General features: G+C 44.5%; 1 protein-coding gene and 2 long non-coding RNA genes across 3 annotated transcripts; 2 read left to right on the forward strand and 1 right to left on the reverse strand.

Annotated features, from left to right (window-relative positions):
• Positions 1-15,351: 15,351 nt before the first annotated feature.
• On the reverse strand, positions 15,352-50,007 carry APCDD1 (APC down-regulated 1). The gene is made up of 5 exons (XM_045459764.1): positions 49,665-50,007; positions 36,275-36,458; positions 32,701-33,232; positions 18,913-19,234; positions 15,352-17,441 (listed from the first exon to the last, which is right to left on the reverse strand). The coding sequence occupies exons 1-5, from the start codon at positions 49,720-49,722 to the stop codon at positions 16,990-16,992; spliced, it is 1,548 nt and encodes a 515-aa protein (XP_045315720.1). The 5' UTR covers positions 49,723-50,007; the 3' UTR covers positions 15,352-16,989.
• A 3,044-nt stretch (positions 50,008-53,051) lies between these two features.
• Positions 53,052-56,588, forward strand: LOC123588589. Its single transcript, XR_006707921.1, has 2 exons — positions 53,052-53,830; positions 54,059-56,588. It is a non-coding gene; the product is annotated as an uncharacterized LOC123588589 (long non-coding RNA).
• A 9,038-nt stretch (positions 56,589-65,626) lies between these two features.
• Positions 65,627-114,605, forward strand: LOC123587857. The gene is made up of 2 exons (XR_006707564.1): positions 65,627-66,880; positions 113,710-114,605. It is a non-coding gene; the product is annotated as an uncharacterized LOC123587857 (long non-coding RNA).
• The last annotated feature ends 29,574 nt before the right edge of the window (positions 114,606-144,179 follow it).

The following is a 144,179-nucleotide window of genomic DNA, read 5'->3' on the forward strand; positions in this document are numbered from 1 at the left end:
TTTATGAAAAACTCCATAGCTAACATCACACTCAATGATGAAAAACTGAAATCTTTCCTGCTAGTATCAGGAACAAGACAAGGATGCCTACTTTGGACCCTTATCTTCAAAATTTTACTGATTGTTATATCGAGAACGATTAAGGAAAAAAAAAAAGGAATAAAAGACATTCAAATCATAAAGAAAGAAAGAAAACTATCCATATTCACAGATGACATAATCCTATGTAAAATCCTACAGTATCCTTATGAAAATGATTAGAGCTCATAAATGAATTCAGCAAATTGCAGGACACAAGATCAACACATAAAAATCAATTGCATTTCTATACATTAGCAATAAACAATCTAAAGGGAAATTAAGGAAGCAATTGCATTTTCACAGTAACATTAAAAGGAATAAAACAGTTCGGAATAAACTTAACTGAAAAGGTACAAGACTTGTACACAGAAAACCACAAAATATTGTTGAAAGAAATTCTAGAAGACCTAGGTAAATGGAAAGTCTTCTGTGTCCATGGAAGATGTAATACTGTTAAGATGGCAGTATTTCCCAAAGCAATTTATAGATCTGCTGCAATTCCTATCAAAACTCTAAGAGGCTTTTTTTTGCAGCAATGGGAAAGCCAATCCTGAAGTTTATACAAAATTGCAGGGCACCCTAAACAGTCAAAACAAAGGGTAAGGCTGCAGTACTCATATTTCTTAATTTTGAAACTTACTACAAAGCTACAGTAATCAAAATAATGTGGTATTGGCATAAGGATATACCATAAATAAAGGTATATGTGAGATCATATTCATAGAGATCATGGAATAGAATTGAGGCTTTATAAATGACCTATACATCTATTTTTCAACCTGTCTGTTGAGATCATTCAATGGGGAAAGAATAATCTCTTCAACAAATTGTGCTGAAGAAGGAAGTTGGAACTCTATCTCACCCCATATACAAGAATTAATGCAAAATGGTGTTTAAAACTATGAAAATCCTAGAAGATAAGGTAGGACTAAATCTTTATGACCCTTAGATTTGGCAATGATTTCTTACATATAATATCAAAAGTATATGTAAGAAAAGAAAAGAAAACATAAATTGAACTTCATCAAAATGAAAAATTTTTGTGAATCAAAGAACACAATCAACAAAAAAAGGAAAAGCCACAGAATCAGAGAAAATATTTGTTAAATCATGTACTCAGTCAAGGTCTAGGATCCAAAATATGTAAAGAACTCTTAAAACTCAACAACTAAAATACAAGCAACCCAATTCGAAACGTTCCAAAGACTGGAATAGACATTTCTCCAGAGGCGACGTACAAATGGCCACTGAGCGCATGAAAAGGTGCTCAACATCGATAGTCATTAGGGAAATGCAAGTTGAAACTATAGTGAGATACCAATTCACAATCACTAGGATGGCTATAACAACAATAACAGAAAAAGGGAAATAACAAGTGTTGGCGAGGGTATAGAGAAATTGAAATCTTCACACGATGCTGGTTAGAACATAAAATGACACAGCTGTCCCTCAACAAGTTAGACATTACCCTATGACCTGGCAAATTCTACTCCTGGGAAAAAGCCCAAAAGAATTTAAAACAGGTGTTCAGATAAAAATTGGCACACAAATGCTCATAATAGCACTATTTTCAATAGACCAAAGTTGGAACCAACCCACATGAATGAATAATGAATGAGTAAACAAAATGCGGTATGCGATGGAATATTATTCAGCCACAAAAAGGAATGAAGCACTGATAAATGTCACAACATGGATGAATCTAGAAAACATGCTGGATGAAGAAGCCAGGCAGAAAAAGCAACATGTTGGAGGATTCCAATTCAGATGAAATCTCTAGAATAGGCAAATCCATAGAGACAGAAGGCAGATGAGTGATTGCCTGGGGCTGGGGGAAGCAGGTAACAGGAACTACTACTTAAGGGTATCGGTGTCCTTTGGAGGTGATGAAAATGCTCAGGAACTAAATGGCGGTGATGGTTGCCTAACATTGTGAATGTACTGAATGCCGCTGACTAGTGCACTTTATAAAGTGGTTAAAATGATAAAATTTAAGTTACGTGACTTTAAACACAAATCAAATCATTATTAATTCAGAGGCGCCTGGGCGGCTCAGTCGGTTAAGCCTCCGACTTCGGCTCAGGTCATGATCTCACAGCTCGTGGGTTCGAGCCCCACGTCGGGCTCTGTGTTGACAGCTCGGAGCCTGGAGCCTGCTTCGCGTTCCGTGTCTCCCTCTCTCTCTGCCCCTCCCCTGCTCCTGCTCTGTCTCTTTGTCAAAAGTAAATAATGCTAAACAATTTTTAAAAATCATTACTGTTCAAATGGTAAATTATAGATACCATCCAAACTTCATTCAGCGTCATATTTTTCTGAAAGTGAACAACTCTGCAAATGCACCGATAACATCTTGCCTCAGATGGAAGTCATTTCTGTTGCCTTGTCAATATTCAGTTGCAAACACTTAGAAGCCAGGGTCCATGTACTCATCTCTGAAGTTTTCACAGTCCTGCCATCCCACCATCCCACCTGGAAACGTACAGTTGCCTTATTCATGCCTTACTCAGCAGCACATTTTCATTCCCTTTTTATACTGTCTTCCCAACACATTCCATGTGGATTTCATGGCCACGACAGTTCTCTTTTGAAGTTTTTATTCTTTTATTTATTTTTATTTTTGGGACAGAGAGAGACAGAGCATGAACGGGGGAGGGGCAGAGAGAGAGGGAGACACAGAATCGGAAACAGGCTCCAGGCTCTGAGCCATCAGCCCAGGGCCCGACGCGGGGCTCGAACTCACGGACCGCGAGATCGTGACCTGGCTGAAGTCAGACGCTTAACCGACTGCGCCACCCAGGCGCCCCTCTTTTGAAGTTTTTAAAAATAAGTTGTTGTTTATAAATTTCTTTCTTTTCTATCCTTTTAAAATTCAGCTTTGAAGTTATTTAAAAAAATTTTTTTAAATGTTTTTATTTATTTTTGAGACAGAGAGAGACAGAGCATGAGCAGGGGAGGAACAGAGAGAGAGAGAGAGAGAGAGAGACACACACACACAGAATCCGAAGCAGGCTCCAGGCTCCGAGCCGGCAGCACAGAGCCCGACGCGGGGCTCGAACTCACGAACCGGGAGATCATGACCTGAGCCGAAGTTGGACGCCCCACCGACCGAGCCACCCAGGCACCCCATGAAGTTACTTATATAATGACAACAAAAAGAAGAGCATGTGCAAATAAGTGTGGGGATTAAAACAACTCGTCAATGAGCACACAAGTCAGTTGGTAGCAGCAGAAGTGCTGACTGTACTAGAGAGGAAGTTAGTCACACCTCTGGAGTTTGCATGGTGCACAAGAATCACCTAGAGAGAGATCTTACTGAAATGCAGATTCTGATTCAGGAGGTCTGGAAGGAGGCCTGGGAATGTGCATTGCTAACACACTCCCAGGGGATGCCACGCTGCTGGTTCGTGGTCCACACTCTGAGAAGCAAGGTGCTAAAGCAAGCCCTGAGCACCAGCCCGGCCTCCAGGATATTTTCTGGAGGGAACCGGACAGTCCACGAATCCAGGACACTGATAAATGCAGGTCTGCTATAAACATTTCTATCCCACCGGGTCAGGCTTCTCATTATATGAATGCAGAGGTCGAACACAGAAAAGCTGAAGGACTTACTCAAAGAGGGCAAGTGGGCAGTGGGTGAGCAGGCATTCAGATGCGGGTCTGCTTGGCTCCGAAGCCTGCGGTCTTCCCACTGGATGTCTTGCACAGATGCTCAGGGAAGGGCTACAGGAAATGATGGCAGTTCTGGCCAACCCGCCCAGAGGAAACAGCAAAAAGGAGAAAATAGTTTCCAGGGCAAGATCGGTGACTTTCGGGATCGCTTACAAATCATTAGAAGGGTCAGCTAAAGGTAAGAGGCTAGACACTCTCTTCCTTAAATTTATGTATTACCACAAACACTTGGGGCTTGCAGAGTTCCTATTAGCTTGTAATTATTTTTATCGTCACCATTTTCTCCAACATCCTGGTGCTTTTTGAGTGAATTGCGACTGGAAAGTTAACTTCTTGGCTCTCTGTTGTCTGGAAAAATGATCAGAAACTAGGCACAAATGAACAATTGGGCATAGTGCAGTGATGTTATTGCCTACCTCATTCCTTAGAAGAAAGGTTGCTCCAGAAATAGAAAGTATTGTTTTATTTTGTTTTGTTTTGTTTTGAATCAGACTGCTCATTTGAATTCATATTCACTGCTTTATTATGCTGAAAATTGCACATGACTTCTTTGGATCTTTGGCTCAATCATCACTTTGATGTTTTATTTATTGATGCAAAAAAGGGACCTGCCTTTCAAGTTTGTTATCTCTCATTTCAATGGAATTTTTCAAAGTATCCAGAAACTAGCTTCATAGTACTGTCTACCCAGTTTGGAATTGGCACAAGATTCTGAAGTGTTATTGGTGCCCCTGGGTGTTTCCTGCCATTTAGTTTCAAGCTAATAAGGAAATGCAGAGGTTGTCTAGAGTTTGCTATGAATACTGTAGATAGACATTTGTACTGGAACACACTCAAAGAAGTTTCTTTAGAGAATGCATTTTATCGTACCAGGGACTTTGTTTTTTTGGCCATTGAAATGATTTGTTTGGAAATCAGAGCTATTTCTCATCTTTGACCAACTCTTTTGTGAAGTCTGAACTTCCATGTTTATGGAATCTGTCTGTGACATCATTCAGCCGTTTCCATGGCAAAGAAAGTAATTTTTTAAAAGTTTAGAAAAAGTCAAGGAAAAGACAATATAAAATATAATATTGTTTTTGGAGAAATGTCTATTCCAGTCCTGTGCCTATTTTGAAAATTAAGTTACTTCCTTTGTGTTTGGCTACTGAGTTGTAGTAATTCCTTATACCTTATATTTCTTGGAATATTAACCCCTAATTAGATATATGATTTGTAATTTTTTTTCCTATTCCATAGGTTGACTTTTTATTCTATTAATTGTTTCCTTTGCTCTGCAGAAGCTTTTGAGTTTGAAGCAGGCTACTGATTTATTTTTCCTTTTATTGCCCTTGCTTTTGGAGTCACATTCAAGAAATAATTGCCAAGACCAATATCATGAAGATACTCTCCTATGTTTTCTTCTTAGGAATTTTACAGTTTCAGGTGACATGTTTAAGCTTTTAATCCATTTTTATTTGAACTTTGTATATGGTGAAGGGTCCAATTTCATTTTTTTGGGTGTGGCTATCCAGTTTTCCCAGAATCATTTGTTGAAGAGGCTGTTCCCATGTATTTCTAGTGCCCTTGTCAAAGATGACTTCCTGTATAAGTCTGACTTTATTTCTGGGCTCTCTATTCTGTTCTATTGGTCTATGTCTTTATGCCAATACCACACTGTTTTAATTACTGTAGCTTTGTATATATTTTGAAGTCAGGGAGTATGATGCCTCTAGCTTTGTTCTTCCTCAGGATAGCTTGGGCTCTTCAGGGTCCTTTGTGGTTCCATATATATTTTAGTATTATTTTTTCTATTTCTACAAAAAATGCCATTGAGATTTTGAGGGAATTACATTGAATCTGTAGATCTCTCTGGCTAGTATGGACATTTTAACAACATGAATTTGTCCACTCCATGAGCTGGATGTCTTTCCATTTATTGTGTCTTTAATTTCTTTCATCAATGTTTTATAGTTTTCAGTGTGTAAATCTTTTGCTTTCTTAGTTAAGTTCATTCTAATATGAAAAAACAAGCTATGAAATTAGAGGATATATTTGCAAACTATGAATCTGACAAGAGGTTAATATTTTAAAAATATAACTCTTACAATCCAAGAGCAAAAGAAACACATATCCTGATTATACAATGAACAATGAAAAGAATTATGCACAATAATTAAGTGGAATTTATTTCAGGCATGCAAGTCTGGTTCAACATTTGAAAATCAAAAATGTAATCCATCACACCAATAGAGCAAAAAAAAAAAAAAAAAAAAAAAGGAAAATCACATGATCACATCAATAGATACAGTAAAAGTATTTGACAATATCCAACATCCACTCACGATAAAAATCCTCACTAAACTAGGAATAGAGGACTTAAGTTTCCAACTTGATAAAGACTACCTATGAAAACCTACCACAAACATCATCTCCAATGGTGACAAACTGGAAGCTTTCCCACTGAAACCAAGTACAAGGCAAGGACATCCCCTCTCACCATCACTTTTCAATATCATATTAGAAGTTGTAGCTAATGCAAAAAGGCAAGAAAAGGAAATAAAATACATGCGGATTGGGGAAGAAGAAATAAAACTGGGTTCACGGTTGACATGGTCATCTGTGTAGAAAGAATCAACAAAAAACCTTCTGGGACTCATAGGTGATTACAGAAAGGTTGTTGGGACATAGGAGTAATATACAAATGTCAATCACTTTCCTACATAGCAGCAACAAGTGGAATTTAAAATTAAAAATACAACGTCATTTACATTAGCACTCTAAAAAATTAATACTTAGGTATAAATCAAATAAAATATGTACACGATCTATACGAGGAAAACTACAAACCTCTGAGGAATAAAATAAAATAGCTAAATAAATGAAGAAACATTCCATATTCATGGATAGGAAGACTCAATAGTTTCAAGACGTCAGTTCTTCCCAAATTGATCTATAGATTCAGTGCACACCCAATCAAAATTTCAGCAAGTTATTTTGTGGATACTGACAAATGGGTTCTACAATTTATGTAGAAAGGCAAAAGACCCAGAATAATTGACACAATATTGAAGAACTAAGTTGGAGGGCTGACACTACTGGACTTCAAGATTTACTTTAAAACTACAGTAACCAAGGGGCGCCTGGGTGGCGCAGTCGGTTAAGCATCTGACTTCAGCCAGGTCACGATCTCACGGTCCATGAGTTCGAGCCCTGCGTCGGGCTCTGGGCTGATGGCTCAGAGCCTGGAGCCTGTTTCCGATTCTGTGTGTCTCCCTCTCTCTCTGCCCCTCCCCCGTTCATGCTCTGTCTCTCTCTGTCCTAAAAATAAATAAACGTTGAAAAAAAAAATTTTTTTTTAAATAAAACTACAGTAACCAAAACAGTGTAGTACTGGGGAAAGAATAAGCAAATAGATCAATGGAACAGAACAGAGAGCCCAGAAATAGACTCACATTAATGTACTCAGCTGATCTTTGACAAAAGAACAAAGGCAATACAATGTATCAACAAATGGTGCTAGAACAACTGGACATCCATTTGCAAAAAAAAATGAACCTAGACACAGACATTTCCGCTTTACAAAAATACTCAAAATGAATCATGGACCTAATGGTAAAACATAAACCTCCCAGAAGATAACATAGGAAAAAAAACCAGATGAACTTAGGTAGGGCAATGACTTTTTAGATACAATACCAAAGGCATGATCCACACACAAAAAAGTAATAATTGATAAGCTGGACTTCATTAAAATTAAAAACTTCTGCCCTGTGAAATACAATGTCAACAGAATGAGAAGACAAGCTTCAGACTAGGAGAAAATATTTACAAAATAAACACCTGATAAAGAACTGTTATTCAAAATATACAAAAAAAAAAAAAAACCTATTTAAACCAAAGAATAAGAAAACAAAAAGTCCAATTTAAAAAATGGGCTCAAGACCTTAATGGACACCTCATCAAAGAAGATATACAGATGGAAAAGAAGCATATGAAAAGATGCTCCATATCATATGTCATCAGGGAAATGTAGATTAAAACAATGAGATACCACCACACAGCTATTAGAATGAACACCACCAAATGCTGGTGAGGATGTGGAACATCAGGAACTCTCACCCATTGCTGGAGGGATTGCAACATGGTACAGCCACTTGCAAGACAACTTGATGCTTTCTTACAAAACTAAACATACTCTTACCGTATGCTCCAACAAGAATGCTCCTTGGTATGTAGCCAAAGGAGTTGAAAACTCATGCCTAGCCAACAACTTGCACATGGATATTTATAACAATTTGATTCATAATTGCCAAAACTTAGAAGCAGCCAAGATGCTTTTCGACGTGTGAATCAATCAACCGCGGTACATCTAGAGAATGAAATGTTATTCAGTAGTAAAAAAGAAATGATCTATCAAGCCATGTAAAAACACGGAGGAACCTTAAATGCATATCACTAAGTGAAGACGCCAATCTGAAAAGAACTACATATTGTAGGATCCAATGACATGACATTCTGGACAATGCAAAACTATGGAGATGATAAAATGGTCAATAGTTGCCAGGGGTTAGTGGGGTGGAATGGGGGAGGGATGAATAGGCAGAACACAGAAGATTTTTAGGGCAATGAAAATGCTCTGTATGATACCAGAATGATGGATACATGTTACTGTACATTTGGCCAAACCCATAGAAGGCACAGTACCAAGAGTGAACTGTAATGTAAAACCATGGACTTTGGGTGATAAAGGTGGGTCAACATAAGTTCATCTATCCTAACAAATGTACCACTTGGGTGCCAGGATGTTGATAATGGTGGAGGCTGTGAATGTCTGGGAGCAGGAAGCATCTGAGAAATCTCTGTACCTACCCCTCAATTGTGCTGTGAACCTTAAACTGCTCTAAAAACATAAAGTTTTATTTTTAAAAAAATGAGCAAAGGACTTACGTAGGCATTTCTCCGAAATGACATACAAATTGCCAATGGGTACACTAAAATCATTAGGGACCTGCAAATAAAGACCATAATGAAATATTACCTTCTACCTGCTAAGACGGCCCTTATAAAACCACTTCACCACCACCACCACAATAAACTGATAACAAGTATTGGAGAAGACGTGGAGAGATTGGAACCCTTGTAACTGCTGATGAGAATGTAAAATGGTGCGGCCACCATGGAAACTAATATGGTGATTCCTCAGATACTTAAAAATAGAATTGCCATCTGACCCAGCAATTCCACTTCTGCCTGTTTGTTCAAGAGAAATGAAATCACTGTCTCACAAAGATAGCTGTACCATGTTCGCTGCGGCATTGTTTATAATAACCAAGATGTAGAAACAACCTGAATGTCCATCAACAGACGAACGGGGTATACGCACACCATGAAATTTTGCTCGGCATTAAAAAAGAAGGAAATCCTGCAAAATGTGACAACACGAATGAGCTAGAGGTACATTATGCTAAGTGTAAGAAGCCACTCAGAAGGACAAATGCTGTACTATTGCATTTATATGTGGTATGCAACATAGTCAAACTCACAGAATCAGAGAGTGGAACAGTGGTTGTCAGAGGCTGTGGGGCGAGGGAAATGGTTATTGTTCTTCGATAGGCATAAAGTTTCAGTTATGCGGAACACGTAAGTTCTAGAGATCTGCTGTACAACATCGTGCCTATAGTTCACAATATTTTCCTGTACATTTCAAATTCTGTTCAAAGCCTAGACATTCTCAATCTTCTTACTATAATAAAAAAATAATACATGTAACACACACCACGTTTTGGCATTGAACTCTTCATATTGAAAATAAAAGCGTCTGGGGCGCCTGGGTGGCGCAGTCGGTTGGGCGGTCGACTTCAGCCAGGTCACGATCTCGCGGTCCGTGAGTTCGAGCCCCGCGTCGGGCTCTGGGCTGATGGCTCGGAGCCTGGAGCCTGTTTCCGATTCTGTGTCTCCCTCTCTCTCTGCCCCTCCCCCGTTCATGCTCTGTCTCTCTCTGTCCCAGAAATAAATAAACGTGGGAAAAAAAAATTAAAAAAAAAATAAAAGAAAAGAAAAGCGTCAACTAATTCAAAGTCATAGTGACTATGTAAGTCACCTACGGGAAGATTAATAGGGCACGCAGGCAAATAGAAGAGAGCTTGGGGTGAAAATGTGAAATCTGATCTGAATTAAATGATCAGTTACTCCCCTCCCCCAAGTGGAGAGTGAAGTTTGTGTAATATGGAAAATATTTTTCACTCAGCATGCCCTCATGGAACCTGAGCAGTTCAGCTTCTCGCCCACGTCTCTCCTCTTCTTGTTTGCCCCCTCCCCCTGTCCAGCAGTTAACCTGTCTCCATGGAAATGCGATCTGCAGTGTGAGGGGCCACCACATGTGTGGGCATGGGCCCCGGAAGATTGGGTCAGGTAAGGAAGGACTTTACTGCTTATGAAAGGAGGCAGCTCCTTGGAAAGGCTGCCACCAGATTTGCCCAGATGTCCTAGAAGCGCTAAGGCATCGTCTGAAAAAAAAAAAAAAAAAAAAAGATTCAAATGCATATTTATGTGTTCCCTCTAATGAGATCAGATGTGCCACAAAGATAGAGAAACAAAGCTGGTCACCAAAAGTGGGGGAAATGAAGGTAATTTATGAAGGAATGCACCAAAAATGAAGGGCAAGCAACGAGGGCCAAGCCTGGTGGGGAGCCATGCAGGGTGTGGGAGGAAGGGCTTCCAGAGAGAGCAGAGAAGACAGCTGTGTGGAGAGGACTGTTTGGTAGCAGCCATGGCTCTGGCAGCTGACCAAAGTGAGCCAATGGGGAGGGAGCCAGGGCTCCTACCAGCCAGTCCTCTCCACACCCTCTCCACAGACTCTCCCACCCCTCTCCTCCTGCCTATATCCCCATTGGCTGAAGTCGGTCGGATGGCCAGGGAGTGCATGGCTGCCATCTGTGTGGGGACCCAGGCGGGGAAAAGTGGAGCCCAGATCTGGACCTGGAGAAACCAGCAGATACTACCCTGCTCAGCTTACCATGGAGTCCTTCCCCTGGACTTTCCTCTGAGCCTCTCCTGCTGAGCATGGCTTCTGAGAACTTCATCCTCAAGACGTAGGTGAACCTGTATACCTGAAATGTCTAGGCTACGGCCTGGCTGATAACACCACCCCACAAAGGGGAGCAATGGCTGAATATTTGACTTGGGTGAAAGAACTGAAAGGCACAATGGAGAGCTGAAGGGAGTGATGGACTGAACAATGGCTATTTAGCCACCCTGGCAGATGTGGCTTTACCTGGACTGTGTGACAAGCCAGGGCCAAGATGAAAGTTGGCCTAAAATATACTTTGGCCCCAGAGAGCACGGACGCTAGTTCATGTACTTCTACCCAGAGGATCCCTCCCATGCACAACATGCTGTTTCTAAGGACTTCCACTGAATGCATTAAATATCTCTCCGGCTTGACCCGAGGGGCTCAAATACCTGTCCCTCGAACCTTAAATATCAAGTGTCTGCTCGTGTGTGAGGAGCCCATCCCGAAGGCACCTTTACCCATTGGTCTAGTAGACCTTGGACCAACCAGGAAAGATCAGGACGGAATCATCTTGGGTTGGCTGAGGAACTGAGGGTCGTCACTCAAGCCTGACGAGGTTTGGAAGTTGAAAAGGCCCACTTGTTGCAAAGAGGGCATCGGTTGTTCTGTCCAGATGGTTCCCGAAGCCTTCTGGGAGGAAAGAGGCTCCCTCGGCTTTCCCAAGCCTGATCCTGGGAAGAATGATTGGGAGTTTCACTCTCAAACTTAAAAGCAGAGACTAATGCCCCCTGAGTCTCTCTTCTCTCTCTATCCTGAGATCGGGGACTAACATATGCTTCATAAGCTTTGCTCGCTGCGTCTCCACATGTTCTGGAAGGGTGGGTGATAAAGTCCCTAAAGAAAAACTGGTTTGTTTGTAGGGAATTAGGACAAGCAAACCATGACCAGACTTTTCAGCAAGAACTCCAAACTGCAACGCGTGGTACTAGGTTGAAGATTAAACAAAGCAATATATGTAGACAACCAGTTATGATGCAATATATTTGGTGAGCATTCAAGAAATGGCTGCCGTGCTTGAGAAAACCAGGCTGAACTGCTGGGGCATAAAAAAAAAAAAAAAAAACAAAAAAAAACAGCTCACTAAAAGCTCTTTGATTCCCTAATCCTTGACCTCAGGGAGCTTCACCTTCATCATCTATAACATGAAATTAATAACGCCTTTTTGGTCTGCTCTAGAGCTGATCGAAGTTTCCAAGCAGTTTAATGCTTGTTTAAGGCTATTCGCTAGCCTTATTTTAACAAACATTTAACACCTGGTCAAATTTCATGGGCAATAGAATCTGGAACACGTAATGGGGAAGAATTGATTTGTACGTTGACAAAATATACACACGGTTAAAAAAAACAGAAAGATCTTCCCATTGATAAAGGGCCGAAAAAGCATTGAAAATGCATAAAGATGTCCACCGGAGTTGGATAATGATTGCCTCTCTTTCTACATAGGTGGCAGAGAACTCTATAAACGAGGTTCTTTCTTTTTAATGGCCCACGGTGCATGTATTGCTGTGCTCTCCATCTGATATTAGGAAGAGAATTCATTTCAAAAGCTTAATTTGTGCAAAGGGATTTTAAGACAAAGCAGCCCTATGTGTTCCTAAGGTGTCTTTTGTTTCCAGGGAGAGCAAGGCAGCAATAGCGGAAGAGGTATTTTCTTGCAAATACGAGTTTCCCAGGACAAGCTGCTTGCTTCTAATACAATGCAATATACTCTCTTTTGCTTCGAGACTGCACACTCTTTTCAGGAAATTTTTTTTTTTTTTTTTTTTTTTTTTAATGCTCTACTTAGGCACTATGAGTTGAGAATACCGCGAGGCTGGTTAACTATTTTCTTTTACGTAAGTGATGCTGGGACTGAGAGGGTAAGACCGCAACATGCAACCGATATCCTAATTTTTCCATCTATGAGATATCTCAGTTTCAATGAGATATCTCAAGACTTCATACTGATTCCAGGGCAGAGGCATTACCCTGGGCCTAGCATATGAGAACACAGCCTATTTTAGTTAGGGAACAGGAAGATATTCTGTAAATGAGCTTTATTGATTTTTAAAAATTTTGTGAAATGTTTATTCATCCATTTTGACAGAGAGGGAGCATGTGCACGAGAATGGGGGAGGGGCAGAGAGAGAGGGAGAGAGAGAGAATCCCAAGCGGGCTCTGAGCTGTCAGTGCAGAGCCTGACACAGGGCTTGATCCCCCTGACTGTGAGATCATAACCTGAGCCCAAGTCGAGAATCAGACACTGAACCAATGGAAACACCCAGGCGCCGCATAAATGAGGTTTCTTAATACACAGTGTCCCTCACCTGTTTGTTATAACCTTGATCTTCTGAAGGTTACATACGTCCTCTCAATCGTCCTACCTATGTTGCCTTATCTGCTGCAGAAAAAGCCCGAGCCTCAAGTGCCTAAAGTCCTCAGGAAATACAATTCCCAGCCTTCTGAGGATCTTTCCCAGCCTTTCATATCATTTGAGAGGGAGACACTTCAGGAGGAATAAGAAGGCCGGAGCAGTCCCTGAGCGGCTGACCAAGCTGCCAGGAGCCCCTTCAGCTCAGGAGGATGAAGATTTACCCACCGGATGCCGCGGCGGCGTGGAGGCCTGGGGCTGCAAAGTGCTGCTCTCTGTGCCCGCAAACCCTCTAACCTCTAAATTCTAAGGTAAGAGCTACACAAGATTGATTAAGTGAAGGGGGTGTGGAATTTCTCAGGTGGTGTTCCAGAGGGCGTAAGGCTCTCAGAGGTGACTGTGTGGCAGAGGTGAGACACCAAGAGACCAAAAGGAATCCACGGAAACCGTGGGGGTGCCCACCGGTCGGATCCGGCAACCTGCTGCCCAGTGTGCCGTGCATTGGAGTCAAAGAGCTGTGTTTGCTCAGTGTGGCACCCTTTGTGGCGCACAACTTGGTGTCGGGTCTCCCCTGGAGTAATGTGGTTATGTCACGTGAGCAATGTGACATAACGTCATCACGTCTCAGTCAATGGAGAAGCTGGAGGTCATAACCCCCCCTCCCCCCCGCAGTATTTTTTTCTCATGATAGTGTCACTTACTTCTGCCTGCTGGAACACCAGGGAAATGGGACAATCATAAGATAGGAGTCCCACGTACCTTCAGAGGCTGTTTACCCTGCAAGCCGGAAACACTCTTGGGCCATCACAGGGATTTAAAGAATTAGTCCTTTAGGACACGTGATTCAGGAAAGAGTGCTTACACATTTTCTCATGAATCCAGAAATCAGTGAGAAACATCTGCCCCAGCTACCTTGATTTATTCTGGACGCAGAGGTATCCTTACGGAAGATGTTTGGATTCATGAAAGCTTCAATGTCTCGAGATGGCCGGAAAGTTCTGTGCCGGGCAGAGAAAGTCTGTGTGTGAGAGTGGACCCACTCTTGCTTGTATTTCCACCCCACATCCTTGCTCGAATACCACCACCTCGGGGTGGTCTGCGTTTTCCTTCGAGGACAGCGTCCCGAAATGGCCAGTGAGGAGCCATCTTTCGGTTTCTGCACTCCATTGCCACGTGCCTAGCAAGTCTTGTAGGGACGGGGGCGGGGGGATTACCACGTTACAATAAAACATGGCAACGTGTGTGTGGACTGTTTTGAACACCACCTTTGTTTTCAAGATATATTTAAAGAGTTGGTGGAATACAGAATGGCTTTTTTATTATTGTGAAAGCCGTCCCTTCAACCAGGAATCACAGGACTTACATTAATCCAGTCATGTTTACAAGGTGTGTGTAAAGCCCCATTGAGGGTGCCCTGACCCCCAGCCTCTCTTGCAGGCGTCCTTGGTGCTGGGCACTGCTGAGAGTCACCCCCGTGGGCTGCCACGGCACTGTGGCATCACCACGGACTGCTCAGGATGGCGGGATGGACATCACAGACACTGGGCCCGGTGTCAGCTACTACTCTCGGCAGATGACCAGATCTGTCATGTCCGCACAAGTGGGGGACTGGAGGCTCCAGGAGGCTTCTGAGTCCAAGGTCAACTTGGGAGTTTACAATGCTCGCCCAAGGAACAACTTCCTGATCCTGACCATCATCAGCTACTACCCAGGAAGGGAGCAAGTCTAGTTGTAGCAGGCCAGGGAAGTCTAGAAGAGCCATCTTTTATTTACTTACTTCCTTCACCAAACCAAGAATTTACACGTGGACCTGCCTGCTACTAACTTCCTAAACCTTATGTGTGTTAGCATGTCATAACCAAGACAAGATGTGATAAATGTGGGGGATACAGCAAGTGACAGGCATACACCTAACTGGGTTGATAACTTGTGAATAAATTATACTGGCCATTCTCTGTACAGAGTATCAGAAAGTGATATGACCACATGAATGCCACCTTGTCCCTAAGACACAGACATACACATACATTATATGCATGTTAATACCTATGTATTTGGATGTGTGTGTGTGTGTGTGTGTGTGTGTGTACTTTTTAAGAGTGTGAGCAGCTAAGTCTAGGTGAGTGGCTGTGAATTAAATGGCTATAAATCTATCACTTTTATGGCAAATCACTGAGGTATTCTTTAGCAGTGAACATAGTTTTCCACATAATTTTATTATATCCTTTAAAGATAGCATTAGTATTAAATAGATCCACAGGCAAAATGTATTCTGTGGGAGTACTGTTGACATCTTTGTTTATGAAACTTGGCAGACATTTAAGTTAGTATTTTCATTTGAATAAACCCCCTCAGTATGCACCACAACTTAAAATATATTCTAAAGATAAAGCACTTTGGTGCTCCATGCTATCCATTTAACTTATCACCATCCTGAATGCTACAGCATCTCATAAAGTTAATTTTTAAATACAAGTATGACTCTTGACCTTGATCATGGTTTGATGCTCACTTCCGGTTGCATCCAGGCTTTCAGTGACTTGCTATTTCCCTCCATCAGTCTCTATCAGCAATAGCACTTGGTGTGCAGACAGCACCGTTTGTAATAATCCAAAGTAATGGGCAGACGTGACTCAGGCGCCCTCCCAGTGCCTGTGAGGAAGACGCTCACAGATTCTGTAGAAGGTGACCCTGAGACTCTCTGCCACACGGCCAAGGCAACAGCAGGACAGAAACCGAGTCAAGCTGGCATGTCCGATGAGAAAGCGGCTTTACCCAGAGCCTGGGTTTCACACGAGTCGAGGGTCTAGTGCAGCTCCCCCGTGAGGGTGCCTTCACTGCACTCTCTGAACGGCCAGGCCCCTTAACAGCAAAGCGTGGTCTCTGAACGGTCATCTTTGAAGGCAGCAGAGATGTTAGAGTGAAGACGTCTGGTCGCCCCTCACCAGAAACACCGTGAGCCAGGACGACGGTCCCACGGAGAGGCAACTGTGGAAGGAACAGGCACTTTCTATCAGTAAGGTGGCATTTAACACACTGTGACCATCCCGGAGGTCACTGTTCCTGTCTGTACTGCTTTTGATAATTTGCTCAACCGCCCTCGTCAACTGAGCAGGAATAAAGCAGTGTGCGTCCTGCAGCCACCCAGAAACCGAGTCTCCTTTCCCCTCCAGTTAAAACAATGATACTTTAAATTATGTTGAAACTTTAATTACAGATACTTTTGCACTCAACATCTGAAAGCTTGGATTCCCTCCTTTTTTTTTTTTTTGCATAAAGGCTGTCGAGGTGGTTAAGCTAAACCCTGTGTCTTTCCCTATGTACATATCTACACCCAAGTCTCTTCTTTATTGATGAAAGGTGTCTTGATTGCAGTTCCCAACCAACTCCACACTGGATTCCCAGGTCGTAAAGCAGTTTTGAGGGAGGACAGGAAGCGACTGCGGTATAGTGGCAAAAAACGCCATAGCTTGATATCCATTTAAGTTTAACTCGGAAATTTAATAATAATTACAGGGAAGAAAAGAAGAGGACTTAGCTGTCACCCTGCCCCCTCTACCACACACACTAGCTCGACACTCTCTGCGGTCTTAAAGTGCAATTCCTCTTGAGAAGGCACCCAGGCCTGGGATCCCATGGACAGAGTTCAAAGCAGAAACTTCAAACAGTGCTGCTCAGGACTCAGGCCGGGAGGGAGGGGGCTGGACAGCAGAAAAGGAGCCACAGTTCTCGGCCATTCAAGTGCATCACAAGACGTGTCCTTCCTTTTTGTAAAGAAAACCTGTAAGTTGTAAGGAATCCTGGTGTGGAAAACCATATAGCTTTTTAACAACTTCTATCTGAGGACGTGCCACTGCAGGAGAGTCAAAAGGCCAGCAAGCGTGGCCAGGAGCAGGGGACGAGCGCTCCTCCCTGGCGCCCGGCTCCCATACTGGTGACCCCGGTGGTCCTCGGAGAAGTCCTCGGCTCTGGGCGCAGAAGACGCACACTGGACTAAGGGCATCTGATAGGAGGTGGCTCTCTTCTCAGGCCTGTCCGGACTGGACCCGTCGCTGGGCCTCTGGCCGTTGAACAGCAGATAGCGGCCGCGGGCATCCTGCTCCATTTTGAAGATCTCGTATTCGGTGTGAGGTAGCTTGATCCCCAGCGCCACACAGCCGTTGGTGTGGGTCACGTCCTGCTGGACGCCCACCTGCCAGGAGCCCTCGGCCCCACACTCGTTCCCATTGAAGACGTTGAGGAGCGAGGCTGTGGCCGCATCCATGGGGGTGACCTTCATGTGGTTCACTGAGAAGGAGAGACGACAGGGTGGTGACTCTAAGGGGGTGGCGTGCGGTGAAGAAAGCACTCTGTCTGCACAGGCCACCTGCTCTAAACCCGACCCCGCGCAGCCACCCACCTGTCGCAGCCTCCCTAAAAGCATTCCCCAGTGGAAAGAGTTCAACGTGTTGGTCCGAATGGCCATCACATTGAATACAATGCAGGTAGACTGTATTTGGTGTATAAATGCGGAGCCCAGACTGTGGTTGACTGCCTGTTAGTGTGAAATCAAACTGTCACACAGAGGGTCTCCAAGGAGTTGTCTTTGGGAACACTGACTCTTCGGGATTGACAAAATATTCGACGCAAACTGGAATTTTATTTTTATGAAAGGTTTGGAGGTTTTTAGTTTTGCTGTCATGTCACACACCTATACTAATTAGCAGTCTTGGAAATTAATACTGGCCCATAGATCAGGCAACTAAAATAAATTAGGCTGCGAGCAAGGAAAATGTGAGTAAACGCATTAAACAAAAAATCCCAGCGCTTGGAGAGGGCTGTTTTTGAAAGACCCCAGGGGATTATATTTTATGTATACCAAGGCAGCTTCGGGGTGGAATCAGACAGAGATGGTTGTTCTCTTGGCCAAATCTAGCAAAGGTCCATATTTCCTGGAGAAAATCTTTCTCTCTAAGCGGAGGGTTAAGATGCCCTGGGACTGACTTATCTGGGTCAGCAGAAATACTTCACATTAAAAAGACTGAACCACGGAATGCCATCCTAGAAGGGGTCACACCCAGTTTCTGGGCCACCTCTCTTTTATTTGTCAATGACATGACTGACTCTGTCTTAAAAAGGTGTACAAGCTTAAAAGATTCTAGAAATAGAGGCCACAAGGCCTCCCTTGCTGATAACAGCCTGGTGAATTTCACCCCTCACCTTACCTTCCTCGCTTAGGTAATCATTGCAAATCTCAAACCTCCTCCCCCCAAGCATATGACAATTCTTAAGCGCGTGACAAACTCAGCGCTGGAAAGGACAACTGTGGGAGCACCTGCGGTGTGACTAACACCTGCTCTTTACTGCCCACTCAAGAAAGCACACTGAATGCAGCAAGTAAGTGTGATGTTATCACAGGGGCAGCTCAGAGTCGCCATGAGCTATGCACAAGAAAGGAAACATGCAGACTTGAGGTTTCATTACTAGGAGAACATGCTCCTTGACCACATCTGACACGGTGCACAGCGGGGTGGGCGGCTCCAGCACTGTGGCCCATGGGCTGAGCCACCCCTGTTGGCCCCATTCTGAGCAGAGAGGACCTCAGAGGCTGTGGCGAATGATGAACTTGAAGCAGAAAGTCCTCCCTAATCTCTCCCCCAACATCTCTACCAGAAGAAAAGCCCTTTCCCTCAGGCTCTGCCTGGACAAAAATGTCCCCAAACTGCCCACTTTCTCACCCGTGGGGCTGCTCCCTTGGGAGTCGAGGCGGGAGCCCTACCTTTGAACACAAACTCAGTTCCTCCCATGACCCTGGAGGAGTGCACGCCCCGGCTGTAGCGGCCCTTGGCGTAGATGGTGAAGGTGGGGTGCTTGCAGACGGGGTCGGAGTAGTGGTAGTAATGCCCTTCCCAGGTGTTATTGTTGTCATGGAAGATGAAGTGGCGCGTGAGGAAGAGGACCTCGGGCCGCACCTCGCAGCGCTGGCTCACCCACTCGCCGTGCAGCCCGACAGTCAGGTCAGCCTTGGGGGGCAGGAGCGGCGGGCGGTGCTCATCCGACCGGTGGATGATGCGGCAGGCTATGCAGGCGTGGTCGTGGTTCTGGAGCCAAGAAACAAACACACAGAGAGACGTCTGTCTTCACGACAGAGCAGCGCACACACGCTTCCTTCAAGTGAGGCTCACCAGCGGGGCCGGGCAAGGCACCGTTACTAGCCACCTGGGAACCCAACAGACACCTGGAGCTACGCCCTTGGGCACAGACAGGAGGGTCGCGGTGGGTGTGTGTGCGCGCTGGTGTGGGCTCAAGAGTGCACCTGTGAGCACCGACATCAGGGACTTGTCTATTTCAGCCGCGATGTGTACTCTCTTTAGAATCCTATCACACATCCTGGACCCTTGACTTCAGAAAGGCGGGCCTCATCTCATACCCGTTGGGACGGCTACTCTGAGAAACATCTGAGCCTAACGGTGTTGACAAGGATGTGGAGAAACTGGAACCCTCGTGCACTGCTGGTGGGAATGGAAAACGGGGCAGTTGCTGTGGAAAAGAACTACCGTAGGATCCAGCAACCCCACCTCCGGTTTATAGTCCGAAGAACTGAAACCAGGGTCTTGAGGAGACGGCTGTTCACCCGTGTTCACAGCGGCGTTATTCACATGGCCAAATGATGAAAACAACCCGATGTTCACTGACGAGTGAATGGATAAACAAGATGTGGTCCACGCATACAACAAAATATTATTCAATCTTGAAAAGGGAAGGGAGGGGCGCCTGGGTGGCGCAGTTGGCTAAGCGTCCGACTTCAGCCAGGTCACGATCTCTCGGTCCGTGAGTTCGAGCCCCGCGTCGGGCTCTGGGCTGGTGGCTCGGAGCCTGGAGCCTGTTTCCGATTCTGTGTCTCCCTCTCTCTCTGCCCCTCCCCCGTTCATGCTCTGTCTCTCTCTGTCCCAAAAAAATAAATAAATGTTGAAAAAAAAAAAAAAAGAAAAAAAAGAAAAGGGAAGGGAATTCTGACCCACGCTACAACACAGATGAGCCCTGACGACATGACGCTTAATGAAATAAGCCAGACACACTTTGGCTCAGGTCACGATCTCGCGGTTTGTGAGTTCGAGCCCCGTGTCGGGCTCTGCGCTGACAGCTCGGAGCCTGGAGCCTGCTTCCGATTCTGTGTCTCCTTCTCTCTCTGCCCCTCCCCCACTCGTGCTCTGTGTGTGTGTGTCTCTCCCTCTCAAAAATTAAGTAAATGTAAATAAAAAATAGGCCAGACACAAAAGCACGAATAACTGTACAATTCCACTTCTAGGAGGGACCCAGAATGATCAAAGTCAGAGACAAAGGAGAACAGTGGTTGCCAGGGGCTGGGGCGGGGGGCGGGGCGGGGGAGGGGCAGAACGGGGAGTTAGTGTTTGACGGGGACAGAGCTTCAGTTCAGGAAGATGAAAAAACTCTGCGGATGGATGGGGGAGACGGCTACACAACGGTGTGAACGTACTCCATGCCACCGAACCAGATACCCTAACATGGTTAACATGGAAATTCTGTGTGTGTATTTGACAGTTAGATTTTTTTCCCCACTAAAAACAATGATGAGACACACAAAGTAACACACACAAAAAGGATAACGTTCTAATTGCTGGGATGACAAGGGGAGCTGCGTAGTAAGGCAGGGGTCCTTTCAAAGGAGGGCATAAAGGAGGAGGCCGGAAAGAGGGCGAGAGCAGCGGCCTCTGAGAAGTCAGCACGCACATCCATTTGGGTCTGCTGGCCCCGAAGTTTCAAGGTTTATGGGCTCTTCATTTGCTTCCTGCTTTATAGCTTTAAGCCACTTAATTAGTGCAAGATAGCTGCGGCTCTTCTGGGAGTGCCTCCCTGTTGCATTTGCTTCAGAACGCTAACAGAGCCTCGGGGACAAGGGCCGTCTGTTTAGGGTTGTGGCTTAGAAAACCTCCAGTGAGTAGAGGTGACTGCCAGCCACATAAATGCTGTTTGCCTAGACGGCTCAGGGCTCCCCTCAAAATGCCACGGTCCAGAAGACAGCAGAGCTGGGTTCTTGAGCACCCGTGCCATTGCCTGGCTATCTGACCTCAGTCAGAGGACGCCTGTGTGCCAGGGACTGCCTGCCCGACTGTGGGGAGCGTCTCTCCGGAATTCTCCCTCCCACACTGGCTGTGGCAAAGCGGACAGAAGCACGAGGCAAATCTAATCAGTGCCGTCGCAGGAGGGTGACAGTTGTGGCCCGCTCTCAGGGGGACAGCTCCCGGACACCGGCCTGGGGCTCCCCCAGCCACGGGGCCCAGGGTGTGCAGCTGCTCACTGGTGCGGCCCCAGGCCCGAGTAACAGGGACTGGCAGGCACTCCCAGGAGGGCACACACGTGTTTCCCAAAGTCAGGAATCCAACTTCCTAAGGCCTTTTCATTTCCAGCACTGACTCAGCGTGATGTTCCTGCGCTTGTTTGGTTAAGTGCTCGGATGTCTCCGAGAGCGAGGGAGCTGCCCTCCCTCCACATTCTCCTCCAGGGAGAACTCAAGGCTCACTAACTTGTCACCGTGCTCGTAAGATGAGCCTAGATTGTCACTGAGGGGAGAGAAGGCTTCCTTTGCTAACACCGATTATGGCTTGTAGATGGTAAGATCAAGTGGGCCGCCACAGAGTGAGATGAAGGCCAAGTCCTCACTGTGTTGGGGTCCCGATGCATCTGTTACACATTCTGTGCACAGAAGGAGAAGTTCTGGCCAGGTCCTGGGAGCCACGGGCCAGCCCCATGCTTTCAGCAGTGACTGCCGGCTGAGCGGCTGGTGACCTTGGGCAAGTCACTAATCTCTATTCCAATGTCCTAATGTGTAAAAGGGGGGGTCATCCTACTTGCATAACTGCTTCAAGAAATTAGCAGTAGATTAAGATGGCTCCCACTCAGTGCACCCAGAATCACTTTGGGGAGAAACTTCTCAGATGAGGCCCAGGGAGCTGGATCGCAGGCATGCACGGCATTTGACGGGAAGACTAAATAAAGGCCTGTCTCCCACTACAGGTGCAAACACAGGTTAGGGTGGATAAGATAAAAATGTAGTTAAAGCACCACCGAATGCAAACTGGTGCAGCCACTCTGGAGAACAGTATGGAGGTTCCTCAAAAAAAGAAAAACAGAACTACCCTACGACCTAGCAATTGTACTACTAGGTATTTATCCAAAGGGTAGAAAAATACAGCTTCAAAGGGACTCAGGCACCCCCATGTTTATAGCAGCACTATCAACAATAGCCAAACTATGGAGAGAGCCCAAATGTCCACTGACTGATGACTGGGTAAAGAGGATAGGGTATATCTATGCAATAGAATACTACTCAGCCAGCAAAAAGGATGAGATCTTGTCTTTTGCAACGATGTGGATGGAGCTAGGATGTATTATACTGGGCAAAATAAGTCAATTGGAGAAAGACAAATACATGTGGAATTTAAGAAACAAAACAGATGAATATACGGGAAGAGGAAAAAAGGAGGAGAGAGGGAAATAAATCACAAGAGACTCTTAACTGAGGGTTGATGGAGGGAGGTGGGTGAGGGATGGGCTAGATGGGTGATGGGTGTTAAGGAAGGCACTTGCTGGGATGAGTACTGGGTGCTGTATATAAGTGATGAGTCACTGAATTCTACTCCTGAAACCAGTATCAGGCTGTAGGCTAACTAAAATTTAAATAAAAAATAAAGAAAATAAACATAAGTAAATAAAACAAAGCACCACCAAATTCAGTAGTTTTGTCATTATGTATTTTCTTAGTCAACTATCAGGAGGGGAAGAATCCAAACTTCTTACCCTGGAATGGGGTTCTGATACTCAAAGTCTGGGATGCAAAGTGAACATAATGTCTATAACACATATGAAGAGGAAGCAGCCTCTTAACTGCTAACAAGTGTCATCATGACCAGCACCTTTACCAAATCATACCTGCTCTCCCTGGTCCCCTGCCCCTGCCCCACACAGTCTGAGTAAAACCAGCCCAGTACTCAGATCCAAATCCCTGAGATTTCACAGACAGGACAGCAGCGTTCTGGTGCCCGGGCCTATTACAACAAGGATGCTGAGCTGTGCAGAAGACGGCTCTGGAAAGAAAGAGGACCGTCCAGCCTGGCCGAGGCGGTTCCAGAAAGGTGCCATGGTAGCACCTGGAGTTCACCTTGGAGTTTTAAGAATAATGGGGCAGAGTCCTGACCTTTGAGATGGGGACCTGGAGGAAGAATTCCTGTTTGGCGACAGAGAAAAGCAGGCCACAAGCAAAGGAAGCTCGCCGTCCAGGAATTGGGTCGGTGAGAATTGAGGGACACAATGGGAAGAACCTGGCCCTTAGGTATTGATCTTGCCAAATTCTTAAACTATTTTAATTGTGGTAAAATATACAACTTGCCATCTGAACCATTTTTAGTGCACGGCTCCGTGGTACTAAGTACATTCACTCGGTTGTGCAACCATCACCGCCGTCTACTTCCAGAACTTTTTCCATCCTCCCGAATTGAAACTCGGTACCCAAGAAACAACAACTCCCCATTCTCTCAATCCCAGCCCTCGACAATCACCCTTGTACTTTCCGTCGACGCTAGGTCCCTCACACAAGTGAAAGCATACAGAACTTACTGTTTTTCTGGGACTGGCTTATCTCGCTTAGCATAATGCCCTCGAGGTTCATCCATGGTGCAGTATGTTGCAGAATTCCTTTCCTTTTTAAGGCCGAATAGTATCTCAACGTATGTATGGACCACACTTTGTTTATCCATTCATCTGTTGACGAACACTCCATTTTTTGGCCACTGTGCGTAACGATGCTACGAGCACAGGTGTACAAGCTATTTAAGACTCCACTTTCAGGAACTCTGGGCATGTGCTCAGAAGTGAAATTTCTGGATCACACTGTAATTCTGTGTTTAACTTTCGGAGGAACCACCATACTGTTTTCCACAGCAGCTGCGCCATTTTACACCCCCACGCACGGTACACAAGGGTCCCAATTTCTCCACATCCCTGCCAACTGGTATTTTTTTTCTCTTTTTGATAACAGCCATCGAATGGATATGGTGTGTTGTACTTTGATTTGTGTTCCCCTAATGAGGAGTGATGTTGAGCATCTTTTCGTGTGCTTATGGGCTATTTGTGTATCTTCTTTGGAGACGTGTCTATTCAAGTCCTTTGCCCATTTTTTAACAGGGTTGCTTTTCTGGTTATTGCCGACTAGTAACTTTTGATAACAACTTTTGAGAAGGCATTAAAAAACCAAAGATGTAGCAAACAGGGGTGGGATTTTTGACCTCTCTGTGGATATTATCACCAAGAGACCAGTTTTAGTCATGGTTAGGTAAAGGGGAAACCACTCTGTTTTATGGACAGATTTTTAGATTTTTGTGCTCTTCATTCCCACCATCCTCGGCTTGAATAAAACCCAAAAGACCTATAGGAACAATGATGGGGAAGCAGAAATTAAGACCTATACACTGTATTGGCTCTAACGTTTCTCTTTTTCAGGATGCTTTCCTTAAATCGCAGCTCTTCAACACTACTAAATGAGAAGAGTTTTTCGACATGAAGAGTCATATGTAGTATGGAATATCACTTGCTTTATGGAATTGCTCTCTTTTTTGGTCCACACTCTGATACATGACTCTCCTCTGAGATGCTGTCGGTTTGTAGGCTCTCCCACTGGGCTTCTTTCTACATCACTCCCCTCCCTGATTCTTAGAAAGGGCTGCTTTGAAGTCTGGGTTTCTGAACACAAAAGATCTGAAGGTTAAAGCAAAGGGACCAGAATATGTCTCCTTGTTACTACTCTTTCCACCAACCATAAAAAGCTTTAATTCTGAAGGAGGAGGGGAGAAAAAAAGATCCCTATGTAATTAACATCATAAAAGAAAACAACCAAACTTACTCTAAAAATGAAAGATAAACCTTCAACATCGTAAGCGAGCAATGTTCTAGGCAAAGAGTGGGGTTTTGCCCACTCTGTTCTCCTGCCCAGCGCCCTGGCAACACATCAGCTAAGGGCAGCTTTGCACACACAGGACATTTGATTCTGAGGAGGTTCAAGTACGCCATCCCCTTAGCTTTACAACCTCTCAAAGAGACCATGGGGACACTTCATAGATGAGGCCACCAAGGCACAGAGAGATAGAATAACATGGCCCAGATGACTTTACAAGCCAAAAGTAGAATCTGGAGCATAATTTGGTCTTGGGCTTTGCTGAGCGCTACACCCTGGCCCCAGGCTGTCTCTTAGGCTGAGGTCCTGCAAAGAACAGATGTCTCCCTGTCAAGGACTCGGGTCCCTGGGTAAAGGTCTTCTCTGGCCGATGACTGATAGGGATTCTCTAGGCTTTCTCTCGTTCCTTGCCAATATTTATTTCTGGAGAGATTTGGTGCGTCGACAACATTTGCTGACAGTATCCACTTGTTTCCAGCGTCTTCCCAGAATGGAAGAAATTACTTGATATCATCTTGCTGTGAACAGATCAACTAGAAAAGCAGGATGAATAAAACATTTCTTGGTCTAAAAGTTTTGCTCAAAGAGGAGGAGAAATGGGCACAGATGATGGAAAGTTCCTTTCACAGAGTTTTCTTCCATGGGATAAAAAACATTCATGTTTCTCAGGAAGAAACCTGCCAATGACTGAAGCTGAACGCTTTTTTTTTTTTTTTTTTTCACAACTCCGAATCTCCACACATTTGATTAAATTTCTACTGTAGGTATTCCTATACATACAGACTTCTCAGGGCCTCTCCATTTCACTGGAGAACAACTTCATCAAGCCTTTTGAAACTAAGACCAAAGTACTCTCCCTTTCTCCGACTTCCCGTGACATCTGGGGGGAGCACAGAGGGTATGATAAAGGTTTGAGAGTGACAGCCTGATTGCTTGAATGCGGTCACCAGCTATTTAACAATATGAATAGATTAGGCCAGCATTCATCACAAATGAGAGCTGACCACCTTGTGGAAGGGGCCTCACTGGGTGCTTTTCAGATCTGGGATCCCAGGAGTTCGTGAACTTGGGCTCATTCTGACCACCTCAATGAGTCATGATGATTCTGCTTTCAGGAGGAAGCAAGGGGAACAGCCACGGTCACACCTGTTGTGTCTTAAAACAGCAGCTTTCGGGGCCACAAACGGTGGCTGATGGTGCCCATGAAGGGACGGGGGATGGAAGGCGGATGGAAGAACACAGGCCAGGTGGGTTGCTGACTCTCACGGATCACATCTGTCTCCCGAGGCAGAAGTCAACTCCACACTGTCTGCATCCTGGAGTTTAGAAGGGACACATGTTTGGGGGCGGGGGAGGGGGGGGAGGGTCTCTGGGAGCAACCCTTCATTTCCTAGAACGGCGTTCTCTAAGAAGTCTAGAATCTGAGAGGTTAGCCCACAAAGGCCTTTCCAGTTTGCAAAACATCAGCAAATCACACAAAAGACAATTTTGCCTCCACCTTGCCTACACGTACACATTATGTAGAGACTCAACAGCCAGATGTAAAGGGCCCTAAGAGGCTGGTTCTTTAAAACAAATGACTTCAAAAACGTTTCAGAAGAAAATTTCTCATAGATGTTTTTGCTTGTTTCTTATACTCTTATCAATTTAAATTCATTTAAATAGTTGAAGTAGATTCATTGTATAATTAAATTAAATCTGCTGTAAATCCAGCAGACCCCAAGGTCTGGCCCATCCAAGGGTCCGCCCCCCTTCCACTCTTCCCACAGAATGGGCTTCCTACAGACTTTGTGGATGGTTGATTTCTGGCACGCCCAGGCTCTCACTCCGTCCTCTGGGCTCTCTTGGTTTTTTTTTTTTTTCTTTTTTTTTTTTAATTTTTTAACATTTATTTATTATTGAGAGACAGAGAGAGACAGACTGTGAGCAGGAGAGGGGCAGAGAGAGAGAGAGAGGGAGACACAGAATCTGAAGCAGGCTCCAGGCTCTGAGCTGTCAGCACAGAGCCCGACGCGGGGCTGGAACTCATGAACCGCGAGATCACGACCCGAGCCGAAGTCGGACGCTTCACCACCCAGGCGCCCCTCTCTTGCCTTTTAAGGGCTGAGATGTTTACCACTTGTTCCGTCCCTGACAACAAGTATTTCCTGGTCTGCTAACTCCTTAAATAAAGCAACCTTGCATGTCTGTTTATCTGCTGAAACACTCTGGAGTCAAGAAATGTAATGAACTGTTTCTGCAGTAAAAGTGTATGCCAGGAGCTGTGAGGCAGAGCAACTGTATGGCATTTCATACTTTGGCCCAAATAAAAGGTCCACACAGGCAACCCTTTCACAGGCAAGACCCCATCACTCAACCCCAGTCATCAGCTCTGTCTTCCCTTATGATGTGCAACATTTGCAACACCCAGCCCCGGCGAGCTGGGCCACACTTCTCTTTAGGATTCATCCTTAATGCGAGACGGGCTTTCCTAGGTCATGACTCCTTGAGCTCTCCGGTCCTCTATCACCTCTTCCATTCCCTGTCGCCTCCGCGAAGCCCGTCTCCTTTCCCTATGCTGGCGGGAAGAGAAGGAACACGAGATCTTCCACAAACACCATGCACGGCTCCCTCTACTGTTAGTTCCGTGACACCCACTCACCCACCCGTCCGGGGTCCCCGCCAAGCACACGCCTAAGGAGGAGCCACTTCCCACGGCACAGCCATCTCCCGGAGCTGGCCCGAGAAGTGCGCTGCCCACGGCCCTGGTCCACAGTCTCTCTGATGTCACAGATAGCAGAAAGTCTCTGTATTTCTCACATACTCTGAAAAGGCTTGGAAAAGCAAGCTCCCTCAAAACCGAATGCTCGTTCACAGTCTAGAAGTTTCTACAGAATTCAGGACAGAAAGCCCATGAGTATTTCCTTCTTCATTTTCAGTCCTCAGCTACTCTTTAAAACACTTCGGTGCTTGTCCTCCTCCGATGTGCTATGCATGTGCTGGGGCAGAATACTTGAGATACACGGCTTGCGGAAAGTTGTCTGGTTTCAGACAACCCCTTTGATTTACGACCCTGTGGCTAAATCAGTGCAGGATTTTGGCGAAAGACCAATTCCATTTGCTTACAAGTCTGATCCTGAGGCTCTGGCGTTTCCCGGGCAATCATTTGCTTTTAATTACTATTTGATTCTACCACTGAAAGAATTCGGCTGGCTAACCCTTCAACTGCACAAAAAATCTAGGCAGAGGGTGACAGCTGCCCTGATGTTAAGCTCAGTTCAGGCAAAGCCTCTTCTTTCAGGGTTATTTTATGCAGTCCTGATTTTTCGTAGCGAAGGGTAGCCAATTTCATCCTGAAAGAATCCTCCCGGCACACCTGATTCTCTTCAAAGGCAATGTATTTGCCAAAGGATTCTGAACCTCACAGCAAAGCTGTATAAAGCTTAGAAAAACAAGTTGATTTAAAGTTTCTATTTTTACACGGTGTCCCGTTTCCAGAGGGGCTGAGACTAGTGGTTTCAAACTCAATTTAGCATTTACACTAATTTTCAGCCAGGTCTCTACGGACCGGCAATTAGGGGGAGGCAAAGAGTTCAAAGAGGCGGGTGGCGGGGGGAGTGCGGTCTCTCCGGATGTGCTCCCAGCCCTCCTCCTTCCCGTTCCCAGCGGGTGAGGCGACCCGCCACTGGCCAGCAGGCAGGGAGCACCTGGGGCTTTGCCTGCACCGAGTCTGGAAAGGCACCAATGGCCAAGTCCGTTTATTCTTCTCGTAGCTGTCCTGGGGAAGGATCTAAAAACTTCCTGAGGACCTGGCGGCATGCTGCAGGCCAAGACGTTCAACGCCAGGGACAACAAGAGAAGAATGGGCCCTTTCAGCTCCCAGAGCCACACAGACCTCACTGGCCTTCGAAGGACGCCCCTGGCCACGCGGGCTGGCAGTCAAGGCGGTGGACAGGGCGCATCGGCCCTGGACGCCTGCCTGGGTCCTCCTCCCAGCCCTGCTGCCATCTTTAGCTGTGGCCACTGCACTCCTCTGAGCCTCAGGGTCCTAACTTTCCTAATTCCTTGTAAGTTTGCATGGTGATTCTGTTTAGATAATACGGGTTCATGGCACAAACTGCAAAAGGTACAAAAAGGTATACAGTGTTGAGGCTCCGTCCAACTGTCCTCCAACTGTTCCCTTCCCCGGAGACGATCATTTTGTTTCTCACGTCCCCTTCCAGAAATACTGCCCCCTCTGTAAGCTTATCTTGTTCTCCCTTCATTATTAGTTTTACACAGTGGTATCATACTGTTCATACTCTTCTATACTTCTTCTTCCTCCACCCCTTGCCCGTCCCCTTTCACCCTCCCCCTCCTCCTTCTTCTTAACAGTACGCCCAAGGTTCCTTCTACCTTTAAAATTTCTTAAATCAGGGCATTAGGATTGGGGCTTAAAGGATCTATGTCTTAAGAATCTGGGTAAATGTCCTCACGATTGCCTTAGCAGGGGAGGGAGCAGAAAATGGAAGGAGATGCTTCACAGTGAGTCATCATCAAACACCTGGAGGCCCGAGGTCAATGTCATCCCTCTAGGAGACACCAGCCCAGAAGGGCTACCTACTCCAGGAGTGGGGAGAAAGGAGCATTGGTGGAGGGCCCTTTCCAGATGGCGGGCAGCATTCTGCAGACCAATCCAATCGATTCTTATAGTCTTACCACTTTATAGAAGAAACATTAAGGCTTCAGAAGGTCAGATGACACAACCGACACCCCGCAGCTGATGGACACAGAAGAGGATTCCAGGATTGGCTACCACCCTCCAAAGTCCATATTCTCATCAATTTATCCAGACAGTGTTAAAAAAAAAAAAAAAAAAAAAAAAAAAGCATGTCTCCCACTTTTTTGTTTACAAAACTCCTAAGGTCAGCCTTACAACTGTCATCCTTAGTCCCTGTGCCAATGGTAATAACTCACAGTCAAGACACTTTTCCTCCAGGAACCACAAGTGTGTGCCTTTGCCCTCCCAACAGACAGGCTCTGTTCAGTGAGTCGACTGACAGCATGAGAAATCCCTCCTACAGGTCTGGGAAGGAGTGGGAGAGAATCTTGCAGAGCTGCAAGTCTTAGGAATACTGATTTTACCTGTCAGGCCTCCTGATGAGGCAGGCCACAAGTCCCACAGTGAATTCAGAGTGAGGGGGTAGAGGTAAGAAGAGAAAGGTGTTATGGTTAAATCTGTTTTTCTTTTCAGTCCTAAAAAGAGCCTCCATAGGCATCTGGAGCTGAGGGAAAGGAATCTGAACCTGAATGTGTGCAAGCTATCAGCCCAAGGTCAGGTGCAGACAGCAGAGCAACCAGACTCCAGCTTGGGCAGCTCCAGGGCTGCACCTGCCTCTTCCCGCAGCAATTCAGCCTCCTCCCTCGGACTCCCTCCTCCATATTCAGTTCCCTGCCTCACTGCTCCTGCCTCTTGGTTGTCTGTTGTTGAGCAGTGTCTCTGCTGGTGGGTGAGCAGGCCACGAAAAGGACTCTCTGTGCATAGCAGATCTTCATAAAGCTTCAGAGTGGGACCCGGTTGGCGCTCTTGGCTTGCATAAGGTTTCTGGATTATCTGTGGGCCATTTTGATTCATGACATTCTTACCTCTCATTCCATAGATAGGTGAAGAGTTGGCTAGATTGTACTCAAAGAAAGCCAAATGTTTGGAGGAAAGCTCCTTTCCCTGCTGCTCTCTCACACCAGAGATATCAAGAGCAGTTCTATTCATAGGGCAGCAGGTGGCTCAGTTGGTTAAACGTCCGACTCTTGACTTCACCTCAGGTAATGATCTCACGGTTTGAGAGTTCGAGCCCCACATTGGGCTCTGTGCTGCCAGCATGGAGCCTGCTTGGGACTCTCTCTTCCCCTACCTCTCTCTGGCCACTCCACTCACATGCTCTCTCTCTCAAACTAAACAAACATTAAAAATAAAAAGGAGGGAAGTGCTGTTTAGCAGCAGCATTCAGCACCGCCTCTGGATGACACTTCCGCCTGGAAGGGTCCCACGATGGTACTGGGAGCCCGTGACTCCTAAAAATCTCCCCAGAAACCGCACCCGTGCCCAGGTGCCACTGTCCTCTGGATGCCTTTGTGTGATGTGCGTTTGGGTGGAGCTTCAGCTTCTCAGCTCCTCCCCCATCCTGAGGGGTGCTGGGGGATCCCAGGCAGATACTGGGACGAAGGCAGGCAGGAAAGGCCACCCTCTCCCTCACTGCCCTAACTCACTTCTTCCTCCTCAGTGCGTCTGGCACCTTACGGCAGGACACAGTCAAGCCGTGAGCCCAGGGAGCGCTGGGTCTGGGGCCCTGGGCCCTCCCTCTGGCTTCACCTCACACGTGGGGACGGTCCCTGGTGAGACGCATCTAGAGGAAGCAGCCTCCGCCAAGTGGGCTTCCTCAGCAGATTTCCCACAATTATAATAAAGGCGACTTTCATTACAGGAGCTCACAGTAACACAGATAAATAGAAGATAACACCAAGTGGTCTTTGGCAGGGAAAGTACTCTGGGATATCTCTACCAGTCATAAATGAACTCAAAGGACTAAGAAAAAAAAAAAAGATGAAAAATAATGAGTAAACTGTCAAACAGAAGTCAAATGAGGCCCCTCATTTAGAAAATCATTGTTCTAGAGAAGATTCCACAGAAGCCAATCTGATGCAGGGGAGCACTGGAGAAATCTCCCCTGGCACCCTCTCTGCACTCTGCACCCCCTCCCTATCTAGAGCTTCCCCAACTTCTGCGGTGGAAACGATCATGTTACAGGCTGACACGGATTCTGAGCCCATGGGAAGGAAATGCTTTGTGAATTCCAAATATAATTACTGGACTATCATTCAAGAAAAGAACATTATAAGGTTTTAATTGTTTCCTGCCCCCCTCCATCCTCCCTGGTGATTACAGTGACTTTACATTTCACTTAGTCGAATGGAAAGAATGTGGGGTCTGGAGAAAGAGGGCTGGGTTCAAGTTCCAGTGCGGAACCTCCCTAACTGGGTGACCTGGGGCAAAAGACAACCCCTTGAATCTCTGCTGCCTCTCCCCTCAGCCCAATAGGGTGGCGACATCTGCCTCAAGGGGTCGTTGTGAAGACTGACAGCAGTAACGTGGGTGGGTGTAAGACCACAGCCTTACAAGAGCCCTGTCGCTTTCCCTCAGGCACCCCTCCGCCTCCTCCAGGGCTGGGATCATTGCTGTCGTTGTCTCTCCCAAGTGTGGTTATAACATCTCCGAATTCCCTTTATGCTTTCCTCTTAGAATCAAAGAAGATATTCCTGGAGGGTTAGAGCTAAACAGAGCCTTACGAATCTTCTAGAACAACCACCCCAGGAACCCCTAGCACACCAACCCCACTACCACCACCCACGTCAACAGGAAAACCACAGCCCCTGGCCGCAGAGCAAGGTGGTGGCCCAGCCAGGTCTCCTGCTTCTGCTGCACGTGCCTCCCCGTGCAGCCCTCCACATCTCCCCCATGACGCCGGGTGCTTCCTCTCACGGGGCGCTTTGGGCCCCACTGACACGTCTCCCTGCGGGCCACTCATCTTACTTAATAAAGAACAAACAGCCCGCAGGCCGGGAGGGCGGTCAGCTGCAGGGTACCTTGGCATTCTGCAGCGGGGGCTGGTAACTGGACGGCCGATAGAACATCCTCTGCGAGGCGTCGGTGTGGATGTCCCCGAGGAAGAGCTCCTCCACCAGGCGGTCCAGGTTGTGCTGGAGGTACTGCTTCTCCACGCGGATGAGCTGCAGCTCGTGCATGGCGAAGTTCACGGCCTTGGTGCACTCGCAGCCATTCTCTTCTCGCCACAGGTCGTAGGGCACGTCCTGCACCCAGGGGCCCCCGGCGGGCACGAAGCCGGGGCACGTGCGGTTCACCAGCTGGCTGAGCCTCTCGGCGACGGCCTCCGTGTGGCAGACGACCTGCACATTGTGCAGCTGGTAGTCAGCCTCAGTGCCCCCGCGGATGATCCAGGAGGCCTGGCGCAGGCGGACCTTGCCCCGGATGACGAGAGTGTAGGTGGGGCTCGTGCACCTGTTGCCGCCATAATAGAACTGGTAGGCCTTGAAGGTGTTGTTGTGGTAGAATCTGTAGGACCTTGTGATGAACTCTGGGCCCGACCTCACTTCACAGCTGGAGGAGAAAAGGGGAAGGAAGGCATTTTAAAACGCAAAGGCATGCGGAACAGATTCGTTGCCCTGTCAAGAAATCATGGTCATGATAACAAACGTTTCCTCGGCCGGACATTACTCTCTGCCTTCAGAGACACCAATTCATTGAATTCTCACAACAACCTCTGAGTAAAGTAGTATTGTTTCCATTTTACAGCTGGAGAAACCAAGGCACAAGAGATTAGGGAATGTGCCCCAGGCTCCAAAACCAGCCAGTAGCAGGAGCAGACCAGGAATCCAGGCAGTCTGGCTGCAGGTCTGTGTTCCTAACCTCTCTACACCACATTCTTTCATTCATTTTATGAACAAGCCAGGAGAGCCCAGTCCTGCCAGCCTCACTTCCACCTGGGGGCCTGACTGCAGAGAAGTGTCTTCCTTTCTGGTGGGACGAGGGAAGAGTATAGTGCTGGCCTATGAAGGAAGTATCCTTATGCTAGTGCAAAAATGGTTGATTTCCTGAACAATTCCCTTTTATGGACCTTGTCTAGAGCAGGCAGGTGCTGGATGTCTGTCATCCTGAAATGGAATCCAGTCTGGGGAGAAGTCACTTAGAGGCACTTGCACATTTACCCTCCCATCTAGTGAAAATTAATTTTCCCTCTCCTGGAAAAACAAAGGGTCCATTAGTGAAAAAGCAAAGCTAACATAACAACAGATATAAGGGTCCCTTCCGTCTGTGCTGACAAAATGACAATGACAAAATGGTTTTATGCTGTGGCTTTAGATAAATGCTGGGTTCCTAGGCCAGAAATACTTGGATGAGGTCTACAGGGCACAAATGGCTCACAGGAACTGATCACCGCTGTACCTGTGGCCAGTTCCCGTCTCTGCAGCACAGCCCGCATCAGAGAAATGCTGGAGAGTTTCTTCAACACATCGGCCAAAGAGCCAAAGACTCTGTCCTCTGTAACCCTCTGCTAGATCCCACTCTCAGTTATATCATGACTTACATGTCATCAGTTTTGACCTTATAAATCTGCTCCAATCTGTGATATGTGTATATATATATATATATATATATATATACGTATACACACACACATATATATATTTTCATATATATATATACATACCCACAACGTAATATCAGAACTCAATGTGATACACAATATATCATATATCATGTTATATCTATAGTATTTACTATATATTATTTATAATAATTTTGGTTTGAGCAGATCCAGCATCGCTAAATCAAGCAGTGGGGCTGAAATCTCAAAGGCCCGTGCTTCTCAAAATTGCTAACATTTCCTTTTTTCAGCTCACACACTGGAGAGAGGTAAACATTACTCCAAGCGGGCAACTTCCTCTGGGGAGGGCAGTCAGTGAACGTCCGATGAGGGTGCATGCACAGAAGGCACTCAGAGGAACTCGGCAGAGTCTGCAGAGAAGGCTTGGAAGGAGACAGACGTAAGGCTCCTCCCCCCTAGGAAGGAGGCTCCCTTTGGCGTGAGTGGTAAATGCAGTTTAACTGCTCATCTGGGCACTGGTGGTGGTGTGCCTCGGGGGGCTCCGGAGCTCGGCGCTCTGAGCATCTCAAGTCCTCCACGCTCCACGGACCCACCACCTCCCTCACCTAGGCCTCCTCGCCGCTAGATGCACCTGCTGCGTCTTTTAATTGGTCAACCTCACATCACTTTTCTACCACTCAGCCAGGGTGCCTCGTATGAAAGCATGGTCTTTGCTGCAAACTCGTCAAAGACCTTCCAGTTCTCCTCTTGGATGGTAAGTCCAGTTCGGACAGACGTGCTCTGGCTGGCCTTGCCCGCCTCAGGAGCCTCCTCTGGAGCTGTTCTCCCCAGATCAGACACCCAGGTTTACTGCACCTCAGCTACAAGGATTCTGGGTCAGTTGTTTCTCCAACCCAGCCTTTGCTAGTTCTTCCAGATGGAAAGCTCTTCCCTGGGTCTTTGCACAGCTAACGACATCCCAGCTCAAGTGTCCTCTCCTTCGGTAGCCTTTCCTGACCCCACCCCCATCCTAAAATAAGGTCCCTGGTATTCCCCTTTAGCACCTGTTGTTTTTTTCCCTCTTCATAGCACTTCTTTGTATGTTTATTTGAAAAATTCCTGAAGACAGGGACCATGTCTTGTTTTGTTCACTGCTATGTACACAAAATCTAGAACAGTACTTGGCACACGGTAAATAGTTGTGCAATCAATAAATATTTTTTTTGAATAAAATGATAAATTACTAAAAGCACATCGCGTTCAGGCTGTGCAAATATTTACCATCTCCTTATTTTAAGAAACCCCATCTTTAGAAAAAAATAAAACCTCTGGGTCTTCATCATCTTATAAAATTCCTTTTTTGTCTTCTCTGTGTGCATTTGATCCCTCCCCAAGGTACCTGGAGGCTGCAAGGGAGAAGCGATTAGATCCCAGAGTGAGCCTTGTTAATTCTCAACAATTTAATGGGTAGGGGAAAAACTGCAGGTCTGCCTCTAGGCTATTTTTAAAAGCTCTAATGGAAGATAAGCCAGACCTCAAACTGGGATAAATCTCAGCTCTGCAACCTGGAAAAGAGTCCAAGATCTACGCCCTGGCTAGTAGAGGTAGCCTGAGTACTTTTTCACGTACTCTTAGAACCCTGAAGCCGTATATTAAATTACCAGAATATGGCTAGAATATTTAGACCATCAGAACCTTGCAAGTCATGTTTCAGGGTTGGTGAAACACAGACTCCTAATTTCACTTGCTAATGGTTTCTTTTCATACACGAGTGGTCCCACAGACTTCGGTAAACAAGGACCCATTCACTCACACCCCTTGGTTAACAGTGGTACATCTCTGCTTTAGCTAAGATTTCTACAGTACTTAGCTCTGTTTCTTTACCAACCAGAGTTTCAAAGTGTTGCTTGGCTTTTAGTTAGAACTTAGGTAACACATACACCATTGCAGATAGGATAGAGTCTCTGTGCATCTGAGAAACCCTAAGAAAGGCCTTCCATAGACGTTGTGCATTCTGGTCCCTCCCTGGCCCGGCCCAGCCCTGGCCCTCTTACCCAGTGGACACCCAGTGGCCCTCGATCGCTGGTGGCATCTGCACAGTGATCCTGGCGCCATTGTGGAGATGTTTGAGCATGTGATGGCACTGTGATTCCTTGAAAGCCCTCCAGGCACTTTTCTCTAAAGATCTGGGATGGGATCTGCTGTCAGGATGAAGGAGGGCAGAACCCTCTCCCAGCCCTGAAAGAGAAAAGTGGAAGTTCGCTGAAAGGAGAGCTTGCAGCAGACAGGAAGGAGTCAGGCTGAGGAACTGCTCCTTGGCCGGAAATCACTGCCAGTGGGAAATGCACTCCTACCCCGCCATGCTTATCACTGTCTCTGTTCTCGTGGAGTTCACATCTCAAAGGCAGAGGTGTCCCTGAAGACCGTTTCCCAGGTGGGAAAGCCGAGGCCCGTGGAGACAACACGGACTCACGGGAGGTCTCTTGGCTAGTTCCTGGCAAAGCCTGAGCTCAAATCCATGCATCTGTGAAGCAGCAAATAAGGTCATGCATCCAAACGAGCAGCTTACAGTGCAGGCAAATGAACGTAACAGGGACTGAAGAGAGAAAGGAACATGTCCCAAGGGAGGAGTAAGAAAGGGGTCGTGCAGGGACACATTTAGGGGAGGAGGGGGAAGAGTGTGGAGATCAGCCTCAGTGGAAAGGGAAAGGGAATTGTGATGGAGGGGGGAAAGGCCCAGGCACAACTCGGATGGACTCCCATCAGACATGTGCTCCCTGGCTTGGCTCCCAGCCGTTCCCGCCAAGCCTTCCACCCTCTGGTTCTGTCTCTGGATGGACACCCTCCACGGGGCTGCCCATCAGTCGGGTCTAAGTCATATTACCTGCCCTACAGTGGGGAAGTGTGGGACACTTTCCCCCAGTTACCTTCCCACTCCAACTCTTCACACCCACAAAGTCGGTGACAATACAGGGTTCTGATAAGAATAACTACAAGAAGACTGTACATTTTTATTTCCCACGGGTAAAGGGATATTAGGACTAAGTTTGTCTTCAGGATAAGTGGTTTATGTTGCCGGACACTTAACCATGCAAAAGAGCCACCAGCCCCACGTTCAGAATAAAGCCATGCTGGCAAATGAAGTTATACTCTGAAAACCCATTGTTTTGAGATTCACTCCTGAAGTAATTAACACATTAATACGACTTCATCGTGGACCTACTAAATACTCAGCACCTTGTTAGCAAACCCCCCCCACCCCGCCCCGCAAAACACCAGTTAGACAAATGTATAAAAACAAAATAGAAATATACACGAAATAAATAAAATGCATCTGTTAGAATGCTACCTATGAGGGGGCAAGCATATATTTTTTAATCAACACCTTAATAACTTCATAGAGAAACCATGGCTTACAAGAGAAAATTTAACTTAATTTAAAAATGAAACGTTAGGGGCGCCTGGGTGGCGCAGTCGGTTAAGCGTCCGACTTCAACCAGGTCACGATCTCGCGGTCCGTGAGTTCGAGCCCCGCGTCGGGCTCTGGACTGATGGCTCAGAGCCTGGAGCCTGTTTCCGATTCTGTGTCTCTCTCTCTCTCTGCCCCTCCCCCGTTCATGCTCTCTCTCTGTCCCAAAAATAAATAAACGTTGAAAAAAAAAAATTAAAAAAAAAAAAAAAAAGAAACGTTAGACCCAGAATATGGTGACTTACAGCAACATGATGAAATCTACTGGGGAAACTCAGACCCACAGGTTGATAACATTCAGATATTTGTAAAATATTCAGATTTTCAGATATTTGCCATGATTCAGAGGGCTGAACGAATCCTTTGTGGAAAGTCCTTGGTACTGAGAAGACAGCAGTCTCCACGTGGGAAGTCTGGGGCTTTCCTCTGAGCAACATGCTGGCCGTGGGCTAGAGCAGGGATTATTCTTATGTATCTTAAATGAAGCGAACAGGGAACGAGGCAGAGACACCTATGGGTACAATTCAACTAAATGACAAGTGTGAAAAAAGATTCTAAAACGAGATGATGGTGCTGTGTTCAAATGGCAATGCAACCTCACCACCAACCCCGTGTCACCCAGCCAGGTGATTGGGACCCCAGCCAGAATGAGAGAAACACTGAAATCCGAAATCCACGTTGGGCGGTGTCGATGCTCGTGGCTGTTCCATGAGGACCTTCTTTCCCGTGGCCCCTGCTTCCAGGGAGGAAGGAAGAGTGGCATTTCTCGGTACCCTTTCTGCCTCCCTCATTCACCCTTCCCCAGTGAAGCCCGGTGCAGGATGGAGAAGGAAACAAGTGTGTGTGACCACGCCCTCTTCTCTTTCTTTGCCAAACTGGCCTGTTTTCAAAATATAGTTCACCCTTGAACATGTTATATGTTTTATGTACTGTATTCTTACAATAAGGCAATCTAGAGAAAAGAAAATGTTCTCAAGAAAATCATAAGAGAAAATAAATTTATAGCACTGTAGTGTCTTTATTGAAAAAAAAAAAAAAATAGTCCACATGTAAGTGGACCCACTCAGTTCAAACCTGTGTTGTTCAAGAGTCAACTGCTCGTGTATCTTGATCAGCTCCCACACTCGCCACGTAGTAAGGACCCCACCCCTTCCGATGTTTGACTGTGGCACTAGGCCAGGTGGAAAGTCTGAAAACTTCAGGGGTGAACTGTTAGCAATCCTATCCTGGCCATCATCTATACGGTATCTTCTGATTTTTATCACAATCCTCATGTTTTCATGTCTTCATCTGTCTGAGACCTCTGTTGATCTGTCAGTTGGCTTTGAACTAGAGGAGGGAGAGGGGATACTATGGACTATACCCCCCACCAATCCCAAGAGCTGTAATTATCCTGATGATGGGAAGCATTTCCTGAATTCCCTGTTAGGCAATCAAGAAATGAGAGACAGTACAGCTTGCTGTCTCTGGTGGGTCAATGGACTGTGTGATCAATTACAATGTTAATTCAAGTTACAAAGCAGTGGGAGTTGGGGAAGGCTCTGCTTTAAATGCGACACTAAACATTTAGTAAAGAACCATCAGCTCGCTATCCACCAAGCTATGTTCTAAAATTCGATTTGTAAGCCCCTTTATACCCCGCAACTGTTTTCCCGTAAAGATGACGAAAGCCGGGAGGATAGTGGGTATGGGCGAAATATCTGGAGCTAGGCTGCGTGAGTTTGAAACTGGATCTGCCACTTAAAGGATTTCTCTGAATCTAAGACGTCAAGGATTGTTAAGATGCATCATTATTTTACTACTAGTGACAAAACACTTGCATTTAAATGAGGACACGATGCCTGAACTACAGTCCCGAGATACCCCGAATCAGAGTAGCATTTGCTACTCTGACATCGCTTTTATCTGTTCCAAGAGATTTGACAATGTCTCTTGCCTCCGGCTGCAATGCTTCACACGTGACAGGCAATATGTTTGCTTTGCAAGGATCTCAACAGCAAAACAACAAACACAGCCACACCGTTTTGTGGGTGTCTTCCTTTCCAGGTAATTGATCACTGCTAACATGAGAAAATACAGAATTGCAGTTATTCTTCCAGTGATAAGTATTTGCCTCATTGATGTCACACTAACGCTCTGCTGCTCTATTATGAGGCCACTCCAATTTTCACAGTGGTTTTTCTTTTCAGCGCAAAGAGTGTAATTTATCAGTAAGTTACGCAGAAAGCAACCAAGCATGCAGGGCTCAAACGTTTACTCTACTTTCAAAACCAACCTGTCTGCAACTAATCCATAGACATGGAGTCACAAGGACACACATAAGGGAAGTGATGGGATGACAGTGTGTGCCACTATGTCCAGGTTCACAGAGGCAAAGGCCGTATCACCCCCTGACTGCTCCCGGCAGGCTAACAGGGACTGGAACCCCCATCGACCATAAGATGCATATCCACTGCAGAGATCTTAAAATGGGAAGAAAATGTGTTTCTCACAATCGATGAAACACACCATTAGCACTGTGACCTTAAACAAATGACTTAACCTCGCCAAGCTTCTGTGTACTCATCTGTAAAAAGGGGGATAACACTACCCATCTCTTAGGGCTGGTCTCAGGATTATCGGAGACTGTCTTCCTTAGCACAGGCACATAGTTCTCATTAAATGCGTTATTATTTTAAATAACGATTAGGCTCTTAGACTGCCCTCAAAAAGTCCATTCTAACTAATAGAACAGCTAAAATAATGGGAAAAGTCATCCAGAGCCCGGCCCCTCTGGGCTCTGAGAATGACACGGGGCTCCCCAGCAAAGTTAACTGGTGACCCTGATGCAGAAGAAGGTGGGACCCAAAGCACCGGGCTCTGTGGTTGTTGACGAGTTCTACTCAGTTTAACAAATACCTATTCACTCTTACTTTGTGTATTTCAGGAGCTGGAAGCATGACCAAGAATGAAGGTAAGTTTTTCTGACCTTGAGGCTCTTAAGGACTCATTGGCCTGGATGTCAAAGAACAAGGGTGGAGATGATGAAGGAGGGCTCTGGGAAGGAAGCTGGGAGTTCAAAGGCAGAGGAAGAGGGAGTGGTGGTCAGGATTTGCATGGATCCTTCATAAGGCCAGTCACACAGGAAGGGAGCCTACAGTGATGCTTTCTAACCGAGGGTGGAAGAAATAAAACCCCAGAACCGCCAACACACAAACCATTTGAAAGCAGGCAAAAGATCATTACATCACTTGGGTTTCTAGAGACATATCTCCACTTGGCCATCGCTCTCATCAGACAAGGAGTAAAGCTCACAGACCCAGCAAGGCTGTCAGGGGAGGAGAGTGGTAGTGTGAGCAGCCAGATGGAGAAGAACTCTTCAGTTAGCACAGCTTCTCAGCACACAGTAAGTTAGGGTTTGCACTTGTGGTTGATGCTATATTTTTAGTGTAGAAAAAATGGGATTTGTTCCCTTTCTATCTTTGCCCTTTGAAGTACCCACCACCTTGGTTACCATTAAGGAGCAAAATTAAATGGGTCACGTGAGGGGCGCCTGGGTGGCGCAGTCGGTTAAGCGTCCGACTTTGGCTCAGGTCATGATCTCACAGTCCGTGAGTTCGAGCCCCGCGTCGGGCTCTGGGCTGACGGCTCAGAGCCTGGAGCCTGCTTCAGATTCTGTGTCTCCCTCTCTCTCTGCCCCTCCCTCGTTCATGCTCTGTCTCTCTCTGTCTCAAAAATAAATAAACATTAAAAAAAAAAATGGGTCACGTGAAAGTAGGACCTGCTGTACGGTAGGAGAAACTCTTTGGTCTGCAGTCAACTGCCAACAGTGGTCTCCAACGTTTACTCGTTTTGTCTGGTGTGGAAACTCTGGGAGGCCTTCTCATGAGTGCTACTTCTATTAATTGGCTTAGAATTAAAAGGCCATTTGAAGCACCAAGTCTAGCTGCAATAGAGGTCAGGTATAATAGCTCTCCTTATCCCCCAAGACTTCCTCCTCTGTTTCAGCCGTGGTGTGCCCTCCAAGGAGACCAGCCTTACTAACCCAGGGACCCCTTTGCTCATTGTATCGCTCAGAGTATGTCAACTCCAATTTGGGACTGAAACTAGTAACTCATTCATCAGAATGAGAAACCATCAGAATGGTTCTGAAGGGCCAGGCTCTGTTCCAGGCACTGAAGCTACACACATTATGCCCTGAGGGAGTCTCAGTTGGGCCAGAAACCAGACCCCGAGTGGGCTTGTAGAGGGCCTCATAAGGACAGAGAGAGCAGTCTCTAAATTCATCCTTGGAGGGTTCATGGAGGGGCAGCCATGTCTCGAACACTGAACCAAAGTGGTCTAGGCAGAGTGTGCAGCCTATCCAAACATAAAGAGGCGGACAGGAGGGGATCACATAGGAGGAACTGGGGATAGACTCAGGGAGGGGGGACCACAGGGCGGCCCATGACAGAAGAGCAGAGAGGCAGGGCCGTGATCAAGAGTGTCATGGTCATATTGAGTGTGCATTTCACTGGAAAGGTGAAGAGAAACCATCAAAACACTTTAAGCTATGTCACAGCACAATAAGAATTCCAATTGGGGAAGATCACTTTTCCCATTTTCAGAGGGATGGGAAACAGATAGGAAAGAGGAAGATCCATTATGAAGCTTCTACTATGGGTCAGTGTATCGTCTGGTTCAGTGTATCATTTTTGCCTGAATAAATGAGAAGGGAACCACTCTGGACAAATAGCAGTAAATCTCTTTTGTAGTCTTGGGAGTTTTTTGTACTGGCCATCTCTTGCGTGTTGTAGAGAAGGTATATGAGAAGTTATAGTCAAAGAAAGGAAAGGGGGGGGAATGGAAGAAGGGAGAAAGGAAAATAGGAACCTATACTAATTTAGCACTACATCTGAAATAAAACTTGTGCAAAATATTTCGATGTCCTACTTTAATTTTAAATTGTGTAAGTCCGTCATCCTGGTACTTAGCAGTGTAGTAATCAAGGATGGTGACTATCATAATGGTTCCTGTCTGAGTATTCCTATTATTTATACTAAACGCACTTGTTATATATAATAACTTTTTAAAACCTCCACTTAATTGGATTACCTATGTAACTGGAAGTGTTGACTAATCACAATATCTAGTTGTTGAAAATTCTGCCATCGTGTGTTGAACGCAGTTGACATTTACGGTCTTTCTTTGATGATTTAGGTTCTCAAAGTGGCTCAAGGTCATTACTAGGAACATCAGTCCTTGTAGGATGGTACTTTGGATACAGAGATACTGGGGTGAACAGGTAATAACTCTGTTTAAGCCATGAAAGTTTTTTTTTTCCTCATTTTTTTTAATAAGACAAGAGTGACAAAGTCTGTGTGTGGGAATGCGGGTGCAAGTAACATCAACAATTTGGTTAACTGAGGATTCTAGACATTTTGGCTAATTGAGAAGACTAGCTCATTGGGTTCTCATTTATTAAGATTTCTGCTGCAAATGAATCCAAGGGAAAGAGCATCTCAAAGGATTAAAAACCAACACCCCTACAATAAGAAAGTGACTGTGAATTCAGTCCCAAAGGCAGCTTTGGGTGGGTCATGTAATATGTGCGTTTTATCTGTTTAAAAGTAAAAATTATAGTAATAATGGTAATAATAACTAAAGTCGATGGGTTATATAGATTGCCAGTCTGCGACACCAACTAAACTGGAAGCTCTCCACAGCATCATGCCCTGTCCGGCAGAGGTCCAAATCAGGAAAATGACTTCACCATAAAATGGTCTCCAGCATTGGGGGGGGGTCCCCTGGCCTGGGCTCAGATAAAATTATGATGGCAAATGCGTACTTCTTTCAAGTGAGCGTGGGGGAAAAAAGTAGATTCTGGAAGGAAATTATTCATCTATTGAAAAAAAATTAATTCCTGAAGGCTTTAGGATATAATTCTACAGATTACCATTTCTAGAGAACTAAATGAGACCCTGGAGCTCTGGAGGGTTTATTCACGTGTGTGCCTGTGTGTGTGTGTGTGTGCGCACATGCACACACACAAATAATTTACTCCCAGGGAATAAATCATTCTATACTAGTAATCCAAAATGACTGTAGAATGACCTTAACCACTATCATAATTGTAACAGTCTACTGTTCAGAGGCTGAAAACTCTCAATGATATCAATAAAAAAAACCATAGATTTCCCAAAATGAAGCATAGGGTTGACCACCTACACAGAGATTTACACCCTAAATACAAAGCATATGGGACCAGGTGACTGTTTATACCACCGAATTCACCAGATTATGCATTCAGAAAGCAGTTCTTGGCATAGTTTTCAGAGGGAATGAATATAGTACCTCTCCTACAGTCATCCATGGCAAAGCTTGTTCCTAAACCCATGGTGTTGTCAGGAAGCAAGCCAATCCAGGGACAGGGACCAAACAGAAGAGTGAAGGGTGGGGGTTTGGGGAGGAAGCAGGGGCTATTTGCATTTTGAAAGTCAATATTCATTCATTCACCAAGTAGCTGAGTGCCTACTACCTGAGAGGTTCTCTCTCAAGCATGGGACATTGTTTATAAATGAAAGGAAAGGTAGGTATACCCCAAGTCCAAATCGCCAACTTTTCAGTAACATATTAAAATTTCTGAATTTTCTAGATATATTCCAGAGTTTTTCACCTATCTAGATTGAGAACCCAAAGCTCCAAACTGCTTTACGTGTCGTAAAATGCAAAATTAGTGGGGAAGGAAACAATTTTCCAGCACACTGGGACTGAACTAATCTTTGATCAGGTCAGTCTTTAGAATATGTGGTTGAATGCTTCAAAAAAATTTCAAGAGCTAAATAAGCATAATGTGAAAATATTAACAATGGTTGTCTCTGGGTAGAGGGTTTTGAGCGATTCTTTTCTTGCTCATTTCGCATGCTCCTGTTTTCAATAACGTGACATATATTACTTGGATAACCAGAATGAGAAAGTATTCTCAAGTTAGAACTGGTGTGATATGTAAAAACCCAAAGCAGATAAAATGTGACTGATTAGATTAAATGAAGGTAATTACTTGGCCATGAAATTGCCCAGCCCAATTATATAAGCAGTCATTACCGTAAATGTATGCTTTACCCTGGATTCTGCTAGATAAGCCCCAGCACAGTTTTCCACGTGCTGGAATAAAAGCACGCACGCATTGCAGACAAACTGGATTTCACGACCGTGTGGGTAGCTGTGCCTACCAAACTCTTATCCCAAATTGTTTTTTGAGACAAAAGCTAAAAGAGCTGCTTTGCCAATCTTTAAGCCTTTTTATCTAAAGGATATTATATTATAATAAAGTCAAGATTTCAAATTCCTGGCTCCATTCAGCTGTCGTTGCAAAGGAGGTAATTTTCGATGTCCTTTTCTTCTAATGCCACAGTCCCCAGGCTAGACACTGGGGTTGAACTGGAGCCACAGACTGCGAAATTTGCATGTTGCCTCTGAAACTGACTGCTGCTGCCTGCCACACCCATACTCTTCAGCTCGGTCGTGTGCATGTGCGTGCATGTGTGGTGCGTGCGCATGGAGTGTGTGCGTGGTGTGCACGTGGTACGTGTAGGTTTGGCGTGGTTTGTGGCGATTCTCAGCAGGGAAAATACTGCAGTCATCTAGAGCCTGCCACGCTCCCAGCTCTGCTTTTGTTTCCTCGCCCTTTGATATTCTTTGGGGCTCTGCGGGAAAGGCAGTGTGCGTCTCCTCACACCTCCTGTCCCTAGCATGCAGGGCCTCTTGGCCCAGAGTAGGACCTCATAAACGTACCTCCTGGACGAGTGGTTAGCCGAACGAAACGGGACAACTCCCACAGAATAGAATACTCTTAATGCGACACTGTATCATTTCTCTGACCTAGATACCTATCATGTGACTTTCCTGAAAAATTCTATTCCCGCATTAGAGAGAAGGAAACAAGGCTCTATACACACAAAATCTTTTTTTTTTTTTTTTAATTTTTTTTTTTCAACGTTTATTTATTTTTGGGACAGAGAGAGACAGAGCATGAACGGGGGAGGGGCAGAGAGAGAGGGAGACACAGAATCGGAAACAGGCTCCAGGCTCTGAGCCATCAGCCCAGAGCCCGACGCGGGGCTTGAACTCCCGGACCGCGAGATCGTGACCTGGCTGAAGTCGGACGCTTAACCGACTGCGCCACCCAGGCGCCCCTACACACAAAATCTTAACACAGCAAGAAGTTGTGCGTGGATGACGGTGGCAGGTTCTGTGCTTCAACTACATACACGAGACTCTATAGAAGACACGTCCTCCTGTGTTAGCTGTCAGCAGATGTATACAATCACTAACATCTCTTTTTATGTTTCTAGTCTTAAACGTTCTATGCTCCACTTTAATTGATTACATCAAGTTGTCATCAGTCTGTCTCTAAGCAGTATATAATTACACAGTCATATCATCCACTTAATGGTCGATTCTCTTCTCATTTGGGGAGAAAAAAGAATAAATGTGGCTATTATAGATCTGCCTGGGCACATGTTTGAAGCAAGTCCATTTATTTCACAAGAGAATATTTAACATCTAAGACCCTTGCTCCCTGTTATGTACTAATGAGTCACATTTCTTTTCAAGATTTCATTTTATGACCAACAGGGAAAGGGCGCAGGAAACACAATGTTTTCTTGGTTACAAAACCGGTCTTCAGAAAAATGGTATTTCAAAGATTCCTATCTTACCCTAGTTAAGGGTTTCCTTAGATTTTGTTGGTGAAGGTACCATTTGGAAATCTACAGGTTTTGTGTGTGTGTGTGTGTGTGTGTGTGTGTGTGTGTGTGTGTTTCAAGTTTTGCTAGAATATGCTTGAATGAAAGGGAATGGCTCAAAAGTGCCTTCACCTTTCAAAAACGTCAATGAATTCTGAACAAGTAAACAGCTCTGGGGAATAGAACATCTCCCCCAGCATCAGTTCCAAAACTTAAAATCAAAGGTTTCCATTAGCAAAGAGAGTCAGCACTTTGCTGCGCATTAAAGCACCACTTATTCTGGAATACCTCATGCTAATCTGTGTTTCTGGAGCCGAATGATTTTTGTGGCTTTTCATCTAAGCAAAGAAAACAGTGATAATGGACATCTTCCAGCTGCATTCTTCCGTGACATTCAATAGGTTTTTTTTGGATTAAGAAATGCAATTGTTTTCAGAAGCTGAAGGAGAAGAAAGTAAAACTGACATGTATACTTTTATTCCATCAAATTTTGAACTTGAGTTTTGCACTACATTTACAGCTTTACAAAATAGCAAAAACAAACCACAGGCTCGAGTCTAGCTGGAGCCTAACTTACTCACCAATAGGAGCCGGGGGTGATTTATGACTTGCAATGAGTTGAAATAAAAGTAACCAACAAACTGAACAAAGACTGGAGGCCAAACATCATAGTTTCTAGAGCATCCTCACGCAGAATCTTCATGAAGGCCCTGTGCCCTTTTTAATCTCATTAATGTGACTTGCAGGTGTAACAATCTATAAATGTCTGAAGCTACATTTATTAAAGTTGGTCACAAATACACTCATAACTCTAGAAAATGTGTTTTTACCTACTAATAGTTACCATGAATAGACAAATAATGTCCTACGGTTAGCAAAATAAAATGCCTAGGTATCGAGGGAAAAAAATCATTAAGCCATTCTAAAAAGATCTCAGGTAATCTTCAGACTCATAACTATTAAAATATATGATCAAGTTCATCTGTCACTACCGAATTTGTAAATGCTTGTAAAACCCCTCCCTATAGAATAGGACACATTCATCAAGGCATTCTCCTGGATTAAGTTGATTAACACCCATTTTCTGTTAAAATTACTTCCATCGGGTAGAATCAGGAAGAAAAAGGGGAGAGGGAGCATACTCCATTCTTTCTTGGTGCTTTACACTATCCTAACGAATTATGACAAGCCCTTCTTAAATCCCAAGGATTCATGCATTGCACAACTATTCCATCTGTTTATTTTTTGTGCTAGGGTCCAACACTCCCTGCAGGATCTAAGTTGATCTTTGAGCAACTTCAGTGTTAATAATTTTGCCATTGCAGATTCACTTTGAAATTGGATAGCTTTTTGCAGGGTATCAATGTCATCCAATTAAACTTCGCAAACTCCTTTTTTATCTTACATCCTCTTCGTCACACAGGCACACACGTGCACACAAGCACGGGGTCTGCCCCCCTCCCCCTTCCTCGGGTTACAGTGCAGACTGGCCCCTTCCTTCCTCCCTCCCACCACAAGGTTCTCTCCCCAGCACCACCGGGTCTGGGTAAATCGCTCGTTCCAAGACGTTCAGGCCAACACGGACTCAAGTTTGGAGATTAGGGGCTATACTCACTAAGGATATACTTGGACTCTTATTACGAACTATTAGTTACTATCCCAGCTTGGACTGGCGGGGCCGTAATTACAACCCCCACCTCTGAAAAGAGAGAGAGAAAGTTGGGAATGAGACGGTCCACACTGAACATCTGAGGACCACTTTTGTAGTGCAAAAGGCAAATGAGCTTATGCGAAAAAATTCTGTTTATGCCAAACTCTCAAGTAATTTCTCATTTCAGAAGTCATTTGACCACACTGCCATTTTTGCTCACAGATATTACAACAGATTTTTTTAAGGGGACAATTTTGTCTGTTTCATCTCTCTCACCCTCTTTTTCCCCCCTGGTGTGTGTGGCAGCTGCTGTTTGATCTGTTCATTGGCTCTGATTTGTTTCATGTTTCAGCCAAAGATTAAAACTGCTCTGTAATTCTAAGCAGATGGGCCTAGGAGTGCAACCCTATAATTATACCTTCTCTCCCCGGCCCTCGAACTGCAAGCCTTCCATCCTGACTTTTAAAGTCTGGGATCACTGGGGCTCGGGGTACACACCTTGGCAATCAGGCAGGTCTGGCCCCACCAGGCACCTTAGCAGGGCTGCAGGGCTGGAGCTGTCTGCCCTGAAGCCCTACTACAAAGAAAAGAGCCACTTCTAGCCCCTGGATTCTCCCCCTCTTCCCTTCCTAGATCTTGGGGGGGGCCGTGGGGGGGAATGGGGGGGGGGGGCACAGCTTGGTCTTCAGTGCTGGCAACAATGCATCAATGCATTCTGAAGCTCCATCCTGCTGCAGATCCTCAGAAACCCAGAGTGTCCTCGAGGGTGCTCATCTGCCCCGCAGGGGTTGTGGAGGCCACGGCGTTGACGCTCTGCAGAAATGTCAGGTGTCCACCATTAGGGAAAGTTCACTCTGGATTTCTGAATCACACAGTGCGCTCTGCCACCGCCTGCAGCGAGCATCAACACCAACCTACCACAAAATCTGCCTTATTTTTCTCAGGGCAATTCCTGGAACTCTTTGAAAGCGCTGATGAGTTCTCCGGCTAAGGGGTTACCGGAGCCCCTGAGAAAATGCGGCACACGAAGCGCAGAAACAAAACCATCCAGCGAGAGTATGCGGGAGATGAGGCGTCCCGTCCCGGAGAACCTTAGCAGACTGGTTTTAATGACTACACCGTGGCCATGAAAGTGTCCCCTGCTCCTTGAACTGCACCCAGTCCACTTGGGAGAGAGCCCCATCGCCACACCTCGGGAGGCACCAGTCCTCTCTGAGGCCACAGAGAAACCCGCGCGGGCTGCTTTTCCCCCTTAAACGACCACAGTTTCGCTTTACAGACCCACAAAAGCCTGGACCACATCAAGAGCCCCTCCGGCAGGCGCCGTGACACTTTGGAGACTGGATCGCCAAGCCTGCGATTTCATGACAGTCTGGACTCTGAAAATCCAACAGGCTGCGTAAAAGTTTTCCCTCGAACTTGAAGCAATCCATTCAGGAGCTAAAAGGTGTCTGTGTGTGAGCTCTGCACCCTTCCAGAAAGCAAGCTCCAGCCGCAAACCAGCTCCGGGCGCCGCCGGGGAACCCGCGAGCCCCCCTCCCGGGGGGGGGGGCGGGCAGGGGGTGGGGGTGGGAGCAGCGGCTGCGCCCGGGTTCCGCGGCGCCGACGGAGGAACTCACCGTGAAGCAGGAGGGCCGGGAACAGGTACGCGAGCAGGAGGTGGCACAGACCGGACATCTCCAGTCCTCCTCCGGGACCGCGCGAGCCGGCCGCCGGCCAGGGACGCCGCTCCCCGGGAACGGCCGCGGCGCCGCGCGCGCTCTGTCCCCCCGCCTCCAGCCCGGAGGACGCGACGAGGCGGCGGCGCCCGGCGAGGCGGGAGAGGCGAGCGCGGCGGCGCGGGGACACGGGCGGCCGGCCCAGGCCCCGCGCGTCAGGCGGCCGCGGCGCGCCCCATGCCCCAGGGGCGCGGCGCGGGGGCTGCGGGGCGCGCGCTCCCTGGGCGCCGTCGGGCCCCGCGCGCCCGGCCCGGCCCTGTCCGCGCTCCCGGCCTTCAAGCTACCGTGCCGTCCGCGTCCCGTCCCGGCCGCCGCCGCCGCCTCTGCCGCCGCGCGCCGCTCGGAGCTGCAGTGGCCGCCACCGCCGCCGCAGCTGCAGCGTCTCTTCATATTTCCCGAGCGCCGCCGGCGGGGCGGCCGTGCCGCGGGCCGGGGGAGGGGCCGGGGGAGGAGTCGGGGCGGCGACGCCGCGCCACCGCCTCCCGGGCCGCCGCCGGGGGCCGGGGGCGCGGAGACTTGAAAGGGCGGGTGGGGCACCGCCTCTTCAGCTTCCCCTTCCAGCCTCCTCCTTGTCCTCCTCTCCAGCCCCTTCGCCTCCTCCCGCCTCCTCCCGCCTCCCCGCCTCCCGCTCCCCTCCACCTTCCTTTCCCCTCCCGTTTCTTATCCTCCTCCCTCCCGCCGGCGCCCCCTCTCCTCGCCCTGGGCTCAGCACCCCTTTCCCCCTCCATCTCCTCCTCTTTGGCCTCCGCGCACCCGCAGGCCAGGAAAGAGGTGCCGGCACCTTCGCCGTCCCGGCCTCCCCCCGTTCTCCGTCTCCCCCCGGGCACCCTGGACTCTTTCTCTTCCCTCCCCAGAGGTGGAGGCACCACTTTTGAAAGTTGTTCCGAAAAGGGGCGGGGAGGGCGCTGTAGAGCTAGGGGGCTCATGGCGAGGGGGGTGGGGGTCTGAGAAAAGTCCACTTGCAACGATTGGGGTGTGTGTGTGTGTGTGTGTGTGTGTGTGTGTGGACGCGTGTGTGTCCGCGCGCAGGAGAGAAAGGAGACGAGGAGAGACCAGAGGTTACTGCAAAAAGAGGAGTTGTGAGTTCTGGAAAATTGCTCAGTTTGGCGACGCTGCAGTGCCTACTCCCTGGGGGGGAGGGTGCAGTGTGCGCTTTAACCGGCCGTCCTACCGGGTGAGCAAGGAGCCCGGTCACAGCCCCAACCTGTGAAGCGAATGGTGTAGGCAGCAGGAGCCCTTGCTTCCCCCGCCCCCCGCCAGCCTTCCAGGAGGCAAATGACTTGTTGAAACACGGGAGAAATCTCTGAGAAACACTCGCTGTCGATCTCCAAGAAAGTGCACGGAGGCCCGTTTTCTGGTTCCTCCTCTCTCCCAGCCCAAATCTTGATTTTATTTATGTTCTGTGGGCCTTTGGGGGGTATGGTCAATTTTACAGACCCAAAGGCAGGAACGGCTTCCACTTTCTTCATTCCCCAGAGCCCTGGTACAAGCTGTTTGCCTACAGGGCAGCTCCCCTGGGCTGATGTGCCAGGGCTCCCTGGTTTATCTGGAGGTCCCTCCTCTGCGGAGCTCCTCCACGGGCCATTCAGCAGCTCCCAGGAGGTTTAACCAGGCTCCTAGGCTAAATGTCACCTCCTCCTCACACTGGGATAAGGGAGCAGCCACGGGACCAGATGAATCAAGAGACCGTTTCTTGACTCTGCTGCTGTTTTTCATAAATAAAACACTTAAAAAGAATGCCTGACTTCCCAAGAGAGTTCTCTGCCCCTTTGAACAATGTAACAATTCAACTCCTTGTGCTCTAGACTTTCAAAACTAGTGGGACCTTAGCATGGGCGTACAATTTAGTAAAATAGATAAGAATACATTTGACAGTTTCTACTTTTCCCTTTTCTTTCTTTCCTTCCTTCCTTCCTTCTTTCTTTCTTTCTTCTTCTTCTTCTTCTTCTTCTTCTTCTTCTTCTTCTTTTTTTTGAGAAAGCCATGAGTCTTTTGATGTGATAGTGCTGACACTGTTTGATGTGCTTCAGTTTTTATCACCATCATTATCATCTTTCCATCTTTAATACGAGGGATCATAACATGTACCACCTGCCTGGCTCACAAGGATGTTGTGAGGGTTACGTGCCAATGTTTGCAAATCTCAAAGATGAAAGACTAGCTGTGTGCGAGAGAAGGGAAGGCAGAGCAGCAGCATTATTTTGTGTTGGGCTTGAATCTCTCTGGGCTCACTTTGTCCCCCGGTCTCTGGCTTGTCCCTGTGACGAGGTTTGGGTAGCAGACTATGACTGGTTGGATTTGAATGTTGCCCAAAGGTCAGTCGTGTTTAAAGCAGGAACTTGATTTCCTCACGAATGTTGGGCAGTTGGAAATGATGTAAACAGCATACTTGGCTGCTTAAGCAGAACATTAGCCTTGTCACCAAGAACACATACTAGGCAGTGTTTCGCTTTTCTATGCCTCCTGGTCATTTGATGCTTTTCTAGCCTATCCGTGAATATTTGAAACAAGCAAGCAACAGGACAGAATGTTAGGGTTGGTGTGTTTATGAATAAGCACTGGGTGGACAGTAATTGAAAAATGTTAAGGTCATTCATCACATGTTAGCAGAAAAATTAGGTAATATATTTAGTTAAATAATTACTTGATTCTGTTACTTAAAAGGAAGAAGAAGGAGGAGGAGGAGGGGGAGGAAGAGGAAGACAAGGAGAAAACCAGCAGGCCAGCCAATAATTTGGTGTCATCTTGACAGTCAAATTGATTCAATTTTTGTTTTCCAACTGGTTTTACTGGTGTCGTATAAACATAGCCAGGATGATGTCATCATTTTAAAATGTGTTTTTGCCAGTTTATTTTCCACATGTAGTGTCATAGGTTTAAATGTTCGACCCTCAACTCTCAGCATAACATCCAGCCAGAGTCTCTGCTCCCCCATAGCCTTCCGCCTTGTCGTAGGAGTAGGGTTCACTCTCTGTGTTAAAGTTTAGTTTTACCCTGAGTGTACTCTCTTCTGGAAGAGAATAATGAAAACGATGGTAGAGGGGCGCCTGGGTGGCGCAGTCGGTTAAGCGTCCGACTTCAGCCAGGTCACGATCTCGCGGTCCGTGAGTTCGAGCCCCGCGTCGGGCTCTGGGCTGATGGCTCAGAGCCTGGAGCCTGTTTCCGATTCTGTGTCTCCCTCTCTCTCTGCCCCTCCTCCGTTCATGCTCTGTCTCTCTCTGTCCCCAAAAATAAATAAACGTTGAAAAAAAAAATTAAAAAAAAAAAAAAAGAAAATGATGGTAGATATTTGTCTTAGAGTATTACACAGTGTGTGGCTATCTGCTTAAAGTAATACAATTGGGATGAGGGCCTTTTCTAGGAGGTAATAAGGTGGCTGTGAGCTCCAGCTCAGAGGCGGGCCCCTGCCACCTGCACGAGAAATTTCCCCAGGCCACTTGTGAGGATCGAGCCTCGAGCAGGAGCGTGTGTGGCCAGGTCCTGGTGATAACGGGAGAGTCCCTGGCAGGGGTAGGGGGACGGGTACCCTCAGCAGCATCAACAAATGTGTTAGAATATTCAGAGCTACTCATAATTCACTTTTGCCGGGTCGATGGAGAAGAGCAAACTCAAAGGGTCTGAGTTCTCAGCCACGCGGCAAATCAGAGGCACACTCGGAACTCCTAGGAGTGTTCCATCACCGGCTCACGAGGTGTCTCACATGCTCAGCAAGTGGTATTTTCCCACGAACTCTGCTGATCCTCACTCAGAGGCTCTACAGTTGGCCCCGTCTTTGAGTCAGAACCAGCCCTTCGCTCTTCCCGGTAACTCCGAATCGTGAGCACATTCTCTGGAATGGACTGTGCTGGCCCCAAAGCTTGTGTCTCGGGTTTTAGTGAGCGCACAGTAGTGGACAGCTCAACAGCATTATTGCCCTGGGAGGTGCCAGGACCAATGTCCTTTAAAACCTGTGCTACAATTTGGTTTCCTAATCAGTCCTTGGGGAAATTGATTAAGGGTGGACGATCGTGCAAGCCATTTGCAACTTGGGGGATTCCACGTCTTTTGGTTCTTGAAGAAAATGATAGGTTTTTTTTTTTTTCAACGTTTATTTATTTTTGGGACAGAGAGAGACAGAGCATGAACGGGGGAGGGGCAGAGAGAGAGGGAGACACAGAATCGGAAACAGGCTCCAGGCTCTGAGCCATCAGCCCAGAGCCCGACGCGGGGCTCGAACTCACGGACCGCGAGATCGTGACCTGGCTGAAGTCGGACGCTTAACCGACTGTGCCACCCAGGCGCCCCGAAAATGATAGTTTTAAGAAGGGTCAGAGGAATGAAAACATTAATCTTGAAATATGTTCAACTATGAATAAGGTTGAAAGCATTTTACTACGGCCGCGTCCTCAGAGGATGGGAAATGTCCCTGGGAATAGGCTTTTCTCGAAACTTGTTAGACGTCAATGCCCAGTCTGTGACACCGTGGAAATGCCTCTGAGTGTCAGAGTCTGGAGGATAGGAATGATGTCTAGTCATGACTTAACCCTTTTAGCACCTAGGCCAGTGTTTTCAGTGTTTTGCCCCAGCAGGACTTTAGCAGTTGATAGCGATATTAAATTTAAAAAATCTTTTATAGTTTCCTCAGAGACAGAGTTAATAAAATTATCCTGAGGAGTCCTTAGAAGGGGACGTACGTCTGAGTTACATTTTTACAACACATTAGTTTGAACAAACTATTTTGAAAATAAAGTGTAGTTCAGATATATTTCTGAGTGACATGGTTTTCTGAGCTTCAGAAACTAAAGGTTACCTTCCATTTTATACTCATGGCGGTTATCAAGGGAAACCACTAAAATGTCTGTGAGCTTAGCATTCGTTCGTTCATCCATCCCAGCACGTATGGACCACTGCCAAATACAGATGTATGCGTGCAACGATCCAAAAATAGGGATAGGTATGCATGAGGATGGCCCAGTTTAACCACCCATTCATCCCATGTCACACGTCTATTTGGGGGGCTGACAACAAGACTGAGGACCCTTATCACCGAAGGAAAATAGGAGATCAACAGGGACAGAAGGCAATAAAGGACCTTGGTAACATTTTGGTCTTTACTTTCATGTGCCTCTCGTAATATTCTTCCTTGTAGTGCTGGTCGCCCTGTATGTCTAACTGCTTTATCTGCTTAACGAGATTATTTGGCTCTTGGAGGGCGGGAAGAAAATTGGGTATTATGTTTGTATCTCCTCCCCCAGCCCCTCCGCAAGTCTTTCCATAATGGGCATTTGTTGGGCTGGTAGATGAGGCAGGATAAGATCAGACCATCAAGAAAGAGTCTTTATGAGGCCAACACTACCCTAAGCCACCGCAGCACACAACTACAGAAACAGGAAGACACAAAAACACTGGTATTCAATCCGAGCACGCCCTGTGTTGTTACGGAGCACATGGCAACGCTCAAACATGTTTGTCACATGAGGCAGTGTGGCACAGTTGTTAAGGAGCCAGATTCACTAGGCCCAAACCTCTCAGCTCCAGGACCTTTGGCAAGATATTTAACGTGGCCGTGAGATGGGCGTAACGGTAACGAATACCTGCGTGGAGCCAAGCACTATGTAAGCGTACCCTAACAAATAACTCGCTGACAATGATGACTTCAGACTAGACCATACGTTGTCAGTGATGGTGAATTTGCCCCCAAGAGGGTGCAAGTTGAGTTTCGGTGCGGAGAGGGGATGACGACGACGACGAACACAGGGGTTTGTGGGTCTCCAAAGGGGCACAGTGCTTACACAGGTGTAATCTATATCCACATTCCCTACAATTTGATGGGGGTGGGAGCAATTAGCAATAAATGTCTAAAAGGCTCGTTGGGGACCAATAATGAAAGAAAGTCTGAGAAACAGTACTGGAGGAATAAAGTTTCAGGTCAGTCCTATTATCGTTAATCGTATATCAAACATTTACCCTAACTTTATTTCTTTAATCCGCCTGGTATGTTTTGATTACGTGAACCCAAATATGTTTTACTTCCGCTGGCCATCTGGTGTGGCATTCTACCGTCTGATTACACCCTCGTCATATCACATTTCAATATTGTTGGTCTGTGATTTAGATACTTTATTACAAGCCACTTCACAGATGGGAACACTAAGGCCAAAGAGATTAAGTGGTTTGCCTAAAGGTCACGCAACTTTAGAGGGTAGGCTCCCTAAGAAGGGGCTGTTTTCAACTCTAATGCTATACCGCCAAAAATAAATGCCTCTAACCTCTCAGAAGGAAAAGGTTTTTTGGGTTAGGTGGGTTCGGACATGTTCAAGCTAAAAAACGCATTGCCCTATAGGCTATCAGGACACTGATTGCAACTGCCCTCTGGATGGTTGGTGCCACTGTTCTCTGTTTTACATGTAAAGCACCCAAACAGTCTAATCTCTAGAACAGATGATTGCAATCTGTAAACTAGGAGGGGTGAGCAGATGGTCACGTGCTGCTCGCTGCTGTGAGTGTCCGAACTCAGCATGAGGACGTGCCCAGCCCTTTCAGAACATTCGCATCCGTGTTACTGTGTTTTCGGTTGTGCACAGGCCGAGTGATGGATGGGCTGTGTGGGCGCGGCTGTGCGCAAACGCATTTCATCTCCCCGAAGCACAGGTCTCTAAAGCAGTGTTGAACTTAAGCAAAACGGTCCGCCGGGGCACCGACTGCGACATCACCAGGTCCGTAGCGATGCCTAACCTCCACGTTGGAGTAACACATCCCAGTTCTCAAAAGGGTTCCAAGTGCATGGTCTCGTTTGATCTTCGTGCAATTTTGTGTAGGCCAGAGGACAGTCAGGCCTTTCGATTTAGAGATGCCAACTCCAGTTTCAGAGAGGATTACGATGTCTGTGCTAAGATCTCCTCACGACACAGAACACTTCTCAATTTTGCATCTCCACGCACCGACAACGTTACTTTAGTTCTATCAGGGCAGAGCAGGTGCTAACTTAGAATCTTTTTATTTCCTTATACAGAACGTGGTGTCTTTGCTGCCCTTATCCTTATGGAGGCAGCAGGGGAGATCTTTTTTTTTAAAGACAGACACAGCACTCAAAAAGCACCAGAGTTTGGTTAAAAATAAATTAATCATGGGGTGCCTGGGTGGCTCAGTCAGTTAAGCATCCAGCTCAGGTCGTGATCTCATAGTTCATGAGTTCAGGCCCCGCGTCAGGCTCTGTCACAGCTCAGGGCCTAGAGCCTGCTTCAAGTTCTGTTTGTCCATCTCTCTGCCCCTCCCTCCCTCACGCTCTCTCTCTCCCTCTCAAAAATAAACATTAAAAAAATAAAAAATAAATTAATCCTATTAATGTAGGAAAACTGCAAGTGTATAGACAGTTTATTTTCTCACATTTCATCTCTAGATTTTCCATCGGCTTTAGCCTAAATTAGCAGCTATTGACAGATTCTCCATTAGTTAGATGAAACCTAGTGTTTTACTGTAATGGAACCATTGAGTCAAATGAAAAGCAGCAAATACACTAGCAAATCATGCTGGAAACTGGATAAGGAGGTAAGAAACTGAGTCGTCTACACCAACCAGGCTCATAGAATAAGATGTCAACAGCCAGTAAGTCCATCCAGAACAAAACATCACGCTTAGGAAGGGTTCTCCGGTTGTAGAAGTCTAACGCTGATCAGCTGGTTGACCCCACACCCCGCTGTGGGGCGGAATGGCACCACTGAGGACGGTGCACAGTCACCATCACACATGGTGTCGGCAGGTGGAGTCGAGCAGGTGGTCGAACCGAACAGTGGGGCTGTTGTCCTTTAGTCTGGAACTCGTTTCTTTCACGCTGGAATGGGAGAAGGGTTGAGTGACTCCAAAATAGTCGGAGGCGAAACAACTGAAATGCGGAATGAACACTCCCACACTTGGAGAGATGGAGTCTACCTGCGATGGGTGGGGAGGAGCCCTGGGGTTAGCCAGAGGGTTCACAACCACGAGTAGACTGAGGGCCCTTGAACTCGGACTTTCCAGAAGTTACACAAGCTGGGGACCGGGACCAGACCCCGCGTCCCCATCTCATCTCAGAGGTCTTTCACTCCCACCTGGTGCTTCAAATCTGTATTTTCTCTCTCGTAGTGATCAAAAACTTGGAAAGCAGGACCTTACGAGGCATTGTTTGTTAAATTTATTATATTTGGGATTTCCTTGTAAAAGTATATTCTGCATAATTAATTCTTTCCTTCAAGGCATCAATTCTGTCCTTGCTGCTTCTGGAAGTACCTTAGATTCTTCTGTCCTGGACCCAAATATTTTCTACTTCACGAAAAACTCCTAGTTTATAAGCATGTAAGTTCACATTGTAAACTAAGTAATTGGACTTTATCTGTGGTACCTGTGATTTTTTTTTTTCTTTTTTTGTGCCCATCACGGTAGCTGTTGACTTTGAGCCCCTCTGTGCAGGATGGCCATTGTGATTCTGTGAGGTGAGCTGTGCTGCTGGGGAAAACTATTCCTGAAGAACTCACTCATGTTGCAGATCGGGCCTGGGGAGAGATGGACAAAGGAGAGAAATTTGAAGCTACATTTTGATACATATTGTGCCATACCTTCCTAGATCCTCTGACTCATCTTTCTAATATTTTAATGCAAAATGAAATGCAGAGACGTTTTCCTTGCCATTGCATAACTGGAAGGTATGCCAAGACTAGGTAGCTCTCCAAGAACACGGCAGGTAGAGAAAGGGGCAGTGCTTAATTCCATGCTTCACAGACGGGAAGGTAAGGCATTCCCAGCCCACGCTGAATTTAACATGGTGCCATGTTGCCATCAATTCCATGGAAGCCACTGTGGCAGACAGGCCCCCTGAGCCTGGATGCTTTTTAGAGGTGGGACGGCTTGCTAGAAGCCCATTTGAAGAGGGCTGACCCCACATATTAGAGTTGAATTCAACAACTCAGGTTTAAAATCTTAATCCAGTCCCCTGAACAAAGTTTGTGCACAGAAGACCCTCCATTCCCCATTGCCAAGCACACATCCGCTCCTCTGTCACAGAGAAATGACCTTGCCGTGGAGCCCAAGCATTTGTGCAGGGCTGAGTCTGGCTGCAGGAGGGCGGTGCTGCCACGGAAGAGGCGTAAAGCACTATATAGACAGCCATAGTCATTGTGACGACCACCAGAGGACAGGTGTCCACATGCAGTTGTCTGGCTCCAACGCTTGTTGAATCCTCATCGTCAAGTGTCCATCGATAGATAAAACAGATAAAGAAGATGTGGTATATACACAACGGAATATTATTTGGGCACAAAAAAGAATGAAGTCTTGCCATTTGCGACGACGTGGATAGAACCAGAGAGAATAATGCCAAGCAAAATAAGTCATTCAGCAAAAGACAAATCCCACACGATTTCACTCATACGTGGAATTTAAGAAACAAGGCAAATGCGTAAAAGGGGAGGCGGAAGAGACAGACCCAAACACAGACTCTTGACTCTAGAGAACACACTGAGGGTTGCTGGAGGGGAGGGGAGAGGGCGATGGGTTATGTAGGAGGTGGAGATTAAAGAGTACACTTAGAGATGTAAATTTTAAAAATAAAATTAAAAATAAAACATTAAAAAAATGAAGAGTACACTTAGTATGAGGAGCACGGAGTAATGTATACTTGTTGAATCACTATATTGTACACTGGAAACTAATATAACACTGTATTTTGACTCCACTGGAATAAAAATTAAAAAAAAAAAAACAAATTAAAAAGGCAAACACCCCTCCCCTCTCCAAATCCTCATCTTGGGTACTAAGTGATGCTGATGTCGCATTCCATTGCTGGTCAGGTCAACTCAAAGTGAGAAGTCGGTGGTTAGGCACGTCTCTGACCAGACACTTTTGCACAAGCAATCCCTGAAATCCTCTTGTCACAAAATAATTTGAAAACAAATAGCACCTGTCTCCAATAAGTCAAAGAACAGGAACAATCCAAGAGTGCAGAAGAATAAGGAAAACAAACATGACTGAACCATCTTGGAATAAAGTTGCTACACACAGAGAGCCAAACACAAAGAAAGGAAAACATTAAAAACCTTTCTCCTTTGTCCAACAAATATTTACTGAGAATTGAGCCTTATTTCCCCTCTTACACATCCATCAGATCTTTTTTTTTTTTTTTTTTGGAAGCATTTTTTTTTAATATAATTTGTTGTCAAGTTGGCTTGGCAATACGTACAACGTACAGCATACAACATATGCTGACACACGACATACGGGGTATAAAGTGTGCTCTTGGTTTTTGGGGTGGATTCCCATGGTTCACGGCTTACATGCGGCACCCAGTGCTCATCCCAACAAGTGTGCTTCTCAATGCCCATCACCCAGATCTTAATTCAGATGTCACTTCTTCCTGGAAGCCTTCCTGGACCTCAGGCCGTGGCCCACATGGCATTTCGCGGAGTGATGACACTTGACTCGATGGCTGTGGGAAGGCAGGGGCTCAAGCCAGCATCCGGGCCAGGCGTGGCACAACTATAAATGAAATAAGTGCCGGTTGCATAATTAAAAGAACGGATACGTGTTCTAGGTGTCTGGCTGGGCGCTGGGAGCTCACAGCCAATGTGAGGTGTGTGTTGAGAATCATAGTTTCTGCTGGACACATTCTGTTGATAACCTGAGTCAGGGCAACATGAGACCACGGGGAATCTGGGAGACCATGAGGGGGTAGGTGGGGTGGGGGTATTGTTTTTTTTTTTTTTTTTTTTTTTTTTATTTTTATTTTTATTTTTATTTTTTTTTATTTTTTATAATATATGAAATTTATTGTCCAAATTGGTTTCCATACAACACCCAGTGCTCATCCCAAAAGGTGCCCTCCTCAATACCCATCACCCACCCTCTCCTCCCTCCCACCCCCCATCAACCCTCAGTTTGTTCTCCGTTTTTAACAGTCTCTTATGCTTTGGCTCTCTCCCACTCTAACCTCTTTTTTTTTTTTTTTTTTTTTTTGTTTGTTTTTTTTTTTTGGGGGGGTATTGTTTTCAACTCTGCTCCTAACAGTTAATGCTCTCAGTTTCCCCATTTGCGAGATCGGGGTTTCCTTAGGCCCCTCCCAGGACTGAGTCCTGTCCCGAGGAAGGAGCAGAAGAATTTTTACATCCACTGGTCTTTCGCTGGGAGGAGAAAATGGAGCCAGAGGGCGGTCACCCTAAACTTACTGGTTGTTTCACCAGCACTATGCTATGTACCTTTCAGAAGCCATTGAAGGCCTAGCTTATGAACCTGATCCTAAGAAATATGTTCTCCAAAGGATATTCATTTTGGCATGAAGCAATGATGTTTTTATTCCGCATCTTTAAGTTTGCCATCAAGGATATACCTGGCGAGGGCATGTCTGTGAGAGGTGGAAAAGACATAACCCAGTGTGACAGTGGCCGATTGCTCGTCTAACACCTATCCTAGCCCTTTGATTTAGTATCAGCATCCTTGTGTTTGGGGCGGAAATGTGGCCCGCTGAAATCCTGCATTTCCCAGTGTTCCTGACGGAGTGGCAGTGAGCTAAAATTTACATCAGGTTAAGATCGAGGAAACTCCCTCCATCCCTTGCACCTCACGTTTCCTTTCCATGCTGAGCTCCAGCTACCCTTGAATTAACTCATCCGCTTGTTCTCCCTGGTGAGCCATGAGCTGTTATTATCCCCATCTTACCCACAAAGCGACTGAGTACCGCAGATTCCAAGGCTAGAAAGAGGCTGAACCAGATTCAGACCCAGGCATTTCTGAGAGATTCTCTGCTCCTAACTGCAGCACTGTACTGGGCTCAACAAGGCCAGCAGTCAAAACTAGAGATGCAGAGGATAAGGGGGCTGGGGGGGGGCGGGGAAGGTGGGCCTCATCAAAGAGGTGTGGGTGGAGCTGGGCCTTGAAGGGTGAGGGGGAGTTGAAGAGGTGTGCGCTTTTCCCTGGGAGACGGGGTAAGACCGCTCCTGTAAGCAGGGCAGTGAGAACCAGGAGGACCCGGCAGAAACTGTGCATAGAAACAAAGGCTGCTGCAGGACGGGACAGAGCGGAGGCAAAGATGGCCCCAGGAGAAGATCCGTGCACAGTTTCCACCAGTCCATGCTCGTGCCCCACGATTCTCTGATGTGTCTGTCAACAGTCACTGTACAAGAGGTGAGGACAAAGGTGAGATGCCCCTGGCATCCGCATACACAAGCCTTTTCTGTCTCTGTCCCCGCCTCCCTCTTTTCACACGCGTACAGCCACACACGTGTGCCCCCCCCCCCACACACACGTGCACCTGCACATTTGCAAATATATGTGGCTTTGAGGACATGTTTGAAAATGAAAATCTCGGGGCGCCTGGGTGGCGCAGTCGGTTAAGCGTCCGACTTCAGCCAGGTCACGATCTCGCGGTCCGTGAGTTCGAGCCCCGCGTCGGGCTCTGGGCTGATGGCTCAGAGCCTGGAGCCTGTTTCCGATTCTGTGTCTCCCTCTCTCTCTGCCCCTCCCCCGTTCATGCTCTGTCTCTCTCTGTCCCAAAAAAAAATAAATAAACGTTGAAAAAAAAATTAAAAAAAAAAAAAAAGAAAATGAAAATCTCTGAGGTTACAAGGATAGTCACACACGTGTGGGAATTAGCACGGGCAGATGCACTCCTGACTTGAAAACCACCGGCTTCCAAAAATTTCCCACGAAGGTCTGCTACATGGTATCTACGCCCTTTCCAAACACATGTGATAAGAGTGGCGAGAACCACACTGATACACAGGCTGGCGTATTTTCCCTTTTTCTACGACAATGGAGGCAGCGTAGCGGTCAGAGGTGCGGGCTTTGGGTCCTGGCAGACCAGATTAAGTTCTGACTCTACCGTCTGTGAGCCCTTGTGCAAACCAAATCTCAGGCTTCTCGTCCGCAAGATGGTCGTTAATAGTAAAATAGTTACCTCTTGGTGCTGGTGGGTGTATTAGGGATGTGAATTACGTAAAGCACAGTCCCTGATCTTCAGAGGAGCCTCACTGAGGTTCCTCTAGGAACCAAAAGGGGTGGGTCCAAGGGGCTGCATCTTGGGCTTCCTCCTTGTATGCCATCCCTTGTGCTGGGCCTCCTATTATACCTATTGCTTAAACAGCCCAAGAGCCTTCTGTGTCTACTTTAAATCATGCTTTTGTTCAATAAGCATTGACTTAGCATCCACTGTATTTCAGACACCGTTTACGTAAGTGCATCGCTATTTTCACCAGGAAAACACAGAAGAGCATCGGGATTAGAGGAAGGGTCTCAAAAAGATGAATTTCCCACCCTCATCTCCCTGGTGCTGCTCGAGGTCATGCTCGGCGCTCATCTGACTTGGCTTCCTCCCTGCCTTCCTTTGTCCCATCCTCCCCAAAGATACCAGAGTGTCCTTGTGTCCTCTGCCCTTATTCCCTAACAAAACAAGAATTGATCTCATACACTCATTCATACAAAAACGCAAAGAATAAGTCTGTAGTGTCAGCATTTAAACTGCAGACGAAACCCTGACCCAGAATGAAGCTGGAGAGGTGGAGTTTCAGGCATCAGTTAGAAGCACAGAGGGACATCCAAGAACCGTCTTGAGTAACTACCCTGACCCCAGAGCATCTCAACTTTGCGAAACACTCGTATTGCCTGTGAGCCTCTGTGCTTGTATTTAAGAGGCTGCTCGCTCCCTTGTGGGGGTGTGAGTGAGGGAGTGGTGGAGACTTGTTTATTTTGAACTCTGGGGAAGCCAGATTTCTCGTTATGGCTCTGGTTGTTTTGTGTATGATTTCTATCCGGGAGTGGAGAATTTGGTGACACCCCTGGGGTATCGTCTTCTGGTTCTGTTCTAACTTGTAGAAGTTATCTAGTTCTATTCTGTCTTCCACTTTATGTAATATACCTTCAGCAGCTAGATTACCTGAACCATGAATTGGGTTGCAAAACCTTTCCCTCTCCCATGTGAAAGCAGAGAGGAAGCGGAGACATGGCTGTAGATAGTCACCATACATATTTAGTTAGATTCAGAGGATCTTTTGCTTCTCATGTGTAAGAAGGTTCTATTCTCTCCCCCGCTTTTACTATCCTTTGGCCAGTCACTATATCTTCTGTAAAGTATTACTGGGGAAAGGCTTGACATACGTGGAATAACCGAAAGCTCTACCCGGCTTTCATTCCATGGTTTGCTCAGATTGCCGTATCTTGGGTTCCCAGTGGTGATTTCTTCATCATCAGCAAGCCGAGATCAAGATTTCTGACTCCTGTTCTCCACTAGCCAGTGGCATTATGGAAGAGGTCTCCTGTAATAGATGGGAAGTTGGTGCATTTCAAGAGCTGGACAATGATCCTATCACTGAATACGCCAATGGTGCTCTGTGTTGTCCAAGAGCACTTTATGAAATGGGAAAATGCAGATGACCCCTGGAAGAAGCACTTTGCATGGGTCTTTTTTTTTTCAGTGACGCAATGGACTTTACAAGCTCTAGGTGGACCTCAAGATGGGTCAAAAACCCCAAACGTGGTGATGGTGGCCTGGGACTGGGGTTTGCCTAGCCTGAGACCTACGAAAATTACTCTGCTGCTTCAGTATTAACTAAGGAATATATAAATCTATTTTTACTTGTGGGACTTGGTATGATAACTGTCAGCTATAACAAACTTATTTGTAACCCATTATGAACATTAGTATACCTGGCTCAAATAAATAAATAACTAGGACAGACTCTGAAAACAGCTTCCTATCACTTCTTTCATTTGGAAAGACGTTTGCCCTTTTGCAGATGAAAGCAGACATTTTCTTATCAGAGTTCCAAAATGATTTTTTTTTCCAGTTTCTAGTCCTTTTGGATGCAGATCTCTTTGAAATTACAATAAATAGAAATTAAAAAACCCAGAAAACACAGTAAAATGAAACATATTTTTCTGGATTGCAGTAAGCCTGGTGATACTTTATGAGATGGGAAACACAAAGAAAAGTATTTTTGTGGGGTTTTTTTTTTTTTGTCCTACTGAGAGGTGGGCTGTCCGTGTTTATTTAAAATGTCCCCTTTATTTTCTGCTTTTAAAGCAGAACAATTTCTAGTAATCCGAAGGTGTCGCATCTTCAGTTTATTCAGGTAATTTCAAGCAGACGCAGAAGGTGTTACAAAGGAGAAATGGAGTAGTTTAGCTTTAACTCATTTGCTTTTCGGGGTTCGGTTTTACTTACAATCCATAAAATACACAGTGCGGCTAAAAGCTAGCCTGAAATTACGCACACAAAGAAAAATAATAATAACATTAAACGACGTTGTATCTCACTACACAATGAAGCTGTCTTCAGGCAGCTGCTGAACAATGGAGCTTTGTGTGGGTGTGAGGCCCGGGGGGGGGGGGGGGGGGGGCCGCTCCATACATTCACAGAATACGCATGATAATACGGATAAACTGGAGGAAAACAAAACCGAGCTGGATGAAGTTCACATGTCAGCCGGTTGACAGTCTCCCGTGAGCATTTTAGCGCTAACATTCATACAAAGAGGGAAAATATTAAAACCGTAGCATAGGGAACCAACTCCCTTTATGAAGTGTAGGAAGTGTGGATGGTGTCACTAGATGAGGCAACATGGCTTTGTAAAAGTAAACTAAACCATCTGCGGGGCAAGACCAGTGCGCAGGGAGGCGTGACGGGGACTTGTACGTGCATTGAAGGAGCATTCAGAGCGCTGATTTTCCATTGTCCCAACTTCAGCGATGGCGTCGCTCGCCCTCAAGACGGCTGACAAGAGGGATGTTCAGTTAGGTAGCACCCACGTGGTCGGGACTGGCTCAGACAAGGCAGGAAGGCTGTTGATCACATGTTTAGGAAAAATTCTGATAATGTCTCCTGGTAGGTGTTGAGTAAGATAACACCACTTACTCATTGATGGGGGTGTCTGGCCCTGAGACAATACTGTCAAAGGGAGACCACAGACCATTGCCTGGTGGAAGACAGATTTTTCTTCTGTGGCTTAGGGCGATGAAGCCAACAGTGGTTCAGGCAGTTTTTTTCTTTTTTTCAGTGACACTGAAAGTCACGGCCACATCCATAGTGACCCAAACTGGTGGTGTTGACGGCTGTTTCTCAAACCCGCCTTGTATACAGCAGCAATAGTCTGAATGAGCAGCTCAAAGCTGCTCCCAGGTTTCAGATCGGTTCATACCGGATCAGATTGTGGAGGGAGGTCCTGTCGGGGTCAGGAACATGTTGCTGGTCTGCGTGGTGGTAAATGATTGTGTGCCTGGGGGAAAGCGATGCGTGAGACTGGAGGTAAGGGCGTGGACTTTCGTGTGCCATGGGCCTCGTTTCGTATCTTTACTATAGCTGCGGGGCTCTGGCGCATTGTCCGATCTCTCGAAAACCTTGTTTGCGCGTTTGTAAAATGGTAATGACACAGTGGGGATCTCATGGCGTTGTGCGCGGATTAGCTGAGTGACACAAAAAAGCTCTGTGCACCGTGCCTGGCACCTGGTGGAAGTCAATAAATGTGTGTTTAGTGGTGAAAGCTGAGCAGCCTTTGAGATAAGCTGAGCAGATGAGCTCCTAATGGTGCCAGCCCGTGCCAGCAGCCAGTCTGAGAGCCCCCTGCAACTCTTGACGTTTTCCTTGAAATCTGTTTGAGTCACTAATTGTACAAGCTAGGGTTCTTGGCTGTGAAGCAATACAGACCAACTTTAGTTAATTTAAACAGAGAAGCATACAGCTGGTCACCGCTATCACTGGACCACACTGCGTAGATTGCTCTGTGGACACCTTTGACACTGGACCTCGGGATGGCCACTAGAACTAAAGTGGTGACTAACTTCCCCCGCTGGCCCCACCCACAGCAGAACGGATTCCTCGGGAACCCTTTTTGTCACCATGAGCTCCAGCTACAAACCTGGAGCGGGTGAGTTGGACTGGCACCTTTGGCACCCCTTGAAGTCACTCTTTGGGGAAAGATGGGCTCTTCTTGTTCAGACTTTCTGCACTACTGCCCCCTAGGGGCTGCCCAATTCTGTGGTGGGGATCCAGTCCGTTCCAGCACCTGGGACCCATGACTCCAGAAGAGATGCTTGAGGACTGGACAGTGGCGGGGCTCTGGATATTTCAGCCCACCCGTCTGTAATGGTCTCAGTCTTCCCTAAAGCTCAGAAGGTGGGAACTGGTGAGTCTCCTTGCAAAAGGCATCTATGGGGTTAATTGACAGAAAACAGTGAGCATAGAAAGCAAGTTTGCTTTGTATTGGAACATGAATGTGAAAGAAGGCATCACTGAATTTTGAGAAGGGAGGTCAGCCGAGGGAACAGGCTGAAAATCCCGAGCGTATCACCAGCTACACTTCCACACGGGGGTGGGGGGTGGGGGGGAGCACCTGGGTTGCAGGGAGGTCAGTCCGGCCTCTGCCTTGTCGCATGGCTCCAGCATGGGTTGAGTCCCTACCCTGTGTACTGATGAGGTTTGAAGAAGCTCCTCGTGCCCCTACCGGGAGCTCATGGAACTTTTACTCCTCCTTAAGCAGAGCCAGGAAAACCCATGGGAGATCACCAATGCTTTCCCTGCTCCCAGGTCCGTGACGTGGAGGGGAAAGAGTTACCAACCTCCACTTCCTCTGGATATGACTGGTAGGGGTTGATCTGACATTATATAACATAGTTATACTTTTGCCTATCCCCAGACTTGAGATTGGAGGCAGGAGGACGGGATGCACAGACATGATTGGGAAAGCCACGGACGGTGATTTCCAAAGTGGTCCCTATCCACTTCCTGCCTCGTGAGGGGACAGGAAGAAGATCGCAGCATTTGTGCTTACTTTTATTCCTGTGTTAAAGTAAGAAAAAGATGCAGGTTTCCTCACTTCTCATACAGAGGCTGACCGTCACCTTCAGTTGGTCTGTGTGTCAGGGGGTCTCAGGTCTCAAATGCGCAGCCCTAGCAGGACCTTCACGGGTGCTGGCTATGGCCCACTGCAGCATTGGCAGTTTGTGTCCTAGGGGTCTTCGGTTGTCTGTTTTCACAAACTAAGAAATCTGTTTGTTTGTTTGTTTGTTTGTTTGTTTGTTTGTTTTTTATTCTGGGAGAGTGAGAGCAGGGGAGGGGGACAGAGAGAGCGAGAGAATCCCAAGCAGGCCCCACACTTTCAGTGCAGAGCCCGATGCAGGGCTCGAATTCATGAACCTCAAGATCATGACTTGAGCCAAAATCGAGAGTCAGGCGCTTAACCGACTGAGCCACCTAGGTCCCCCACAAACTGAGAACTTTAGATGGGGAATGTTCATGAAACTTTGTAATGAGGTTGTGAGTTAACATACCTTTTGTACCACCCTGAGGTTTGCTGTTAGTCATATGGGAACGTTTTTAGGAGAGTCATCTATTATAAAATAGGTAGTATCTTTTTTCTTATTAATAAGGGACAGCATGCTTCGGAAACTCTGACCTTTTCTTTGACAATAAGTCCCTGCCAGTGAAAGCTACCTGGCAGAGTTTGCGGGAGGAGGCAGATGGGAGGAAGATGAGGGAAGTAATCTGTTGAAAAAGCAAGACTCAAAAATAAGTAATCAGCGGTTATTTATTATCTTCAAAGCAAAGGTGCCTTTAAAAAATAACAGATGAGAAATAAATTGGTTTTTGAAACAGACTATTGCTACCCTCAAATATTCAAAATATATCTTTGCAATTGTTTCAATCATTATATGATTTGTTGCTAAAATTGTATCAACACCCTCATATCTCTATGGCTAAAACGCTTGGACATTTTCTAAACTGTCCAATTTAATGCCCAAACATTCAAGTGCAAAACTTTCTGATTAGTTTGCAATGAAACAGAACAGTTCAAAGTCATGACTGACATAAGAAAATGAAAGTTGTTCAGCTAATTTCACTGGAAACCTTGATAAAATTGGTAGACAGGATTGAAAAATGAGTGTCATGATTTAAAACACCCAACGAATACAAAGTTTTTTCCATTTGGAGGGATGTAATTTTGAGCATTGCCTACTTCAGCCATCAGAACTATTACAGTGAAGAAAGAAGATAACCATTTAACTTTCTTTATCACAAAGTATCAAGGCCAGATTTTCAAAGATTTTTCAAGGGAGCATAGTCAATCACAAAGCAAAGAGAAAGTGTTTAATAGCATTAATACTGTTTAAGATACTGTTTAGTCTGCCCTTAGTTCATCCTTTTGAAAATCATACTCACTACGTATGTTTTATTACGGATGTAGCAGTGATGCCTTTTTTCTTTTTCTTTTTTTTTTTTTTCAACGTTTATTTATTTTTGGGACAGAGAGAGACAGAGCATGAACGGGGGAGGGGCAGAGAGAGAGGGAGACACAGAATCGGAAACAGGCTCCAGGCTCTGAGCCATCAGCCCAGAGCCCGACGCGGGGCTCGAACTCCCGGACCGCGAGATCGTGACCTGGCTGAAGTCGGACGCTTAACCGACTGTGCCACCCAGGCGCCCCTGTGATGCCTTTTTTCAAACTGACAGGTGCATGAGATCAAAAATATTAAGAGGCCGCAGCTCTAGATGTTGCATAAAACTGGCAGAACGGAATCCCTTCCTATAGACAAGGCAAATGGAACATGGTCTTCTCTCCATTGGTTAGAGGCATGGACCATGTAAGGTAAACTGAAACCTCAATGGGTTTACTGAACTGTGCTCATTTTGTGTCTCAAATAAAAAGTTAAGGACAGAGTTGAGAGTATTAACTTGAGAAAATGTGTATAATTTTCCACGTTTAACTGTTTATAAATACATCGACTATTCAATTTGTTAAAACGTGACCTAAGTAAGTGTCAAAAGTAGCTGGCAGTGGCAGAATAAAAATGACAGTAACACAGACGTGATTGACCGAGTGAATATAGTAAAAGGAATTTTAGCCTGTTTAATTTCTATTTATCTTAAAATTTATTTCCAGCTTCTAGTTTTGACACATTTTAGATAATGGTTTACTAAATATCAGAGTCGTTTTACAAAAAGAGTCTTATAAATACTGTGCTCTCAGGTGGAAGTTTGGGGAATATTTATGCCACATTTACCTTATCAAAAATATTGATGTATTCTGCAGGTTCAGTGAAATCTACTTATGTTAATTTAGCTCTTCATGATTAGCATTGTACTTGATTTTGATTACAGACTCCCGTGGAGCTGGTAATGCAGCAGCATCTGGGTTTTTGGTGTATTTACCTGTTTGCATGTCACTTCCAACTAGTTTCTCATTAATCACCACCCACATGTAATATATCTGTATGCTCTTTTCACATCACGTTTGTGAATATAGCCAAACCGCGTAACCCTGAAATATGTGGTCTGTTCAGCTCCTACACACAAAACTAAGTTACAAAGGCAATATAGTACAAGATAATATCTGTTAGGCATTTACAATAGCTATTGAACAATTACTAAAATAGCCAATCTATCAAGCGTCTGTAATGAGCCAACCACTCTTTCAGCAGTGAACAAATAAACCAACGAGTCAAAAACCTCATTTGAGTCATCATAAATCTAAGGCGTTCTCTGTATGAACTCCATTGTAGGTAATTACGTGATTGCATATGGTTTTGTTTTATGTCTATCTATTCAACAAAATGGCACAGATAAGCTCTTTCAACAACTATCAACGAACATGGGTCAAGCTGAACACATTTCAAACAAAATCTCCAACATTGCTACTAATGGCTTTAAGATAATTTTTAAATGAAGTTTTCATATTATTGCCTTAAAAACTTTCCACTTGATATTGACCCCAAGTTTTCCTAGTCCTTCAGAAATCCAGGGCCCGGGCATAGGATTTGCTTCCTATTGAGTATTGGGGAAGTCTTGCCCCAATTGCTTCCAGATGTCTCTCCCTCACCCATACCAGCAACTCTGGACCATATGCACTTGTTTGGGGGAGGGAATAATCCTTTTGAATCAGAATCTGTTTTTCCAATGTTCACTGTATGAAACTGGACCATTAAAACTTGGACATTTGATGTGGTCCAAATTGCATCTCTTCTTGTGCATTTGATGAATGTTAATTAGTTGTTTTAGGTTTTCTTCTAATGATTTACTGAAAAAAAAATCTTCCCTAATGTATACTCTTTCAAGACAATGCTATATAAAACATACATCTCAAATGCCACATGTGGTTTGCTGAAAACAATTATGTTTCTTCACTGAAAGGTTTTTTTCTTTCTTCTTTTTTTCCCCCCCATAGTTTCACTGAATCTTAAAATGTCAAGTAAAAATGCTAGGGGAAAAAAAAAATCAATTACATTATATTCAGATGAACAAATAACATGTTGCCTCAAAAGGCAGAACTATTTGTTTGACCACAACATACAAATATCAATATCAATGTATATGCACACACTCATATGCTTGTGTGTGTGTTTAGATCTGTATCTTCAGACCCTAAATGGCAATCGTAAACTTTGAAGATTAGGCCTAGTTTAAAAAACAAAAAGAAAAAAAAAAAAAAACTATAAAGGGGAAGAAAGCTTTGAAACATGTCTGTAAACCATGTGAATTGCATTTAGGTTTTTCAAAGAGAATTGAAGGCTTTTAATTTCAACAGAAGTAAATTGCTGTCATTATTAATAGCAGACATGTGGCAGTGTTTTTAATTGAGACCAAAAGTGTGGGTTCTTCATAGTACAAAGACAGTGAGAACTCAGAGGCAGTGAAATATTCAAGATCAATTTTTAGTCCCCCAGAGAGTTTTTTTTTTTTTTTTTAATGCCTAAAAATTCAGTGTGCAGCCTTAGAGCTCAAGGGATAAGATATTTTGAAAAGTAGTGATAATCCTTTGAGCAGGAAAAGAGTGTCTATCATTAAGATGAAATGAGAGTAGCCAAGAATTGTGTCTTTTAATGAGAATTAGGGTAAAATTTACTCGTACAGGTGCACACCTGCTTCTTTGTCATTCTCTGATCTTTCTCCCACTTCTCTACAGCATGGTTTGACTTAGGGAACTAAATACAATTTAGTAAGTCTGTTCCCTTAATGAAAGAGTTAATAGAACTGCCAAAAACTTATCAACATGGACTAATATCACCTAGAACTGGCCTCCTGGTCATGTAGAGCAGGGATTTGGCAAGGCTGCTTGGGCTGGGGCCCTTGCTCAGGAAAGGTTTCTGGAGCAGTGGCTCCCATACTTTAGGAAGCATCAAAATCCCTTGAAGGGCTTGTTATAACATAGATTGCCAGGCTTTACCCCATAGTTTCTGATTCAGTAGGTCTGGGGAGGAGGCCCAAGGATACACATTTCTGACATGGTTCATAGATGATGCTGAACCCCTACTGGGGGCCCACACTTTGAGAACCACGGTACTGGAGGATGAGGCTCTTGGCTGGGTTTTGTAAAAGAAGAAACAGAGTATCATTCTAGGCTTACACAATACCAAGGCTGAAGGCCCAGATAGGGATCCTCTAGGGAGCTATAATAGCCCTTAAGGCTGTAGAGAAGGGCCTCAGTAGGGACAGCAATCTTACCAGTTGTTGAGTGACTGGGAGGTTTCCCAGGATGCAGGACTAAAACCAGGACAAACCTGGGTGAACCTAGATGGTTGGTCTCTTGGGAACAGCAAGGGATAAAGCCAGAAAGGTGGGCATAATTCACACACTGGTCTTCCTTGGAGCCAGGTCATAGGGCTTTAACTCCAACCAGGAAGCCATGACACCCATAAAAAGGGCCTTCAGCAGAGGAGAATCATAATAAAGTTTGTGTTTAAGAAAAATCACTTCAAAAGGCTCATGGATGTTCTCGATTAAAAGAGGGAGGAACAGAGGGCAGGCAGGGAGGAAGCTGCTGTAATGAGTTCAGGGAATCCAGTGAGAACCGACATGACCTGAGGCAAGGTGCTTGAGGTGTGACGGGTAAGGGGCAAAAATGCTAAATATGCTACCAGACAGAAACACTGGATCTGCTGCCCTGGCTTCCGGGCATTGAAGTCCGGAGGGTGGCTCCCGGGTTTGTGGTTGGGGGTTGAGTGGATGGTGCTGATAAACAGATAGGTATAGGAGACTGTGAACGTTTAAACGATTGGCCAAGCCTACAATATCCACTATGGGAGGAGCCACACTGCTTCTTTGTCCACGAAGTGTTTACGGTGACTCTGACATCCTCCTAGTGGGGTGGGTATAGCGTTCGTCATGGTCTTTAAGGAGCACAAGGATAGGAGTAGAAGTGAGAAGCTGCTTCAGTAGCTGTACCCAGAGCACTCTCTACTCGTGGACTTCCTTTCAGGGAGCCATTTTGCCCCTTCGGGGAACGCCATTTATTACACCTCATTTGTGGCTCTTTGACTCCTGCTCTGACCCCGTGCATGCTGGTTTGTTCTAATCTTTGTTCCAAGTTTCTCATCAGTGAGGGAGTGTGCGGACTCGGGCTTTGTCCGTCTTTGGGAGTACACTAAAGCGACTAATACTGGTTTTTAAGTGAATTTCTATTGCACAGAATTAATGCCTTCTCCATTTCCGACTCACTGGGCAATAGCGCTTCCAAACATGATCTTTGTGAACCATGTTGACACAGTGGGAGTGTTTCAAGACTGCCCGAGGAGCACCTTCTACTTAACATCACTGCTAATTGGAAATAAATCCCGAGTTTCGGCGTGAGTCAGCTAGCTTAATAGGAGCTCAGTGTCGCCTCTATACCACGGCTGCGCAAACAGAGGCCATGCAGGCTTTTTGCCTTCGGCTAGGGTTAACCAGTTTAAAATTCAGACACAGGTGAGGGTCTCGGAAATGGCTGTGTGTACAGAGTGACCAGCACGGATATATCCCCACCCCTGATCACAAGGAGACCAGCACTTGCTACCTAAACAGACGTTTTCTAGTAGCTCTTAGGCATATTTGCCTTGGCTTATTTTAAGGGGTGTGCCCTACAGTTCCAACAGGGGCAAGGCTAGCTGGAGATAGGACAAAGGGTGAAGGCTACAAGGTTGATCTTTGGGGCTTGATTACACATTGCCCTTCTGTACAGACACCCCTCCTTTCAAGGTTACGCTTTGCCCCGCGTGCCGTGGAGCCTCAGATGTCTCCTGCCACTCCCAGGCTCTTGTGGGATCCTGCCCAAGTGAGCCCCATTGAGACCAGGCCTAATATTTAAGCCTTATGACTACACTTCTGGGGGTCCCACATCGGCAACTTGAACCTGTAATGTGAGCCAGTGGCCTCCCAAAGAAGAGTCTGGCAAACGACTCTTGCCCAAAGGAAATTACTCCAGTTTCCCCATCTTGAATTTATTCTTCTATCCTATCTGTCCCTTAGTTCTTCATTGACTTTAGTTCTCAAACTGACCCCCTTTGGTGACATATTCAGTCTTTGGAGTCTCTGCTTTGTAGACACCTTGTTCCTTGGCCAGTTCTGCCCATCAGCTCTGCTTTCTTCTGTCCTCGTTCCCCCACGCACCTGCTGATCTTGGGTATGGTTTTTCCTAGCTCCGTTCAGGCTTCCAGCAAACATCTGTCATCCCTTCGGATCTTTGTTTTTCACTGCCAGCAGGTTGATAAAAGATTTGATAAATGAATTCATGTGGATGTGACCATAACTGATAAGTCAAAAGGATGATAATTTTTGAAGGGCTGGTGTCATTTTATGTCCCTCAAATTACGCAATATAGGCAGGTGTCTTCTCTACTTGCCTTTAAAGTTAGTTCTGTGCCCAGAACTGATTAGTGGTGTATACAACCCTCTCCTTCAGGTCTGCTAATTTTTTACCCCCAAGGCCAATTTATTTTTTTTTTATTTTTTTTAATGTTGATTTACTTTTGAGAGAGACCGAGACAGAATATGAGTGGGTTAGGGGCAGAGAGAGAGGCAGACACAGAATCTGAAGCAGACTCCAGGCTCTGAGCTGTCAGCACAGAGCCCGATGCGGGGCTCGAACTCACAAGCTGTGAGATCATGACCTGAGCTGAAGTCGGACGCTCAACCGACTAAGCCACCCAGGCGCCCCAAGGCTAATTTATTTTTCTTCAAGAATGACTACTGTATCCTTTTTGTAAAAATGGCTCATAGTTGATATAAAAGTCTAAGCAATGCAGAAAAATATAAAGAAAGGGAAAAAATCATCCTAAACCTCATCACAAAGAATTAAGTGTTATTAGCACTCTGTGAACAAATTTCGGGCAATCTTTCTGGGCATATATACAAATCAAAACCAGACAAGACATTGTCTTATAAACGTGAGATCATGCTGTGCATTCTATTTTTTAAAAAAGAATGAAAAACAATTTTTCTTCAAGTAAGCACAAATGTATGTAAAATAATGGGATTTCAGGAATTCAGATCAAGTTGTTTCTCCGTGAAAGAGCCTTTCCTGAAGATGATTGATAGAAAAGATCAACACAACATTAAACGGCAGGAGGCATTTGTTGTTTTAAAGTACATTTCACATTTAGATGTGAAAAGTGGGATATTTGTGTACATTTATTCTTCCTGCCTCCTCTCTTAGGTCCTATATGATTTTAAGATTTATAACATTGATATTCCATTTTCTAACCCTAGTTCTCTTTGTAAATGATTCCTTACTCACCATCTGTTCTTTTACTGTGGTTATGCCAATTCTTACTTCTTTACTTTGATTTATCACTTAATTGGCTGGATTTCATTCTTAAATGCTTGAAAGGAAAACTTGGCCAGATAGCATATTCCTGGATCGCTTTTCTTTAGAATCTTGTAAACATTGCTTCAGTATTTTCTGGCATTAAATATTAGTCCTTGGTTTCTCCATTTATTCATTGGTCCATTGGTTATATCAATACATAGTTTTTCAAGAAGGACTCAAGGATACCATATTTCTGGAGCTCTTTCATGTTTGGGACTTTTTGTATTTGAATGATATCTTGGTTGGGTGTAACATTCCTGGATTGTGCTTTCCTTCCCTAATAACATTGCTCCAACGTATTTTGGCTATGAATGTTGTTGTGGACAAGTCTGAGGCCAGCCAGATAGCCTCTAGAAGCTTCTCTATTTGGATGACTGAAGAATTCTTGATCTTTGCGTGGAAGGTTAATAACAATCAGGAAAAGTCTCAGCGGTCATAATTTTTGCATCGACTTTCTGGAAAACGTGTCCCTGTGGTTCGGAGGTTCCCTTTTCCCTGCATCTCAGGAAAATTCACTTCTTAGTTTGAATACTTTTTTAAAATTAATTAATTAATTAATTTATTATGAATCACTCCCTCATTTTTTTATTTTTTTAATATGAAATTTATTGTCAAATTGGTTTCCATACAACACCCAGTGCTCATCCCAACAGGTGCCCTCCTCAATGCCCATCGTCCACTCATTTGCTGACATGTTTCTTTTAGGACACTAACTTTTATGAATTACGTTCTCTTTGTTGTAATTTGCCCTTTTCCTCTCCATTTACTCTGATTATTGGAGTCCATTATTTTATGTTAGTAATTGACTTCTGACTTTAACTATTTTGCTGCTTGTTATTTCTAATCTATGTACTGGCTCTGTAATGGTGTTCTTTCCATGCTCAAATTATTTCTTCAGTTGTGTGATTCTATAATCCTTAACCTGTGTTTTTCCGAAATCCTATTTTACCTATTGTTTTCTGGAGTTCTTTATAATGTTAAAGCAGTGACTTTAGGTCCAGAATGGATTACTCATGAGATATCGGCTTAAAAGGAAAATTGACCGACAAAAATCACCAATGTTAAAATATAATTTCGACTTTAAGTTTAACCCACAAATCTAATAGTTCTATGTATAAATATAAACCAAAGCCCAAAATTAATCCTGTAAGTTTGAGTTACTTTATCTCTATACTTATTGTTCAAAGTCCCATGGGTTGATACATTTCTATACTCAGCAGAGAGGAATCGTTTTTGCCTTCCCACGTGACTAGGGTTTCCGGGACCAAACTTCTAGGCCTGGGTGGAGTTGCTTGTCAATCAGGGATCCAAGCGAGCATGCAGGAAGTGGGGGCGACACTTGCAGGATGAATTTATCCAAGTAAAGACGTCAGGCATCGTTGTGTAGGTGGTGTTTTGCACCGGGGTATCTTCACGGGAGGATTATGGGAGCTGAAATCCAGCCCGCACTCTGCTAAGCCGTGGCCCCGGCAAGGCCGTACATCAGCCTGGAAGAAGGGCCTTTTCGCCAATTGCTCTGCCCAGGACCCTTTCCTTTTTCTGGTTTTTGTTTGTTTGTTTTGTTTTGTTTCATTTTAAGTAATCTCTACCCCCAACGTGGGGCTTGAACTCACAAACCCTGAGATCAAGAGTCGCATGCTCTACCTACTGAGCCAGCCAGGCACCCCTTGCCTTTTTCTAACCGGTGTAGCCAGAGAGGCACTTTTTTAATTCATCAGCTTATTCTCCTGTTGCCTGTGCCTTTTTTCTAATTTGTACAAAGGCACCTTACACGGTCGAGTGCTAGTGTTGATACCAAGCCACAGATGAAGATACTCCACCGGTCTCATGGCAGTTAGATCAGTAGAGAACCCCAAACCCCCACTTTTAGGTGGAATTTACTTTTCCAACCAGCCCGTCCCGTGCTCACTCTTCCCGTGTCCAGTTCCGCTCTTCTGTTAAGTGTTAATCTCTGACTTGGACAGATGGAATTCTGCACTGTGCTCATGTTACTGCCAATTCATTTTGTGACATCATAGATTCAATTAACCTCGCTACTGCCTCATTGGATTCGGCATTATTTATTTATTTATTTATTTTGGCAAGATCACTGCCATTCTACAGTCATTTATTAACATGTGTTTTCAGAATTCCATAGTGGGATGCACTTGAGGAATTTCTTCTTTTCCTTTAAGTTATATTTAAATTTCTTCCATTTCTTAAGTTATGTGTTTTTCCTGATTGGGTCCTTTGTCATGTAATGCTTTTTTCTTCCCTTCCTACCACACACACTCTTTCTCTCTCTCTCTTTGCTTTCTTTCTTTCTTTCTTTCTTTCTTTCTTTCTTTCTTCCTTTCATCCCCCTTTCTCTCTTCTCTTATTTTGTTGCAACAGATTTGTACACTAAGAGGAGGCTTTTCTTTCATATTTGAAACACTTTTAAAAAAAATCGGTTTTAAGTTTACAGAAAGACTTAAGGAAAAGCACAAGAGTTCCCACATACCCCCCTCACTCTGTGCCCCAATTTTCCATTATCAATGTCTTTCACTGGTGTGTGGTACATTTGTTACCTTCGATGAGCCAATATCAATAGACTTTTAGTAACTAAAGTCCCTGGGTTGCCTTAAGGTTCACTCTTTATCGTGTACACTCTATGGATTTTGACAAATGTATCCACAATTACACTATCATACAGAATAGTTTCATTGCCCTAAAAATTCTCTGTGCTCCCCGTCTTCACCAGAGGAAGCTTTTATCACCTGAGCTAGTTTTGATGGTCCCATTGATGGTCCCTAAGGTTCACAGAAGTTCTATCTATACCACAAATTATAAAGAAGTTCTGATTCCTGAGGATTAATAGTAATCTTCAAAATATCAAGCATTCTGCTTTGTGCTGTAGGTAAGAGGGAAGCCAATTGGTAGATAGAGGGATTGTCCCTCCCAGGATGGAAATTGTGGGTTCCATGACTATAGTCCCCACTTAAATGGAAATGACCCACTTAAGTCCTGGTAAAACCAAACTGACAAAAATGAAGCTGGTCTACAAAGTATTTCCTGAATAAAATTTTCAGTAAAATATGTTTTAAAATACTTGAAAGAAATGGTTCACTCATGAGTGCGATTTATCTGCCCTTATTTATTGGCATGAGGGGAAGTTTGTTAAAATCTACTAGAAATGTCTTAAATGTCTCACAGGGAGACCATCTTTGGAGCTTGTTTCTCTCATGATTCTAATAACACTATTTATAATACGTAAGAATTAAAGATAGGATTTTGACATCTTCGCTGGTAATATTACTGGCAATATCCTACGAAAACATGAGAAGCACCAAAAGTTTAGAGATGTGAAAACGGCCCCAACTTTCAGAAGAAGGGGGAAAGGTTGATGGCGAAACCCTACAGCAAGTTATTTAGGAGTGATGTTAGGAGTATTTCTTAAACAAAGGAAGTAACAGTTCCATGGTGTGCCATGAATGTGGAATGGGGGGGGGGGCAGTTCTGAGTAGCCCATTCTGGCAAGTTTCTTGGCATTCTGAAGCATCTTTGGGAAGGAGGTATATCCTTGCTCTCCAAGCCTTTCAGGCTTCCTCTTGACCTCAGAAGGAAGTTGACATTTTTTTATACGACATAGGAAGCCACAGAGAAAGGACGGTTTATGTTACCTGTTTAGCTCTGATGTCAACCAGACCTGTTTTTGAATCCTGACTGTGCCAGTTACTGGTTGTGTGCCCAAGGGCAAGTTAATGAGCAAGTCTAATCCCCAGTTTCCTTATTGTTTTGGAGGCTGAGAATATGCAAGTAAGGCTTAGCATGATGTGTGACACCTAGTGTGCCTTCAACAGATGGATGCGACTAGTTTTGTAAAGGCTCTTTATGGTCATGCCATGGACACCTCTTCAGCTGGAAAGTCCCTCATCCTTGCAAAGGTTTTGTACATCCTGCCAGGGATATTTTAGAGAAAATTCCCGGATTGACTGAATGTTGGGCTAGATGTTCTAAACATCTCTTCCAGCCCTAAGATTCCAGGATTCTTGGGCTCATACAAAACCACAGTTTCCAAGCAGAACTGACATGGTATTGGGCCCCAGAATGACCCCCTCCCTTTTTCCCCTCTCATTTGTGATACTTGTGTTTCTGTGGCTGCCTCACTAGTTATCACTGTGACTCTTCTACACCAGCGGGTGACTCTTTGGGGGAGAAAATAATCCTCTGACACCCCTGACTTCAGAGGTCAATTTGCTGCCTCTTATGAAAGCCACAGGAGAGAACTGGGCAACCTGTATCCCATTGGCCTCACATGGAGGAGGAAGGACAGGGTCAGAGGGATAAGCTTCCCCCCCCCCCCCCCCCCCCAGGAATCTCTGAAAGTAAAGGCTGCCGCAGTTTGCTCTTCCTTATGAATGGAGCTTCCTCACCCACTCCACCTCTGGGCGTACCCATAGGGTCATACAACAGTAGTTCATAGAGTCTGTCCCCCAGAGGGCGGAGAACTGTCTACTACAGCCTGCACGCATGCGTCAGTTCGTCCAACAAAACGCACGAGCTCTTCTTCTTGGTCACTGCAGAGGAAAACCCTCAGCGATGCAGGAATGTCAACCACAATTGTCACGGGGAGCAACGACGCCCAGAATGGTGCCTGTCACGAGGTCAGGCACCGTGTATATTTGTGGCCTCAACGAGCAGGGCTCAGTGGGGGTTGTGGGTGTTGGGGGGATGCTTTCGCTGCCATTCCCCAATCTGGCAAAGGCAATTGCTTCCTCAGTTGGGAAGAAATTGTGTCTAATTGGAGATACTCAATCCTTTAATTCTGAGAAGCTGAGCGTTTCCCAGGATTTGGGAGGAGGGGACATCAAGACGGGTGGGGTCATCAGAAATACAGTCAGGCTGTTAGGAGGAATGTGACAGTAGCTCTGGTCATGCCTTTGTTACCACACATGTTTATAAATGTAGATCTTTAGGCAGAATAGCCCTTTCAGCAATTTATACTAGTGCTGGTTATGTCTCTGCTCATAAAGAGTGCTTTGCCCTCAAACCTCATTTTCAATCCAAGTTTCAAAAACAAAAGAGATCCGAAATTTCAACTATAATTTTTTGATTAAGTGCCTTGGTTTGGCATTGCAGCATGTTCAAGAACATCATAGCTCAATGTCAAGAGTTCTGGTAGAGGTCACAACTAAGGAAGGAAAAAATCAAAAGCAGCAGCACAGAGTGATCCGAACATGGAAATCCTGCCAAACTATATCCTTCCAGTGACATAAAACTGAAACAAACCAGTAAATTTGCTTTATAATGAAACGCATACTGCTTTTAAACTGTGCTGTCTTTTCTGGAACATTTATGATTTCTGAACTTGCATGTTCATTTGTGGGCTTACCATTTGAGAGCATGTCCCTTTTTAGTCGAAGTGGCTGTCCCGGGGGTTTTCTGCGTGTTTGCTAATCTATAGTAGAGTTGGCCACCCGTGGAGGTCAAAGAGAAAACTGCCCACTGCCCACAGCCTGCCCCACACCCTCTGTCTCATTGTGTTGTCTCTGAGTGACTCCATGCTGAGACCTTTACTTTTATCTGAAACTGAACTTCATTTTGGAGCCTAAAATCTGACCTCTACACTCATCTTCTAGAAGTGTTTTTATTTTTTCACTGTTTAGGATAATTCCCTTATCTATCACACACTGCTTTTGTTTGAGAAGGTGAAAAGTGAAACATTAGGGTCCTTACCAGTGTTAACAACTCCCTCTTTCTTCTAGAACATATTTATTGAGGACTAGCTATAGGTCGATCACCACGCCGGCACTGTGGACACAATTCGAAGGCAACCACCAAGGAGAAAGATTAAGTATAAGATTAAGGCCAAGATCAGGCAACCATCCTGTTCGCTAGAGCTGGCTTCAGGGTTTGAAGGACTCTGGGCCAATAGTTTTTGAGAGCTCCCTGTCTGTACAACTTGCTTGACATATGCATTTCAAAATTCGAAAGTCCGTGACACGTATAGTGATTTATCAATAAAGATTTAGAATAATGGAGGGAGAGACGTATTTGCTGGTGTATTGGCCGTCAATGAATGCACTTCGTATTCTCCAGGCACCCTTTCTCTGTGTTCTTTATGGTTAAGTCGCCATTCCTGGCTAATGGCATAGCTCCTATTTTGAGAAAAATTAACCCTGTGGGGTTGGGGTAGGGTGGCGGGTGCATGCTGAGGTCAAGGGGGCTGAGCATATTTTGTGCAGGCCAGGCCAACCTATAAAAGTGCCTGTCAAGGTACAGAAGGTGATGCAGCTGACACCGAACAAAGGCCATGGGGTTGTGTGGAGTATTGTGTTGGGCAATCTTGGGTCACTTCCAGGGGACATGCTGTTAGTGGAGATGCATACCCAAGCAACTTTCCAAGCATGTAGCAGTGGGTAACCACAGTCCATTTCTTTAACCAAGAGCCCCAGGAGGAGTTGTATTTGCCATCATAACTCAGTACCCATTAACTTAACTAAAATGATGTTTCACGGGATAACCGTACCCTTACTACATAAAATATTCTTCCACGCTATCTTATTCTATCCTCTCTTATCCTTCAAAAAGCTGGCCTTGGAATAGCTCAAGGAATTTCTCCAAGTTTTACCACTCACCACCCTTGTGTCCTGTTGCCCCAAACCTGATTCCCCTTGTGCCTGGCTTCTTCAGTCTGATCCTCATTTGGAAGGACTGCCATGCTCTTGATTTTGGTTTCTACATGAAGTGTTTTCTCTTGCCTGGTTCCCTTGTCTCTAAGCATCAGAGCCCAGGGGCAAGTTCTACCTGAAATGCCACACCCAGTCTTGGCATGAGGACCCCACCCACCCCAGCTCAGGTGCAGTGCCCCAGGTTCTGCTGTGTGGGAGGAAGGCTCAGACAGTGAGTGGCAGAACTTACGGGCTGAACAAACTGGGAGTCTAGTCCATGCTTCCTGAGTCAGGGAAAGCAAGCTTTGTGACTATGAGCACAATGGCTCATTGTCTAGGACCCTGGAAGGGCACAGTAGCCAAAAATAAAGGCACAAAGACACAACTGAATGACCAGGTGAGTTGGCCAACATTGTCTGGGCCAAATTCATTCCATTCATTGGTTTGGGATTTTCATGCTGCCTGTCTGTCCCGGTTGACTTTTCCTTTGGGAGCGTTTCAATTTCCAGCTGCTTGTACTTTTCAATTTACTGTTTATATAGTGTGTGCAAAGGTGTCACAGATGTAGGTGTAGCTCTTACATAGCTCAGTGCGTACTTACTGATAAATCAGGGAAAACCTCTGTCTCTCTGAGCGCCTGGACACTCTTTCTCAAACCACCCACCAAGAGTGTCCATGTAGAGCCTGGTATTTCTCATTCATTTCCTTAAACCTAGAAAAAAATCATACATATTGGGCCAGATTCCTTCTTGGCATGTCTAAAACCTCTTTTGTTCTAAGGCTTACCTCCTATTAAGAATGAATGAATGAATTGGGCACCTGGGTGGCTCAGTTGGTTAAGTGTCTGACTTCAGTTCAGGTCATGGTCTCATGGCTCATGAGTTAGAGCCCCATGTCAGGGTCTGTGCTGACAGCTCAGAGCCTGGAACCTGCTTTGGTTCTGTGTCTCTGTCTGCCTCTGCCCCTCCCCTGCTCACACTCTGCCTCTCTCTCTCTCTCTCTCTCAAATAAACATTAGAAAAACATTTTTAAATAAATGAATGAATATATTAATTCCAGTGTGTATCTAGCCATTTAACTTTGAGCTTGGAATTCTCCTTTGGAATTACTATCTCCTGAAATGCCTTTCCTCTGTGTATAAGATCTTAGATCAGCAGGTCATTTCTCTTTGAGAAAAATGTAAGAAAACATTGTCTTGCAAAGTAAATAGCCCTCTGGGGCACAATGGTCTATACGCATATACATACTTTGCCAGACTGAGGGTCTGTTTTTGGGGAGTGTCATTAACTCTGGAGGGGGTGGGGGTAGGTGTGGTCTACTGGGTGGGTCAGCAGATAGAATGATCACATTGGAGAGGAAATCATTCATGTATGTGATGTCATGACAACAATTGGACCTTGTCTATGAACTGCTAATTGCTGAGTATTTTTTAAATTTCAAAGACTACAAAATACAATGCTTTAACCAATGGAATTTCTTTCCAGATGATCATAGGTTCACACTGGAGACTTGAAGCAATTGATCAGATAGGAACCATAAATAAGATGCTGGACTCTATCCTGGTTCTGTATCCTGGTTCTATTGGGCCCTGGGCAGTTCACAACCTTCTGGGCTGTGCCCTCTTCTGTGAAAAAAAAAAAAAAAAAAAAAAAAGGGTGGGATTAGGATTAGAATCAACATTTTCAAACTTTAAGTTATAAACTTAGTGGGTTGTGAAATCAATTTAGTGAGTTAGAGCCAGCCTTTTGAAGAATGGAATGGAATGGAATGGAATAGAGTAGAGTAGGATAGGATAGGATAGGATAGGATAGGATAAAATAGAATAGAATAGAATAGAATAGAATAGAATAGAATAGAATAGAATAGAATAGAAATATAAGAGAACATTATACGTAGTTAGGGTACAGATTGTTCTGTGAATCGTCCATTTCAGCTATATATGTGTATGAGTACCAGGTTATCATATAAAGTGGAATTCATTCTCTGGGTCTTGGTTAAGGAGTAAGGGATTAAAAAACCTCTGAACTAAACAGGCAATCCCAAGTTTCCTTCCAGTTCCGGTTATATGTTCAATGATAATTTAAGACCTAAAAATTACTTTTTCCTCTGCTATCAATATACATAAGAACAAGATACCTTTTGGATCCTCAAAGATGAATGATATGGGAAATAAGATATATTTTTGTCACAGAAGCATATTTTGTTTTTTAAATGTCAGAGGAATTGGGTATCCAGGAGGAGACCCTAAGGAATAGAGCAATGGCATTAAGCAAACATGGAAGGCAAGAACATTGTCCTTATGATGGTGTCCTTGGAAACACATTTTTTCCTTTCTGGGTTCAAGCAGTCATTTGCATTATGCAACTGAACTTGAAAGGTTAGTTCCCACGTGTGACCCAAAGAGCATCATATTCCTACACATTTGTGAGTAAATAATTGTGCCTATAGCGAGAGTCTTCTAGGCACTGGAATTGGGGGGGTGGGACGGAAATTCTCATAGCATTCTATATATTCACTCATTCTTCAAAAAGCAGTGATTGAGTATACACCCCCAGGACAGTCCTAGATGCTAGGGACACAAGTGGCCTGTCCTCATGCAGCTTACATCTCAGTGTGAGAGATAGACAATAAGAAGGAAGGAAGCGAGTTAAAGCTCTAAGGCGAGCATGTGCTTGGCAAGTTCAAGAAAAAAAGAAAGTAGGCCTGTGTGCTGGGGCACAGGGGGCAAGAGGAAGAGCCCCAAGACCGGGGTGGCAGCAGGTATTGTAGGTTCACCGCCTGTAGGACTCTGTGCATCAGGGTGGAGAGTTTGAATTGAGTTCCGAAAGGGACACGAAGCCTTTACAAGCTAAAGCAAAAAGGGACATGAGAAAATTAAGTGTCCAGAGAATGACTCTGGCTGCTGGGTGCAGACGGGATTAGAGAAAAGCCATGTTGAGGGAGGCCAGCCCAAGCAGTGAAAGAGGTTCAGGCAGCCTCTGGGAAGGCCCCTGCTCCCCACTCCAGGCTGTCTGTAGCCAAAGGCTCCTTTCTTGGCCAAGCGGTGGAAGTTATGCTTGCCTCCTGTGGATATCATTGGGGATTCTTCCCCGCCGCTTCCGTAGTATTTTATTTTGGGAGGGAAAGCCAAAGCCTGTTGCCTTGGGATAATTCAAACTACCTTGTACTGGAGGAACAACACCTCTGAGCGAAAGTGAGAATGTCCAGTGCACCGGCTGCTGAGCAAAGAGACAGGCTACGTTCCCACACCAGCAGCCATCTGGGTTGGAGCACAGAACTGCCGTGGCCACGGGCGAGCCTGTGGCAGACAGGCCTGCAGTCAATACTCGTCTGTGCCCAGCTGCCAGGCAGTCAGTGGAGCTGCCTTCAGGGCCTGCACAGATCAAAACAGCCATTTGTGCTTAAAATAATTGCTTTGGTGCCATTTCCGGGATGCTTCTGAATGCTGTGAACTTCGAAGATCCTACTTCCTCCATTTGAAAAATGGGTATTTTAATATCGGTAAGCCCAGCATTCCATGAGGCATGAGGGTGTACAGAATGTTCTGGAGGCTTCCAGATGAAAGATCTCTGAGGGCCGGAACTTACTGAAGTCATATAGGCCACCTCTGAAAGAGGCAAGCCTCAAAGATAAACAGCAGCCTCAAAAGAGAAGCCTTTTGGCTTGATGTATCCCCAATCACCCAGCTCTGCTCCAACTAGACTCCTTGCTGGTGACCCAGGAGAAACTAATCAATTCTTGATTTGGTGAAGGACAGCAGAGCACTGTAAGCATATGGGCATGAGTCTCTCCAGAATGGTAGTGATAAGAGGGTTGATAGGAGGGTCTGAACTCAGGGATACATGGGCTTTCATGAGCTGTGTACAAGCAGCCTTGCCTTCCAGGTTTCACAGGGAACTTAGGTGGAGCTCCTGTCACCAGCAGAATCAACAGTACCATCCTGAGACAGAGGTGAAGGAAAGATTTCTCAGCCTGCAATTTTTATAAGTCAGAAAAATGTGACGCGGGATTTCCTGGAGTAGGGACTTGACCAACAGGGTCCCCACCTCCTACTTGCGTTTACTCCGTTTCAACCGCCACCCTTTACGGGAGCCCCGGGGCAATGGGGCACCCACAAGGCCATGAGATGCTGGATTTAGCCGAGCTCATTAGGCGAGGGTGCCCTTCCCACACGGTGGTGCCTTGCAGGCATAAGGACGGGAAATTATGCGAGGAATGTGACAGCACCAAGTCTGAACACACAGGATGGGACGTTGGCGCAGGCCTGCTCAGTCTTGATCTCAGCCTACAGAGGAGCTGGAGGAGGTTGGCCGCTTTCCCCGGCCTCACGGATGGGATTGCCAGGCTGCCGGTGGCTCTTCTCTCTGCCCACGTAGCAGTGCCTTTGCGGAGGACAGGGACACACACTTGAGACTTTGCATCCGCCATGTCAGTTGGCAAGATGAGGAAGAGTTGGCTTGGCCGCTTGTTGGCGCTCAGGTGGCAGGGGGTAGTGAGGGGAGCGGTAGCAAATATCCTTGTGCAAGCGTCTGGGTCTTCCATCTGGCTTGTTCTTCTACTTCTCTGCATCCCGAGGCGAGATCTGCATCATGCTTTTAGAAGGACAGACGAAAACATATCGGGCGGGGAGGGAGGTGGAAAAGCTGCTTTATATGAAGACCCAGGGTGTGGATGAGAGGCGACAAGAACTGTTTGCAAATATGGAGGACTGTTGGGGAGAACGGAGATGAGACTCACTTTTTTATCCAGAAATAGTAACTGGGATGGTAAGTGGCAATACCAGAGAAAAGGTGTCTCTCCATATATGCGCTTTCTGATGATGAGAACAGCGAAGAGTGTGGGTTCCAGGTGGGAACGCCCAGAGTTCAAACCCCAGGCCGGTGATTAGCCAGCTCTGCCACCCTGGGTTAGTTAGACAACAACCTTGAGTTTGTTTTCTCATCGGTGAAATGGGTATTTGTTCCACTGTTTCTTTTGAACACCACTTATATGCCGTGTTGTAGGTATGGGAAACCCAGGAGTGGGAAATAAAGTGACAAAGCCCCGTGGTTTGCATCCTAGGAAGAAAAAACAAGGAGCTAAGCGAAATATGTGCTGCATAGCAAAAAGTATAACGACCGCAAAATCAGAGACTGAACATAAAGAGCAGGTGGGGATATGGATGTGTATGTTCACAGTAAAAATCTCTTGATGCAAGGCCCCAATAGTTCATTTTTGCTTCTGTTTCCCTTGCCTCCGGAGACATGTCTAGTAACAAGTGGCTACGGCCAAGGTCAAAGAGGTTGCTATCGATAAAAGGTTAGGGTCCAAAATCTATAAAGAACTTATCAAATTCAACACCCCCCCCAAAATAATCCAGTGGAGAAATGGACAGAAGACTTAAGCAGGCATTTTCCCAAAGAAGACATCCAGATGGCTAACAGTCACATGAAAAGATGCTCCATATCACTCACCATCAGGGAAATACAAATCAAAATCACATTGAGATACCACCTCACGCCAGTCAGAGTGGCTAAAATGAACATCTCAGGAGGAGAGCCTGGGTGGCTCAGTCGGTTAAGCGGCCGACTTCGGCTCAGGTCATAATCTCGAGGTCCGTGAGTCCGAGCCCCGCGTCGGGCTCTGTGATGACAGCTCGGAGCCTGGAGCCTGTTTCGGATTCTGTGTCTCCCTCTCTCTGACCCTCCCCTGTTCATGCTCTGTCTCTCTCTGTCTCAAAAATAAGTAAACATTAAAAAAAAATTTAAAACGAACATCTCAGGAAACAACGGATGTTGCCGAGGATGCGGAGAAAGGGCAACACTTTTGCACTGTTGATAGGAATGCAAACTGGTGCAGCCACTCTGGAAAACAGCTTGGAGGTTTCTCAGAAAATTACAAATAGAAGTACCCTACAATGCAGCAATTGCACTATTAGGTATTTTCCAAAGGATAAAAAATGCTGATTGAAAGGGGCACATGTACCCCAATGTTTGTAGCCACACTATTGACAATAGCTAAACTAAGAAGAGAGCCCAAATGTCCATTGACTGATGAATGGATAAAGAAGATGTGCTATATATATATATATATACACACACACACCAAAATTTACATACAGTATGTGGCCAATTTGAAGTCAGCTAGAATATATGACCGGGCATTGATAAAAGTAAGAGGAAAATGGAATTCCTATATATATAATGGAATATGACTCAGTGATCACAAAGAATGAAATCTTGCCATTTGCAAGAACATGGATGGAACTAGAGTGTATTATGCTAAGTGAAATAAGTCATTCAGAGAAAGACAAATTTCATATGACTTCACTCATATGTGGAATTTAAGAAACGAAACGGATAAACATAAGGGAAGGGAAGGAAAAATAAGATGCAAACAGAGAGGCAGACAAACCATGAAAGACCTCTTAAATACAGAGAACAAACTGAGGGTTGCTGGAGGACAGTTGGGTGGGGGGATGGGCTACATGGGTGATGGGCATTAAGGAGGGTACTTATTGGGATGAGCACTGGGTGTTATGTGTAAGTGATGAATCACTGGGTTCTACTTCTGAAATCATTACTAAATTAGATATTAACTGACTTGGATTTAAATTAAAAAGAAAACTCTACTTCCTGTGGTTTTAAGATTGAATGAAAATACACGCATCTAAAGTCCTCAACACGTAAGAAACAATAAAAACTAGACTCTTTCCTGTCCTATCCAATGATGGAAAGGCTGGTGATGCCCAGTGATGCCCTGGCCTTTTGATGGTCCATAGATCTGCCTCTTGCTGTGTGACCATGGGCAAGTTACTTCACTCTTTTTGAAAATGTTATATTAGGGGTAAATGAGCCAGTGTGTGGGATGCTTGGGGCCATGTCCAGCAAACAGTCCATTCACTAGCTCCATCCACCAGCTGCCCCGTCGTGGAGCACTGGAAATGCAGAGTAAATGCTCGGGAAGAGTAAGAAGGCACAATCAGCCAAGAGGAGGCTCGCTACAAAACATTACTCTGCCACCCTAAAGAAAGTCCTGAGCAGTAGCATGGCCTTCCTCTGGCAAAGGGCTGATCCTACCGATGGCCTGGGCGTGGACCTTCAAGCCATCCGAGAGCTAAGATGATGACAGACGTTCAGCCTTGCTAGTGATGCTGTCAAGGTTAGCCCATTATCAATGTCATGGGAGAGATTTGTTGTTAAGCCGGGGGGGGGGGGCGGTGCTTCCCTTAGCTAGGAGGGGTGCACTGATTAGGAATTCGGGTTTCTCTTTTTTCCTGGTGCAAACCATCATCCGAAACCTTCTCAGCCTCCTTCAGCTGCTTGTTTAATGTAAGCTTTAGTAGCAGACAGAGAGCTGAGACAAGGGGTAGTCCTGTCCTCTGTCCTGGGCTTTGTCATATGCATCTTGAGGCCTGAGGACTGGCACGGCCATTAAGCCATCCCTCAGCGCTGAGACTGTGCAGTTCTCGGACCTACACGTGGACCTGAGGAAGAGGGGTGGCTGAGACGGGATATTGTCCAAGCGCTGTAGGATGAGGGTAGACTAGACTATTCCATTGGGAAAGAGGTTCTCTTCCACTGATGCTTTTCAGAACAGCATCTGAACCAGAGCTCAGAGACACGCAGTGGGTCGAAACTCCCTTGTTCACACTATTCTTGCTACTAATGGTGGGTGATACTTACAAAGCACTCACTTTACTCCAGACCTGTGAACGCTTTATATTTATGTTCTGATGAACATTCACAAGGACGCTATGAGGCCAGTACCATCAATTTCCCTGCTTACTGTGGAGGAAATGGAGATGGTGAAAAGGGTAAGCAATTTACCCAACACAGGCGACCAGGGGCGGGAAGCTGGCAACTGAACCTTCGGAATCTGATCTCAAAGCTGGATTTCATGAAACTTGACAAGTTATGTATTTCTTAAAATAAGTTAGAGTGATGTCATGGTTACCCCCTAGACCCTGTATCCTCCCTTACTCGGTTGAGGGGGAGGGGCGGGACAGGAGCCAGTGGGTGCATGGCACATGGAAAGTATTCGATGGGTGTTAGGGACCAGAGCAGGTCAGGGCACGGTCACAGAGGGGCAGGATTGAGACTTGCAGCCCTACCTATTTCCTTCACCAGAATCGGCGTTCTCTCCTTCACCTTATGGACCCTCTGGGGAGGAGGAGGGGAATTCCTCTAGGGACTGGGAGCTTTTTTGTTGGCCAGATGGTGGAGTTGACTTGGTCCTGAATTGGAAGGCAGTCCCTACATTGCTGAAGAGCATGGGCTCCCTGCCCTATCTCCAGAGGCTGCCATACGAGCTGTACCCAGTTGGCCCTCAGCACTGGATGCCCCCTACAGCCCCATGGCCCCGTCCCAGGAATTCAGTGTCCCCAGCTGTCAGTGGGGTGGGCCAGTCACTCTCTTCACTCTTCAAACTGTGCAGAACGTATACAAAGCTGTCTGGAGGCCACAGTAGTTGGCTGAGCTTATCCTGGTCCTGTTTGAGTGTACTTGCAAGCCTGCGAGAGAAAGGGGAGTTGGAATTGAACTTTGAAGACCTCTTACCAGTTCACAAAGCAGGAGATACGTTATGGCCCCTTTTGGCTTGGCGTTCTCGCCTCTGAGTGGGTATTATGGAGGCTCCCATTTATTTCTCAGGAAAAGGGAGTTTGGAGCTGTTAAGTTATCCACTTAAAAAGATCACGACCATTAAGAAGCATCCGTGAAGCCAAGTTTTATGACCCAGAATACATGTTCTTTAGTCAAACCTCGATGGATTGTAATGAGATATGGAATAGCGTATGCATGTGAACTAACGTTAATCAGAGAGGCAAACTTTACATACAGTATGTGGCCAATTTGCAGTCAGCTAGAACACGTGACTGGGCATTGATAAAAGTAAGAGGAAAATGGAATTGATGAAAATAGAATTCAATGATGATTAGCCCTTAGTTCCTGTTAGAGTGGACGTACGTCCATCTTAAATAAATGTTTGTATAGAAACTTTTATCTTACAGACCTGGCTGACAAAATGGCTCTGCTTTACTGATTAGCTTCCCTGGATTTTCTTGTTTTTCTCTTTTCCTCATATTCTGTGGGAAGAAGAAATAGGAATTGATGTGCCATTTGCAAAATCCATCCATTATTGGGGAACTCGAATCCTCCAAAGTCCTTATATCTTCATACTGGTAAATTGCATTTCCAAGAAAGAAAATAGTTAAGTGTGTGTCTTATCATGGAGCGTATTCAGTCACTAAAGCTGCCTACTTTTACCCTGTATGGAAAAGAAAAATCAATACCCCTTGAAGGAACTCAAAAGATCCTATCTGTTTATGGAGACTTCTTTTCTTCTTCGTATTAGTCATCTACAACTGTGTAACAAATTACCACTAACTTGGTGGCTTAAAGCAAACCCCATTTATTGTCTTGCATTTCTATACACAGTAGTCAGGGCCTGCCTTGATTGGACACTTTGCTCAGGATCTCACAAGGCTGCAGTCAGGGTGCCAGGAAACCACACAGTTCTCGTCTGGAGCTCAGGGGTCATCGTCCAAGTTCATGCAGACTGATGGCAGAATCCAGTTCCTACTGTTGTAGGACTGAGGTGCCTATTTTATGACTAGCTATTGATTGGAGACTACTCCCAGCTCCTAACTGCTGCCCACAGTTCCTGGCCTTTTGCAGGAGACTTGGAAAAGTCCAGCTTGTCCCGTAATAGTGCTGATTTCTTGGGGGCGCCGGGGTGGCTCAGTCAGTTAAGCACCTGACTTTGGCTCAGGTCATGATCTCGCCATTTGTAGGTTCAAGCCCCGCGCCAGGCTCCCTGCGGACAGTTCAGAGCCTGAAGCCTGCTTTGGATTCTGTCTCCCTCTCCCTCTGCCACTCCTTCTCTCTCTCTCTCTCTCTCTCACTCTCTGCCCCTTGCCCATTCTTGCGCTGTCTCTCTCTTTCTCTAAAAAAATGAATAAACATTAAAAAACTCTTTAAAAATAGTGCATATTTATTAGGTGAACATTTTTTTTAACAAGCTTACAATAGAAGCTGGGAAATTTTTGAGGGGCTTCACGGCTATTAACTCATTTAATCCACACAAGATATTACGAGGTAGGCAGGATTATCATTGCTAATAATCTATTAGCAATCTTATTAATATCTGTTTTACAGGTGAGAAACACTGAGGCACAAAGAAGGTAGGTCATTGCCCGCAATCACACAGCCAGCAAATGCAGCCCAGATTCAAGTGTGTGCCCTTAACCCCTGCCCGTACTGCCTTGTCGATTCTCGCCGGTGGATGAGTCCCTCGCACTTCAGAGCACGGCAGGTTAGGCGTTATTTCCAACAGCTTGAGGGGCCTGGCTGGGGAAGGCCCAGCTCCTTTTGCAAATAGATGCTTCTCACTTCAGCTCATTATTTCATCCGGACACACCACTGTTCAACCATGTCCTCAAGCTTGAATCTGCACACTCTCGTTACTTTGAAAGCTCCAAGACACCACCTTCATTCAAACAGTTTGGAGAATGCAAACTATTTCGTACAAAAACGGTCTGGAATGCATTTAAGTTGGTTTTCATTTTCCTCCACTTTTTCGCAAGTGGAGGAAGCTTTTTCTTAGATGATTGCTGGATGTGGGGGGTGCTGATATTTGGAATAAAAAGGGCTAAGTCTGAACAGTGAGCAGACTTCATACATACGACGCCGAAATATTGGAGCAATTCGCGTTGTCACAAAACACTGAATGGTTTACTCACTATCCTATCAACGCTAGGTTTTACGTTTCTCAGATTTTTTTGTTAGGTCTATAATGATGGTAATGATACCTTAGAGTTGCTGAAGGTGGCATTTCCTGGATGGTTAGTGATATGGTTAGTGTGCACTCGTAGAATGATGATTTTACTTTTTGAAATCATTTCTTTGTGTACCTATGTAAATAACATTACAGAACTTTCAACTAGAAATGTGACCCTGTATGGCAGTATGCCCCTTATCTCTGTATAGGTTATGTTATGCCTCAACAGAGTTTTGGACTTTGGGCTACAGGAAAGCTAAAACCCAAGAGGTAACCCTGGCATTATGTGATGTTTGTGAACACTTATATATGCCTGATACTCGACTGACTTAATGAAAGTGGCTTCTAGCCTAAGTTCGGTGCACAACAACTTTTTCTCATATAAGTTGAAAATGACACATCACGTCACCGAGGATTGACGAAACAGGAAAGGGGAGGCAGGGCAGGTGGGAGTATTGAAATGGGAGGTTTTGAGAACCGCCTGGAGCCCCGAGGTGCTTTGCTCTGCCGTTTAAACTTGGATTCTGAGTTTACAAACAGTGGATCTCTTGAGCATCCTGGCTGCAAGTGCTGATGGATCAGAAGAAAGCACCCAGCTGGGGTATTTCCAGTAATGTCCTTGATGTCAAGCCTGAGTTGGAGTGTCCTCCCCCACCTCGGGGAGGAGCTGAAACTTCCATGGAGGGGCTGTGGGGCCGGCTTCCTCCCAGGGAGGGGGCCTGGAGGACTGCGCTAAAATCAGGCTCAGGTTGATGGGGAACGTCTGCTCAAAGAAGCTCGAGGTGATTATGGGGTCACTCTTGCTGCGACAGACATTTACACAGGTGCCAGGCTGCCAGCACCTCTCGGCTCCTTCGTGGAGCTCCCAGCCAGCATTTCCTGGCCACATCAACAGATGGTTCTCTGAAGCTGGCTGGAAAAGAAAGACCACTTGATAATGAGCTCAGCGCTCTCTCTCTCTCTCTCCCACCCTGCAGTGCTTCCCTCCCCCTCTTTCTCTCTCTCTGAAATCTCTCTCTCTCTCTCTCTCTCTCTCTCTGAGAATTTGCATTCCTGGCTATGAAAGGGGCAAGCACTTTAGTTTTGCCTTCCTGACCAGCTCAAAAGGGGAACGCGCTGGTCTCCCTTGCCCACCCCCGGTGCCCACATGTGATCACATGCATACCTGTTAACATAGGTAGAGGGTCTGACATCTCCAGGCTAGCACCTTCTAATGCATGGGTCTTCCAGTTTTGTTGGGGGAGTGGCAGTCCCCCTAGCCCAGAAACTGCTCTCCCTGCCCAATGTAGGACTACACAACCTGAATGCCGATTGCTAAGGTTTTCAGAATTCGGATGGGGATTCCCACGAGAACAGCCATCTTGTGAAGGTCCGTATCCACCCCAGGTTGACGCACTCTCAGTCCTTAGATTACTCAGTCTGTAAGGCTAGGTTGGGTACCATGGGCGGTGTCTGTGGGAACGATTTTCCTTGAGAGCCCCCACTGTTTTGGGAGGGGTGGTTCTTATTTTAACTTTTCTCGTGGCAGATGCCAATATACCCAAAACCTGGCTTTGTGGCCATGACATAAGTCTTCTGAGCATGAAGATATATATCAACTTAGACCCTGGCTTTGCTGCGTCTCACGTAAGTAAAGCCAACTTTCTTACCTTCCGGTTTAAAAAGTATATCAAAAGCCATTGCGTTTAAGGGAACATACAGCACTGATCTCCTTGTCCTACCACTGGGAGAACTCAGCTTTCATTTTAGATCCCTTTCTTCATCCTTAAGTATTTCCTCTTCGTTCCGATTTCAAACATTCTTCACCACCATTTGATAATTGATGATGAATTTGATAGAACATAATGGATCCACACAAAGGATGAGGCTATTTAATGTTTTCCAGATGCAGGCAGTTGTCAGGAGAACTGAGTGAGGCTGGAGGCCCTGGAACCCGATTACTCACATAACCAGGACTCTGAGGCCACTCTTTCTTTTCCAGAATCCACAGTCGAAGCCTGGGATGAGGCAGAAATGAGGTGAATGATCACCAGTGTTGGTGAAGTTCTACCACCATGCTGTCAAATTTTACCTCCTGGTTAAAAACAAACAAACAAACAGACACCATGCCCCATTCCTATCACGCTGCTGGAAGCTTCATTTTCACCAGAATTATAATCCCAGAACTGACAGATGCTGGATTGTTCGCAGATGTGAAGAATGGAACGCAATAGCACACAATGATCACTACATGGCCGTTAATATCAGATTCAGTCACCTTTAGCTTCCAAATTCACATTTCTTTAATAAATGATAAATCGTGTAATACTTGAAACTCATTTCCGAGCTGAAGGACAGCGTGGAGTGACCACAGATCTCAGGTACAGGCGTCTTTGTTTGACTGGTCCTAACTAATCTTGATTGGAACTCTTGACACAATAGTATTTCGTTTGACTTTGCTTCATGTCATAAATGTGTCAATACGAAAATCGGTGACACCTGCAAATAAATACATCCCAAAGTACTCTGGAAGCCTGGCACGTTTTTGAGCCATTTTTCCTAGTTATTACGTTTGTGAGCAGAAGGAGGGGTTAGGGACTCCGGTCCCCATGCACGACGTCAGCACTACTTAACAACTCATCACCTCTATCCTCCATATTTGCCACTAGAATTGGAGGTGAGACCATATCACAAGAACTTACAGCCTTTAAAATGTGTGAGTCCCCTGAGCTGTTTCCCTCTCTCCATCCTCCTGCCGTTTGTTTTTGGCGTCTCTCCTCAGTGGGCATTTAATCCTCTTAGGCTCCCATTCTCTTGAGTTGCCCTGAACCTCTGAGAATAGGAAGGATTTGGCTCTGATCGCATCAACTGCTGGGAAGACCAGATTGGACCCATCATCTCGCTCGGGACTCCATGCTCAGCAAAAAGGCATGGAGTGGTGCCGGTGGACTTTGGGGCACCGTGCTGGGGGCAGATAGATTCAGGCTGCAACTTCCCGCCCCCTGCATGGGTGAATCAGGCCGGTCCCTCCAATGGATGAGCCAGACCAGCCCGGGGTAGCTGAGTGCAGGGCCAAAGCATGAGTGTGCAAGCCACTCCAAGGGCTAGAATAAGATGATTTTTTAATTGAAAAACATCTTTTTATGTTTATTCACTTTTGAGAGAGAGACAGAGCATGAGCAGGGGAGGGGCAGAAGGGGAGGGAGACACAGAATCCGAAGCAGGGGCTCGAACCCACAAACCGTGAGATCATGCCCCGAACCAAACTCGGACACTTGACTGACTGAGCCGCCCAGGCAGCTCGAGAATAAGATGGTATTTTTAAAGGACTTGTCTGAAACTTTAGCTTGACACAGTGGGCTTTAGGGATAAGGGTTCCTCTGAGGATCCCTTTCATTTTATTCTGAATAAGTCAAAGTGCTTTTGAGTTCCTTGCGTGAAAGGCACTCTGAGCATTCAAGGATATGTAGCGTTATTATGATTTTGATGGGTGGAGTGCAACCAAGCCCTTCAAAGCCTCAGGAAAGGAAACCCATGCAGTAAATTAGCCACAGACTCAAAGTGCCAGCTTCGGCCCAGCTATTCACACTACACCCCTTGTCACGTGTTTCGGCTGCTCTTTTCTCTGCCCTCCATGTAATCCCTGAAAAAAATAGAAGCCTTTTTGTGCGCAGGGGATGGGGTGGGGGTGGGGCCGGCCGCGCAAATCCCCCTGCATGGATGCAAAGCTCGCGCCCGGGAGTTGCCAGGGAGTTTTTTCAGCCTCTGCGGAAATTAAGGAGCTCAGGGAAGCAGCTTATTCTCCATTTGTGGCGAGTTCAAGTGGGACAATGCATCTGTGTGGCAAAGGATTATCCAGCCGGTCACAAAAGCATCAGGACCTTTCAATCTGAAAATCCAAACTGTGCATCCAGTGACCTCACCACCAGAGGAGGGCGTAATGCTGGAACGAAGGGACATTTTCTTTCTCTTGATGGCACAACTTTCTCAGTACGGAAATATCACTGGAGAGCTTCTGACATTGCACTGGCCCCTTCAGAACTCAGGCTGCAAGATGACATCCCTCAGGATCCTGCCAGATCGTTGGATCTCAATGAGAGGAGTCTTGGACTGCTGCCCTCCGCCGGGGATGCCACAGGGAAGGGGGAGTTTGTTGGTCTTAGAGGAACAAAGGATGCCTGGTTCGCCAGGTGGGACTGGCCATTCTCTCCAGATGCATTGGTTCCTTTGAAGAATGTGCAAGGGGTTCACTTTATTCACCGGTTCACTCCTGGCCAGTTTTTTTTTTGTTTTTTTTTTTTTTTTTTAACTCAAGGGCTTATCCTCTGGGAAGGCCAACATGTCAAAGTACAACTAGGAGGAATAATAAAATATATGTAATGTGTCTATGAAACACACACAAAGCCAAGTGTAAATTTTTTTTGCTAACTTGTTGGCTAGGATTTGATTGCTACTACTCCCTTTTGTTCATACAGATAAGAACACAGCTTTGAATGTCAGGAAGATGTTAAATCTACCGATGGCGTTTACTACAGGGAGGCATTCAGAGAGCCTTGAACTTCTTGGAAGATATCCCTTGCTTTAATGTCTATGCCTCTTAGTGATCGGGATACAAGGACGCACCTCTTGTTTGTGCTTTGTCACCGTGAAGTCCCTAAGACCACCATCCCCGTGAAGTAACACAACAAGGGTGTACAAAACTCATGTGTCAGGTCATGGGTGTTTAGAAGTTTGGTTTTAAAGGCTGTATAATGGCTGCTCCTACTTATGAGCATATGTCTGCTGGAAAGACCAAGGCTGATCTAAGGGCCACCCCTAAAACCCAGAGGACAGGGCCAATGCGTCTTTGTGTGCAAAGTCTACAGGGATGCCTTTGGGGAATAGTTTCCTTCTAAGCTCTGAGCTCCTGGCCTTACAAATGACTGTAGATGTGCTTCTGAAAGTCATCGCCCCATTGTTCTGCTGTCCTAAGGAAGACAGACTGAAAGCTGACCACGGCCCGGAAGAACATGAAGCTGGGAACAGCGCCCCTTGTGAGGACTGCGTCTGTCTGAGGCACGCCCAGCTCTGGGTACCACACCAGAGGGGTCCCGAGGAAAGGAGGAGGGCAGGTCCATGCCAGGGCATGGAAGGCATCTCTGGTTTGCGGGGGGTGGGGGAGACCAAGGTTACGGTGTTCTTGACCGGCTGCTCTACGCTGGAATCTGACAACATCCTGGGAGGAAGAACGAGATCGACATGGCTTGACTTCATTTTTCATAAAAGACGGAAGACTCAGATGGTTTAAGTGACTTCCAACACGACAGACGCTTGCCACAGTTGTGCCAGAATTCGAATCCAGCATTCTTCCTTCGGTTTATTGGTTTTGTTATTGCAACTGTGAATTAAACCGATTGATGGGTATTCGTTTCTCAAATGATAGAACAGTATGATTAAGTAATAGCATTGTATCCTAAGAAATGGGTCAGTTTTGTTGAGATAAAAGGAAAAACCGATGGTTATAAATTTATCTAATTTATTATTCCAAGAGCCATTTCAGCCTATAAGAAGCCTTTATCAGGAAAGCAAATGCTATGTCTCCTCCCCTCCTCCCCTCCCATCCTGTTTCCTCGCCTCTCCTACCTTCTTTCACCTCCCCTACTTTCCCCTCTCTTCCCTCCCCTGCCCTCTCCTCCCCTCCCTTCAGACAGCTCTTTCCAGTGTTTGGAGTTAGCCTCTAAAGTGGCAAATCCACTTTCATAATTGAAAATTTGTTTTTTAAATTTTTGATTAGGTAATACCTTCACATGTTTTACAATCAGAAAATATTAAAAAGTATGGCCAACACCTTCTTCCCAGCACATTCCGCATCTACCCAGTTTTCTCCTTTACCAAATCAGAACAAAGCAACAAGTACCCATCATTATTGGCTTCTTGTATATCCTCTTAACGATTTTCTTCACCCCTTTTGAAATGTGGTCTATTATCTGTACCTAATATAACAATATATCTCACAGGCTTTTCCCTACCAACACATATAGAGCTCCCTTATTCTTTGCATTGAACGTATGTACCGTAATATATTTGATAAAATTGGTGAATGCACCCACCCCCTACTAATGGACATTTGGTTTCTTTTGCAGTTACAATGATGTATCACATAACTTCATATGTGTGTGTGTGTGTGCATATATGCACTATATATATATATATATATACACACACACACACACACACTATATGCATGTATATATATATATATACACACACACAATATATGTATGTATACACACACACACACACACACACACACACACACACGTGTACCAACAGCATATATGTAGGATACATTCCTGGAAGTGAAATTTCTGGGTCAAGAATGGATGTATGTGTCATTTACCAGATATTTTCAAATAGCCATTCCTGGTCACTGTGCATATTTTTATACCCGCAACTCTACGTGAAAATGCCCTTTATGCCACAGCCTTAACGTAGTTGTTCTATCAAACTTCATTTTTGCCAACTGCTAGGTTAGAAATGGCATCTTAATAGGGTTTTGTCTAACATTTCTCTTTCTATGAGTGAGATTGAGTGTTTCTTCCTATGTTTAAGATGCATTTTTAATTCCTTGCTATGCCCTACCGCCGCCTTTTTAACTCATTAGAATGATGGGTAATGTACTGCTCAAGAGAAGTAGGATTTTTGGGGGGTCCCAAGTTGACATTAGGGGTACATGCATCTCTCCTGTTGTTACCAAGACTGGAGTACTTAGCAGTGTGGGTCACGAGTGAGCATGAGTCCCATAGACACAGGGAGGGAATGGCATTTTCAGCTGAAGGAACGGCCAAGCAAAGACACAGAACGTTGCTGGTCCATGGCCTGTTTGGAAATGGATCATGTCCACAGGATAGGACCACAGGTCCCGTGAAGCGGCACATGGTACTAGACAGCCAGGATGGGGCCAGATTATGGAGGGCCTTGAATGCCAGGGCAAGGAGTTTTGGTGCTTGCATAACAACACCAAGTTACTGAACAAAAATCAATATCTTGGTTGCCCCTAACTGCTAATGCGATGTTCACTGCTTTGTCCCGGACATAACATACGAATTTATATTATCAAGCAGAACATATTAAAAAGTCAGTCACTGGGGCGCCTGGGTGGCGCAGTCGGTTAAGCGTCCGACTTCAGCCAGGTCACGATCTCGCGGTCCGTGAGTTCGAGCCCCGCGTCGGGCTCTGGGCTGATGGCTCAGAGCCTGGAGCCTGTTTCCGATTCTGTGTCTCCCTCTCTCTCTGCCCCTCCCCCGTTCATGCTCTGTCTCTCTCTGTCCCAAAAATAAATAAACGTTGAAAAAAAAAATTCTAAAAAAAAAAAAGTCAGTCACTAAAAATAACATAAGTCGCAGAAAATCCTGGAGAGTCACAGATTGTGGGTGATTTACGGTAGCTCAGAGTGTTGCCGCCCAGTATCTGGTTATCTTAGCAGCCCTCCAAGGCATTGGCTTTGATCCTGTGTCAGAGATCCTACCTCCACTCCCAATACAGTCTCAGAGATAACGCTTTTGGGAATTGAGACTGGAAAGGGGAGATGGAAACCGCCCCCACCCCACTGTGGAAGCAGTCAGAGGGTGGAGAGGTTGACCCTAAGGCACATTCTTCCTAGAACAGATTCACCAGGTTAGTGGATCAGGAGAGGAGAAAGAGAAATTAGGTCAACTGAAGCCGAGAAAAGCGAAGCCTTTGCAGATCTCAAGATTTTCATTTCCTGAACATTCTTACAAAGTTGAAGTCCAGCAGCCATTGGTATATCCTGTTTCCATAGATACACAGAGCGTTTCACTAAGAAATGGGATGAATATCCTTTTATGTCATACCTAAATGTAAATTGTTTTTGACTTGGCTCCTTCTCTGAATGATTTTTATGTTGTGTGTTCCTTACTAGCATGACCAGCCCGAGATGAGAAAGGTACACTGACTTCTTCCCGTGCGCAGGGCAGGGGGGATGGGAGGAGGTCCTTTAATCCCTTCTGAAGCCCGCACATTCATTCATTGTGCCTCCAACAGAGGGGAAGAGACCTCTGGTCCCTGTTTCTGAGGATGCGTGTGAAGATATCTTAGGAGCTTGACTTTTTCGTGTAAAATACAGGCTTTGTGACACTCAAACCTGTTCGTGAAAATGAATGGGTTGCATTTCTTAAGAGTCTAGGGTCATAGAAGCTGATGTTATTTAGCCCAATTATTAGAACCAATGTGCAAGCACAGACACACAAGACAATTTGGACGATTCTGCCTCACACTTGGACATTCTGAAGTGCGTGAGCAGGTGTGGGCGTGAGTGTGTGTGAGTGTGCGAATGTGTGTCTGGAGAGCCACAGAGCAGAAGCTGGCCGCTCAGTTGCTCTGTCATCTCAGGACGCATCCTCACTTGGCATTCCTCGTTACATTTCGTGCCCTAAAGAGACAGATGGTGTCCACCCTCATGCTTTGCCAGAGATAATTATATCAACTCTCAGCAATTCTCATACCTCCCGGTCCTTCCAGCTCTCACAGCTGATGGGGAGGACTCCCAGGGTGGACGAAGTCTGTGAGAGGTTGGCCTTCAATATCAAAATAATGAATAGGCTTTAATGTGATTCTAAAAAGTCGTTCAACCAGGAAAAGTTGGCTCCGATGTGAGAAGCAGTTTTCCCTGAGTTCTCATTTACATATGGTTTTCCAACTGATTTTCTCAGGAACACAGAAATACCAGTGGCTTGCTCTGCTCAGTAATTGAATTAAAAACGATTCCCTTATTAATAAATGATACTCCTTACCAACCAAACGAATACCAGTCTTCCTACGCTTTATAACTTTCTTCAAGGTCATAATCTCAAATTATCAGCCCAGAGTAAAATCGGTGAAATCAGGGAATTGGCTATTTCATCACCGTGTTCTCCTTAACCCTTAGTAATCAGCGTCTGACTGCCAACGGACACAGAAGTTAATTTATAAAATGAAGAAAACCCTGCAAATATGTCGCCCGATCCTCACGTAACCCTACAAACTATTGAGGTGACTGTTTTTCAGATGGTGAAACTATCTTGGAATGGTTCCTGAGTTTCCCAAGGTTCCACAGTGGTGAGGGCCTTTTGTCTGAATCACAGGATCTTTACTGTAATGTGTGGGTTATACCTTGATATGAAATTTTAAACTACACAGGACCCTGACTGTCCATTTTTCTGGCATAAATTTTATTCCTAGGGAGCACAGTGCTCTTTTGTACACGGTACACAGTTGTATCAATGTCTGGAGCACTACAAGACCAAACTTATGCCCATTTTGTAGGTGAGATTCTAGAAGGCCATCTTCCCAATTCTCGGCATTACTGAGATCACTGTCCCATTGGAGGGGACACATGTCTGCCGGCAGTACACAAGGACCTGCCTGCTTGAGGTCTTCTTCCTCCTTTGTTGATTTTTTTTAAAGCAGAATACGCAAACACCCAAATACTCACTTTATTCATTTATTTGTTCTCTGCAACAAAATCATTTTTATTTTTGTTGGTCATGTTTGTTTTTTTAAAAATATAATTTATTGTCAAATTGGTTTCTGTACAACACCCAGTGCTCATCCCAACGAGTGCCCTTCTCAGTGCCCGTCGCCCATTTCCCCTCTCCCCCACCCCCCGTCAACCCTCAGTTTGTTCTCTGTATTTAAGAGTCTCTTATGGTTTGCATCCCTCCCTCTCTGTAAATTTTTTTTCCCCCTTCCCTTCCCCCACGGTCTTCTGTTAAGTTTCTCAAGATCCACATATGAGTGGAAACATATGGTATCTGTCTTTCTTTGACTGACTTATTTCACTTAGCGTAATACCCTCCAGTTCCAACCACGTTGCTGCAAATGGCCAGATTTCATTCTTTCCCATTGCCAAGTAGTATTCCATTGTATATATAAACCACATCTTCTTTATCCATTCGTCAGTTGATGGACATTTAGGCTTTTTCCATAATTTGGTGATTGTTGAAAGTGCTGCTGTAAACGTTGGGGTACACGTGCCCCTCTGCATCAGCACACCTGTATCCCTGGGGTAAATTCCTAGGAGTGCTATTGGAGGGGCCAACATGGCAGAGAAATAGAGGGATCCATACTTGCCGACTACTCGCTTTAAAAGACAACAAATGTTAACATTTAGTCTTTTTTTTTTTTTTTTTTTTTTTTTTGCTCTGGATTTCATTAAAATGGAATGTATAGAAAATGATAAAGTTACATCTGGCTTTGACACCCAGGTACAAACCTGCTTACCTCCTCCTCAGAGAACCTGCCACAAATTTGGTGAGTGTTCCCCTAGTTTCTATCTCTTAGATTTTTCTTAAATAGGCTTCACGCCCAGCATGGAGTCCAATGCAGGGCTTGGACTCATGACCCTGAGATCAAGACCTGAGCTGAGATCAAGCGCAGGATGTTTAACTAACTGAGCCACCCATGTGCCTCTCTATCTTCTATATCTTAATTACATATATCCTCATAAACAATATGTAGTACTCTTCTCTGTGTTTTAAAATTATACATAAGTGGTATCATCTTAGAAAACAATTTAATTATTTAAACTCAGCATCACATTTTTGAACTCTTTATTTTCATTTACGTAATCAGCATGTTGCTGAATTTTAAAATTCAATCCTCTGTATTTTAACATGTGAGTTAAATTAAGTTATAGTGCCTGTGATTACTGGGTACATTTGTACTTATTTCTGCAATTGTATGTATGTTTTCCATTCACCATGCTTTGCTGAGATATGTTCTAACTTTTATTCATTACATTTGTTTAAAGCCATAAATTAATTAAAAGTGCACCCCATGAAAAGATGCTCAACATTGCTAATCAAACTACCATATGACCCAGTAATTCCACTACTCAGCATTTACCCAAAGAATATGAAAACACTAATTCAAAAGATATATGTACCCCTATGTTTATAGCAACATTATTGACAATAGCTAAATTATGGAAGCAGCCCAAGGGGCCATAGACAGTGAATGGATAAAGAATATATAATGGAGTATTACTCCACCATAAACAAGAATAAATCTTGACATTTGAAACAAACATGGATGGATCTAGAGGGTATAATGTTAAATGAAATAGGTCAGTCAGAGAAAGACAAATACCATATGATTTCACTCATTTGTGGAACTTAAGAAGAAAAAAAAAAAAAAACCAAATGAACAAAGGAAAAAAGAGACAAACCAAAAAAACAGACTCTTAAGTATAGAGAACAAACGGATGGTTACTGGAGGGGAGGTGGATGGGGTTGGGGGAAATAGCTTATGGGGATTAAGAACGCACTTATGATGATCACTAAGTAATGTGTAGAATTGTTGAGTCACTATACTGAAACTAATATAACATTGGTACGTTAACTATGCTGGAATTAAAAAATTTTTATATGCGTCCCTATGCATATTTTCATTTCATCCTTGCAGCAGCTATTCTAGGCATATTTTTACCATCAGCTTGAAACCCCAACTCATGTGTGATCCTGGGCAAGTTTCTCCCTCCCTCCCTTATTTTCCTCATCCAGTTGGCAGTTATATGGCCAGACGTTTTTCCCCCATCCCGATCATCTTTGATAACAACATTAATCATAGCAGTATTATTACAATAGCTGTTATTGATTGAGAGACTACTATATTAAAACATTTTTACAAAATTTTAAAAAATTTACTTACTTATTTTGAGAGAGACAGAGACAGCCCAAGTGGGGGAGGGGCAGAGAGAGAAGGAGAGAGAAATCCAAGCAGACTCTGTGGTGTCAGCTCAGAGCCCTGACGTGGGGCTTGAACTCACAAAACGTAAGATCATGACCTGAGCTAAAACTGAGAGTCAGACGCTCAACCAACTGAGCCACCCAGGTGCCCCTAAATTTTTTTTTTTAATGCTTATTTATTTTTGAGAGACAGAGACAGAGCATGAGCGGGGGAAGGGCAGAGAGAGAAGGAGACATAATGAAGGAGCCTTTCATTAGCAGGCTCCAGTCTCTGAGCTGTCAGCACAGAGCCCAACGAGGGGCTAGAACCCACGAACTGTGAGATCATGACCTGAGCCAAAGTTGGACACTCAAGTGACTGAGCCACCCAGATGCTCTGAGACTGCTATACCTTGGTAAACACCAGCTTCTGAAACAACTGCAAAATAGAGCAAAAGTCAGAGATTCTCAGGCTGAGAGTCAACCTTCTCAGCTGGGCTAAGAGTGTGTCATCTCAAGTGAGAGTTCTCATTTCCTCCTTCTCAGTTTAGATGGAAAATAAAAACAAATATACGACCACAATGAGAATCTCTGGCCTATGAGACTGTGAATGCCCTTAAAACTGTCATCCCTCGGAGAGTAGAGACACCATGATAAAGATGTCTCACTCTCAGTTCATGCTTGTCCTGTTACTGTGATAAATTCTTCTTGAATTAAACACTTCACATTCTTATCAATGGCACAGTGCAATAGTGGAGATGATACTCTGAGCTGATAACTCATTAAATGTCTAAACAAATCATCAAGTAGAAACCAAATCATAGCAAATCATTCTATCTTTGTTTGCTTATGATCCAGATTATTCTGGTAAGGCCAACCTATTGCTTGGTCAACTTTGATAAATCCCAAGAGAAAAAACTCTCTAAACAAAGAAATTATTGAGCAGGATCATTTGATACAATATATCTTGAATGTGTGGGGCTTGGAAGAATGAGAATTGCACAAGCTTGAAATATCAACATGTGCTCATTTTTGGAAGATTTTCCTAGAACTATTTATTGATTAATTGTTATTTTCTGATATAAACATTTAGTGCTGTTAGTTTCCCTCTCAGCACTGCTTTAGCTGTGTCCCACACTTTTGGTATGTTTTATTTTTATTTTTATTCAGCTCAATGTATTTTTAAAAGTATTTTCCTTGAGTCTTCTTTCTTGACCCATGGGTTATTTAGAAGTATGTGGTCTAGTTTCCAAGTGTTTCAAGATTTTCCTGTTTTTCTATTATTGGTTTCTACCTTGATCCCTTTGTGGTCAGAGAACACACTCTCTGTGGTTTCAGTTCTTTAATATTTGTTGAGGTTTGTTTTATAAGCCAGGATACGATTTGTCTTGGTAAATGCTTTGTGAACACTTGAAAAGAATATGTCTTCTGCTATCTTTGGGTGAAGTATTCTATAAATGTTGATTATATCCTGTTGATTAATGGCATTGCTGAGTATTCTATATCTTTTCTGATTTTTCTGTCTAGGTGTTCTAGCAGTTGTTGAGATAGGTGTTCCATGCTTTTATTTTTAACCTACCTCTACTGTATTTGAAGAGAATTCTTTTAGATAATGTGTGTGTGTGTGTGTGTGTGTGTGTGTGTGTGTGTGTGTATGTGTTTATGTATGTATAGTTGGGATATGGTTCTTTTTTTTTTTTTTAATCTACTTTGCCAATCTCTGTATGGTAATTGGTATGTCTAAACCATTTAAATTTAGTATAATTATTGATTTGTTAAGGTTTAGGTCTGCTATTTTCTATTTTGTTTTTTCATTGTTTCCTGGGTTTTTTTTTCCTTTTTTCTTTTTCTTGTCTACCTGTTTGTTACTTGAACTTTTAAAAAATTCCATTTTGACTTGTCTATAATGTTTTTAAGTGTATCTCTTTGTATAGATATTTAGTGGTTCTTCTAAGTATTATACATGTATAACTTATTGCAGTCTATTGATGTTGACATTTTATCAATTTGAGTGACATGTAGAAACCTTACTCCCTTGAATTTCTTTTACCATCTTCTATTATAATAGAATTGACTTAAATATTTCTTCTACATATGTTGAGAACCATGACAGAAAAATGTTACAATTTCTGCTTCAAAATCAAACATAATTTAGAAAACTCAAGGAAAAGGAAAGTCTATCATCTAAATTTTTTTGCTTTTCATCTTTCATCTTTCCTAATATTCCTCAGATTCCTTTTTTTTTTATCATTTCCTCTCAGTTTCAAGAACTTTCATTAGCCATTACTTCAGATAGGTCTAATGGTGACAAATTCTCTTAGTTTTCCTTTATTTGAAAATGTGGTGGTTTCCCCTTCATTCCTAAAGGATATTTTTGCTGAATACGGGATTCTGGGTTGATAGTCTTTTCTTTTAGCACTTCAGAAATCTTGTGACCCTTCCTTCTGGCCTCCACAGCTTCTGATAAGAAATCCATTGTCATTCAATTTGTTTTCCTTATAACTAATGTGTTATTTCTCTTTTACTGATTTCAAAATATTCTCTTGGTTTTTAGTGTTTTAGAAATTTGATTATATTGTGTCTTGCATGCATTTCTTTGTATTTTTATTGTTTGGAGTTCACTCTGCTTCTCGAACCTTTAGGTTCATGTCTTTTGCCAAATTTGGAAAATTTTAGCAATTATTTCTTTGAGTGCCTTTCAGTCCTATTCTCTTTATTCTCTTCTTCTGAGACTTTCATGACACAAGTATTCGGTTTTTTGTCACTGTACCACAAATCCCTGAAACCCTGTTTATTTTGTTTTTTCAAAACAAAAGGTTTTTGTCTTTTGTTAGAATAGGACAATTTGCATTGTTCTATCTTTAAGGTCATTGATTGCTTTATTTGTCCTCTCTATTCTTCTGCTGAACCTATCCATAGACTTTTTAATTTCAGTTATTATATACTTAAGTTCTAAAATTTCCGTTTGTTTCCTTTTTACTTCTTGGTATTTCTTCTATTTCTTTGGTTGAAACTGTGTTTTTTATTTGTTTCAGATATGTTCATAATTGCCCAATGAAGCATTTTTATGATGGCTGCTATAAAATCCTTAAATAATTTAAACATCTGTGTCACCTCAGTGTTGGCCTTTGTTAATTATCTTTTCTTATACAAATTGAGATTTTCTGTGTTCATGGTATGATGAGTGCTTTTCAACTATATCCTGGATATTTTGGGTATTATAAGATTCTGGATCTTATTTAAGCCTTCTGTTATAGCAAACGTGTGTGTGTGTGTGTGTGTGTGTCCGCGCGCACGTGTCTGTGTGTGATGTTATTGTTGTCATTCAGTTTATTTATACATGTAAGTCCCACATTGTTAATATTTTTGCATTAGATATTCAGTTATTTTTAAAGATATTAAAAGAAATGTGTCTGTTACATTTAATATCATTTTTATTATATCCATCACCCTTCTTTTCTTTGTGTACATCCAAATTTTCATCTGCTATCCTACTTTTTCTTCCTGAAAACTTTCTTCAGTATTGGTTGGCAGTGAATTATTTCAGCTTTTGTTTGTCTAAAAAGTCTTTGTTCTGCCTTATTTCTGTAAGATATTTTCTCTGGACACAGAATGCTGGGTTGATTGATTTTTCTTTCAGTACTTTAAAATGTCTCTCAATCTTCTTTAGGCTTGATAAATTTCTGATGAGAAATTGACTCTAACTTTTAGTCCCCCCCCCCCCCCCCCACTGTGTAAGTTTTCTTTTTCTCAGGCTGCCTTCAAGATTTTCTCTTTTATCTGTATTTCTACAGTTTGATTGTGATGCACTTAGGTTTTTTGTTTTTGTTTTTTAAAAAAACCAGGGGAGGGGCAGAAAGAGAAGGAGAGAGAATCCCAAGCAGTCTCCATGCTGTCAATGCAGAGCCCCATGTGGGGCTCCAACCCACAAACTATGAGATCATGATCTGAGCTGACATCAAGAGTCAGAAGTTCATGACTGAGCCACACAGGCATTCCTGTTCTGTTTTTGTTTTCTTTTTTAAATCTTGCTTCAGTTTCCTGAGATTTTTATATACTGACTTACTAATTTAAATAGTTCTCAGCCTTCGTCTCTTCAAATGTTTCTTCTGCCCATTCACTCTCTGTCTGTTATGTATTTGATATAGTCCTACACAATTTATATGTTTTATTCTTTTTATTTTTTGTTTGTGTGTGTGTGTGTGTGTATGTGTGTTTTTGCTTTAATTTCTATTTACCTATATGTTTTCAAAGTTTTTTTTTTTTTTAATCCTGCTATGTCCAGTTTTCTGATAAGCCCATTGAAGGATTTCTTCATCTCTGGTATCATGTGTCTTATTACTAACATTTCCATTTGACTCTGTTTTTGGTTTATATCTCTGTGCCCAAATCCCCATCTGTTCATGCATGTTGTTCACCTACTGTGCTAGATTTAGCAACATATTTAAAATCTTTATTTAAATATTTATTTAATTAAATATTTATTTATTTACAATTTTTAAATGTTTATGCATTTTTGAGAGAGCAAGAGAGACAGAATGCAAGCAAGGGAAAGGACAGAGACAGAGACACAGAATCCGAAGCAGGCTCCAGGCTCTGAGCTGTCAGCACAGAACCCCTTGTGGGACTTGAACTCACAAACTGTGAGATCATGACCTGAGCTGAAGTCGGTGCTCAAACGACTAAGCCACCCAGGCGCCCCTAAATATTTATTTAAATATTTAACATCTTCCCTATAGTTCCCATATCTCAGTCATTTTGGGGTCAAGTTCTGTTGGCTGCTTATTATCCTTGCTACTGCTTAATCTGGTACTGTAGGTGCTGGCTATCATTATCAAGAAAGGAAAGGGGAGGGGCGCCTGGGTGGCGCAGTCGGTTAAGCGTCCAACTTCGGCTCAGGTCATGATCTCTTGGTCCGTGAGTTCCAGTCCCGCGCCGGGCTCTGTGCTGACCACTCAGAGCCTGGAGCCTGTTTCAGATTCTGTGTCTCCCTCTCTCTCTGCCCCTCCCCTGTTCATGCTCTGTCTCTCTCTGTCTCAAAAATAAATAAATGTTAAAAAAAAAAATTAAAAAGAAAGGAAAGGGGAAAAAGCAGCCTGATAATTGAAAAGGAAGAAATAAACCTATCATTATTTCAGACATTATGATCATAAAAAATGCAATGGACCCAATAAAAACAATAAGAGAGTTCAGTAAGGTTACATTTCAAAAATCAATACCATTTTTCAAGCTGATCGACAATCAACTAGAAAATAATAGAAAAAAAGAAATTCAACCATGTAACGATATTGGTAAAGCATTAGAAAATAACAAATCATGAAAAAAAAGCTGTTTAGAAAAATGTTACAATTTAATTAAGTTTTGTGAAATATAGGGGCGCCTGGGTGGCGCAGTCGGTTAAGCGTCCGACTTCAGCCAGGTCACGATCTCGCGGTCCGTGAGTTCGAGCCCCGCGTCGGGCTCTGGGCTGATGGCTCAGAGCCTGGAGCCTGTTTCCGATTCTGTGTCTCCCTCTCTCTCTGCCCCTCCCCCGTTCATGCTCTGTCTCTCTCTGTCCCAAAAATAAAATAAAACGTTGAAAAAAAATTTTTGTGAAATATAATCTGAATATATGGACAATTAATCGTGTTCTTGGAATGACTAATTTTTTGAGGATATTAATTCTCCCAACAGTGTTCTGTAATATCAAAACTACCTCGATCAAATGCCAGATATATATATTTAAGGCATATGGTAAACTTATTCTAAAATATACGTGGCATAATATTCTAATATTTAATGGTGTATGAAGACTTAAGTCAACTTTGAAAAAGAGGAGCACAGAAGTGGGATCTCGCTCTACAAGCTATGAACATATGCTTCAAAGACACAGTACTAAACTCAGGGTGGCTCTGGCCAAGAAAAAATAAAAGGCTGATAAAATGGCATAGAGCACTCAGATCCCTCCATACCTGGGAACTGACTATATGATAAGGTAGCAGTATGGATCACAGGAGAAAGAGTGATTAAGTAGATGACTCCAGTGCTATACTGGCAAAACAAAGGGCAAAAAGGCCCACTTTTATAGCATTTGCTGGTTCCCAAGCTGTCAATACTCCCACCACAGCCAATTTCAAACCACCAACAATTAACAACCAACTTGCAAAATTTCTTAATATTTGACAATCAGCCCTGGTCACCTGGTATAAAGCTCATTAGGCTCAGATTCAGAAGGGACCTCAGCTACACCTTATAGGAGATTACCTGGGGAGAGCCACAGTTACAGATATTGGATATTACATGGTGGGTATTTATGCCATGATTCAGGTGTTAAGGATTATAGTGTGACTTTGAATGTTTAGCAATGAGCCAATTATGATTTGCTTTGGAAGAGCTCATTGGTTGAAACCCCCTGGCTGGAAATTTTTAGTCATGCCATTACAAAAGACAGTGGTTCTGTCTCACATTTAGCTCTTCCATCCATTTTCAACTTATTTTTGTGTATGGTATAAGAAAGTGGTCCAGTTTCATTCTTCTGCATGTAGCTGTCCAGTTTTCCCAACACAGTTTGGTGAAGAGATAGGAAACCATCAACATCCTAAAGGAGAACATAGGCAGCAGCCTCTTTAGTCTCAGCCTGAGCAACTTCTTACTAGACGTGTTGCTGGAGGCAAGGGAAACAAAAGCAAAAATTGGGACTTCATCAAGATAAAAAGCTTCTGCACAGCAAAGGAAATAATCAACAAAACTAAAAGGCAGCCTACAGAATGGGAGAAGATATTTGCAAATCACATATCTGATAAAAGGTTAGTGTCCAAAATCCATAAAGAACATATCAAACTCAACACCAAAAAAACAAATAATCCAGTGAAGACATGGACAGAAGACATGAATAGACTCTTTTCTAAAGAAAACATTCAGATGGCTAACAGACACATGAAAAGATGCTCAACATCACATCATCAGGGAAATACAGATCAAAACCGCAATGAGATATCACCTCACACCCGTCAGATGGCTAAAATGACCAACCCAAGAAACAACAAGTGTTGGCGAAGATGTGGAGAAAGGGGAACCCTCTTGCGCTGCTGATGGGAAGGCAAACCGGTACAGCCACTGTGGAAAACAGTATGTAGCTTCCTCAAGAAATTAAAAATAGAACTACCCTATGATTCAGCAGTTATACTACTGAGTATTTACCCAAAGGTTAAAAAAAATACAGATTTGAAGGGGTACGTGCACCCTGATGTTTATAACAACATTATCAACAATAGGCAAACTATAGAAAGAGCCTAGATGTCCATCAACTAATGAATGGATAAGATGTGGTGTGTGTGTGTGTGTGTGTGTGTGTGTGTGTAATGGAATATTACTCAGCCATCAGAAAGAATGAAATTTTGCCATTTGCGACAACATGGATAGAGCTGGAGTGTATTATGTTAAGTGAAATAAGTCAGAGAAAGACAAATACCACATAATTTTTAAAGTTTATTTATTTATTTTAAAAGAGAGAGAGAGAGTAGGGGAGGGGCAGAGAGAGAGGGAGAGAGAGAATCCTAAGCAGGCTCTGCACTGTCAGCACAGAGCCCAAGATGGGGCTCAAACTCACAAACCATGAGATCATGATCTGAGCCAAAATCAACTGTTGGATGCTCAACCAACGGGGCCACCTAGACGCCCCCCAAAACCATACGACTGCACTCATATATGGAATTTAAGAAACAAAACAGATGGACATATGGGAAGAGGGAAGAAAGAGAGAGAGTGACACTTAACAATGGAGAATGAACTGAGGGCTGATAGAGGGAGGTGGGTGGGGGATGGGCTAGATGGGTGATGGGTATTAAGCAGGGCAGTTGTTACGATGAGCACTAGGTGTTATATGTAAGTGATGAATTACTGCATTCTACTGAAACCAATATTGCGCTGTATGTTAACTAACCAGAATTTAAGTGAAAACGTTTTAAAAAGGACAAGGGTCCTGACCCCTGATGAGTAACTCAGGAGTAGAACAGTTCCTAGGAATGACCTGATTACAATATGGGTTTCAGATTGTTGTACTTCAGACAACACAGATGAAATGGAGAGAGACCAAAGAAATTGCACAGGAGGCTAATTATTTGGATACTTCAGAAAGTGATGATTATAGATGGAGGGTTCCTTGGAGAGAAAAGGGGGAACAAATCTAAAAAGATGTAGTTATTAGAAAAGAGTGTCCAAGAACGTGACAGGTGAGTCAGGGAAGGTGGGTCTGTGTATCAGTCTTTTCTTCCAAAGACACTGGGTGTTGGGTCTCCTGACTTTCTGTCCCCGAGATTCTGGAGGATCCTAAAGTGGTTGCCATTAAAAAAAAAAAAAAAAAAAAAAGGGTGGCATGGAGGCAGATTCAGATAAAAGCTCTTTGTGGGCAGAACTTGGGTCCTTGGGTAGTAAGAGCCATCCCATAGAGTCAGTAGACAGTGGCCCCAGGCGTAGGTGAAACCATGATCAGCACTAATAGCTAACATGGACCGGGTGCTCTATGCCAGATACTGTTGTAATTGTCCTCTCAAAGTTGTCCTAAACGAGCCATAACTCACTTAATGCTCCTAATAATCCTGTGGGGTGAGTCTTTTTATTGTACCCATAAGAGGCAGCTGTGCAGGACATCACCACTTAATGCCACCTCTCGTGTGTGGGTGTTGGGGCATATGTCTCCATGCCTGCTTGTGACCTGAGCAAGTTACTTCCTCCGCCTGTATCTTCCTTCACTTCCTCATCCCTAAAAGAAGTAGGCATGCCAGAAGAGAGAACAGGACGCTGTGGCAGGGCACCAGCTCTTAGCCAAAAGAATTGCCAGTCGGGGTGCCCGGGTGGCTCAGTTGGTCAGGTGTCTAACTCTTGATTTGGGCTCAGGTCATGATCTCACAGTTCATGGGTTCGAGCCCCATGTCAGGCTCTGCCCTGATGGCGTGGACCCTGCTTGGGATTCTCTCTTTCTCTCTCTCTCTCTCTCTCTGCCCCTCCCCTTCTTGCTCTCTCTCTCTCTCTCTCTCAAAAAATAAATAAATATTAAGAAAAAAAAAAGAATTGCCAGTCATCAGCTGGATGCCCCCCAAAATTTACTCTGCCTCTCTGCCTCCCTGGGCGGCTATCTCGATGAATCCACACAAACCCTGCACTCAGTGCCACTGGCCTCTCTATTTTCTCCACAAAAAGAGTAAGGCTCAGAGATGGAAGGGAGGTCAAGCAAGATGAGGAACCCACAGTTGTCTCAATAATTCCAAGCCTGGCTCTTCAACAGTGAGCTGCTTGGTCTCTCCTAAAACTCTCCTGTGATTCTGACGTCTGTTACATCTACTTTGCAGAATTGGTGAGAGGACGAAATGAGGCAATGCTACCAAAAGAGTTTTGCAAACAAAAACCCCCGTGCAAAGAGGAGGTGCAACTGTGGTGTATGGACGCATCCTAGCTCTCCAGCATGTGATGAATTTGCACACGTCCTGGGCGGCTGGAAGTACTCAGCTCCGGGTAGAAATAAAAAGGAAAACAGACGAGCATCTGCTGAAGGCCCCATTCCAAGTCTGGGAGACTTGCGAACGGAGAAGAATACAAAACGATGACTACCTAATTTCTAGGGCTCTTCCTCAGGCCTTGGAAGCGGTTTACTCTGATTCTGCAATTAGAAGCTGTGTGACCCCGGGGTGATCACTTAACCTGTCTGAGACTCAAGCCTCCAGCTGGACAAATGAAGATAGTTATAGCTAACTTCAGGAGTGAGTTTCCTTGAAGCTAAATATTTGCTCTCCCTTGGAATTATGATGAGGTGGCCTGTGTGACTCAAAATTGAAATGATAAGAGATTGACAGTGGAAATAGGTGAATAAAATAATGAGCGAGTGTCTACGGGGGTATAAGCACGTGGAAGCAATACTGAAATTTAGGATGGCTGTGAACAGACACCCCGAAGGGAAATATGAACACCATCCAATAGGAATCTAAGAGAAAGTGACCAAGCAGTGGAACAGACTAGGGCAAGTGCACTAGTTAATTCAAGAACGCCCATCCTGCTCAGGTCAAAAGCTTCACGTCAGGGTTTGAAATGATTCCTGCCAAGAGCCACAAATGGAAGGGGAGACAAGACGCCCAGTCCCCAGAGGAAGGAGGAGTCACTGAGAGCATCGTGCAGAGAAAACAGGAGGCCCCAATGCTGAAAATTTTAATGTGTGATATTAAGAAAATAAATCAGATTTTTGGAACCAAAATCACCTTAATCCTTACTCTAGTCATGTTTCCATTGCTCAAAACTTTTGTCGAGAAATCTTTAGACCCTGATGTAGGTTCTGCTGAATACCTAAAGTGATGGCAAACCTCTTTTACTGGTGTCTAGATTTGTGGTATAAAATAAAATCTTTTTTTTTCTTTTTTTTAGAGAGAGAGAGAGTGCAAAAGTGAGGATGAGAGGCAAAGGGAGAGAGAGAGAGAGAGAGAGAGAGAATCTTAAGCAGGCTCCACACTCAGCACAGAGCTTGTGGTGGGGCTCAATTCCATGACCCTGGGATCATGGCCTGAGCCAAAATCAAGAGTCAGACACTTAACCAACTGAGGCACCCAGGCGCCCCCAAAATAAAATCCTTTTGAGCAGGATCTAGGTGATAAAGGTAAGGGGAATATCTGAGTGATAACATTTTTTGGCAAAAAACAAAAACAAAATAAGAAAGAAATAAGTATAAAGTTGTAAGACAGATCTGTGGGCGTGTTGTTAATATCCCAGCATTAATGATATTCCCCAAAGAAGAACCGAGGTAACCTATTAAAATACCTTCACCGACTCCTAAGGTAGCTATCCTCAGCTGGAGAACTCCCGGTGTGTTTCCTTAAGAAGGGAAATAACATTTAATGAGCTGTAAAGCTATTCTCATACCCAATGTCTTCGTATATGAGGTGGAGTTACTAATATTACCTACTCACAAGGTTGAAGCTTAAATGACCGAATGTGAAAAGCAGTTAGCATAGTACTTGGAATATATTAAGCACTTAATCAATGTTAGCTAACGTACCGTTGGTGTTCCGCACCCTCCATTTTCAAGTCACCCTGCTGGGAGCAGCTAAAAATTACCTTATTTAATGCACTCGTAACCACCCAAAGAGTTAGAGATTATAATCTTCGTGTTTCAAACTGCAATCCTAGAGCTCATTAAAGAGTACCAGGAGTGAGTAAGTGGTGAGCGGCAGGATTCCAGCCTGGGTCATTGTGGTTCCATTTTGCTCAGCACTTTGATTTCATATTCCCTATTTCTCATGTGTGCTTTCAGGTTAACACGCAGTACTGTTTCATGCAACTCTGCAGATGTAGGCAGGTGAGATGTTACTCTCCTCTTAACAGGTGAGGAATTTGACGAGGTTCCCCTCGCCTACTACATTGGGGAACCTAAACTTGAACCCACGTTGATGACCTTCCAGTCCAGAGTACTTTCTAGACTGGCGTCCACACTTTCTCTCATGCCAAGTCAACAAACAAGGTTAATTTGTGGCTTTCTATGCTGCAAATCAAAATTCGCAACCCTCGCTTATTTCCTGAAAAGGGGCCCTAAAACATCACGCAATAACAAAAGAGGCATGGAAATATCATTTACTGGGATATCTTTGTGAGGAGCAGGGAAGGATTTGGCAAATCACTTAACAGCGGGAGCTGTTATGAAATGGTTGTGGGAAATGGTCAAAGTTCTTTTTAGAAAAGATCTGCCGATTCATCTGCTTGCTTTGCTACAACTTCCCATTTCAAATTTCTATTTTCCTATATGAATTCAGAGTCTTGGCTGCTCAGTAGGAAATGATCATTGCTGGGTGCAATGCATGAAATTCTCAGCACGTGAAGCTGTCTTTGATGGGGTCACTTTTGGTCCGTTGTGAGGCACCTTACCAGGTCTCTCTTACTGTGCTTAGACAGATTTAGCCAGGCATCAGTGACCAGTCATTTGCAACATATGGATTATGCCGTCACCATGGGTCACAAACCTTGGCACACTACCATCACTGTGGTAGTGCAAATCTTTTTTTTTTATAAATGCATATTTATTTTTGAGAGAGAGAGAGAGAGAGAGCACGAATGGAAAAGAGGTAGAGAGAGAGGGAGACAGAGAATCCAAAGCTGTGCTGTCCACTCAAAGGCTGATGTGGGGCTTGAACCCATGAACCGTGAGATCATAACCCGAGCCTAAGTTGAACGCTCAGCTGACTGAGCCACCCAGGTGCCCCAATGGTAGTGCAAATTTTTAACAGCTGTTCATTTTTTTAATTCTCATAGAATGGTTCTAGCGTGTGGATGTTTCTGGTGTTTACACTATTGAGTAAATGGTCTCTGTTTTCTTTGGGGGGCGGAGCTGTCATTTGGTAAAAATGACACTTATGACACTTTGGGCTCCCTGGTGACTGGTGTACCTAGAGGATTAAAAATGACCTAGACCTTTGAGCATTTCTGTGCTTCTTTGAGGGCTGAGCCATCCAAGTTTATGCTGTGGGACTGTGCCAGTGGGAGTTCTCCATTAAAGCTGGGCTTCGTTTGTATTGTATGTTCACGAGACATCTTTACCTTCCGGCTCACCTGGAAGGTTCTATGGCTTTGCATTTGTTAACAGCAATTTCCATAGCTAAAGAATTAAGACAAATCTGGACTCTGTTTTTTTAATTGGTTAATGTTTAAAACAACTGGGCCTAGATATTTGGGTTGAACAAAGAGGTCTGTTTGGTTAGTCAGTGCTTGGGGCGAGTGCCTTCATTAGTAAGCACATACTTACATTAGTTTCAGTAAAAACACATTTGTTTGTACAAACATGGAACAGAATAGGAAAATGTTTACAGCATCCCCATTTGCCAACTCAGAAAGGACTTACCCTGCAGACAAACAGATGAATCAAACTTCTCTTACCCTCCCCCTGTGTATTAGCATGGAAAGTGGCTCTGTGGGGGAAATTTGTAAACGTTGAATTTGCCTCTTACCAGGAGCCCTGGCCATCCCAAATCGGAGGTGTCTCTTCCAGCATCCTTGACAGGTGCTTCTTTAGCTCTTCCTGAACAAGTTCAAAGATGGAATCCCTTCCTCCTCAGAGAAGGGCGTTGCTTTTCTAAACAATTCTGCTAGAATGTTCTTTTCACATTGATGCAAAGCCTGGATCCTTATAACCTCTTCCTATCTGTTCCAATTCCATCATCTGGAGCCACAACCAAAACAAAGTTTTTTCCTCCTCCAGACAATAGTACTTCAAACATTCGAAGGAAGCTCTGCCATCGACCCTTTGTGTTTTGTCTCCAGTAAACATTTAGTTCTTTACATATTTTTTTCTAAGACATGCTTCCTAGTTCTTGCACAATCCGGGGGAAGCCCTTGGGGTTGGCCCGGTCCAGAGACAAGGGCACCCCTTCACCTTGAGTTCCTTCTAGGTTGCAAGTACCTAGCCACTGATTAGAGTCAGGAAATAATTGCTTTTGAACCTAATATTATCACTAGCAGGTTATGAAAATGTAGCTGATCTGATCTTCTGGCTCTGATCAATCAGTAGTTGGTAGAGATGTATGTTCTGAAATCCTACATGATTTAGTTGCTATCGCTTCTCCTTCTCCTGCAAAGGTAGTGTGGATGGGCTCAGCTGGCATTCGCCTAGGGCTGAGGTGAAGTGACGTGAGGTGAAGGAAAGCCAGAAAGCCCATTTCTTCAGGGGGATATGGAGGCGAGAAGACGTTCACAGGAGGCTGCCAGGTGACCTCAATATGCACATGTCCCTTTCCGGCATTGAGTACTCCTGACCCAAGGACTATTCTGCCCTTGGAGGAGAGGCACCTGATTTGTCCCTTGGGGGTTCCACGGAGGAATCTTTCTCACTGGCCGAGTGACCCACTTATATAACCCCCTTATATCCACTGAACCACTTTCTCAGAATTTTCAGGGAAAAAAAAAGTTTTCTGTGGATTTTGAAGCTGATTCCGGACCCCGATGTCCACTCACAAACTGTTAGGAATGCTGTGTCCCATGGGAACACCAGGCACCCAACTACTTATGCTCCCACTCAGCACGGCCATCCTGTGTTCCCTCCCAGGACCCCCTGCCAATCTCTCCCTTGATGTTTTAAGCCGGCCTAAATAATGTCCAGACTCACAAGCAGAAGGAATTGCAGTCAGAGATCATTTTGAAGTTTAATGTCTTGGAACATTTTTCTTTCAAATTTGTTATTTTAAGCACACATTGTGATTTAATGACTCTTTTTGGGAGTTCAGTTTGCGGTTGAGGTCCAAGCACTGAGGAATGCATGTTTAATTTTTTTCATCTTATAACGAGCATTTCATCTTAGACTAAATAGATGCACATTTCAGAAATCCCACAGAATCGCAGAGAGCAACACTGATGTTTATATAAATGCTTGCATGTTTGAGGGAATTTCACTAAAGGAAACCATCAGAGCTGGCTCCAAAGGCTTTGTGGAACTTTGCAAAGTTCTTAATTCACCTGCGCCGATCCCTGCCGCATCTATGTTCTTACACGGGACTTTATGCACATACGTAGCACTGAACTTACTGAAGGACACCAGGTCTCCCCCATGGATTCTGATCTTTGTGACAATGAAGGCCGTGTCTTGTGCATCTGGACCCAGCACCTCGTTCAGTGAGCATTCACTTGCTGGATGGAGGCTGCACTCTGGCTGAGTTTGGACACAGGAGTGGTTTTTTTTTTTTTTTTAATTTTTTTTTTTTTCAACGTTTATTTATTTTTGGGACAGAGAGAGACAGAGCATGAACGGGGGAGGGGCAGAGAGAGAGGGAGACACAGAATCGGAAACAGGCTCCAGGCTCCGAGCCATCAGCCCAGAGCCTGACGCGGGGCTCGAACTCACGGACCGCGAGATCGTGACCTGGCTGAAGTCGGACGCTTAACCGACTGCGCCACCCAGGCGCCCCAGGAGTGGTTTTTAATGCTGTCAAAGAAGCCGCGAGGAGAACTAGATGGACAAGGAGAGAGAGATTTATGGGGGAGGGGGAGGGGGGAGCGGCCTGTGACAGTCAAAAGCCTCCATTTTCCCCAGGAAGAAAGGAAAAGAAATGGATCGCCTTGCTGGTTTTCTTATGGTCTTAACTGAGCCAAGGCTATGGTTTCGCTTGAGTAAGCGTCTCCCAACACCAGAAAGGTGGAGAGCTATCGGCCACGTAGGGAAAAAGGTGGTCTAAAAACTTCTCTTCTGCTGGCTGCGCTCAGTGGGCTAAATGTTTCTAGAAAACAAATCCGTGCCTTGCTCTGCCCCTGGATCAACAGCGCAGAACAGGCCAGCCATGCTAGTTGCACAATAAAGTGTTTAATTTTAATGAACAAAAAAGCAAATGAGTGAATGCTCAGGGTGGGATCGAAAACGCACACGAATAGTTCCAGGGGAACTATTCTCTGCCACGCGAGTAAGAAAAATTATTTAACAACGTGCACATGATTTCCCGGTCATATGCACAGAGTTCCTATAACGGACGATTGCCATTCCCTCTACTGGATGTGAATGTGCAAAAAAGTGGCAATATTACCCAAATGGATGCGGAACATATACAGAGAAAGAGACGTTACGGATAAACAAGTTTTAGCTTGAATGCCGGTTCAGCCACACAAAGAGATTGGCTTTGAAAGAGTGGGTGAATTGAATGTCTGGAGAGTCTTCTAAGTTCAGTGAAGTCTATGACAATTGGAGAACAAATGTATTTTTTGGCAGAATCCTGCAGTGGGAAGAGGTAGGAAAAGAGGTTCACTCCCCAGCCCACCAGCTGGCAAGGGAGCCCGAGCCATTTTAATGGTAGCGAGCGGAGCGCTGTCAGGGTTTCCAAGGGATTTTAATAGTCGTGTGGTCAGAGTTCCCTGAGTCAATAGCTCCCATTTCCACTCTGGCTGCCAGCTGGCCAAGTGGGGGACCACCTAGGTTGCATGCCCCCCAAAGAAATGGGGAAGCAGGTTCTCTTCCATAGTTTGCCTACCAACCGCTGTCTCTTGCTCCCTGAAATTCCGCCTAGTGACATGCCCTAACTCACAGTGTGCAACCAGTTAAAATATAAATACTACCAACAAAGGCAGGATCTTAAACTTTTGTTACTCCTTTCAAATTGATTTCTGCTTCTGAATGGGCTTTAGCACCTGTTTTGAAAACAGGGACGGACTGGGGAAAGGGAGAAGAGCAGAAATGCCCTGGTTAAGGAGCTCTCAAGGGTGATGGTCACGCAACAGCCTTTTTCACGTGCCGGCTCCTTCCCATGTGATTCTGGAGCTTCTCCCATAGCGAGGGAGAGGATATTTGTAAAAGTGGACTCTGAGCTTGGCCTCAGGTCTCGTCTTGGCCAATGGGATAGATGAAAGGCTTGGAAGGCACTTGGGTGATTGGGCTTGATTGCTCTTGAACATTTGTGTTGTCCTGAGAACTGCCTGAGTTAGTGTGGGGGAAGTTCAAAGACACTGGCATCAAAGCCGCAGGGCACCAGCCAAGGTCACCCTAGGGCAGCCAAAAGCCAGTCAAGTCCCAAGGGGCCTGTGTGAGGGAACGACCCAGATCAGCTGAAGGCCTTAGGCTCAGAGACTAAATAAATGTGTATTGTTGTGTGCCATCCACATGCTGGGGTTTTTTGTTGTGTGGTGTTGTTGTGATGATGGGTAGCTGATACGCTGGAGAAGAAAGGGCCCAGGATAGAGAAGACTGAGAAGTACCAAGGCCAAGTTTGTATCTCTCGCAATTACAAACACAGGGGCCTGCCTCTGCCTTTGGGCCACCAGAAGACAGCAGAACACGTAAACGTGATCATAACGCCACAGTCAGCCTGCCCTTCACGGTGGGGGAAGACTGGTATGTTCTCCCTCAAATATGGGTCTGTGATGCCCTGTCTTCATTACAGGGGGTGGAAGGAGGGACCAAGGTTCATTTCGTGGCTACCGTGAGTCCGTGACTGTGCCGCACCTTACTCATTACCGCATCCAATCCTTCCACGGTCCTGTGAGTTGGGACTCATCTTCCCCACCGCACAGATGAGAAGACTGAGACATAGAGAGTTCAAGTAACCTGTCGGCAGGCAGCGAGCAGTCCAGATTTTGCGGGCCGAGGGTACCCTCTGTCACAACTCAGCTCTGCGGTCACAGCGTGAAAGCGGCCGGAAGACGACCCACAGAAGAATGAGTGGGCACCAGCACACATGGGGTTATGAACGTGAAACTGAAGCCCATGCAATTTTCCCACGTCACAAACGATATTCTTCTGATTTTTTTTTTTCTTCAGCCATGGTAAAAACCATTCTCAGCTCACCAGCTATACAAAAATAGGCAGCCACCAAATAGGGCCAGAGCTCACCAACCCCTGGTGGAAATGTCAGGGTTGAGATGCAAAGCTATAAAATTCGGCAACTGGTTGGGAAGCCAGAAAGTCTTTGTGGAGGAACGTGGATGTTTCTTAGGTCGCGTGGCCTCCATTACTTAATACCCTCCTGTATCAAACAGTGTGGAGGCTCCTCAAAAAGTTAAAAAGAGACCTACCCTATGACCCAGCAATCGCACTGCTAGGAATTTACCCAAGGGATACAGGAGTGCTGAGGCAGAGGGGCACTTGTACCCCAAGGTTTATAGCAGCGCTTTCAACAATCGCCAAATTATGGAAAGAGCCTACATGTCCATCAACTGACGAGTGGATAAAGAAGATGTGGTTTATATATACAGTGGAATACTACTTGGCGATGAGAAAGAATGAAATCTGGCCATTTGTAGCAACGTGGATGGAACTGGGGAGTGTGATGCTAAGTGAAATAAATCAGGCAGAGAAAGACAGATGCCATATGTTTTCATTCATATGTGGATCCTGAGACACTTAACAGAAGACCATGGGGGAGGGGAAGGGGGAAAAAAAGTTACAGAGAGGGAAGGAGGCAAACCGTCGGAGACTCTTAAAAACTGAGAATAAACGGAGGGTTGATGGGGGGTGGGGGTGATGGGCATCGAGGAGGGCACCTGTTGGGATGAGCACTGGGTGTTGTATGGAAGCCAATGTGACAATAAATTTCATATTGAAACAGATAGAGATCAGGAAAATGGCCAACTCGCTTTGGAATATATGAGACAAGCATGCCAAACTTCTGACCCTTTATTTGCAGTATGTCTTAGGATCAAGTAGGTTGACTCGGGGTGTGCGTGTGCATGTGTATGCATGTTCTCGTGCACATGAGTGTGTGGGTCATGTGTGTGCATTCCTGTGTGCATGTGCATGTGCGTTGGCATGTGAATATGTGCTAAAGACAGACTTGTAGTGAAGTAATGGCACACAATGAAAGGTAATATACATGTAACATAGGTACATGGTACTATTATTGCCTCTGCATTGTAGATGGGGAAACTGAGGCTCAGAGAGGATAAGCCACTTGTTCTAATTTATTCCATAAGGGGAGCCAAAATTCAAACACCATGTGGCTTGGCTCCAGAATCGGTGCCTTAGCCACCGACTTGAGCCCCTCACCCTCCCGGGAAGAGACAGTCCCCTCTGGCCCTGGCTGTCCCGTGAAGCCCTTGCCTGCCACCAGCTCCCTCTGGATCACACTCGGCCTTAGGCTCCCCCACCACAACAAACAGGAAAATAAATAGTCACAAGATTAAAAGGACCCGCGTGGACTGTTGACAATCACGAGTGGAAAGCGCTGTTAGAAGACTGTCCCTTCCGCGGGCCTCTGGGCCGGGTTTGTGAAGTTCTGATGCATGGTGGGGTCTCACGTCATTCCCGATCAGTGATGATGTAAAAGAAGCAGGTCGAGAGCTGTTATTTCATGTGCCGGCACATCCCATCGCCGGAGTTTCACCCATGGGGCTAGCCAGCTGCCCTTCCTGACTCTGGATGACATGCCTGCTGCCTTCCCTTCAGAATAAAAGCCCTGGTGTCTCCCACCTGGCTTGTTCACAGGCTGCTTCACCTGGAGAGAGTGCTCCTCTCCTCTGGGCCACTCCGTCCTGCCCATCCCTGTGTCACCAGTCCTGGACCAGTAGACTCAGTGACTGTTCTCCCCTTGGCCCTTGACTTCCCATGGACAAGGCATAAAGCACTGTTCATTTTCTAGATTCGTCTCTCCCATGTTACACAGTGAAAGTGGACCCCTGCACGTGTTATATAAAGTAGGATTTGGAAACCCTGGTCTCCATTTCCCCATGCATCGGTTTCTTGGCCTTGTGAATTTGGACAAGACATTTCAATTTCTGAGACTTGACCCCCTTCTCCGTAGCATGAGTATTAGTAATCACTATTGTGAGAGCATTTTAAAAACTCTGAAGGCCCACTGGTAGATAAGCAAAAATTACATTTTGCCCACAGAGGGTCAGTAGCTCAGATTACAACAGCACTCATCAGTCAGGGAGGCATTTACTGCATCTGATCGCAGGAAAGTTACAAAGCTCGCTGGGCTGGCCCTCCAGTTCCAGGCTAGGAACGTCCACCAGCCCAGCAGCATCCCTGCTAGGGTCCCAGCATCCCCTGCAGACACACCGCTGCTCTCAATCATTTTGTTATCCAAATCTTTCAACGCTGATACACAGACATTTTAAAATCTGCAGCCACCATCTCTTCACAATCGGATTCTATGTTACTGACTCTTCCTAACCTACTGAAAGCAAAAAGCAGGGAGAGTTTTAAAATACAATGTGCAATCAACAAACAAGATGCAGGAAATCATGCATGTTTGCTCCGTGTCTTTCAAAAATGTTTCCTTATCATAAAACAGGTATGATTTCATCTCAACCAATAAAGCAATAACGACATGCAGGTTTACCTTTTCTCTTTTTTTTAAGTTTACTTATTTATTTTTGAGAGAGACAGAGAGAGGGCAAGTGGGGGAGGGGCAGAGAGACCAGAAACCCCAAGCAGTCTCTGTGCTGTCAGCAGCCAGGTCCGATGCGGGGCTGGAGCCCGCAAACCACGAGATCATGATCTGAGCCGAGATCAAGGGTTAGGCGCATAACCGATTGAGCCACCCAGGCACCTCCATGTTTATCTTTCCTATTGGATCTTTTTTTCTCTTTAGGTTCTGGCAGCCACACTATTGACCTATGACGTTTATGCATGCTACACAGCACCTGTAGCACAGTGCTAGCCATACAAAACAGAAGCATTCCCGATGGAATCTTCTCAATGTGCTGGTCAAGGTGTCAAGACTGGTCAAATGGGATGTGACCAGATACTGAAAAATCTTACCCTCAGAAATGATCTTAAAAGTCATGAAGGGTTGGGGCGCCTGGGTGGCTCAGTTGGTTAAAGCGCCAGACTTTGGCTCAGGTCATGATCTCACGATTTGTGGGTTCGAGCCCCACGTCGGGCTCTGTGCTGACAGCTCGGAGCCTGGAGCCTCCTTCGGATTCTGTGTCTCCCTCCCTCTCTGCCCCTCCCCTGCTTGCACTCTGTCTCTCTCTCTCTCTCTCAGAAAATAAATAAACATTAAAAAAATAAATAAATAAGTCATGATGGGTTGTTGGTAGGCTTAATGCCCGGGGTTGTTAATTTCTTTGCATCTTAGAAAGATTAACCAGGCAGTGGACTAGTGATGGTTTGAGGGGAATGATCAAGTCAGGAAGATCAGTTAGAAAGTTACTTAAATAATCCAGCAGAAGAAAGATGACTGTTTAAACCAAGACAGTGGAACTGGAGAAGGGGGAGTTGATTTTATGGTCACTTAGGGAAAACCGGTTGATGGCACTTACAGATCAGTTCGATGAAGAGGGCAAAAGAGAGAGAAAACTCCCAGGTCAAGATTAGGTAAATGGGGGAATGCAGTGATGGTATCCATAGGAGGGAAAATGAATGGGAAGCCATTTGTGGAGGAAGAGGGTGTGTTCAATTTTCGACATGTTGGTTTGAAGAGCTTTGGAGACATCCAGGAACAGGCATCCAGTAAACACTGGATAATGCATGTCAGACAGAGTACCAGCTCTCAGGTGGTTGCGGAAGCCATGGAGTTGAACGGAATCACCTAGGGGGATTGGGTGGCGTGTGAAAATAAGGCGGCAGAGGAAGCCATAATGAATTCTAACATTTATGATGTGGACATAGGAAGGGGGCTGGGGAGCTGCAAGCAGGAACGGACAGGACTCAAGCAAGAGCAGTTCCCTGGGCGTCCAGGGAAATCAGACTGTCAAATTAAGGATGCCCAGGAGTGTCAAATACTGTAGAAGATTGTTAAAAAGTAAGGACCAGGGGCGCCTGGGTGGCTCAGTCGGTTGGGCGGCCGACTTCGGCTCAGGTCACGATCTCGCGGTCCGTGAGTTCGAGCCCCGCGTCGGGCTCTGGGCTGATGGCTCAGAGCCTGGAGCCTGTTTCCGATTCTGTGTCTCCCTCTCTCTCTGCCCCTCCCCCGTTCATGCTCTGTCTCTCTCTGTCTCAAAAATAAAAAAAATAAAACGTTAAAAAAAAAAAAAAAGTAAGGACCAAAACGTGTCTGTTGGAATTTGCCATCCAGAAGGCAACTGAAGCTTTGTGACTTTAGTTTCACTTGAGAATAAATTATCTCTGTGTTCTTGTTCACTCTGAGATTCTCTAAGGCTATGATGGGTGGTGGCTGATGCACAAGGCCAAGAAAGAAACTTCAGATGAAAGTTCTAGATATCTCTGTCCCCCCAAATTCCTAATAACCATCTTCCTTTCCTAGCCAAATTATGTTCCAGTTTAACATTATTGAGAATGCATTTCTTTTTTTTTTTTTTTTTAACGTTTATTTATTTTTGAGACAGAGAGAGACAGAGCATGAACGGGGGAGGGTCAGAGAGAGGGAGAGACAGAATCTGAAAAAGGCTCCGGGCTCTGAGCTGTCAGCACAGAGCCCGACGCGGGGCTCGAACTCACGGACCGCGAGATCGTGACCTGAGCTGAAGTCGGACGCTTAACCGACTGAGCCACCCAGGCGCCCCTGAGAATGCATTTCTATTTTGCTTTCTGCCAAATTGGAGGGCAGTTAAAATTGGGGTAGCATATGTGAAACCAGGATCGATCAGGTCTAGGAACCAGACTCAGCTCCAAATGACTGCTAATGTTGGCCGAAATCTCGATGCCACTTCTCATTTTCCATTCAGAGGAATGGCAGTGAACTGGATTTCCTCTTTAACTATGTGGTCCGGTGCCCATCCCCTCAAGCAATGCAATAGTTTTCCTAGTGCTGAATTAAATGGCCCCATGTCCTGGCATTTGCGGGAAAGGAGGCAGGAAGTAATAAGCGGTGATTTCATTTGTTTCTACAAGTTACGGAAAATGTGCTGGGTCCTTCCTCGGGGTCTTGTATGAAGAAGTTGGGACTTAGCTATGACACGTAAAGCATCCCCTGTCCAAACACCATTGGCGATCAGCGCAAAGTGTCGCATGAACAAAATCCTCGAAAGGTCCGTTTACGTGCCATGCTGATGCACCTTGTTCGGTCAGGATTTAAAATCTATTCATGCTCCTTCTTTAAATGGCTTAAAATGGTCTCTGCAGGATGAGTGGGAATTAGCCAAGGTGTTGAACTCAACCTGCACGGCCAGCAGGTTAAGAACCATTTCAGCACGGGGGAGGTGAGTTCATAACCTGGAGTAAGCAACATGTTATGATATTTTACTGCAAATTCTTCACGGGCTGCTAGAATCTTTGCGGCTGCCTAAACTGTTTCTCAGATAACTTTACTCCTTATTGCTCCAAAAATAAAGAAAAGCTATGTACTGAAAGATCACTTAAAGTGTATTTATTTCTGAAGGGAACGGAGTGAACTACAGATCTGATGTGCCTGTATTCGTTGTATCTCATATACATCACAGGCATACTCACACAGGCTGAAATTGTTACCAATCCATGAATGGGATCTTGAATCGCAAATGTTTGAGGACAAGTTCATAACTGGAATTGAAAAATCTCACGACTTTCCTTAACACTTTTTTTTTTTTAAGTTCTGAAGAGTTAGTTTCAAATGTCAATCGTGTAACTGAACTTTCGTGCTTAGAATTTGAGAGCCCCCAAGTTTTTTAAGTTGCCTGGAGCCTAGATCCTTCCTCGCTTGGGGAGGGACACACCACGGGCTCAGTGTCTTCTCTCCCTCATGCCTGAACCAGAGAATTCTAGAGTTTTAACTGATTGTCAGGCTTATTTTATCCACAGCTGATTTTCATGTATTAGGACAGGAATCGTTCTTTTTCACCTGTCTTTCTTTGGCTAACTCAATGAAATCAGCCCTCAAATATATCACGGGATTAGTGCAGGCACAGAGGTTTATTTTTAAAGACACAGCTCTAACTTTCTAATTTCTAATAAAATATCTTTATTAAAGCTTGCCTTTGACGCCCTGCTAATTTAAAGAAAAATTCAAATCTCATAAATAGTAACAGTCCGCCTGGAGCCTAAAGGACTCTAAGACCCATTCCAAAGGAAAAGTCCTTGCTGCAAATAATTTGATATTCACTCCTGATCAAAGCCTTGTCGGAATCATGCTCAAAACAGTCAGACCGACCTTCAGGATTTTAACCGTTTAAGAAAAATACATAAGTGGGCTTTATCTTTTGCTACCACGCAGTTTTCTAAGGTTGCTGTGTATTTCAACTGGATTTGTAAAGATTTTGTGGCTGTCTCATGCAGGGCACGGCACAGCGCGTTACGGGGCGCCCCAGGACTGCTGGTGGACAAGATCCCCCGCTCCCCAGGATGGCAGGTCTCCATCCCAGCGAGAGCACGTGAACCCTGGAATTACTTTTCCTTCCTCGGGGACCAACAGAAACGTGAATGGGTGAGCAGCAGAGGTCTGTCGGACGAACGGGCTTTACCCCCGGAGCTCACCCGCACACAAAAGGGTACACACCTGGAATCAGGGTAGCACCAACGTCCTGCTCCCGGAGGCCTGGGAGGCACACCCTGAGGCCGAGGCTGTTGGCTTCAAGAAACAGTACACAGCGTGACACGCAGAGACGCGGGGGCCCGGGCTCGAGATGCGAAGGCAAGAAGTGACAAAAATAAACCTGTGAGCAGGCTGGGATCCCACATCACAAAGGGTTCTGGGAGGTTTCTGGAATAGCTTATGCCTCGCTTCCCATCAAATTTGGATTAGCCATGGCAAAAGAGGAAAGAGAACAAATAAAGGAAATCCACAGATAATCCCCAAACCTCCATTTGAGCTAATAGTTTAAATTCCTTCGATGCCAAGTCAAGCCTTTCTTTGTTTACCAGACTTGATAATGAGGGACAAAATAAACCAATCTCATTCTAACCTCCTTCCCCTGCGTGTGGATGGAAGCAGGGAATGGGCTGAGGTAATCCTTAATGTGGGCGCATCTGCCTGAGCCCCACTTCGGGGTGGGGGCAGGGCGAAGAAAGAGGACTGCCTGTCCCCACCCGCAGCGGCACTGGCCACAGGGTAGCCTGAGGAGGAGTTGCCCGAAGCCAGCTGTGCTGGGGGGCAGGTATGGAGCACAGCCAGCAGGGCAGTGAGGGGCCTCATGGGGGGGGGGGGTGCCCTAGCTATCCTAATTGTGAGATGGGACCGACCAGTGGAGCTCAACCCAGTCAGGAGCCACTAAGCAAGGCATGAATGACAGCAAAGAAGGGGGAAGAAGCTGAGAACGTGAACGATCCGGGAGCAGCGTAGTGTTGAGGCAGAACTCTCTCCTGCCCTTCCCCTCTTGGACACCCAATAGGTTAAGACCACAGGATTGGCAATGACATAGCCAGCCCCCGACTAAAAGTCTGCTGGACGTGTCACTGCATTTTCACAGAGTCTGAAACCATAGCCCCAATTCCACTCACAGCAGCGAATGGCTTTCTTCACGTTTCCAGACATGGAGCCTCTCAGGGCCCCGGTCCCAAGATGCCCTTTCCCTGGTCAACCAACCCCCTTGTGAGATGACTTCACTTGCCTTTTCTGATCTTCTCAGGTCATTTCACCTGGGGGCACTTTCCAAAAGAGCTCCAGGTCTGCAGGTCTGGGCTGTGGCCCAGCTGTGTCACTAAGGAGCTTGGTTACCTCCGATATGGCACTGTTTTCTGCTCTGTTTCTTTTGCTTCGTCTGTAAAATGGGAATAAAATTAGCCATCTCTCTTCAGCTCACACGGCTGATGCGGACTAGAGCAACTTGTCCTTTCTATTTAATGAACAAACTCTGAGAATACATCTTAAGGATTTTCTTCTTTCTTTCTTTCTCCTCCCTTCCTTTCCTTCTTCCCTCCCCCTCCATTTTTTTTCTTTTCTTTTTCCTTCTCTTTTTGGAAGTCCCTTCCTTTCTTTCCTTCCTTCCTTCTTCCCTCCCTCTGTGTTTTTTTTTTTTTTTTTCTTTTTGGAAGTGACTCTGGAAGAAACTTCCAGCATTCCTCTATTGATATTCTGGTGCTTTTCAACCCTTTTCCATTTGGTAATAATTTTATAAATGTGTTCTGGGAAAAATTTTAAAAGATGAAATGATGTAAATACAATGAAACAGTGGATAGGAAAGTCTTTCACGCACTAATACTCTACCAATGTAAGTCGGTGAGTTGTTATTAAAGAAGTGGAAATCTTCTGGGGGCACAGGAGGTACAAAGGTCAGGTTGAGCCTCAAATTCCACGTAGTTTCAACGGGCCTAATTTTCATACAAATTCCCTCTAGAAAGTAGAAGCCCTGCACAGCCCCAGACGGACATTTATAACCACCCCAAGTTCTTTTCCTTTTGGTATCTGAAATGATTTAGCCTAAAAAGGAGCCTCAGTGGGCCTCTTGCCAGCTGTCAATAGTTTTAAGCTCTCAAGTCAGTATTGCCCCTGTCTTTCTCCTTGAAAAGAACCAAAAATGCAGCCTACTAGTTAATTGCTAAGCCCTTAAAGAGTTCCTAGTTCAAGAAGTCAACTCACCCTACCCTGCTCAGTTATCCTCGCTCTGAGGACAGAAAACGCGCCCAGCTCTTTCCCAGTCCCCCTGGATGATCTGCCCCCTCCTCCGCCTCAGTCGGTGGGAGAGAGCCAGGGGCGGAGGCAGGAGGAGGAAGACAGCACTGCCCACTCCCCACAGCTGCTGAGGCAGAGAACGTGCTCCTGGCTGGAGAAAGAGAGGGCCTCTGGCCGCGTCTCAGACCAGTGGAGGTGCTGTAGGCAGCACCCCTCCTCTATCTCCCGGGTACCCCGTTAGTGTTGAGGCACCTCCTCCAGTTGGTCTGTAATCTTCTCAGTAACCCCCTCTCAGAGCCCCGTGCTCCAGGGGCACAGGTGCAAATGGCCTGTGGCCTGGAATCCCCATACCTTCGTGCTTCCTCCTAAGGGAGGAGGCAGATGCCCCTACAGCACATCCGGGCTTCCTGAGCGGGCACTGCTACATCAAACAACATCTGCACATAAACCTTGTCGGAAGGAACACTTCCACGGGAGAGTTGAGGGAAAACAAAACAGGGTCGGCCTGTTCCGTTCTGTTTTGTTTTGTTCTCTTCTCTTCCGCTCCCTCTTCTTCCCCCTTCCCTTTCTCTCCCCCACCGTCCCTTCTCCTTCTGGTGTGTTAGGACGTTAGGTGCAGCACATCCGCAGAATTAAAACGTAACTGTTATGATTATTGTTGTTCGGGTGTTTTGCAGGAACGCAGTGATGAGTGCCAGCCTGAGGGCCTCGCCAGCGCGGCCCTGGGCTTACCTGGCAGCCGGGAGGCTGGCACAGGCCGCCCCACAAGCAGCAATGCGCAAGGAGGGGAGCACCCCCGGTCTCCGAGAGAGGGTCTTGGGTTTTCAGATAGCTGTTTGCGCTCCTCAAGGTATTTGGCTGGCCTTGGCCGTTTCGTGTCCCTTGAACTTTTTATAAAACATGAGACTCCTTCCACATTAGGCATTTTGAAATCCAACCACTTTTGCAGACCATCTGTTATTTAGTAACGTGCAAATTACCAATAAAGAATTCCAGATTCTTTTTTGCAAACCCAGCTATAAACAAATGCTCCACATGCCGAAATGGAAGTCATTTTCCCTTTGAAAACTCATTCAATTCTGCACGATTGGAAGAGACTGAGGGAGAAGCAGATGCCAGGGAGCAGTACTACTGCACGCATTATAACACGAAGCCAAACACCGACAAGTCTTCGGGAATCTTCCGCCTGCTTCCTACGGACTCTCCTCCCGCTGCACATTCGCTCCAGTATCTTGCCATATGGTGCCTGCGTGTGCCCAGAAAACCCCTGAGGGCCGATCTGTGTGCCATAGTCTTATGGGTTCTTTTAACCAGTGAAAACATGGGCAAAGTATGATTTCTCGCCTGCGGAACAATGGGATAGCACAAATAAAAATTACGTTGGGCTTGTTTATTCCTAACAGGTTGTTGGGAAACCCAATTTCCTCCGTGCTTCAGTAACCAAGCCGCTGCCATTTCATAGAACACTCTGTGGGACGTCCCTGTGAAATGGTTCTGAGGGGACCGTTTATGGGAAGCAGGAGAAAAATGGTAAGGAGGGAAGTCTTAGCTGAGTGAATTGCAGCTCACACCAAAGTTAACTGTTTGTAATCTTGGGGAAAAATCAAATTTCCGGGGTCTGCCTTCAGGCAGAAGAATTGGGATGTGGGTCAAGTTCTCTGGGACTCGTCTCTCTGTTCTTTTCTGAGGTATGCCACTTGGAGCCCTAATTCTCTTATACAGGCGAGGTCAGTAAGTTTAAAAGCAAACCCTTCAGTTGACTTTATTTTCAGTGAGGACTGTTCTTTATCGATTGAAAAAGAAATTCATTCTGGAGACCAGGTAAATATGAACTCATTGAAAGTCAGAGGGTTTTGTCTTCTAGTAATGACTAGAAGTTTGGCCACCAGAATTGCGCCACCAGATTGCATTTACAAGGTCTGCACAAAATACACACACACACACACACACACACACGTAGCACTAGACAGCTCCCAAAAGCAAGCAGAAACTGAAGGAAAGTTGGCCTTGAACGATGAAAATTAACTGGGAAAAAATGTATGAGTTTTCTATTGCCGCAACGATGAATCACTGCAAATTTAGTGGCTTGAAACAATACACATGTATTTTCTCGTAGTTTCTGTAGGTGAGACGTCTGGGGACATTTTAGCGGGATCCTCCATCAGGGTCTTACCGGACCGCAATCAAGGGGACAGCTAGGGCTGCAGTTTTGTCTAAATTGTGGAGTCTTTTGCAGCTCACAGATTGTTGGAAGAAGTCAGTTGCTTTCTGCTGTGGAACTGAAGTGTTCGGGTCCTAGAGGTTGCTCACTGTGCCCTGCCATATGGTCTTCCCCAGTATATGGAGGTTGCCTCTTTAAGGTCAATAGGATAGCATCTGCTGCTCTTGGCTCTCTTTCTTTTAAGGGTTCACATGATTAGGTCAGGCCCACCTAGGATAATCTTCCCTTTGGTTAATTCACTGTCAACTGATTGGAAACTTTAATTATGTCTAATTAATTCCACATAGTTAACCTAATCACATGAGTGAAATCCCATCCTATTCACAACTCTCCCCCACACCTAGGGGAGGAGATTATCCAAGGTATGTCCACTAGTGGTGGAAATCCTGGGGACCACCTCAGAACTCTACCTACCACAGTGAAATTTAAATGCTCAATGGCACTCCCCCCATTTGCACTGCAAGCCTCGACAGTCTTATACAAGTTTAAGGAATCAGAAGTCAGACTTCACGTCTGACAGGATAACTGGAAGATTAAGAGAATTAAGAGAATTCCATAAGGAAAGAAACTACAGAGAGAACAAGCCCATAACTCTGCATATAAATTCTTCCTGAATAATAAAATCTTCTAGCTATTGAACCAAGGGTGTACTTGGGAGACTTCAAGAGGCCTGGCAAACAAAGCAGCTGGGAGCTAAAAGAACTGAGAGATTTCACCTGCTGAACACCACAGGAGATACTATTTGGAGACCTGCCTGAATAGAACTTGACACTTCTCAGAGGAACATAACTAAATCCAGAGTCTCTACACGTATCATTCACAATATTCATGATACAATAAAAACTTACTAGACATACTAAGAAATAACACAAGTGACCCTAGCCAAGAGAAAAAAAATCAATAAATACAGACTCCAGGATAAACTAACATGAAATTAGCAAACAGGACTTTAGAACAGTACTTATAAAGTTGTTCAAGACCCTACAAGGAATAGTGCCACCACTGCTCTCATTTTCTTTGTATTCACATTATCTCCTTGTTTATATTTTTATTTTAAATCCGTCTTGTTACTTTAAGTGACTTTCTAACCTTCAGCATTTAGCTGGGCTTTTTTGTCTTAGTACAATCTGAAAAGGTCTGGTTTGCAATAGGAAAACAGCCTTCTTCATGTTTATTGTAATAATTTTTATTCCTTATATGTTAATTTATGAATATTATTTCTCCTACCTACTTCATCCTTTTCTTTTTGTTTGTATGATCAGGTTTCATTTACTGTCCCTTTTCCTTCTGTTAAAGGTTTTTTGGTCTTCCCTGATGTTCATGAGCTTTAGATACTTTCAGGGCCCCAGTATTCTCTCTCAACTCCTCACTCATTGCCAGAAAAGATGTTAGGTCTTTTTTCATTTCCTTTCTTTCTTCTTTATCCCCCACCTCAACATCTAGGTTTTGCTGAGATATATATTGCACTCAATGTATCAAAACCCACTTGTAGTTGTTGTCTGCTTTTTTTTTTTTAAATGTTTTTAAATGTTTACTTATTTTTGAGAGAGAGAGGGCATGAGTGGGTGAGGGGCAGAGAGAGAGGGAGACACAGAATGTGAAGCAGGCTCCAGGCATTGAGCTGTCAACACAGAGTCCGATGTGGGGCTCAAACTCGTGAACTACGAGATCACGGCCTGAGCTGAAATTGGACACTTAACTGACTGATCCATCCAGGTGCCCCATGTTTTAAGTATTCTTATGTTGAATTCATATTGCATATTCTTAGGAAGGTTATCTTTAACTGTTGGATTATCTATATATATCTATCTAGTCACTTATTTCAAGTTTCATTGCTCGTTATTTCTCTTCTCCTTTTCATCTTTCCCTTTTTGATTCACTTGTTCTTTGTTTAGAGCTCTTTAAAAATTATTTTCCTAATCGGTATACAAGGGTGGTACAGTCTCTGAATCTTTTAATATTTTCAGATGTTTTCTTTCAACCTGACAAATGAACGAGATATTTGTAATATAGAATTCTTCAGTTGCAATACTTATTCTTTCGAGTCTATAGATAGTATTCCACCATTTTCCAGGATTCTGGTGCTATACAAGAAAATCTCTGTTGCACTTCTGATTCTTTTTGCTTTATACATAAATTTTTCCTTATATCTGAAAGTCGTTATATTTTCCATTTTTCCTCAGAGTATGATATGCCAAGGGGTATGCCTTTTCTCATTCAATCTGCCTGATGCTCAGGGATTATGTGCAACTTGAACTGTTACATTATATTTCACTGGTGATTATTTCATCTAGGTTCATAAATAAAGTTAGCCTCTAATTTTCTTTTATTTGTGGTCCTTGTTGGATTGTGGTACATACTTTGTAAAATTAATTTCCTATCTTCAGGAGCAGCATCTTTTAGGTTTGCATGGGGAACGTCAACTCCTTGAATGTTTAATAGACTTTATTTGTAAAGCCAATATCAGGCACTTCTTGAATTTTATTTATCTAGATAAGGTTAAACAGATGTTTGTTCACCATTTTAATTAATTTAATGGTTATTGACCTACTTGGGGTTTCTATTTCCCTTCTTGCATTTTTCCAGAAATTCGTTTTATCTAGGTTTTCAGATATATTGGAATATGTTTGTTTATAATATTCATTCATAATTTAAAAAACCATTTGTTATATCTAAGCTTATTTCCCCACAGTCCTTTTTAATTTGGCTTATTTGTGTTTTTTTCTTTTTCTTTGTGATCATTGTTTTCCAGAGATCTTATTAGCTTTTCAAAGAACCAGATTTTGTTACTTTACCCTGTGTTTTTGCTGTCGTTGTTGTTGTTGTTGTTGTTGTTATTCTTGGTTTTATAAATTTCTGCTGCTATATATCTTCCATTAAGGTTTCTTTGGGTGTACTCTGTTATTTTTTTTTACAGTAACTTGAGTTGACTCCTTAGCTCATTTATTTTGAATTTTTCTTGGTTTCAGACATACAGATTCATAACTATTAATTTCTCAGCTGATCCCACAGATTTTGGCTATTTTATAACTCTTATAGTTTCCCTTTTAACCTGGATTATCTAGTAACTTTTTAAATTTACTTTTTAGTCATTATACAGGATCATATTAGCCAGCCTGTCATTGCTGATTTCTGTTTTCATTACATTATTTTCAGAAAGTATAATCTGGATAACGTAGCATATTGTGGCCTATGTTATGAATTATGTTGGTAGATGTTCCATGTGTGCTCAAAAATAAATGTGTATTTTATTGGTCAGGATCAAGTTTGATATATAGCTATTGGGTTGAAATTATTAACTGTATTATTCATATTTTCTGTATCTTTTCTGATACTTAACCTACTTGATCTACTTGATCTAAATGAAGTGTATCAACAACTCCAATTGCAAGAGTTGAGCTATGTATTTCCTGCTTTTGTCCTGTTGGTTGGTACTCCATCTATTTCAACTGTATCATTAAGTAGTATTTTCCTGACCAGTACAACCATCAGACCTTTCAAAGGATTCTCTATCCTAGAGCCCAAACATTTGAGGCCCCTGTGTGTCACAACCGCACAAAAGTGACATTACCAACCCCAGCCTTCACTCATGATTAACTCTGTTCAGGCCTCAGGAGAATACTTGTCCGTGTCTCTTGCATTAGGCCCTTGATGTAAAAGGCGACTATTTCAAAATGTCACTGAAGGCTTGTGGGTTGTGTTGCTGCTGACCTTGGAGAAGGACATTGCTTTGGAGTGCTGGGAAGGATTTCAGCAGTGGAAGAACATAGGTAAGAAAAAACAAAAAAGGATTAGTTCTGTCAAATCTTTCCTCTCAGAGAGCAGAGGGCAATAGACACTCGCATGATGAAATAGCATTACCCAGCAGTGTGGAGTGTCAATTATTTTTGTTTGACGCTCTTGGTTTTCTAATTTGTAGTTCCAGAGGTTATCACAAATAAGCATATGTTGGTAAAAATCAAGGCACATTTTGTAATATAAAAATTATTGACATTGCTCTTAACCTTATAAATATGTTGATCTAAACACAAGGTCAGCACATAGATAATGTTAAATGCTAGATTTATAAAACCACTTAAATTAATTAGAACAATACATTTTTATTTAGAATGTTAATATTTATTAATTATAATTCATTGCGATTTGTACTTTGCTTTTGGATTTTAATGGATAATCTTAAGTACTTTAGAAAAAAATAATTTTTGGAAAACACACAATAATCTTAAATGTCTTGTTTTTCATTTACCTTAATTTATGGGTACACGTAGATTGAGGAAGATATACCCATATTTAAAATAATTAGATTTTAACACTTTATATTAGGTAAAAGAAAAGGAATACAAATAAAGGTCAAAATGAAATAAAAATGCAAAAGTAGACCTTGGGAAAAAAAGAATCAACAACATTTTCCAAAATATGGTCTTCTTAAATGTTTAAAAACTGAAAAAAAATTAAGCAGATTTTAGTTAAAGATGACTTACAAAATATAAACAAAATATTAGACACTTTATTTATAAATATTTAATCCTTTATTAGAAGAAAAAATATGAGCAGTAAATTATCTTCATCAAATTCACAAGTTGATAAGGTCATAAGAAATCCCTAAAATTTCATCATCTTTACTAAATGAAGATTGGATTACTGATTTTGAAAATGACAGAAAAAGTCGACCTGAATACTCTAATTACAACTCTAACCTCTCCACGGGGGATAAAATTGGCAAGTTACAATGGAAAAATTAAATCTGAGTGATGTTCATTGAATGATGACCCCGGGAAGTGGCCATCGCATCCATGTGACAGTGTGAGAATGTTTCTGGCAAAACACAATGCATTAAAATTTAATATAGTCTTCCATTAGTTGAAATTTTGAGATTTTATTTTATACTAAAATCTTTTAAATGGAGGGAGAAAAATGTACCTTTTGTATGCTAGGTTCAAAGAAAGCATTTTGTTACTCTAGTGAAAACGTTTTACAATGTGTTTTCAGGTTAATGATCCCATTTGTAACTGGAAAAACTTATTTTCTTGATTAAAATAGCATGATATGTCATTTGTATAACCCAAGAAGTTGCATATGCTGTACGTATAATTTTTAAATAAAGCCGATTAAAGAGTAAACAACAGATGGTGTTCAACAGTGACAAGTAAATGCTAATAGAAAACATTAGCGTGATATTCTTATGAAGTAATGTGTCCAGTATTTCACTAAGCATAACATTGCTTTTTAAGGCATCAACAGCACAAGATTTAAAGAATATAATGGAAGGGTGCCTGGGTGGCCCAGTTGGTTAAGCATCCAACTTCGGCTCAGGTCGTGATCTCCCGGTCCGTGGGTTCCAGCCTCTTGCCAGGCTCTGTGCTGACAGCTCAGACCTGGAGCCTGCTTCAGATTCTTTGTGTATCTCCCTATCTGCCCCTCCCCAACTCACACTCTTGTGTCTCTCTTTCAAAAATAAATAAACATTAAAATATTTTTTAATTTAAAGAATATAATGGAGCATTTATAAGTTTACTAGAAATAATTTCATAATTTGATTCTAGAATGGTAAGCACAAAAGCCAGATAAAATAAATATAGCAAATACTGATCTCTAAGATGGAGAACTCAAAATAAGATTAATATTTTAAGGAGTGATAAAGGGAAAGAAAAATCATGCATAACATTTAAAAATTTAAGTATTATTTATTTTAACTAGATTATAGCAGGGAAAAAAAGTCATGTTGAACAACTAATATTTATTACATATGTTGAACTACAAGCAGAACAAAAACAAGGAAGCTGGGATTTATGAGTAGCTCCTGGTCTTACCCCTGTTATAAACACAGGTGTGACTTAAATCAAGAACTGCAAAAGTAAATTTTAGCATGAAGAACTGATTCGAAAGTCTTTCTAGGGGAGCCGTGAATGTATAGAACCACAGGTTAGCAAAGAAAAAGTTGCTGCCAGAATTTTGGCTAGAAATCTGAAAGTATTCTTGCGTGATATACAATGTCTAGTTTGAATTAATTAACAAAGAGATATGTGGGTGTCGACGACATTTTTCAGAACCTCTCCGTGATTATTTGTGATGTTTCTTTGCATTTGCCCCAAAGGAACATCTCTATGAAACACAGAAAATATGGCCTTATGGTCATATTGAATACATGATGGGAAAGCCAATGAAATGCTTTAAAAATCGAGTTTAATTTAGAAAAGATACAACATGCACCAAAAGAATGAAGAAAAACAATAGAATATCATGAAATACAAAGCTCTATTGTGGCCTTTAAGTAAAATAAATTTAACTTAAAATTGTTCTATTCACAATTACAATGAATTCGAAACTTTGCTTTACAATTAATGTAATATTATATTAATAGATTTAACTTTAGTTATTTTGCTTTCAAAAGTATTAAAACCTTTTTTAGGTTACAAAATACCGGGGTGCCCAGGTGGCTCAGTCGGTTAAGCATCTGACTTTTTTTTTTTTAATTTTTTTTGACGTTTATTTTTATTTTTGAGACAGAGAGAGACAGAGCATGAACGGGGGAGGGGCAGACAGAGAGGGAGACACAGAATCGGAAACAGGCTCCAGGCTCTGAGCCGTCAGCCCAGAGCCCGACGCGGGGCTCGAAACCACGGACCGCGAGATCGTGACCTGAACTGAAGTCGGGCCCTTAACCGACTGAGCCACCCAGGCGCCCCGAAGCATCTGACTTTTCATTTCACCTCAGGTCATGATCTCACAGTTCACGGGATCGAGCCCTGTGTCAGGCTCTGCTCTGACGGCACAGAGCCTACTTGGAATTCTCTCTCTCCCTCTCTCTGCCCCTCCCCAACTCACGCACTCTCTCTCTCTCTCTCTCTCAATAAATAAAAATAAACTTAAAGAAGTTAAAACTATTAATCTGTGGAGAAAATATGTTCTTAAAATCAAAGAACATTTCAGGGTACAAAGAGTTGAGCAGAAGTATTTTAATATCTGCAATTTACTTTATAAGGCATCTCAAAATAAGATGAATTGGTGGATGAGCAAGGTGATGAATGAATAGATAGATAGGTGATAAAACAACCGTAGTAAAATGCTAAAGGTAGAAATTAGTGGTGGGTATGTAGGTGACAACCGAAACATCTTTCAAATTTGCTGGCTCTGAAAATATTTGTGATAACATGTTGGTGACAAAAAAGAAATTGCATGTGAAATTTACAAGAAGTAACATTCCAATAAACCAACAGAGAGTTTTTAAATGAAAATGTTCATGTGAGGAACAGACTCATATATAAAGGAAAAGATTCATACGTAAAGGATCCCAAAGCTCATTTCTATGCAGAGACTGGTTTGGGGTCATTAAAGACCCAGCTACGATATAATCTTAATAAAAAGAAGACATCCAGATGGCCAGCAGACACATGAAAAGATGCCCAACATCACACATCATCAGGGAAGTGCAAATCCAATCTATAATGAGGTATCACCTCACACCTGTCAGAGTGGATAAAATAAAAAACACAGGAAAAAACAAGTGTTGAGGAGGGTGTGGAGAAATAGGGGCCCTCATGCACTGTTGGTGGGAATGCAGACTGGTACAGCCACTCAGCAAACTGATGTAGCCTTTTGGAGTTTTCTCAAAAAGTTAAAAATGAAACTACCTTATGGGCCAGTAATTGCGCTACTGGGTATTTATCCCCGAAATACAAAAACATTAATTCAAAGGGACACATGCAATCCTATGTTTATTGCAGCATTATTTACAAATAAAATTTCCAAACAATGGAAGCAGCCCAAGTGTCCATCGATAGATGAATGGATAAAGAATGTGTGGTATAGATATACAATGGAATACTATTCAGCCGTAAAAAAAGAATGAAATCTTGCCATTTGCAACAACAGAGACGGAGCTAGAGGGTGTAATGCTAAGCAAAATAAGCCAGTCAGAAAAGGACAAACGCCGTATGATTTCACCCATGGGTTGAATTTAAGAAATAAAACAAAAGAACCAAGGAGAGAGAGGAAAATCAAGAAACAGTCTCTTAACTACAGAGAACAAACTGATGGTTACCAGAAGGGAAGGGAGGGGGGAATGGGTGAAACAGGCGATGGGCATTGAGGAATGCACTTGTCATGATGGACCCCGGGTGTTATCCAGAAGTGTTGAATCACTATGTTGTACACCTAGAACTAACATCACACGGTACGTTAACGAACTGGGATTTTTAGAAATTAATAAAAAATAATAAAAAAGACAAGTGATTTCCACAAAAAGCAATGAAAAACATATTAGAAGAAAGTAACAAAAAATAATAAAAATATATAGACAAAAGCAAAAAGAGAGAGATTTAAATAAATTGCGTGATGTAACTGCTACCTCCCACTATTTTTATAATAACCGCAAATTTACAGATTTGGAAGAAGAAAAACAGGAATACTGTGTGGATACAGATGGTGAAAATCACAGTATCAGTGATACGCTAAATTTAAATTTATGATTATAAATATATAGGATTAAGTTCATATGATAAAATGAAAATGTTTCATAAGATTTTCTGTGATGAAAATAGTTTACCACAAATAACCCATTATGATATACGCATCATGATGTGTCAAATTTGTAATTTCTTTCCGAAAACAAGAATTCTTTTAATAGTTTTGGTGACATTCCAGTTGGTATTCCTTTGGCAGAAGAGTTTCTCCAAATTCAAATGAATTAAATTCAACGTAATAACTACAAGGACTCAAGAAAGCTCACTTCGTTCAACAGTAGTAACAACAGAATATCAATCCTGTAAAAATTTGAATTATGAAAGCACAACTATTGAAAGGAAGAAAATAAATTTCACAAATAAAGATATAATAAGTTATTAATTACATGGATCTTTACTGTTTTGTTCTCCCAAACATCACCAGCCATCAACATTTCCCTCGGCCATATGCAGTAATGATTAAATTCAGTTATCTTTGATACTCTGCCAGCCTTCACTCTACACATATTTTTCAATTTAGATAAAATTACTTGAAAAATACAACTTGCTAAAAGCAGACTCTAGAAGTAGAAAACCAGAGCACTATTTTTAGTAAAGAAATCAAATTTGTAATTAAACACATTCCCCAATCTCCAGGGCCAGAAGAATTTGCTGGCAGATTCTTTTTACCAATCATACGTAAACTTTTCCAGAAAATAAAAAGGAAGGGGCTACTGCCTAGCTCATTTTATGGGTCCAGAATAACTAACCACAAAACCTGATAAGGACAGTAGAAAGAAACACACCAGACCAGTCACCATCATCAGCAGAGATGTAAAGCCCTGAATAAGGTGTTAGTGAACACTTTACATGATGTATACTTTCTGGAATATAGTACACTTTGAAGTCTACAGTGAGTGTCAGCAATACAGAAAAATGATCCTCTATCAGAAACAGGTCGGGCTTATTCAGTGAAGCAGCGTTTGTTCAACATTTGAAAATAAATCGGTGTGATTCACGACATCATCCAAAAAAAAGAGGAGAGTTGTGATCACACCGAAAGATGTGTGAAACACATTTTATAAAGTTCATTGGCAGTTCATGAGAAAAAAAAAAAAATAGTAACTCTTAACGAACCAGGAATGGAAAGGTGATGTAGTCATCGTCAGTGCCTCACACACATCTCAACTGTGACTCTCCCTCTGGCTTCTTTGCAGCCGCCCCCCTTCCCTCCCCCCCCCCCCCCCCCCGGCCTCGTGGAGGGGGAGAGGAAGGATAAATTCTTGAGCTTCCTCCCCTTTCTGGCCTGGGTACATCTGAGGTATGCTCTACACCCCCTACCCCCCGAAGATCCCCAGGGGACTGAGCTCCACTTGCCCCCAGGGCTCCCTGGCTGATCCTGCACCCGGGCTTGGTCTCCGTACATCTCTCTGCTCAGCAAGATTCTGCTTCGTTACCTCCAGCCAGCCTGCCCCCCCACCAGACTCTCACTTTGCCTGCCCTGCTCTGGGACACCTCCTGGTTCCACTCGGGTGCCCTCCTTGTGCTGTGGCCTGGGCAGTGGCCATGGAACTCACCGCATTGTTCCCCTTAGTGGAAACAAATGAAGACCACTCAAGTGAGGACAAGCAAATGCCCCTGCCTGGAGGCTGCAGGTGTGGAAAGCTGTAGGCGGGCTAACTAGAATGCAGGCATTCTGTCTGATTGGTTAAGGATACATATTTGCCTTTCTGCAGTTGGTCCTAAATTGGAGATAGAGGCCCAAATTAGGTAAGCTATCAGTTGTTAATCAAGTCCTGATTGGGGGGCCGACTGTCACAGGGCTCATTGTCTGACTTCCTGCAGAGTGTGGGTCACCCTCCTGGGCTGGTTCCTGCAGAGTGGGTCACCCTCGCAGGCTGAGTGCCACAGGCTATGGTCAGACTGCTATTTTTAGATGTAGTCTTGCCACGGTCTGTTTGTATATTTCACCTTTCACTTCTCAGTCTGAACACTGTCATTTCAAATCTTTTGCCCAATGTTTCAGCTTTTTTTTTTTTTTTTTTTGGTGGGAGTATAGATCCCAGCCCTGCTACCCGATCTTGGCTAGTAGAAATCTCAGCTTCCCAGAGTGAGTTTTTGGGTTAAACACCATTCCTGAACTGCCTGTTTGCCTCCACCCCCCCTCTCTCCCTTCCTCAGCCCCTTGACTTAGATTTTTGTATCCCCCATCACTCCTTTCTGTCCCTGGTCCTGGGCAGCCAGACATTCCTGCTTACCCTGAAACCTCTTAACCTTAACCTGCTTAACCTGAAGCCCTCTTGCCAACAACACTGTAGCACCCATTTCCTGACCCACTCGAGAACTTATCACCAGACTGTTTGGGCCTTTGCCCGAACCCTGGGTCTCTGATCCTTCCCTGAATCGTGGCAGGATTCCTGGTGCCTTGCTTGGGCTCACCTGGTCCAGGCCAGCTCTGCACCAGATTAAAAGGCCCCAACCTTTTCTCTTGGTGGGCAGAACTCTGATGGTCCAGAATGGATGGGGTCCAGACACACTCCTTTTAAGGCCATTCAAGTGACTAGAATTTCTGAAGCACCTGAAAACATGACATAGGAAATCTCAGCCTTCGTGGTTTTCTACATCAGCCTCCTGATCTTGTCCATTTTCTCTTTTCTGTTTGTTCAGCAGGCCCCACCCAAGATGGCAGCTTGTATTAGGGGAATGTTTTCAGAACATGGAAAAGCTGCTGTTTCCCTTGTATACAGTCATATGTTGGATGTAGCCAATAGATTCTTTTTTTTTTTTTTTTTCAACGTTTTTTTTTTTATTTATTTTTGGGACAGAGAGAGACAGAGCATGAACGGGGGAGGGGCAGAGAGAGAGGGAGACACAGAATCGGAAACAGGCTCCAGGCTCTGAGCCATCAGCCCAGAGCCCGACGCGGGGCTCGAACTCACGGACTGCGAGATCGTGACCTGGCTGAAGTCGGACGCTTAACCGACTGCGCCACCCAGGCGCCCCGCCAATAGATTCTTAAAGAGGTTTTTTTTTAGCTTTTTGATGAAGGTACATATATTTATACACATATACATGCACACACAGAGAGAGAAAAGTGTGCAATTCATTGAATTTTCACTAATTGAACACATTTGTGTCGCCAATGCCCAGATCAAGAAACAGCACACTGAGGCTACATTTGAATCATATTTTACTCGTCTCTCTCTGCTATTAAGCTGATGGTGAGCTCAGTGAGGACAGGGCACATCTCTGTTGCTCATTTTTGTGTCTCCAGAGTTACGGCAGAG

The sequence above is a fragment of the Leopardus geoffroyi genome, chromosome D3, assembly GCF_018350155.1.
Source record: "Leopardus geoffroyi isolate Oge1 chromosome D3, O.geoffroyi_Oge1_pat1.0, whole genome shotgun sequence".
Lineage (NCBI taxonomy): Eukaryota > Metazoa > Chordata > Mammalia > Carnivora > Felidae > Leopardus > Leopardus geoffroyi.

Bases quoted from the DNA above. Each gene is read 5' to 3' on its own strand.
- APCDD1 (XM_045459764.1), bottom strand. From the start codon at position 49,722: ATGTCCGGTCTGTGCCACCTCCTGCTCGCGTACCTGTTCCCGGCCCTC. The intron at 33,233-36,274 runs GTAAGAGGGCCA...TTTCTCCTCCAG, and splicing joins GGCCACTGGGTGTCCACTGG to CTGTGAAGTGAGGTCGGGCC. The intron at 17,442-18,912 runs GTAGGGCTCCCG...TCTCCTTCTCAG, and splicing joins AACTGAGTTTGTGTTCAAAG to TGAACCACATGAAGGTCACC.